At 44.6% G+C, this 144,179-nt stretch overlaps 1 protein-coding gene and 1 long non-coding RNA gene across 4 annotated transcripts; one reads left to right on the forward strand and one right to left on the reverse strand.

Annotated features, from left to right (window-relative positions):
• Positions 1–8,027: 8,027 nt before the first annotated feature.
• On the reverse strand, positions 8,028–11,030 carry LOC125638060 (uncharacterized). The gene is made up of 2 exons (XR_007357143.2): positions 10,926–11,030; positions 8,028–10,382 (listed from the first exon to the last, which is right to left on the reverse strand). It is a non-coding gene; the product is annotated as an uncharacterized LOC125638060 (long non-coding RNA).
• Positions 11,031–11,071: 41 nt separating this feature from the next.
• Positions 11,072–65,564, forward strand: RPAP1 (RNA polymerase II associated protein 1). 3 transcript variants are annotated; one of them, XM_048853278.2, is made up of 25 exons: positions 11,072–11,152; positions 18,441–18,679; positions 19,821–19,969; positions 20,196–20,288; positions 22,528–22,714; positions 23,786–23,962; positions 27,265–27,462; positions 32,988–33,103; positions 33,600–33,698; positions 34,126–34,227; positions 38,348–38,515; positions 41,239–41,421; positions 45,096–45,230; positions 45,427–45,606; positions 47,872–48,029; positions 49,007–49,183; positions 52,422–52,623; positions 55,232–55,341; positions 56,179–56,374; positions 57,566–57,715; positions 58,718–58,860; positions 60,830–61,634; positions 63,543–63,719; positions 64,122–64,178; positions 65,061–65,564. In XM_048853278.2, exons 2-25 carry the CDS (start codon positions 18,490–18,492, stop codon positions 65,217–65,219), a joined length of 4,311 nt encoding a protein of 1,436 aa, XP_048709235.2. In that variant the 5' UTR covers positions 11,072–11,152; positions 18,441–18,489; the 3' UTR covers positions 65,220–65,564. The 3 variants fall into 3 exon arrangements, with proteins under 3 accessions (XP_048709235.2, XP_048709237.2, XP_048709236.2); XM_048853280.2 differs by having other exon boundaries at positions 52,425–52,623; XM_048853279.2 differs by having other exon boundaries at positions 32,991–33,103.
• Positions 65,565–144,179: the final 78,615 nt, after the last annotated feature.

The following is a 144,179-nucleotide window of genomic DNA, read 5'->3' on the forward strand; positions in this document are numbered from 1 at the left end:
GAGTGAATATTGGGGCTAAATTTGCAGAGCTATATCACTGTCTTAAGTCACTTTGAGCATGGGTGTTTTGTTGTCTGCCTTTCAGATGACACAGAAAACAGAGGTCCTGAGCACTTATGATTATTAGAGATCCTCTAGAACTTTATCAAAAGAGAGGTGTTAAACCTTCTGTCCTGATCCAGTTCCAATTTGGGTAATTACATTATGACTCTTAATTTTTTCCCTCCTCTGAACACTGGTGAGAACTTTTTGTGTACTGTTAAACAGCTACCACATTCTGCCCCAGAGGTAGCTGCATTTCAGTAGGGGGCAGAGTGATTCCTATATATGTGGTTTGTAATTTGACATATGTACACAGGCATATTGGGATCATCCTGGATGAGAGGTGCTATTATTACAAGTAGATTACGTCACATTGTCCTACAAGTGTTGCATTAGCAGTCATAGAAACTGTGGGGCCTGATCTGCAGCCTGTTAAAGTCAGTGAGAGTCTTTCCATTAACTTCAGCAGGCTTTGGATCAGGGCCCTAGTATAGGGATGAGTACCTGGTCTTAACTACACGTTAAAGCAATTACTTTGCATGACAGTGGAGCTGCCTTTAACCTATGTCTCTTTATCAGAACATAACCCAAAACATGTCTCTTACTATTTGCAAAGACTGTAAAATTGCTGCAGTGCTAACACTTAGGCCCAAACCCTCAAAGGCATTTTGGCACCTAACTCCTATTGAAATCAGTGTGAGTTAGGCACCTACATAACTTAATGCAATCTCTGTTAATCAAATTGTGGATATGTTCAAAGAAAGTCTGTCTCGACCATTTACAAAATGAGCTTTGATATTCCTTTTGTAAGTAAAGAGCAGAAGGGGGGTATCAATAATTTATCAGCACTTGGATTGCATCCTCTATTGCTTTTACTTTCTTGCCTCTTTGGAGCAAAAAAGGACAAGTGCAATATTCCCTCTTAGTTTGTAAGGACTTCCTATTTTCTAATGGGCTGGCACTGTGAAAGGATGCATCCATTACTGAGGATTTTCTGACCCCAATATTAACCATTCTGAATGTTGAGGAGCTGTATAGTTGAAGGGATTGGTAATGGAATATGATCATTGGGTTGGTTGTTGTCATATGAGGACTTTTCAATGAACTATGTAAAATGCACTTGGCCCAGGGGCGGGAGAAGAGTCTCAGTCCAGTTTCCAGTGGATAAGTGTCCTTATCAATCCTGTTGGAAGTCTCAGTAGAGAGGCCTGGGATTTAATAGCAGGTGTGACAGGACATATTCTCTGTGTGGGTCCCATGAGGCCCTGAGTGGCTGCGCTGGGGCTGCCCAGGTAGAACTAAAGCCCACAATTGTATTTTCCCTGTCCATTCTGGAGGGGTATGGAATGCTCCTCTCTCATCTCCTGGCAACTGCATCTCCCACCTCTTCAACCTTCCCCTCTTTGCGGTTCATATCAACTCTACCTTCTCCTTTCTCCCTTCCATCCTTGTGCCTCCCTTCCCACCTCTACAAATTTCTCTCTCACCTTGTTTTTTTCTGCCACTTCTTCCTTGGTTCTGGTGACAACTACTCCAACTCTGGTCCCTCCTTCATCTTCTCTCCTCTGGCCCATCCTTTCCAAAACTCATCCACACTCTTCCACTTCCTTCCTCCCCTTCTCTTGCTCTCTCTGGAATGCCCACCCCCACTACATCGCTAAAAAGATCCCCACCAGCCATGACCTCTTCCTCTCTTGCTCCCACAGAAACTTGCACTCTTGCACTCACAGAAACCTTGATTGCCCCTTCTGACACTGGCTCTGCGCTGCTCTCACTAAGAGCAGCCTCTCCTCACATACTCCCTGCTGTGAGTCATCTCCAGAGGTACATAGTAGAGGGGAAGGGCTACTCCTAATCCTGCTGCTTCCAATCCCTCCCTGCTCCTATTCCTTCAGACTATAGGTCCTCTCCCCTCTTTCAAAGTGTGCTGCTCACATGGCTGGGGAGGGAGAACATACCTACACAGAGATGGAAAGTGAACTATCCTCTCAGCTCCAGGCAGGATAGAGTTGCATAGGTGAGCCAGCATGAGGAATCTTAAAGAGTCACTGCCCATGTGATACCTGCTCTCTGCAAAGATGACTTTGTTCTCCACAGGTGCCAACACATCACATTCCATGAGCACTAGACTCACATGTAGTGAAATCAAGTTGAAACTTAGGGACATAGGAGTGTGACAAATATGATGCTATGGAATCACGGAATATTCAAAGACTGTTGTGTTAATTGTATAAATATTATATGTATCTTTATGAGCTGGCTATTGATTGTATTCCTGGCTAAATGGATAAGATAAAGAATGTTTTTTGCTGGAACGAAAGATAATGGGGAGCTGGTAATTAATGCAAATTCCCCATACTGAAACAATGCAGGTAATAAGCTTTTTTTTTTCAAAAAAAAAAGTTTTGACTCTCTTGGGGAATTGCACACAGACTGATTTGACCTGGTTCAAAGGCCTTGTCAGACAAAAGACTTGAAACTGAATAAAAAACAGCCCTGACCTGAGGGGAGGGTCGCTCTCACTCCATCTAAAAGCTGGCAAGCATGAGATTCTCTAGCAGACTCAGGGCCTGCAGAAGAACCTGAAGTATTTTGGACCTTTCAGGATGCGTTGTGGAAGATAACTGACCACCTGATAAGCTAGCTATGCATATAAGCTGATTATTGTTTTGAAGATGTGTTTTAGCTGAAATTGTTTTGTTCTGAATAAACAGAAAGCTGGCTGGTCACTGGATAACCTTGTCATTGCCTCTGAGAAAACAGGACTGCAGGTGCTCAACTGCAATCAGAGTTGCTGAGGCAATCACAGTGAATTGCAGGAGTCTGCAGTGTAAGGCCTTGGTCTAGTGGGGAGAGAACTGTGGGATTCTGTCCTGAGAAAAGGGATGGCTGGTGGCCTGAGACTAGAGTTGGGGGCCCATATGGAGACAAAGAGGGGGTGTGGGTCAGAGGTATAGTTAACTCAGGGACTGTGACAAGGGAGCTGGGAAGAGCCAAAAGCACAACTAAATAACAAATAGAGCAGTCAAAAAGTCTGAGGCAAAAGTCTCACCAGAGGAGCAGCCAAAGGGATGGATAAACTGCCAGTGGCTCCAGACACTAAAAAACAGTGGACTTCACCAATTAAAGGTGAATATTCATCCTGTTTTGCATCTCTGGAGAGGGATTGTGGTTCATACCAGGTATTGTTTGGCCAAACACCATCCCAGACTAAACTCAAAAGGCCAAATCTACCTTTAGACCTCAGCAGAGTTACACCAGTGATGTGACCCGGGCCCAAGGTTTCTGATCCAGAAAGAGCGATCTGGACAATGCCATCCTGTATCCAAGCTGATAGCTTGGAGTGTTCCCAAGATGGTCCCCCGGGGGAAGACAGCAGGGCAGTTGCTGCTGCTTTTATTTCTCTCAAAGGCAACATGCCAGCACTCAGAGTATCCACTGCCAAACAGACTTTGGTTTTAAAATAGAATCTTCCTTAGTAATAAGATGAGACTAAAAGGTACTCTTAATTTAACCGTTAACACACACAGCAATCAAGTCTCTTAACAGAATTATGGAGAGCAACATGTGGTCAGAAGGTCTCTGCTGCTTCTCGTTACGCTGCTATGGGCGAAAGAGCCTTCTAATTTTAATTTTGTTTGTGACTGGGTTATCTTTGCTGATTAACTTGAGGGAAGCATTGATCAGCTATTCTCCAGTGTTATTGCTGTGTGAAGCTAATAGCAAAAGGAGGAGACGTACCTTGCACTCTGAAGGTGTCAAGAGTTGGTGTCAATCTGATTTCTGGAGGAAGGGCATTGTACATCTGTAGGTAAGAACACCTGGTCCCAGTGCCTGTGAGTTTCTCTCTGGACATTATCAGCTCCATAGTTCCTGATGGATGCAGCTGTCATGATGAGTCACTAAGCTAATCATCGCCAACCCACTGATAGCTTTGAAAATAAAGAACTGAGCTTTGAAGTGGCTCTGGTATTGGACAGGAGGCTAATGTAGCAAGCAGAACACTGGAAAAATGTGCTCCCATCAACCTGTGTGGCCTGGTAGATGAGTTACTGTGTTTTGGACTAGCTGGAGCTTCCCTATGACTTTCATTTTCCTCCCCAGGCATAGTGCATGGCAATAGTGCAGTCTGGATGTGATGAATATATAGATCACCATGATTAGGTTTGCATCTACCAAAAAGGGTTTCACCTCCTACCCAGTGCAAGATGGAGAAGGGCATTTACACTTGCTGTTTGGGTATCCCAGAGGCAACCAAGAACACAGTAGTATCCTAAGACTGTGTAACAGATAGGAGAGTAGACACTCTTTAAGGTAATGGCAATTTCAAGGAATCTCCCTCTTCCAACCATCACTTCCATCTTGCCTGGGTTTCATTTTAGCCAGCTATTTTTTCATGCAACTGCTTATCTCTTCTAGGCCTAGAGGTCTGGGTGATGGCACTGTGTACAGCTGACATGAAGAAGAAAAGAAGTACAGATGCGTATCACCATGCGTATTGCTGGAGGAGGCTACAGCATCTCATGGTTTCCCCAAAGGGACTAACATATATGTAAACAGGAGGGGAGACCAGCTTGCGCCTTGTGGGACAACATGGGTGAGCAGACACGAGGAGACACAGTTGCCCATCACAACCCTCTGAGTTCTCAAAGATGACTGAGCAAAGCCCATTTTGTGTGATTCCACAGTCAGTTTTGTGAGGTCGCTTAAGTCAGCCCTTCATGATCAGCAGTGTCAGTGGCTCTTGCCAGATCTAACAGCATTAGTGTAGTTGTACAGAATTAAATACTTTCTGATGGCTTGATCCTAGTCACAATACAATATAGCTGTCACACAGGGGATCTACATTCATTACTGAGCTTTCTGCACTAAGAGTGTTGCAAAGGCAATACAATTTTACTGTATGTGTGTGTGTTCACCTCTTCTTAAGCCGCTCCCTCTGTTTTACACTCTGAATAGCAATGATGGGTTATGGTGGGAGCAGCATTTAGACCTCTATCACCCTAATCAGCTGGAGAATGGATTGCTATGATGTGGGAGACAAAGTAATAAAAGGAGAATGGGAAGAATCCTGGGGTACCTCCAAAATAAAAAGTTCTTCAGGAGATCCCCAAGAATAATTTGATAGAGGGAGCAAGCCCACTGCATTAAACTATTTTAAGTTGTGTGAAATGTCAGGCTTAGGCACTTTGACAGGATTTCTTTAAAATCTGCCACAGTAGACTTAAATACATCCGTTACATTACTCAGACTTTGGCAGTCAGGTCCAACGGCAGTAGCAATGAGGGAAAACCTCCTGTGCAGAAGAGGATGAAATTTAGAAGCATCTATTTCATTATGGTATTTTGGGGTGTGTTGCCAGTAAAAAAAGTGACTCAACTGTCAGTTCACAGATTTTTCCTTTAGTCATTCTGTGTATTGATGAGGATGTGTTTGCTATCTGTACAAATGTAGAATTTCACCTACAGTTCTCTCCAAATCAAGTGTTTGACTTATGATGTACAGTATAAGAGAAGTAAATCCACTTTGACTACACCTTCCCTTTTGAAAGGGAGTCTGCCCTCAGGAGTGTCAGCTGTAGGCTGATATTTGGAGGAAAACTCTTTCCTAACTGGGAGTTATTTTGGGATTGTGATGGGAATGGTGATGAGACAATGAAGACACCTTAGTTTGTTAAGAGTAAATTATATCTACTTCGCCAGAAATATTATCTGTAGTTTTTGAAGACTTGTATTATTTCAGAGTCTGTCCTCATAGCCTGATAACATTATATACAGGAATCCAATAAAACAAACAACTAAGAGGAAATCCCACACTAATTCTCAGAAGCCAACATACTGCTAGGCAGATGTATTGCTAGATATGAGCAAATATTGTTTTAAAAAAAATCCACACATCCCCATTCATATGTTTACATGAATTCACTTTGGCCATGAATTTTTTTTAAAGTGAGTAAGTAGAGGTTTTACTGAAAACATCCCTGGCTTACATGGGCCTATAAATCCACAACAGTCTGTTCAGTGAGGTGTACCTGTTGGGATTAGTACAGTAGGGCTGGGTTCAAATCCAAATGAAGGCTAGAGATCTAAAAGAAAAGCCATCTAGAACGCTGCAGGTGGATCTCTGGGTATATATGGACATGCACACTGGCTTTGCTTGCCTCTCAGTTTGTCCTACTTGCAACAAAGCTGTCACTGACTCCAGCTGTGCTCATATGGATGCGTGTAACGGGGCGTTTGCCCTGCACTGGCCCTTGAGGGCTACAAGGAAACAGCCAATTAGGGCAGTGGCTGCAGCCAATCAGGGCCCAGCTGGCCTATATCAAAGGTAGCTGCAGGCCAGACCAAGTGACTATGCTGCAGAAAGCCCAAAGGAGAGGACTGGACTGAACAGGGTTGCTAGGACTTGCAGGTCTGAGGCCCTGGGAAGAGGGTGAAGGAGCCAGAGGCAGGAGCCGAAGGTGCTGGGGCTGTGGGGAAGTAGCCTAGGGAATTGACACTGGTGGAAAAAGAAAGGTGGGGCAGTGGGAAGCTGTTGTTTACAGGGTCCCTAGGCTGGGACCCAGAATAGTGGGTGGGCTTGGGTTCTCTTCCCCCACTTGCTGCTGAAGAAGTGGCCAGGCTATAGACTGCCAAGTTGCTGTGAGGAGCAGCTAGACTGTTGTAGAAGGAGTCCCTGGAAGGGGGAACCTGGATTGTGACACAGCCAGAAGCAGTGAGACTGGAACTGCAGTGAGATGAGGATGGGAGAGCCACTACCACTGGAGGACATACCTACTGACCAGAACTAATTCATGAAACAGCCAGCAGGAGGTGCCAGTGTGGTGAGACAATGTGCATAACTTTTAAGCATATGAGTAGTGTGGCGGTTCAATGACAAGACAGCACAGAGCTTTTAGCAAGCAAACGGCTGGTCTGCTAACAGGCTTCTGCCTGTCAGCTTTCCACCTTCCCCTTTATTCTTTCTCTCCCCCCGCGCATTACATTCTCCAACAGATAAAAGGAATACACTGGCTTTGTTTAACATTTACCAGTTTCTATCTACCGCATTCCTTGCTCTCGGGCCTTGAGCCCAGTCCTAGGAGGCTTCCCACGGTTCATGTCATCTGGGCGAGATCCCAAGGTTGATGCCCTTGAAAGGAGCTGTGTGTGCATAGCTCCTATACAACACTCCGGGTGTGCCCTGAATGTTGCCAAGCACATGAACCTTGTATGAATCCTACAGAATAGTCCCTTTTGACTCCATGGGGGACTACTCATTCTTTAAGTTACACACGTACTTGTGTGCTTTGCTGGACTGGGCTATGAGCCTTCCCAAGGGGTTCATCTATCACTTTTCCTGTGAAGTGCTGAGCACTCCTCTGCAGTCTTGAGTGCCTTCATTCTTACTGACTTCAATGGGAACTGATGGCACTTAGCCCCTTGCAGGATTGACCCCACAGTAGAGAGGGCTGACTAGTGCTGCATACATCTTTTTGGAGGAAGAACATCCTAACTGTGGCTGTATCTCCTAGCCAGCACCCTTTCAGGGAGCCTGTCATCTTTTTACCATGTTGCAGCTCTGCGACAGACTATTGGTGGACATATTGTATATCCCCACTGCCTTCCCCTTCATACAATCCTCCAAGCCCATTTCCAAGAGATCTTTGTCATTCTGCTTTCTTCCATGCCACACAATGGAGGGGAAGCATATGGCTCTTAGGAAGAGACTGTCATAGCCATCCCTTGATCAGAAGATGAATAGCTTCTACTACAAGGTGTTAAACTGGGGGCTTCTAGTGGGCTAGAACTAGGAATGAAGATTATCCAGGTTTGTGACTGAGGGGAAGGAGTCCATAAAGTCTAAAACAATGTCTTTAATTCTACGTAAAGCATTGCAGTTCACCTCTTATGACTCCTGGAACTGGACTAGGGACATTTTGTTAGCCAGAATAATTGAACAGATGCACACAAGTAAGTTGGTACTTATAAATTATAAGACCAATATGAAGATGCATGGGCATGATTTATTGATAGAGCATACACTATATAGTATCTTTGACTGTATTATTAAAACTGATCATAAAAAAATGAGGAGGGGGGAGATCCATGCAACTCTGGCAGCTCTGAGGGGAAGTTGTCTTGTCTGTGAAAAAATTTATAACTGAATACTGAGTATTTTATTTTTTTTTACATCTATCTGACAAAAAATATTATGGACACTTTCCTATTTCATGTCTACAGTATCTGTCACACTATGCAGACCTCAGAACTTGTACAGAAGATTTGAGATAAATCAGAGATGAGAAATACTTATTCCTGTTACATCACCTTGTCCATCTCTCTTACAGCGTAGTATTGCTCTCTGCAGATTATTTGTTAGTCATGCTTTGACCAGTCTATTCTAGAGATTAAAGCCTTAGAACAAACTAAAATGCAGCCTCCTTATTTCAAATAAACTAGGGCATAATCCAAAACCCATTGAAGTCAATGGGTACAGATTTTGGCCCTAAAAGTCCAATACCAAGTAACGTAAATAACTATTTCAAACTCCATCTGTATGTCCCACACTCCCAAAATATAGCTGCTTTCTTATCTGCTCCCACATCCCCAGAACAGCAGAAACTGGGAACTACAAACTAAAGGGAAGAGCCTGATTGTCCATTTAGTTTTACGCTAGTGCAACTGGAAAGGCTTCAATACAGTGCAGAATCAGGCCTTAAGTTTCCCAGGGTGTAACTGGGAGCATGCCTCCCAGCTTGGGTATATGGACATACACGAGCTGAGTTCAAGCTAGCACACTAAAACTAGCAGTGTGAACACCATGGCACGAGCAACAGCCCAACCCTCTCGGTCTGTACTCATGTGACTAGCCTCTGCTGCAATGTCCATACTAGAAGCAACATAGTTCTGTGAACTAGGATCATCTTTCACTCTCTGTTCCCTTAGCAAAGGCAAAGCACTGCTCTGCCAGCAGAAGAGCTGCACTCCGATAGGGCAGCATCAGAGGAGCTTCAAAGTCTCTGGGGTTTCCTTTCCTGGGAACCCACACAGGTAGTTAGGAATGCCTAACATGAGGGATAAAATATAGCAGCTCCTAAGTACACTAGATGTAGTATTAACTGCTCAACATGCAAAGGCCAACAGCCATGATGGCCTGAATCAGATAACATTTGTTCCAGAAGCAGGGAGTAGAAGGGCATCAGATCATTGGGTCTGGATCAGAATTGTGCCTCTGATCTCTCTGCCTAGCTGGTGGGTTGAACTGTGTAACTATAGGATATTTTCTGTGCTGGCCACACTCACTTAAACAACAACCACCAAAAAAACCCTAAAAGAACTACAATGGAGGGGTTCTTAACTTTGCCATTCCTAGAAGCAGCATGGCCTGTTGGAGGACTTCAATAGCTGAAAAGAGGGAAGTTCTCTGTGAAGTGTTCTTGGTGTACAACTGAATTTCTCCCTTTTTGACATTTTAAATTAATCATGACCTAGGTTTTAAGCCAGGAAGCATCCCAAATCTGCAATGCTGGTCCTAATTTGCATATAGATTTACATGTTTTAGTAATTGATAAACACACACATCCAATATTTGCTTTTACTTTTTATCCTCCTTTACGAGATGAAGAAAAGAATGTCTACAGGATTTTAACAATCAATTTGGTTCAGACCCTGGAGGGACAGGGGAGCTATGAGGAGCAAATTAGGATGCCACAGTATGGGCATCCCTGATCTAAATCCTTTGGCATTTATAATCCCACCCCCACACAATACATCTACGAAGTGGAAAAAGATGACGGCTGAATAAGCCTCAGCTCTAATGGCAGTTACTCCTTTTCTGTAAGTAACAGCTTTTCCATTTTTATTTATTTATTTACTCTCTCATCAACAGAAATCGGTCAAACAAAAGATATTACCTCACTTACCTTCTCTAATATCCTAGGATCAACACAGCTACAACACCCTGGCAAAAAGCAATGGACGTTCTACAAATAGTCAGTTACACTCCTGTTGCTATAGACACCTTTTCTCCTCTAGTGTTTCCAGTCTCCCACCTGCAAGCACCTTATGACAACAACATTAAAAAGCAAGATTGTAAATTTGCATAATTCTAAACGTATTTACATAAATCCAGGCACAAGTATTAAAACTCTCTGTCCTTAAAATTCATGTCTTGAATACCGGGAACCGGCCTTGGGGCAAGCTACATCATGAGAGGATTCAGGGAAATATGTGAGTTGCATCGATTTTTAGTGCCACGGTCTCTCAGGGAACCTGCAGGCCAGCACTAGCATGTTGGATGGTTTTTGGCAGTAGGTAGCGGAGAGAAGCAGGAGACTTGGTAGCTCTTCAGGGGCGTACCTAGGAAATAATCTTAAATTAATATTCCTTGCCACGATCTACTCCAAATCCTACACATTACAAGGCGGAATTCAGTCCCCTTTACTGCCCGTGCCTCGGCTCCCAATGTTTACAGATTCATGCACAGGCTTAACTTTAGGCAGGGGAGCAGCGCGGCTAAAATCCCACGCGCGGGAAGTTAAGCACCTCCCCAGGGGTTTGCAGGCTGGCTGGGGGGCCACAGTGGGTGTCTCCTCCCTTCCTCTGTGAGCGGGGCTCTGGCCCCCTGGGAGCGCGAAGACCTCCCGGCACAGCAGCCAAGCGGGCTCTGGGCGGTGGCGGGGAATGGCCGTGCTGGGCTCGCGCGGGGCAGTGGAAGGAGCCAGGCACGCGCTGCGGGGTGCAGGCGCGAGGCAGGGCCCAGCCGGCAGGGACACGCTGTCGGGGTGGGGGAAGAAGGGGCCTAGCCACGTGCAAGGCTCCCTGGTGGGCGCAGGCTGCAGCTCCCGAGCGGGCGGTGACTGACAGCCATGCGTTAGGGAGGCGGGACTTCCGGAGACATACGCCGCTTCCGTCACACGTTCAGACCCCAGAGCTACATCGGCCCACGTGAGCCACCGCCCTGCGCGGGGCTGGTCTTCTCCCACGGCTCCAACATGGCGGCGGTGGGCGGAGACAAGAGCTTTGGAAACCGCTCTGGCCCGGGGTGAAAGGCCGCGGGGCGGGGCGGAAGTGACGACCTCTGCGGGGCGGAAGTGCGGCGGGATGGCGGGGGCGGCTCATATGCGCAGGTCAGTGTCGGCCGGTGGCTGGGGCAGGGGCTTGTCCCGGGCTGTTCCCCTCGGGGTGGCGGGGACGGGGCTGAGTGGGGACAAGCAGCAGGGACAGGTCTCCCTCTCCTCAGGCGGCTCGGATCCGCCCTCGCCCTGGGCCACTGGTGCGTGGGCAGCAGTAAAAACCCCTTCGGGGGTGTATGTCCGTCCGTCCGTCCGCACTGCGCCCGGGAAGCGTGTGTCAGACAGAGACGGAAAGTTTCTCGTCGTTCCCTGCTAGCAAACCCCCTTGGCTCATTCCGGAGCCGGGTGCCCATTTCCTTACTTCCCTGCCCCCCAGCAGATCGCAGCCAGGGGCCAGCCCTCCCCGCCGCCCCCCACCACCCGGAGACACACACACACGTGCCTAAAAGAACAGGAGGACTTGTGGCACCTTGGAGACTAACCAATTTATTTGAGCATAAGCTTTCGTGAGCTACAGCTCACTTAGCAACCACCCAGAAACACAGCGGGTCGCAGTAATTGTGTGGCAGGAGTGTGGTGGGTGAAAGCCGGCAAAAGCCTGAGAATTAGGGTTATCCATTCAGAGATAAATTGGAGGTGAAACGCGAAGGGAAGGAAAAATTCTAACCCCCTGCCTGGGGACCCTTTGATGGACATAAAAGTGCTAGTGGAGATTATTTAGGCATTTTCTGCTCTTACTGAGGAATTAGAGGTTTCAGAGGAACAGCCGTGTTAGTCTGTATTCGCAAAAAGAAAAGGAGTACTTGTGGCACCTTAGAGACTAACCAATTTATTTGAGCATGAGCTTTCGTGAGCTACAGCTGATGAAGTGAGCTGTAAAGCACGAAAGCTCATGCTCAAATAAATTGGTTAGTCTCTAAGGTGCCACAAGTACTCCTTTTCTTTTTGAGGAATTAGAGTTGCTTAGGGTATGTCTACACTGCAATTAAAAACCCATAGCGGGTCCCCTGCCAGCTGACTCAAGCTTGTGGGGGTTCTGGCTAAGGAGCTGTTTAATTGTGGTGTAGAAGTTTGGGCTCAGGCTGGAGCCCAACCTATAGGACCCTGCCAGCGCTGAGGGTCCCAGAGTTTGGGCTTGAGCCCATACCACAGATTAACAGCCTCTTAGGCTGAGCCTGAGTCAGCTGGCGTAGGCCCGCAGTGGGTATCTAGTTACAGTGAAGACGTATCCTCAGCTACTGTCTTGAACATATGTTGACCTAAAAGGGACATGTAGTCACAAATGTGAGAAATAAAGCTTGCTAGGACATCAGTTTTGCCCTGACTTATGAACGTATGTTGGAATGTTGTGTATGTTTAGATTTACAACAAATAGTTGAAAAACAGGCACTTATCCTAAATTTTTGGTGCCATGGACAATGTTTTGAAAGCACAACAAACAATTAACCACCCCCTTCCTCCAACCAGCAGCAACCTCCAGCACATGCAGTAGCAATGCATTTGACCATATGGTGAATATCACTATATAATCATAACTAACCTATGTGAGAGTTATTTTGACAAATTATTTTTCAGACCAAGAGCCATTTACTTCTACAGGTTCTAACTTAAGCTTATTTTTATAATCTGTCTCAAAATCCTCACATAGAATGACTTGTATACCAAAACCCCATCAGTGTTGTGTACTCTGAAAAAACTGCTGAGTACTTTAGTTTATTCTAATGTAATCTATTAACAGCAGATCTCTTCCTTTATTTTAACATTTGGCCATCTGCAGTAAGTCTTGAGGCTTCCCTTACCCCAAAGATCCAATTGATAGTGTAGGGGCATGAAGTTTTTCCTAAGGCACTCGCTGTTACCTGGTCCAAATGCAGGTAATAAATATTCTGTGACCGTATACGCCTTGTTTTTTCTTCTGCAGGTGGCCCATTCAGCAGGTCCTCTTCCAGGGTTAGACTGGTTATAGCCCAGGATATTTGGCTATATTGTTGATTACAGGCTACAATTACTACCCCCCATCCTAGAGCTGTTGTGGGTTTTTTTTGTGTGAGTTGCCACAGTCTCTAGGATGAAAAAAGCCTTTCATGAGGGGCAAATGACATAGTACACATTGGTCTAGTAGACAGATAAATAGCTCAGTTAGTCTTTCATTGACATTGATTTAGAGCACTAAGGCTGTGGCCTTCCTTGATCTCTGCACTGCCATGAGGGAGGCCTGCCTGAGTGCAATTCTCTGCCTTTCTCCATTCACTCCCCCACTTCAAGGCCAGCAGGACAGGGCTGGAGGTGTTGTGGGGAGAGTGTGCTCAGCCTCTGGCTGGAGGAAGCACCTTATGTTGCCCTATAGTGATCCCTTTGTCTGATTTAGGAGCTGTGATTGAGGGGCAAGTCCCTTCTGGTCCACTTTGGTGACTAAACTGGTAATCTCCATTGAAAGGAGTTAACAAAGTCATGTTGGGGATGGGGAAAATAAGAGATCTTGGGGTTCAGAGACTCCTCACAGTCAGAGAGGAATTTTCCTACACTCCTGTATGGGGTGCCCTTCCTCATTTATTAGTCACATCTAGGTCAGAGCTGCTGTCTTGCCACTTGCAGGCTGCTTATAGTTTTCCTTCTGTTCACGCTCCTCCAGTATAAGCACAGTTCATCTGGCTCCTAATCAGAAATCACTGTGGGAATGGCTCACATCAAATCAGCGCAATATTTTCAGGCAGATGTCTTAAACTGACTCAGTACCCATCACAATAATTGGGAGGTGAATTTAGGAGTTGCTGGAAGAAATTTTCTAAGTATGGGATGCTCCAGTAATGAAGTTGTATGCTAAACAAAAACCTCTCAAATCAACAACTTTCAATTGTTTTGTATCCAGTGAGAAGAGCAACAGATGGACCTGCTCACTTAACAGACTTTAATGCTGATTTGGGGAAGCTTTGCAACTCTTAGAAACGTACCCATTTACCGTTGTAATGGTAAATATTGCCTCATCATTAGGGCCCTACCAAATTATCAGTCCATTTTGATCAGTTTTATGGCCAGAGGATTTTAAAATTGGTCAATTTCATGTTTTCAGATGTTTACATCTGAAATTTCAGGGGTGTTGTAAGGGGGTCCCTTTTCTGGTAGTGGGGATTTGCAGCTAGGAGCTCCCCCAGCAGCAGGGAAAAATCACAAGCCGCCTCCAGCTGCAGGAACCTCTGGGGCTGCTGCCCAGCCCCACAGTTTCCTGCAGCAGGGGAGGCACCTGCAGGTGGGTCTGATCTTCCCTACCCCCAGAGATGTCATGCAAAGGAAGGACAAGTCCTGTCCCAGTAGGGACTCACAGCTAGGAGCCCCCTGGCTCGGGTGCTTCCAGCATCAGTGGGAGATCGGACCCATGTCAACAAGCCTCTACCAGAGCTTCCTGCAGCAGAGAGAGGCACTTGGAGATGGATCTGGTCTCCCTCTGAGATGTGTTGTGCAAGGGAAGGACAAATCCTGTTCCCCCCTCTCCCCCCAGCCTGGTGGGGACTTGCAGCTAGGAGCCCACCTAGGCGCTCCCAGCAGCAAGGGGGTGATCAGATTTCACAGGGAAGGGTTTTTTCATGGTCAATTACACCTTTTTCAGGGCTGTGAAATTGGTAGGGTCCTACTCATCATCTAGGGCAAAGATACATGTATCTACTTTTGGTGACAAATATGGCTTCCACTAGCCCTCCTCCCCACTCACATGCTTGGCGATCCTAACAGAAGAGACAGGGTTCAATGAGTTCAAGTCCTGTAACAAAACATGGTTGATCTCCTACACCTGTTCCCATCCCCCCCTCTCACATCTAGTAGAAAACACTGGTCTCCAGGATGTTTATAGACCATTACTTTATATCCACAGTGTTGCTGGGTGTTTTACCAAAAATAATTATAATATTTTTTATATATGGACACCCTTAAGTGTGGCAGATACCTGTGGATTAAGGTTCTTCTTGTAGTGCAGACGGAGGCCTGAGTTGCAAGGCGATTGCGTCCAGTCTTTAAGGCCCTGCTGCACTGGGTTCAGAGCTCCGCTAGCAGCAGTATGGTTATTGCTGGTGATGTTCTAGCATGCTTTTTCTGACAGCTGTGAGAAGGGATTTCTTACTTTCTGTCAGTTGTGCAAGCCAAACTGTACAGCAGTCTTCCTGTAGGTATTCTGGTAAATGGTCTAGAACAGGGGTGGGCAAACTACAGGCCACATCCGGCCCGCCAGCCATTTTAATCCAGCCCTCGAGCTCCTGCTGGAGAGCAGGGTCTGGAGCTTGCCCCACTCCGGCGCTCCAGCCATGGAGCAGGGTCGGGGGCTGCTCTGCACGGCTCCTGGAAGCAGCGGTATGTCCCTCCTCCAGCTCCTACACATAGGGAAATCCAGGAGGTTCTGCTCCGCACGCTGCCCCCGCCCCAAGTGCCACCCCTGCAGCTCCTATTGGCTGGGAACCACGGCCAACGGGAGCTGCAGGGGCGGCGCCTGTGGACAGGGCAGCGTGCAGCAGAGCTGCCTGGCCGTGCCTCTGCATAGGAGCTGGAGGAGGGATAATCTGCTGCTTCCAGGAGCTGGTTGAGGTAAGCGCTGCCCAGAGCCTGCATCCCTGAGCCAACCCCCCTCCCATGCCCCAACCCCCTGCCCCAGCACTGATCCCCCTCCTGCCCTCCAAACCCCTCGGTCCCAGCCTGGAGCACCTTCCTGCACCCCAAACCCTCATCCCCATCCCAGAGCCTGCACCCCCAGCCGGAGCCCGTCCCCTCCCCCCCCGGTGCCCCAACCCCCTGCCCCAGCACTGATCCCCCTCCCGCACCCTGAACTCCTCATTTCTGGCCCCACCCCTGAGCCTGCACCTCCAACCAGAGCCCTCACCTCCTCCCACACCCCAACCCCAATTTTATGAGCATTCATGGTCCGCCATACAATTTCTATTCCCAGTTGTGACTCTCGGGCCAAAAGGTTTGCCCATCCCTAGTCTAGAATGAAGGTATTGGGGAAAAAATAATCCTGTGCACGCTAGTCAACTACTCCTGCCCACCTGCTAGCATCAAATGTATTTAAACCATTTCTGACTCATCCACACTTACAAATGCACAAAACTGGGGAAGCTGGTTACAACATGTCTGTCTCTTGACCCAATTACAACATGGATGGAATCGGGCATGTGCGTGTTCAAGGCTTAAGCCTGGTTCCAGAACAAGGTTAAATTCCCATCCACGCTATAACTCTGATGTTATGTTGTAACTCATCACTCCAAGAGGTGGTAGTTACACCCATGCTGACGGGAGTGGCTTTCACTTGTTCCAAAAACCCCTCTCTCTTTTTCAATGTCTTCTGTGGCTGGCTTTCACCCTGCAGTGTCTGATGTTTCTCTCTGGACTGTTCTAAAGCGCCTATTTGGCCCCATTTATTTTCAGATGGTGTGAGTAATGCACAAAGTACCCAGGTAGGCTTGTGTAAATCTGGGTGTTGAAGGCAGGGCAAGGATGGAGGAATTGGTGAGGGATTTATTTGAAGGGCATCTGCAACGCATTTTGATTCTAGCCGATTTGTTTCTGATATTCCAGCACCATCATAATTTGGGCTCAGATGGTCTTTGAAGTCCATTATGGTAGAGCATGAAGCACATGGTTTTTGCTCTCATATGATGCTGCTTATGCATATCATAGGGGGAACCAGTCAATCAAAATGAGATTTTTGCAGCCCTTGCTGAGGCAGAGAGCTCCATAAATAAACTACAAGCAAGTGTGCTTGTGTCGTGAAGTGAAGAGGGAAGAAGTGTCTAAATAAGTCACAGGTGTTGCAGTATTGTTGGAAGGAAGCCAGATTGTAAGGCAGCATTCTGCCTTCTCCCTTTAAAGGCAATCCAGCACCAATACATGCTGATTTGTGATATAAAATCATGCTCTCTTGTGTTTACAAAGAACATAGCACAATGTTACCTCCCTATTGCCTAATATAGGGCAGCCTCATTCCAGGGCCCCAAAAACCTACCAGCAGCTACTCGTGGGACCTTTGCTGGCAGTTGTAGAGGAGAAGCCAAGGAATTTCCCTCTGGCTCCTAGAGGTGGTTGTGTTGGCAGGGTAGTGTAGGGAAGTTCATCCTGCTATTGCCTGTGCTGTACCTGGTCTTGGCAAAAATAGAGGATACCACTCTATGATTGTTGAGTTGGCAACTGTCACAAGCATTAGGCCATTGTATTCAAACTTGGGTGTCTAAAATTTGGCACCTAAATTCTCCTTTAGGTGTCAGACAAAGGGGTCTGAGAGTCAGAGGTGCTGAGCACTCACAACTACCATTGAAGTTAATGGGATCTGTCGGTCCTCAGCACCTCTGAAAATCTACTTTATTAGGTGCCTAAAGATAGGCAAAAATGTTTAGATTCAAGTGGCTAACTTCCTGTCTTTTTTCAAAATAGAGAGTTTTTACCCCTCCCCCCCATAATGGCTGCATTTATATGGGTCTTTGGATAAAGAATGGTGAGAGAATAAGATGGATCTATCCCTAGTCTAATGCCATTGAAGTCAATGGTGTTATACCAGGGTGAACTATGTCCCCTATTCCAGCTATTTCCTTCCAATAGATTCAATAGATTCAATACAGGTGATTCAAATATTTCAAATTTAGATTATTTAGATTGTAAATCTAGAGTTGAGTTATTTTGTGTAGTATCCTTTTTCTCAAACATTAAATCCCAGGCAAAAGGCCAGTGAGAGAGGGAGGGCAAAATTAAGAGGAATAATCAAGGGAGAAATCACTTGTCAGGTGAGTTTTGAGTAAGATGGAGAGTGAAAGAGGCAGGAAGATATAGGAAAGCTGTTCCAGTTTTCAGGAGCTGCAGAGGAGATGGCACTTGCACCAAAGGTGGACAGAGAATGGTAAGATTCTGAGAGGAGGCTAGATGCGTGGAGAGAGGTGATTGATTCCAAAGAGAGGATTTTATGTTTGTTTGCACCTTCTGAGTGACCTTGCACTAATTTTGGTGCTAAAAGTAGGATAAATCCAACTACACCACTGTGGGCCTCACACTAACAGCCTCACGCAATTAAAGGCTGCATGCAAAGTTTGTTTTTAAATATCTTGAAAAGAGCAGTGCCTGTTGGACTGATGGAGTTTTGCTCACAAATATCTGGCAGAGCAGGTGTCTGCTTGTCTGGTAGTGCATTGACTGGTAGTGAAGACAAGGTAACAGTTCATTTGCGCCATTAATAGGAAGAACAGTGTTTGGGGTGATTCAAGAGGGTGGGGTATTGCAGTAAGAGTGTGGGAGAGCTGTGTGTGTCAGAATGAAGTGTTTAGGGGGTTTCTCCCCAGAATCCAAGTCTCTAATTTGTTTCCTGTGTGTGCGCCAGGTACCCTGACACACAGCTCTAGGGCAAGCAGCAAAAGTGAGGAAGCAGGATGTTGTCAAGGCCAAAGCCTGGAGAGTCTGAGGCAGATCTGCTGCGATTTCAGAACCAGTTCCTGGCAGCAAGAGCTTCCCCGGCAGTGAAGGTCGTGAAGAAAGCAGACAAGAGGCGAGGAGCTGGTGGCAGCGGAGATGAGGAGAGACCCCCACTGCAGGACAGCAGGGATGTGGTGATACTAGAAGGTAACTTTCTTTGGGGTGTCTTTATTTTATGTTAATATGGACATCTTCCCCCTTTATCTTTTGGTAATCACCCCCACCTCAGCACTTGTATGCTTTATGTCTTCTACCTCCTTGCCCTCAACATCCATCTGCTTTTCCCCTGCATTTGTATCCTGCTTGTGACATTCTTCATCCTTACTCCTTTATCTAGGGTAAAGTGCTCCTCTTATGACCTGTGCTTTTGCTTGCACCTGTCCTCCAACAGCGTCCATCAGAGTTATCCCTGCAACACACGTCTGCCTCAAGTGCAATCCTGGCATCATATATCCATTCTCCATGCAATATCCCATTTGCTTGGACTTGCATTTGTAGTAGCTGTCTCATGTGCATAGCACTTGCTGTTTTACTCGGCATTTAGACTCTCTCCTCAGCGCCTCTGTTTAATTCTCCACACAGTCCTGCCAGCATCCAGCTTTTTTAGTGTGCTATACATTCCTTCCTCTAACATCCATCAGCCTGCCACTGCACTGATAACTATAACCAGTTCTATAGAACCTTTGATCATCTAAGTTCAAGGTGCTTTTATAACATCAATGATTTAAACCTCACAGCCATTGGTGAGGTAGGGAAATATTGTTCCCACTTTTACAGGTGGAGAGACTGAGGCATTGACTTGTTCAAGGTCCCGCAGTGAGTCATTGGCAGAGTTGGGCCTAGAAGCTTGGTCTCTGGAATCCTCAGCCTGTGCTCTAACTGCAGAACAGTGCTTCCTCTCTGTTTCAGTATGTCGTCTTAGCATTTCTGTGTATTGCCCTTGTACCTATAGCTTTCCCTTGTGACCCGCAATCCTGAACTCAGTGCTCTTCCCTGTGCCCACAACTCTTTAAAACCTTTCCCCAGAAGTGATGCCTGTAAAGAAATCAGCAATAAAATCTTTGAATACATAAGTTCAAACTCTCTGCTTCCCAGAGAAGTTGAGAATTCTCAGTTTGCTTCTTCATCATGTTCAATTCTTGCCAAGGTAATAGGCACCTTAAAATACCAGAGCAAGATTCCCTAGTACATATCTAGCCCCTTGAAGATATGAGTAACTCCGTGCATCATAAATAACCTCATGGAATGTGTATTGGGGTTCTTTTGTTGTTTTTTTTTGCCTCTTCAGACTTTCCTGATGTGCTCCCGGCCCTAACTCCAGCACCTCCAAAGAAGTCCAAGTTCAAAAATGCCTGTGTCTGCTTTAATGATGAGGATCCAGAGGAGAGATTGGAGTGTCAGGATCGACACATCACGGCAGTCTTCAGCAAAATCATTGTGCGTTGTGTGTTGTAATAGCGTGTCAGGTTGCTGTGAATAGAGCACTAGGGAAGGGGGGAGGGAGTGTTATCTGATGGGAGGAAGCCCTTGCTCTCCTACAGTGTGGTGAATCCAGTAGCTGTGGCACTGCAGTATCCTGGAGCACACTAAGAAGAGCGAACAGTTTGTGTTTGCACATGCAAGAAGTAGTTTGTTTAGTTCCTTCTGTTTCTCCTGTCTTTAGGAACGAGACACGAGCACGGCAGCTGTGACCATGCCAGTGCCCACTGGAGACCCGTTTCCCAGAGCGTTTCACCGGTCTGAAATAAAAAATGAGGTCAGAAATGCAGCTTCATCCAAGTCTTCCCTCACTTTCTTCTTTAACTACCAGAATTTCCCACTGTAGAGCAGAATGCCTGGCAACGGTATTGGTGCTTCTCAGTGCTATAAGCAGGCAGCTCAGCATGCTGGAGATCAGGAGCTAACTCGCATATCTACGGAATTTCCTCCTCATCACAAGAAAGAGCTGTCCTGACAAATCAGAGTCAGGGGTTGCCTTGTATCCCACAACTAAATGAGATTGAATTCCCCTAATCTAGAAAGAGAGGTCACTTCAGAGCTGTATGCTGAGGAAGCATGGAGAATCCAGATCTCACTGTGTACATGGCCTGTTTTGTTTTTGTTTTTTAACCAGAGAAAACACCATACTCTATTAATAAATAATGAAAGACTTTAACGATAGGATTTATACTAATTCCCCTGGGGGTGGCACTTCTTCACAAACCTTCTTGTGAGTTCATTTTCATTGGTATCTGTTGCAGGTTTTAGAGTAGCAGCCGTGTTAGTCTGTATTCGCAAAAAGAAAAGGAGTACTTGTGGCACCTTAGAGACTAACAAATTTATTTGAGCATAAGCTTTCGTGAGCTACAGCTCACTTCATCGGATGCATTCAGTGGAAAATACAGTGGGGAGATTTATATACATAGAGAACATGAAACAATGGGTGTTACCATACACACTGTAACGATAGTGATCACTTAAGATGAGCTATTACCAGCAGGGGGGGGAAGGGTGAACCTTTTGTAGTGATAATCAAGATGGGCCATTTCCAGCAGTTGACAAGAACGTCTGAGGAACAGTGAGGGGGTGGGGAATAAACATGGGGAAATAGTTTTACTTTGTGACCCATCCACTCCCAGTCTCTATTCAAGCCTAAGTTAATTGTATCCAGTTTGCAAATTAATTCCAGTTCAGCAGTCTCTCGTTGGAGTCTGTTTTTGAAGTTTTTTTGTTGAAGAATTGCAACTTTTAGGTCTGTAATCAAGTGACCAAAGAGATTGAAGTGTTCTCCGACTGGTTTTTGAATGTTATAATTCTTGACGTCTGATTTGTGTCCATTTATTCTTTTACGTAGAGACTGTCCGGTTTGGCCAATGTGCATGGCAGAGGGGCATTGCTGGCACATATCACACTGGTAGATGTGCAGGTGAACGAGCCTCTGATAGTGTAGCTGATGTGATTAGGCCCTATGATGGTGTCCCCTGAATAGATATGTGGACACGGTTGGCAACGGGCTTTGTTGCAGGGATAGGTTCCTGGGTTAGTGGTTCTGTTGTTGTGCAGCTTTGTGAGTTTTGATTTTGTTTGGCCTGAAATCTGCTAGAGAAGCTAGAATCAGACGCAGTAGCTTCTGTCAACCTAGTTTTGCAGTAACAGAAGGTGCAGGCTAAGAAAACAAAACTGAGCGAGAGCGGAATCCAGTTTCTGGGGCGATGACACAAGATGGATGTGCTGGTGCATCTGAAGAGATGGCTTTTTAGAAGGAAGACTATTAAAAAGAAGTAGCTTCTGTTAAACCGCCAAGTTTGTTACTATAAATATGTAAGCATATGGAAGCAACTTCTTAGAGTTTTATTTTAATAGGCTCTCATTTTTTAGGCACTCTTCTCCCATCACTGAGCAAGAAGAGTTCAGGAGTCCTGTTTCGTTAGTGTGCATGGATTCCCTATATATCGATGGGAATACAGAGCCTTGCCTTCCTTAGCACAAGCAGTGCATTAATTTAGCCAGGATTATTTTAGCATCACTCTCCCACTTATTACTGTGTAAATCTTCTCACCTCACTGCAGGCCAATAATCTTGTAAGAAGCCTGTTCCAAGCATGTGGTGAGTACAGTACAACCCCCACTTATCCTCAAAAATGCAAAGCACTCAGATAAACAGGGTTTCAGATTAACCGGAGATGGTGAGCTGTTGTGCTCATTGATATTGAGGTGTATCTGCGTCCTGATTTTCCAGAAATCACCTATAATTAAACCCAGTTGTTTCTAACCAGCCAACAATGAGGGCAATTATTTTTCTCCTTCTGTTCTACCTTCAAACAATACAGTAGAAAACTGTCATGCATGTGCAGGAGAGAGGGGAGACACTGGTATTTATTTCCCTCATAAATGTCCTGTTCCAAACTCCTTGTTTTGGAAACACTTTTGTAGAGCGTATAGACGGTTGTCTGCGATATGAGGGTGGGGACGTCTGGAGAAGAGGTAGTGTTGATCTGGGAATTTATCTTCCTACAGGTGAAGGTGGAATCTGGAAGAAAAAGTATCTTTGCGCAGAAGATAGCTGCTAAGAGAGCAGCTGAAGAGGCCGTGACAGCTCCACCTGCTGTTGAGACTAGGCATACCCATGGAAGATTAGCAGTTCCAGGTGCCATGTGTTCCCCTGGATCAGCAGAGGAGGAGCCACTCCACAGCACTAAGGATGGTGAGTCATGAAGCCTCTGTCTGTCTCAACTGTCATACTGAAATGGCTGCCACTAATGTAGATTGGGTTGTTCTTCTGTCTGTCTAATGTTAAATGTCAGATGGTCAGCTATATTGATGGGAAGCCTAGGGTTTCTTCTGATAGGCAGTTCTGCCCATACTTGGCTCCTCTCCATCTCTCCCCCCTCATGCCTCAAATGCTCAACACACAAGGCTTTCAGCTGCTGTGGAGGCAGTACAAAACATGTTTGGTACTGTTACAGAGATATTACTTAAAACTGTTTGAAGAGCGGTCCAATGCCTGCAGGATTTCCAGTTTACAGTATTAGGGATGCTCTGTTATTGTATGCAGCAGATGGAATGTGCTGTCGTTCCAGACAAAAAGAATTGAATCCTTGAGACCATGTCCTTGTGGGGTGGACCATGGACCAGTTGAAGGATTGAAGTCACTATCTGGTAAAATGAGAATTTTACAGCACTGTTAGGCTCATTCCATTTAACCCTTTCTTTAAGAAGGGTGTTAGATTGGCAGATAAAGAGAGAGCTGGGGTTTGCTCAGGGCATGATCCTTCTGCATACTTAGAGCTCTGACAAACAAGGAGAAGAAAATCAGTAGATTAGCAGTCCCCAACCTGTCAAGGCAAATGTCTGTTTAGCAGACTTTCACCTGTTAATGTCATTCACATGCTGTTTGTTTATGTGTGCTGTAATCTGCAGTGTGGTTTGGGTAGTGCTCCATCTTTTACAATCATGAGAGCTGTGTGAGTGTTGGAGATTGCAAACATGGACAGGATGGGGGCAGTGGTGGTGTACCAGGGCTTAGCAGAGGGCTAACATTAAACCTGGAGCAGAAACCTAAAGGGTAGGTAACAGTGGCTGCGAAAACTGGAATAGGTTATATTCACTGTTATCTTGGATAGTAATCCATTGTTAAGTACTGTTTTTATCTGAAAAAACTGGCGAGTAATTGATTTCTGTGCAGTGGCATGTTTTTGATCTGTTCAGATTTGGATGAATTAATAATGCTATAGACACTTGACTCACTAATGACTTCTGTGGCTGGATCTTCTAGGCAAACCTGATGATGGTGTGAGCACTCAGCGACCTCATATCATAACCGGAGAGGGTCTTGGAAGCTTGGAGAGTGAGCGGGAAGCTCTGGCTATCCATGAGGAGAACCTACAGAAGTTGCACTCCATGACCCAGGAGGAGATCCTACAGGAGCAGAGGAGGCTGCTGGTTCAGCTGGGTATGAACCCCAATATTCTGCACATGAACACCTTGCTGCTTATTCCAGGCTGGAGGAGGGTGACGAAGATGTAGAGTGTACTGGATAGGCCACAAAGGGATGGAGTAAAGCAGTTGCAGCCAGAATCTTGGGGGCACGCTTAATTCAGAGAGCTGCACTATCCGAACCCCTGAGATGAAATGAGTCTTTATTTCTATCGCTTTTAACAAGACTAATATAAAAGGAAACCTTTCTTTCTGCACTGTGGAACTTGCCCCCACAGAGTATTAGTGAGGCAGAAGACATAATACATTTCAAAAAACATTTCACATTTTTTTGGGAATAAAAATACCTGTAGTATCTACGTTTATGCCAAGCAGGGTAAAATTACCCAGACTTTCAGTCCTCTGGCTTCAGGGAATGAAACCGGTCAGATCTGTGGGTTGAATTTTATGCCCCCAAAATAGTGAAGTGTTATGAAGAATGGCTCACCTGAAGGCAAATTCTAAGCCCAGGCTCCAGACTGAGTATGTGGCCCGATGCTGGGCAGACACAAAGGAGTGGAGGAAAAGAATCCTCCCCTCCGGTCTCAAGCTGCATAGGGACACTGCGAGGGCTATTGCAGCCCAGTGGCTAGGTTAGCATCTGTGTCCTTGGTGTGGAGGAGATGATAAAGCTTCATGCCCAGCTGCACTGTATAGCCTCTTCAGATTGTAGGGATCTTTGCAGCAGGACTATATTGATTCTATCACCAAAGAGACTATGCTGAGGCAGAGCATGATTTTGAGGACTGTCTCTATATTGCCATAATCAGTGTCTTCAGAATATTATTTATACATATAACTCTAGAATGATTAATAAAACCTCTTTTTCCTTTTCTGCGCAGTGAAGTACAGGAAAGCACAACTCTACTTGCATTAATAGAAATAATGGGTGTTTTAAGACGGTCAGCCCCGACACAGAACGTTTGATCCAGTGGGATCCCTCGCTGAGAGAGGCTTAGTTTGAATTGTGGGGTGTGAGAGAGAGAGACATGGACAGGCTATGGCAAACAGGGGCATAGGGTAGCTTGTTGTGTCCCAATTTCATCTGTTCCTTTCTATAAACTGATTTCAAAACATGGAGTACATTTACCAGAGTGAAATTTCCACAAGCCAATGTTAATCTAACAGTATAACCCCCTGCAGGGTTAATTTCCTAATACCTTGTACCTCTTCTCTCCGAGTAGTAATCAGTGTGATTGTTGTTGTCTCTAATAACATTTCACTTCTATTACCGTCTACTGGAGGATCTCTGCGCACTTGATAAACACTTAATGAACTGAATCTCACCATGCTCCCACAAGGGATGTAATTTTCACTGTCCCCACTTGACAGATGTGGAATCTCTCACATAGAGAGGTTATGTGCCTGGCACAAGATTATATGATGTCAGTGGCAGAGCTAAGGGTAAAACTCAGATCACCTGACTCTGACCTGTGTTTTAGTCACAAGAATATTCTCTCCCCGCCAAACACCTTCCCCTTCCAAGCACCCTTTCCCCTCAAATCATGAAGAGAGCTGCCAGTGTTTATATGTGGTATATCTTGACTTTAGTAAGGCTTTTGATACTGTCTTGCATGACCTTCTCATAAACAAACTAGGGAAATACAACCTAGATGGAGCTATTATAAGGTCATTGCATAACTGTTTGGAAAAACCGTTCCCAGAGAGTAGTTATCAGTAGTTCACAATCAAGCTGGAAGGGCATATCAAGAGGGGCCCCACAGGGATCAGTCTTGGGTCCGGTTCTGTTCAATATCTTCATCAATGATTTAGGTAATGGCATAGAGCATACACTTATAAAGTTTGTGGACAATACCAAGCTGGGAGGGGTTGCAAGTGCTTTGGAGGATAGGATTAAAATTCAAAATGATCTTGAGAAATGGTCTGAAGTAAATAGGATGAAATTCAATAAGGACAAATGGAAAATACTCCACTTAGGAAGGAACAATCAGTTGCACACATACAAAATGGAAAATGACTGCCTAGGAAGGAGTACTGCAGAAAGGGATCTGGGAGTCATAGTGGATCACAAGGTAAATATGAGTCAACAGCATAACACTGTTGCAAAAAACAAAACAAAAAAGGGGGGGGGGCAAACATCACTCTGGGATGTATTAGCAAGGGTGTTGTAAGCAAGACATGAGAAGTAATTCTGCTTTGCTCTGCACTGAGTAGGCTTCAACCTGAGTGTTATGTCCCTTTCTGGGTGCCACATTTCAGGAAAGATGTGAACAAATTGGAGAAAGTCCAGAGAAGAAGAGCAAAAATGATTAAAGGTCTAGAAAACATGACCTATGAGGGAAGATTAAACAAATCCAATTTTTTCAGTGTGGAGAAGAGAAGACTGAGAAGGGACATAACAGTTTTCAAGTACATAAAAGGTTGTTGCAAGGAGGAGGGAGAAAAATTGTTCTCTTTAACCTCTGAGGGTAGGACAAGAAGCAATGGGTTTAAATGGCAGCAGAGCAGTTTAGGATGGACATTAAGAAAAAATTCTCAGCTGTCAAGGTGGTTAAGCACTGGAATAAATTGCCTAGGGAGGTTGTGGAATCTCCGTTCATAGGAGGTTTTTAAGAGCAAGTTAGACAAACACCTGTCAGGGATGGTCTAGACAAAACTTAGTCTTGCCATGAGTACAGGGGACTGGACTAGATGACTTCTCGAGGCCCCTTTCATTCCTATGATTCTCTGGATGTGAAGTCCATGTCTGATACTAGGGATGATGATCCAGTTCAGATAAAGAGAACTCCCCTCAAGTTGTACCCAGAACTTGAACTGAAACTTTGTTGTGGTTCAATAAAATGTGAATAATTCTTCTTACTATGTTCTGTGTTTCCTATTCATGTGGAAATCAGATTGATGTCAATGAGAAGTCCATATATAGGGAGAGCAGAATGTCAGAACTGAGATTACCAGGTGGATCTGAGAGCAGAGTTTTTTCCATAATGAATAGTGTGACCTGTATGTGCCTTTTTTTTTTTGTAATAAGGGGGAAATTACTTTGTTTATATTTGTGAACTGGGAGAATTAATAGAATTTTTGGTCTTTTCCCTGCCTTGAAAGACATTTATCAGATCGGTTCTTCCTGTCATTTTAACAACCAGTTGTCCCCACCTTACAGGATCAAGAGGTCCCAAAGCAGTTAAGTGCCTTAGAGAGGATCACCAAGAGCATTTGGGACTGGAGTAAAAAAGATTAAAGCATAAATAGCAGGAGCTGGACCAAGAAGCATTTTGATGACTCAGTTTCACTATTCTTTTTGTCTGTCATTACTTTCAGATCCCAGCTTAGTTGCTTTCTTAAAGTCACGACATGGTGTTGATGAAGGTCAGGAGAGACGGGAGAAGCCTGGACCTCCAGAACCTGGGACCGAATCACAGCATGGTGCAAAGGAGACTGTGAAGGATTTCTCTGTAGGGGGGTCAGGCATGGAGGAGTCTGTGCGGACTGAAAAAGATACAAGAATGGAAATCACAGGTGACAAAACTCGTGCTTGGTGGCACGCTAGACCTAATTCTGTGGCAAGATTGTCTGTTTTCTAAATCATTCCAGTGCTGAATTCTGCAGCAATTTGTTAAATACCCAAATTAGCCTTTGGTCAGAAGTTTTTGAATAAATCAGATTTTGAGTCCAAGTGGAACAACAACACTTATTTTAATTTGAACTCCGTGCATTGTAAGGGTGGTTTTTTATACAATGTGGCCTGTAAATGGAAAGAACCCATTAATCTCTATAACTCATTCAGAGATGCATTGTGAGGAAATAGGGTGAGCCTCACTGATCTTCTGAGCAGGCAAAGGAAAGGAAAGGACAAAGTGTGGCAGAAAGAAACAGAGGCAGCTGCTGCTGGAATAGCTTTCTTTAAATGGCAGTGCCACTTCACGAATAGCTGCTTTATCTGGGAATGACTGATGCCCTTTGCTGCTGATTCATTTGCAGCACGGTCCAGGGATGTCAGCAACCACCGTTCAGTCGCAATGAATCCGCACACCTATGGGTATTTACAGCCCTTGGGGCTCAGCTTCTGCCTTCAAGAGTTCAGCTCTCGTGGAGAGTGCTGGCCCTACTAATAAGACAAGATGTTAGTGGGAATTCTGCAGTAAATGGCCTTGGTCAGGTTGGGTGACCTAGTTGGTCTTTTCTTTCCTTACTTCCCATGATCTTACTGTGTGGCTTGGATCTGAGAACCAACTGAGTGGATTTCCAGCGGATGCCTGCCTGGTGCTCACACAGGGGTGGTTGTGGTCGGGGTGCTCCACCATTCTTTGGGTGACAGAGTAGTACAAAGCAGCAAGGGAGCAATCGTGCTGTAGAATTGTCGTTTACAGAGTGAAATGTTCAAAGATAATCCTACTAAGTTTTCCATGGTGTTTCCTGTATTTTGCTTTACCAGGGCTGGTCTTTGAAGCTCAGACAGAGAGGAGGCAAAGTGTGTATGGGAGTGGGTGGGGAAATGCCAGTTTCTTGTCAATGAATATCTTGGCTCCCGGGTCAGAAACAATCCCCTCAGCCTCTTGAGTTCCCACTCAGGTGTCTCCTACCCTGGCTCAGCAGACATTTTGTTGTCAAGTAATCAAGCATTTTTCCCTCTGAGTAGTGCTTCAGGGGCACCCTACAGTGCTCCCTTGGGTCTTATTCTCCCCAAACCCCTACTAGCAAACATCTCTCTCCCCCTGCTCTGTCCCCAAGGTGGTCTACTTATTCTCTTGTCCATGGAGATGAGGGGTACCAGTCAAGGCTCAGTTTTTCTTCCTCTCTCAGAACGGGCCGGGGGGGCGGAGAGAGGGCGTCTCCTTTTCTCACCAAACCCCATAGAAGGGAAACGGGAGCGGGGGAAGGAGTAAGTCTCCACCCTTTCCGCTCTCCCAAAAGGAGGCTAATTTCTATCCACTGTGCATAAAAGGGGCTGTGGCCTTCCAGGCTGCGAGGAAGGTGAGATACTGAGAGCTACAGTACTGCCAGTGCAGAATAAGTGCCCACTGAACCTGGCCTCAGTCTAGTCAGCATCCTACTCCCAGCAGAGCCACAGTGCAGATCAGATGCATGGCTACTGGATTTGCTGAGACCACCAATCTGTGTGTCCTCTGTATGCTTTAATGCCTATTCCTATTTCCCTTTTTTAAAAGTTAAATGAATTGATCGGTCTCAGGTGAGCGGCTAGTGGTCCTCACCAAAGTACCGATGCAACTGGTGCTAATTGTCCCCTTATTTACAGTCTCAGCAGAGAGGCCAAAGAGAGAATGGACATGGAGACAGAAACACGCTCTCACTGTAGGTCCTTGTTGGGGCACCATGAGAGGGCACTGTGGGGAAGCCAGCACTGCTGCTGCACCTGCCCTCTTGACAAGAAGATCTCTGTCTCCAGGAGTCTTACGTCAGCACTGAATTTGCTTAGCAAACAGGAGTACTTCTCCCTTAAGTTTCTGTTCCCAGTCCTGCTTTCCTCCCTGTTGTTTTGTTTGTGCCTTTTCCTTTTCTCCATCTTGTTGTCGTTTTTTCCCCAACACTGTGCCTTTGTTGCTTACATCTCTCCCTCGCTGGTGTACCTCTCCCCAGTTTCACATTGTTCCTTTGCTGTCTCCATCTCTCGATCCTCTCTTCTGATGTGTTCTCTGGGTCACAGTGTAGCGTGCAGGCTGCCTAATGAGATCTTTGAATTGCTCCTGGATTTCGGCAGTGTGTTTTGGGGAGATAACCACGGTGTTTACCATTTCCTTGGTGAGAGAGAAGCTTGTGTGTGTGGAGGGGAAGGAAAGCTGTTTTAGCATCTATTGAAGAAAATGCCTCGCCCCACAATCCTTCTGCTGTTTCTCCACAACAGTTTTCTCCCTCTGATTCTTTATCTCCATCAGCCTTAATATAAAGGTTATTTTTAGCTCTTCAGTTCCAAAACAATGGAGTGCACAAGCTGCATCTTAGTAAGTGACACTCGCTTGCCCCACTCCACACCAGGCACCAGCACAAATTAGTTGCTCAGGAGAAGTGGTCTTTAAAGGGTGGGCAGGGTTGTACTGGAGCTCTTGGGAAGAGTATGTTGGTTGGGGAGGGTGCTTTGCTCCCCCTGGAAGCCAGTGTTGGAACGGGAAAAGAGGATTTTCTATGGGAGACTTCATATTTCAAGGAGGAGAGGAGCAGGAAAGCAATTTACAGAAAGAAGCAATTCTAAAAATCACTGAGGCATTTCCAGCTGCATGAGATTACACATGCAATGCACCATGCCCAGCAGGAGATGTAATATTAATTTTACATTGGCACTTAACATTGGGAAGCTGCCACTGCTGATGTCAAGGAATATATTCATCATGAGTAAACTGGCAGAAATGGTAATCCTGAATCCCACAGGAGAAACAGCAGCTCGGTTCAGCAGCATTCGAGGAGGCATTCGTTTTAATTCCTTCTTAGTGAGAATAAAAGGCTTCAATTTCTGGTAAATTTGTCCCAAGTCCTTTGCCCATAGGCTGTACTCTCATCAGAGGAAAAAAGTGCCTACAGGCTCTGGGAAGGAGGGTGGAGAGGGAGAGGGTTGAGTTTGTCACCCTTAAAGCAATGGAAGCCTTGCAAAGTTTGGTACATATGTTGCATTCAGGCTACCAGCTTGTGTTTCTGTAAAGGGATTTCTCAGTAATTGAACAATCTGCTGATGCCTTGGAATATGTATCCGTCTTTTCCTGTTGACAAGATTGTAATGCAAGGGCCACTAGTAACATTAATAATCCTGTTCATGGCATGATTAAATTAGCCCTCTTCATTTAGTGATTAATGGAGAGGGGAAAAACAACTTGTTGAATTAGAAATGTTAATAGATTTCAGTTTTCTGGTGATTTTACTTCCTTTTGTTTCACACCCACCACCCACAAACATGCCACCTTCTTTCATTTCAGATGCTTTTTTTCTTTAATTAAAATGTGCACTGGGCCTTTGGCTGAAGTTCTGTGGAACAGTTTTCTGGCTGGGGTAGATAACACTGCTCTTGGTTCCTTGCCTGATTCAATACCACACTAATCATGAGTCTGTGGCTATGTCTCAGAAATTGTGGGGGCCCTTTATGAAGATTAAAATGCTAACTGGAGACATGAGCCAGGAGAAGGTTAGGCTTCAGGCTGGGCCAGTTATCTGCGGGAAAAGGACTGATCAGAAAAAAGGATTTCTGTGTATCCATTGTTTCTTGCAAGGGTGTGTCAGTGCAGAGGATTACAGCAGTAATTTAAACATCTCCATGTCCTGCTCTTGTTTTGTTCAATCAGAAACAAGGCTGCTACTCTTTAATGCCCTCTGGTCACAGCAACCAGTCCTGGTCCAGGCTACCTTGAGCTAATGTTTGTGTGGTTTTCCAGGTGGAATCTGGAGATGGAAAAGACTGGTAACTAATCCATCCTCAAGCCAGTATGGGACAGATTTCTACTGTGCCTTTGCTAGTGTTTAGTTGGCTCCAGGTACATGTCCCAAGCACCCCTTCCCTTTGGAGATCAACTTGCAGCTTAATTCATCTCTCTGACAAAAAGTTTTCCATGATGTTGAGCCTAAATTTCCTCTCTCTCAATTTCTTGTAGTTTAAAGCTCTGTTTATTATGCTAAATAATTGATCTTCCTCCACCGTGTTTACATCTTTCAAATACTTGTCAGCTGTTGTCGTGCTTCTCCGCTGAGTCGTGGCTCAGCCAAGCTCTTTCTCTATATGTATTTAGCTCTGTGAAGGGTATTCGCGTGCCTCAGGATCACCTCTTCGTGGCCAGTGTGGCATAGCAGTGGTTTCCCCACATGGTGCCCTCTGCTGATGGTCACTCCGGTGGCCTCTCTTCCTATAACTCAGTCCTCTGGCCAGGTCATGATTTTGTCCACCCCTTAGTTCACCAGAAGGTCTTTTGGCCCCAGCTCCAGGCTCCTGCCACCTTCCCAGGCCCTCCCACTACACCAGGTTCCAGCCCAGGGACCCTGTAACCAGCAGCCAAGGTCTGTGCACTTCCACTCTTTGCTGCTGTTTCCCTGGGCTCCTTTTTACCCAGCCTCTCTCAGCCTTTCCGTTATGCCCCTTAAGTTCTCATTACTCTGTTCCTCCACAGAACATCTCCCAGAGCTCTCTCTTCTTGGCAGTCCAAATCCTGCCCTTCTTTCAGGGTGCAGCACAAGGGCCTCCTCCACCTCAGTGGCTGCTTTATGCCTCCCCAGCTGCTTACCAGCCTTCTCTAATCAGGCTAGGATCCCAGGGTTTATCCCCACTCCACCCCGACTCTCTCCCTGCAGCCCCCTTCTGCTACAGATTTCTGCTCTTTATATTAACCAGCCTGCTCTTGCCCAACTGGGCTTCATGATCAGTAACATAACTGGCCTCTCAGCTCACATTGACCCGCTCAGGGCCTGTGTGGGATTTGCATGCCATCACAAGCTCTTTTAATCTTTTTCTCAGAAGTCAATCGCATCAGCTTCTGACTAGGTAGTCAGAACTGAATACAACATTGCAGGTGTGGATGCATCAGATCTGTGTAGTAAGGGACTATTACCTCTCTGTCCTGTGACATGATGTCTCTAGGCAGCTCCATATTGCACTGACCTTTTTATTACCATAATTCACTGCAGGCTAATAATTTACTGTCCATTCTCATCTGTTTCTTTCAGCATTACTGCTTCCTAGCTTTCTGCCTCTTTATTTCAGATTATTTTCCCCCAGATGTTTTTCGTTTGTAGTTCTCAAACTTGAATCTAATTTTTTTTCTGTCCCTAATCTCTTTGTTTGTATCCTGTCTGGTGTTCAGCTCCTCCCAAATTAGTATCGTCTGTGAATTTCATTATAGTGCTGTTTACTTCCTCTTCTAGAGCTTATGAAAGATTAAAACAGCAGTAAATCTTTGATGTTTATGCACCAGCTATAAGTCAATTTGAAGATAGTTTTCTTGTTACTTTACATGAAAACTGCACATGAAATACTCTCATAGCCAAATATTTGGCTGTCTCTCTCTGTGCCCAGGAAAGATAATGCCTCTGATGCTTTCTCTCCTTCCTCAAAGAAGTTGACCTTCCCATCAAGCCCCAGAAGGAATGGATCCACATGAACAATGTGGAGTTTGAGAAGCTGGAGTGGATAAAGGATCTGCCCCACCCACGGCAGAAGAGAACCAAAAAGGTTTGGAAAGTAGAAACTGATTTTTCTCTCTTTTCGTTTGTTGGTGGGACGTGTGGTTCATGTTGGTGAAGTCTTCAGAGACTGATGTTGCTGGAAAATGAGCCTTCTCTTCTTCAAACTATAAACGATGCCAACAATGGCATCTCTCCAGATCTGTCCCTATCCTCTCTTAGAGTGCAATGAAAATCCAGTTACCATGTTCATCCAGTACTTGTCTTTTCCATGATACTATGCAGGGTAGATCTGGAATTAGAGGGGACCAGGGATTGAGATGGGAATTTAGTGTCTAGTGTCTGAGAGATCTGGGAACTTGAAGTTTGGCAACTGGAATATGTGGGGAAATAGCTCTGGAAGTTAAGAAACCAGGGCAATGGAGATAAGTTGTAGAGAACTTGGGACTTCGTGAGGTAAGAGCTTGAAACTGTATTAAGGAAGTAAGATATAAAAGCTGAGTGGATTGAAAGGCAGTAAAATAACTTTTTTTTTTTTTAAATAGGGCATGCAAGCACGATTTAGTTTGAAAGGAGAATTGATTCCCCCAGATGCAGATTTACCTACTCATCTGGGCCTACACCACCATGGAGAAGAAGCAGAAGTAAGGGAGTTATCAGAATAAAGTGGAAATGGAAAGAGAGTACACCGTATTCTGATTTCCATGTTTAATTCTCAGATTCTTCGTGTCTGGATATCCTACTTATGTGCCCCTTAGGAATGCGTGTTGAATTAGGACCCAGGAGAGAAATCAGAACATACTGAGTCACTATTTCCGCCCCTTAATCCCATTTTAAAATGTATCTACTTGCAAAAGAATACCCCCACACAATTGGCTTACCTATCAAGGCTTACCCTTTAGCTAGTCTCTCAATGAAGTAGAATAGAATCCCTTTAGTCATTTGCATAAAGTAGCACCCACAACTCTTTTGCAATGCAGTTTATTCCTTGTGCTATATTTTGTAACTACTCTAAGGATCCTGTTTTATCTATCTTTTTTTTTTTTTCCTTTACTCTCCCCCTCTGGGTAGAGGGCTGGTTACTCCCTCCAAGAGCTCTTCCACTTGTGCCGCAGTCAGATCATTCAGCAGCGGACATTGGCATTACAGGTGCTAGGCCATGTTGTCCAGAAGGTGAGTGACCTTTGTATGGAAGTTCTTCCTCCTAGTTTACACTGCTGGCAATATCAGGGCCCAGATTCTCTAATGCGATAAGTTTGCTTTGCACTGCTCAGGCAGCACAAAGTGGATGGATTCCAGCCAGAAGACACCAGCAGAAAATTCCCCCTATGAAGGAGAACCTGTCACGGGTGTGAAGCTGGCAGAGCCAACTCCTGTATCATCTGTCCCTGCCACCTTGACAAAGGGGCAGGGTGTGTGTATGCACATGTCAGGTGTGGATCTGTGTGAATCCAAGTGGAATTGTGCTATGGGAGAACTGAGCCCCAGCTATCTCTAGAACAGGGGTCTCAAACACGCGGCCTGTGCGGTTATTTTCTGTGGCCCGCCAGCTCCCCGTGGCACCCCCACCTCCCCAGAAGTTACCTAGAGCAGCTCCGGCCTGGCGCGCACTGGGGGCAGGGCAGGCTTCCTCCCTGCCCTGCCCCCGCGCTGCTCTGGGAAGCAGTCAGGACCTGGGGGAGGGGAGGCGGGGGACTCAGGGGTCTGTGTGTTGCCCTGGTTGCTCCTCCAGGTACCTCCCCCGAAGCTCCCATTGCCCAGGAATGGGGAACCGCGGCCAATGGGAGCTTCAGGGGAGGTACCTGGAGGAGCGGCCGAGGCAACACAGACCCCTGTGCCACCGCCGCTGCTCCCCCGCCCCCCGGGTCCTGGCCGCTTCCCAGAGTGGTGTGGGGGCAGGGCAGGCTCCCTCCCTGCCTGCCTGCCCTGCCCCTGGTACGCGCCGGGCCGGACCCGCCCCCCAAACCCCTCCTGCAGCCGAAACCCCTGCCCTGCTGCACCCCACACCCCTACTGCACCCTGACCCCCTGCCTTAAGCCCCATGCTGCACCCCTCCTGCACCCCAACCCCCTGCCCAGAGCCCCCTCCTGCACCCCAATCCCCTGCCCTGAGCCGCCTGCCCCACCCTGCATCTCGACCCCCTGCCCTGAGCCTCCTGCTACACCCCTCCTGCACCTCCTGGAGGCAGGGAGGGGGCGGAGTTGGGGTGGGGATTTCAGGGAAGGGGTTGGAATGGAGGCAGGGAAGGGGTGGGAAGAGGCGGGGCAGGGGCAGAGCCTCACAAAAGGGGTGGAGTGGGGCGGGGCTGGGGCAGCTGTTGGGGGGTGGGGTGGGGCAGCGGTGCAGCCCTTGGGCCAATGAACTAGTCCTCACATGGCCCTCGTAGTCGTTTGAGTTTGAGACCCCTGGGCTAGAAGAAGATGCTCAAAAGTGCTGTTCCGCAGTGTCGCAGACATTGCATATTTGGTGGCTCCATGGTTTCATCTGACTAGGGCTGTCAAGCGATTAAAAAAATTAATTGTGATTAATCACCCGATTAAACAATAAGAGAAGACCATTTATTTAAATATTTTTGGGTGTTTTTGACATTTTCAAATATATTGATTTCAATTACAACACCGAATACAAAGTGCACAGTGCTCACTTTATATTTATTTTTGATTTCAAGTATTTGCACTGTAAAAAAACCAAAAATAGTGTTTTTCAGTTCACAAATACTCTAGTGCAATTTCTTTATCATGAAAGATGAACTTAAAAATGTAGAATTATGTACAAAAAAAACTGCACTCAAAAATAAAAAATTTTAGAACCTGCAAGTCCACTCAGTCCTACTTCTTGTTCAGCCAGTCACTCAGACAAACAAGTTTGTTTACATTTTCAAGAGATAATACTGCCCGGTTCTTGTTTACAGTGTCGCCTGACAGTGAGAACATGCATTCTCTGTTGTAGCCGGAATCTCAAGATATTTATGTGCCAGGTGCACTAAAGATTCATATGTCCCTTTATGCTTCAACCACCATTCCAGGGGACATGCGTCCATGCTGATGATGGGTTCTGCTTGTTAACCATCCAAAGCAGTGCGGACCGTCGCGTGCTCATTTTCATTATCTGAGTCAGATGCCACCAGAACAAGGTTGATTTTCTTTTTTGGTGGTTTGGGTTCTGTAGTTTCTGCATCAGAGTGTTGCTCTTTTAAGACTTCTGAAAGCATGCTCCACACCTTGTCCCACTCAGATTTTGGAAGGTACTTCAGAATCTTAAATCTTGGGTCGAGTGCTGTAGCTAGCCTTAGAAATCTCACATTGGTACCTTCTTTGCATTTTGTGAAATCTGCAGTGAAAGTGTTCTTAAAATGAACAACATGTGCTGGGTCATAGAGACTGCCATAACATGAAATATATGGCAGAATGCGGGTAAAACAGAGCAGGGGACAGACAATTCTCCCCCAAGGAGTTCAGTCACAAATTTAATTAACACATTATTTTTTTAACAAGCGTCATCAGCACGGAAGCATGTCCTCTGGAATGGTGGCCGAAGCATGAAGGGGCATACAAATGTTTAGCATATCTGGCATGTAAATACCTTGCAATGCTGGCTACAAAAGTGCCATGCAAATGCCTGTTCTCACTTTCTGGTGACATTGTAAATAAGAAGAGGGCAGCATTATCTCTTGTAAATGCAAACAAACTTGTTTGTCTTAGCTATTGGCTGAATAAGAAGTAGGACTGAGTGGACTTGTAGGCTCTGAGGTTTTACATTGTTTTGTTTTTGAGTGCAGTTATGTAACAAAAAAATCTACATTTGTAAGTTGCACTTTCACGACAAAGAGATTGCACTTCAGTACTTGTATGAGGTGAATTGAAAAATACTATCTTTTGTTATTTTACAGTTCAAGTATTTGTAACAAAAATAATATACACTATGATTTCAGTTACAACACAGAATACAATATATATGAAAATGTAGAAAAACATCCAAAATATTTAATACATTTCAATTGGTATTCTATTGTTTAACAGTGTAATTAAAACTGCGATTAATCGCGATTAATTTTTTTGAGTTAATCATGTGAGTTAACTGTGATTAATCTACAGTCTTATATCTGACATAAGCGATTTTATTACACTTCCTCTTCCGTTGGCTGAGCCAGCTATGTGACATGCTTGTTCTTACAGCAGGTGAGAATAAACAATCCTGCTCCTAAAGTAATGCACCAGCATCAGTGGCAGAATGAATTGTCTGCCTCAGTGGAAAGGAGCATAACTTCCTACTGGCTCACAGGGAAAGTACTGCAGGGGATGTCAGCAATGAATGATGCAGAGAGGACTTAATGTGAAGAACTTTGTGGGCTGGGGTGAGGAGCAGGAGTTTGGTCCAGAATTAAAAAGTCTGATCTCTGAGGTGAGGCAAGGGGAGCCATTCACATAAAGAAAACAAAAGGAAAAGAATAGAAACCAAGGGATGAAGTGTCTTCCTACTCCTGCTGTACTTGCTTTTCACTCTCCCTGCCCCACACATTGATAGGGTTAGTGCAGTGGGGCTAGACCACAGTGGGAGAGCCTTAGTTCAGTTATAGGGATAGTTTGTCATGCTTAAATAGGAAATGAGTTGTGATCCCTCAAACTAAGTGTGAAATCTCAGCAAATGGCAGAATGGCATGAGGAACGTGGGACTGTTCCCTTCTAGTGGAGGTACAAAAGGAGTATTCTGGGGGGACTGTGGGTTGTGAAGCTGCAAGCAGTCTGGTGTTCGTGATGTGCACGGCCTTCCTCATGGATCCCCGTGTGTTTGCAGTGTAATTGCTCATGTATGTTTATCCCGTCGGGGCATGTTGGTGACCCTCCTGTGGAGAGAGGGGGAGGTTCAAAAGAAGCCATGGCAGGTTGTTAGTTGGAAACATTCCCAAAGTGCAGAGCATTGTGGGTATCTGAACTCAATATGGCTCTACTGAATTTCTCTGTGTCGTGCATGTCCATTGGAGTCCAGGATGCCCGTTGGATTCCCTTTTTAATTGGTTCTAAAGTCTCCTCGTGGGCAACTGCTAGCGTCATTCTGGGGTTAATCAGCTTTGGATTAAATAGTGTAAAAATGTGTAGCCACTATGTAATGTTCCAGTCTTGCCATGCAGCTCCCATTGGACAGGGTGCTCCATCGTTGTCACTGACCAAACACAGCTTTCTTAGCTGCTTTACATTTAACATAGGCAACAGCAAGTGTGGTGCATGTTAATACACACCTGGCTTTAATGGGGTGACTCGGTGGATGCTGAGGATGTGGGTGGCATTTCTTTCAGGCCAAGGCTGGGGAGTTTGCCTCCTCCCTGAAGGGTAGTGTCCTGCGCTTGCTGCTCGATGCTGGATTCCTCTTCTTGTTGCGCTTCTCTTTGGATGATACGGTGGATAATGTCATTGCGGCATCTGTCCGGGCTCTCCATGCACTGCTGGTGTCCCCTGAAGATGAGGTGAGAGAGCGGTGCTGGGTGTAATAGCGATTTGGGTGTGGGAATCAGAAGGAAGGGACCTATTAAATCATTTGGATCAAGCTATATGATGGTCAGTGTCCCGTTATTCTCCACAGAACACTATTTTCATGCTTTGTTCAGTCTCACTGTAAGCAGTAGGGCTTCCATCGCTCCTTTTCCTTGGCCTAGTTACTCTTAATAGATCTCACTGTTCAGAATTTGTTCCTGCTGTTCAGACTAACTCTGCCTTGCCCTAAATTCATCTCAGGGCTGCTGAACTTCTCTCCCTTTTTTGGTGTTCATGTACACTGTATTATTTCACAGCCCCATTTTCAAGCTATATGTATTTAGTTCTTTTAATCTGACCTCTTACATCTATGGTTTCCAGCCCTTTATTGTGGTGCCTCCTTTCCAGCCAGTGGACTGGCAGCTGGACGCTCTCCCCCTCATGCCTTATCCCAGCACAGTTGCCGCCCTCACTCCATTCATCTGTCCATTTTCTCTGGTTCCCTCTCCTGTGCTCTTTTGCTCTGTTTTCTTGGTCTTGTTTCTTATTCTTTCCTGCGTGTGTCCCTCTTTCACCAGAAGTCTACATGTCTTTTTTGAGGTGCAGATATCATTGATAGCTCTCTGAGGCAAAGACCCCCATGCCCTCCTGGCTGGGCTTTGCCCTGCAGAAGGAGCATGGGTGAGCCCTGCTGCCTGAATCTGCAGCCTTTTGACCAGGAGCTGCTCCCCTGGGGAGCTGCAGTAGGACTGCCACTGAAGTAGGCAAGGAAAGCAGGTAGCTTTCAAGCAGTCCCCTGCAACTTCCTCCAATCACAGGAGCATAGTCACAGTGGGGGAGGTGAGGTGAATGGAGGTTTCATGTAGCTTTCCCTGTTCTACTGTTCCTTTCCTCTGCTCCATCATCCCTTGGTCTAATTATGCTCTCCTGGGTGGGTCCTGCCCCCTGCATTGGAAACAGTGCCATAAACCAATCCTTCCAGCCTCTTAATGATTTTTTTCTCTGACTCCCTTTTGAATTGTCTGCATGTTTCTGGTAACTAGGTGTCCAGAGCAAAATGCAGTAGTCAAGGTCTTCTCTGCTGGAGCCATAAAGAAGGAATGTTGCCTTCTTGACTTGTGGTATGATGTCTTTGCATATGCAAGGCCAGAAACTCTACCAACAATTGCACTATAAAGGCATCTGTCTGTGTTGTGATTTCTCATTTTGAACATCCTCAGTGTGTCACTCACGTTATCAGGCTTCAGAGGGTGGCTCCAGACCTACGAGGGAAGGATGGTCTTGTGTGTAGAGCTCTGGACTGGGCATCTGCCATTGTGTCCTTGGCTCTGCCACAGACATGTGGCGTGATCTTTGACAAGTCTCACAGCCTCAGTCTTCCTGTGTCAAATGGGGATAAACAATACTGCCTTGCCTCCAAACATCCCCGTGAGACTCCATTTATTAATAATTGTCAAGCACTCTGAGATCATTAGCTGGATGATAATTTACATGTGCAAAGTACTTTTTATCCAAGGGCAATGCTCCACAAATATGTCATCATTAACTTATCTCACCTTCGTCTGTGCATGACCTCACTCTTGAGGAGTACTCCAGCTTTTCCAGGTATGCCAAGTTTCTGCCTAGTTAAGGGTCTGTTAATACTTCTGTTATCTTTGTTATAATTTCAGGGCTTTATCATTCTAGCCTAAACGTTCCCGTCATCCATAAATTAGGTCTTGCCAAAGGGAGGCAAGGGTGACTTATTTCTATTAATTATTTGAAGACTGAAATAATCTATGTAGAGTTTGACTTCTAGATTTAAAACAGTGGATCCCAATTTCAGGGCTTCGAGCTGGAATCCCAGCCTTCTCTCTGAGCCCTTGACTTCATAGTTTACCCTTCATCTTGTCAGCATTGCTTTTTGTGCCTAATAATAGTTCAAACTTCTATAGCACCTTTCATCCAAGATTGTTCGGGAACTTTACAAGCATTAACTAAGCTGCATGACACACTTGTGTGGCAGGCAGCTAGTAGAATAATTGTTTTACTGATTGGCAGACCAAGTGATAAGTTTAAAGGGACTCTGTCAAGTAGTTGAAGCCTCAGATTTAGTTTTCATTTAAAAAAATAAAATATGTTTTTTCTGCAGTTAAAAACATTCACTGGAAAACAGGTCTGGTTTGGATGGAAACGTTTCTCTGAAGTAGTGGAAGCTCAAATATTTACAGCCTTGTTCTAGAGCAGGAGAACCTGAATGTGAAATGGGATAGAAACAAAAGTAAAGCTGTCTAGTCTATATGTTCATTGTCCAAGCTGAGAAAGATGCAAAAAGTAAACAAAGTTTAATATAGAGGAAAATGGATAACACTTATTTTAACATACTTTTTAACTCGAGTGCACCTCTAAGTAACCCATTTGAGATCAACAGTGAGCCAGTGGTAGAAACCAAAATAGAACCCAAGAATATTGTCTTCCAGGTAACCACTAGATAAACAGTTACTACCCATCCTGCGTATCTGTTCAGAATGCTTTTGTCTCAGTGGAATTTGGACCAGTCTGAGGTTGGCATCATCCCCAGGTCCTTTTAGCTTAGACTTGGGCTTTGTGAATACACCATGGTTTCTTGTTCCCATTTTGGGCTGCACTGGCTTGTATTCAAAAGCATTTTTAAAATGCTTCCCTTTTCACCCTCCCTTTGCTATAATTTATGTATGTGCTTTTCTTTTCCTCACAGGAGTATCTTGACCAGACTTTCTCATGGTACCAGGGGATGGCTGTGTTCCCCTTCACCCCCAACAGTGAGGAGGAGGAGGAGGAGGAAGAGGAAGAATTGACTCTAATGGAAAAGACGCCACGGAAAAAATCAAAGGATGAAAACAAGCCAGATCCAGATGTGGCCCGGTATGATGTCATAAAGGTAAACCCATAGTTGTGTCTGGAATCTCGCCAGCAAAACCATATCTTGCATGAAGGCTGTATGTGCTGTTAAAGCTAGCTAGATGGACCTGTACATTGAAATTCAGTTTGATTTCTGGAACATTGGTGACCTTGATGTCACCATCATTTATGGGATGTCACTTAAGTGAGACCACCTAATAATTCATCCACCTCCCTCTTATATTTGCATCTTGCAGTTAAACCCTTATAACTTTAATGTGAATTCTGCATGCACTTCTGTTCATCCTTGTTCCACTGATATGAGACCTAGAAACACAGTCATTTTTGTTATCTCAGAGCCAACCTTCTAGGTAATGATAGTATGGCCACCATTACTCACTGTGGTATATAAATCCTCAGTTATAGCATTTTGACCCACGTGCTTAAGGCTGTCACCATGTTACTCCGTTTCCCTGGGATACTCCAGCTGAATAGCTCAGGGGTAGCTAGATCTCTGTTCTACTCAGAGATACTGGCAGTGTGTTTAAAGGAGTAGTAACCGAGACCTGAATCAAAGCAGAGGAGAACTCAGCTTGTGGTGCTGAATGAAAAGTTTGTCATTCTCAGATCAGTATAACTGCCAAATCCTGCTGATGTGATTGTTGTCCTCAAGTAGTGTTATGACTAATCTGAACTAACATGATTTTTTGTGAATTAATGAACAGATGCTCACAAGATGTTAGCTACAACCTTAATCCAAAAATGAACCCAGCAGAAACAGGCTGGTGACATTAGAGGAAATGCTGTTTGCGATCCAACAGTTACTAAATAATAAAGTACCTGGTCTTAACAATATTTCATCAAAACTGCTCAAGAGTGGAGTTTCAGCTTTTAGTTGTCTTAAAAGTTTGGGAAACCAGTCACATTCCAGAAGATTGGAAAAGGGGCTGCTTCATCTCCTTTTAAAAAAAGGACAGCGATCAGCTTGTACAAAATGAGACACAACCAGTGTGGTTTCCATACTGGTCAGTCCCTGCTATATATATACTTTGTGGAATGTTATTGAAAAACGACTAGAGTGACAAAAGGAAGTTCAGATTGTGTTTATAGTTTCTGCGGCCACCCTTGACTCAGTGCATCTATCAGCACTGAGGGTACTGCTGTGCTAGTATGGGATGCCTCAGGGTATAGTGTGCCTAGTGGTGGAGTTGTACCACAGTATGTTTAGATGTATGAGAGTCAACAGTTGTATTAGGTTGATTTTTCGGTAGAATAAGGGGTGTGCCACGTGTGTGTTCGCTCCCCACCTTTATTTACTGTTCTAATAGACTGTCTGATGACAAAGCTGGTTGAGGCCAAAGTAGGAGGTCTGAAATTTTAAAGATTCATCTTTAGAAGGTCTCGTATGTGGATGATGATGCCTTACTTGGAAAGAGTACTGACCGACTACAGTTAATGCTGGAAGAGCTGTGAAAAACTGATGGGTCTATGGATTTAAGACCAATGGTGATAAAACCAAAGCTATGCATGCCTCCTATAAAACAGAAATGAATGACCTATCGACACCGCATGTAGAAGGCCGTGACATTGAATGGTTGAATTGTTTTATCTATCCAGGTAGTTGGTTGACAGCAGAAGGTTCTATAACCAAAGAAGTCATACGTTTGATCGGTCTTGTGTCAGTGGCATTTTAGTATCTTCAGGGGTCTGTTTGGCTGGGTGCATGTCTTTGTGACAACTAAGATAGGAGTGTTCAACATGATACTGATGAGCAGAAACATGGCTGTTAAAAACAGCTGAGGAGAGGAAACTATAAACTGTTTTCAATGCCAATAATTATGGCAGCTTCTTAAAATCCGTTGATTTGATTTTTTGTAATGAACTAGGAGATACTTAGACAATCCCAGCAAATTGCAGGCTTGCACTAGTTGGGAACAAGATGACTACAGTGGTAGGGTCATGTCCAACGTGCATAAGACGGGGTATGCTTTTACGGAACGTTTATAGAGTGCGGTCGCAAGAAGTAGAGCATAAGGATGACCATGAGTGAAGTTGGAAGGTGCAATTTTGAGGGATTTAAGAAGGCTATATCCTCCCATACTGACTCTTATCAAAGGAAGAAGGTTTGCAAGGGACCTTTCAAGATACAGGTCCACGGCTATGTCATAGCCATATGAATCTTCTGCTTCTTTGAAATTCAATTCCCTCTATTTTTATTGCAAGTGCATTTTATATTAAATGCCAGAACAGATCACCAAGATGTTACCATAAAACACGAGTAGTAAATCCACATGTTTTTGGAAATACCTGCTTTCCAGGTCCAAAAATGAATGTCACTTGAGTTTCAGATTCTGTTCCCTCCTTTGACACTGACTCTGATCTCCCACTGTTTAACCCTAAAAAATGACCTAATCTTTCTGGGATTAACTGTTGTCATAAAAATAAAGGGAAGGGTAACCACCTTTCTGTATATAGTGCTATAAAATCCCTCCTGGCCAGCGGCAAAACCCTTTCACCTGTAAAGAGTTAAGAAGCCAAAATAACCTTGCTGGCACCTGACCAAAATGACCAATGAGGAGACAAGATACTTTCAAACCGGGAGGGGCAGGAAACAAAGGGTTCGTCTGTCTGGGTGATGCTTTTGCTGGGAACAGATCAGGAATGCAGTCTCAGAACTTCTGTTCGTTAGTAAGTAATCTAGCTAGAAATACGTTAGATTTCCTTTTGTTTAATGGCTGGTAAAATAAGCTGTGCTGGATGGAATGTATATTCCTGTTTTTGTGTCTTTTGTAGCTTAAGGTTTTGCTTAGAGGGATTCTCTATGTTTTGAATCTGATTACCCTGTAAGGTAGTTACCATCCTGATTTTACAGAGGTGATTCTTTTACCTTTTCTTTAATTACAATTCTTCTTTTAAGAACCTGATTGATTTTTCATTGTTCTTAAGATCCAAGGGTTTGGGTCTGTGTTCACCTGTACAAATTGGTGAGGATTTTTAACAAGCCTTCCCCAGGAAAGGGGGTGTAGGACTTGGGGGGATATTTTGGGGGAAGACGTCTCCAAGCGGGCTCTTTCCCTGTTCTTTGTTTAACACGCTTGGTGGTGGCAGCATACAGTTCAAGGACAAGGCAAAGTTTGTACCTTGGAGAAGTTTTTAACCTAAGCTGGTAAGAATAAGCTTAGGGGGTCTTTCATGCAGGTCCCCACATCTGTACCGTAGAGTTCAGAGTGGGGAAGGAACCTTGACAACTGTCCATTCTCAGTTTCTGGTTCTGGACACTGCCAGAGACAGGATACTGAACTAGATGGGGATCAGTGGCCAGTTTCAGCAAAGGTGGGAGAACCCATACAGGCACATTATTTCATAATTGTCTATTACGGTGGAAATGGTCTTCCTATCCCCTGTCAGTCAGTAGTTGTCTTATGCGCTGAAGCATGTGGGTTTGGATCCCTCATATACTGGTCTGATCCGATATGGAAGTTCGGTTGCTCTTTCTCTCTCTCTCTCTCTCCCAACTTATACTTGTTTGTCTTTGCACTAGCAGCTCTGAGTGGAGAGTTCTCCCGTTAAAACAAAGGATGGTTTTCAATCCTGTTCTTATAAATAGACACCTATTTTACAGGGCTTTCTTTCCAGCGGCTGTAGCATGAACACTGTGTATAGAGCTAATGTTAAGAACATGATGGGTTTGTTTTTGTTTTCTTTGTCTTGCAGGGGCTTCTGAAGACTCAGTTTCTTCATCGGCTGAGGTACATCCTTGAGGTGGTGCGACCTGTCCCCGCTGTAGTTCTGGACATCTTGGATATTCTCACCCGGGTAGCAAGGCACTCCTCTGAAGCATGCAGTCAGGTACCCACCTGTGCAGGCGGTTAGAGAGAAGGGGGCAATGGGTGAGGAGGGGGAATGGTGAGGAAGAAGATGGAGAAATGGAGAGGGAATAGGGAGGCTCAGTATTGTTGTGCTACTTGCTCCTGCTGACAGTCAAACTGCTGGAGTTGCGTTCCTGCCCTGAGAGTCAATGTCTGTGTTGCTTGCTTTTATACAGCTCCTGGCCTGTCCTCGGCTGATTGAGACCATCGTTAGAGAGTTTCTCCCTATCCAGTGGGATCCCCGGGTAGCTGAGCCAGGGCACTTGCTCACCAGCCTCCATGGAGTTGCGTGTGCCACCGCCATGAAGTTAATCAGAGTCCTGGCATCTGGGGGGAGGAATGCAACAGCCAGACTGGTAAGCAGTATGATTCAGCATGGTCTTTCTGGTCACAACGGGCAGAAGTGGAAGCCCTGGTTTTAATATGCCTTGGTTTCTAAATAAAGGGAGGGAATTTGGACCCAGAGTTCATGTGGAGGGAAGGGTTCTGATTTGGATCCATCTCTGGAATGAAGAAAAGCAGCTGGCTTCCAAACACTTAAATATTAGCAGTGTAACTCCCAGCCCCTCCATCTCTGTCTCTCTCAGCCATATGCTGCCAAATGCATATGTTCTACGTAATTTGATTGACTGTTAAGAGGCATCCCTGAAGGTCAGACAGTCCTCTTAGGAGGCCAAGAGTGTATGTGTGGACGTGTGTTGGGAAAGTGCTGGCAGCATCTCTGTAGAGGTGCCCTCTTACAACTGTTCCACCCAAGAAGGTACCAGGTGCTTTCTCACACACCTCCTTGTGTCCATTACTTAATGAAACCATAAAGAGAATGAATACTCGGCAGGTAATCTGCCTTCAGAAATAGTCGTTCTTCCTTTATGCTATCCCTGCTCATCAAACTGATGACCTCACTTCCAACAACCAATCAGAAAAACAAATGAAGTCAGTTATGCAAGGCAGCGTGTGAAGTCAGCATGGCTAGCAGGTACCTGTCATAATACAGCAGGCACCTCCTGGAGTTTTCAATTCAGTATTTATAGAGGCTCCTAATAGATTGATATCCAAGAAACTAAATTAAAACCTGAAGGTTTCCAAGAGAGCAAGAGCCCATGATCAAATAAAGCACCTGAACAGACATGAGACACCCCCTTTTGAAAGAGGAAAACCTATTGAACAACCACCAAATATCAAAAATTAGGTCACTCTTTTATATTAAGTTTCCATTTATAAATGGCTTATAAAGGATTAGTAGGCTTTTAATAAAAGGTTAATCAGTAGTTATAGAATGTTAGAGTCCCACAATGGGTTGCTTATAACATGTTTGTAACATGCTTGTAACATTTATTGATCATTTAGTAAACCCTTATAAATGGAACCTTAATGTAACACAAACTAAACCGATCACTTTGAATGTTACAGTGAGCTGTATGATTATAAAGGAGAGTTTAGAATGGGTTGAATTAAAATTAGCATTGCACACATTAAATGAACAAGAAACTGGCTAACTGATAGGTCTCAAAATGTAATTGTAAACAGGGAATCATCATAGAATGATGTATTTCTAGTGGGGTTCTACAGGGATTGGTTGTTGGCCCTATGCTATTTAACATTTTGATCAGTGACCTGGAAAAAAACACAAAATAATCCCTGAGAAAATTTGCAGATATGACACAATTGGGGGAGTTGGAAATAATGAAGAGGACAGGCCATTGATACAGTGATCAACATCACTGAATGGTAACCTGGGCACAAGCAAACAATATGTGTTTTAATATGGCTAAATGTAAATGTATACATCTAGGAACCAAGATTGGGGGCCATCTTTACAGAATGGGGGACCTATCCTGAGAGGCAGTGACTCTGAAAAAGATTTTGAGATCATGGTGGATAATCAGCTGAATCACAGAATCAGCTCCCAGTGTGATGCTGTGACCAACAGGGATTAATGCAGTCCTTGGATACTTAAACGAGTGAATCGAGTAGGAGCGGAGAGGTTATTTTACCTTTACATTTGGCACCAGTGCATCCACTGCTCGAATACTGTGTCCAGTTCTGGTGCCCACAATTCAAGGAAGATGTTGATGATAAATTAGAGAGGGTACAGAAGGGCCATGAGAATGATCAAAGGATTAGAAAACATGCCTTATAGTGACAGACTCAGAAATTGGATCTATTTAGCTTAAAGAGAAGATTAATGGGTAATTTGATTACAGTCTGTAAGTATGTAGGTGGGGAACAAATATTTGATAATGGGCTTTTCAATCAAGCAGTGAAAGGTATAACATGGTCCTGTGGCTGGAAGTTGAAGCTAGACAAATTCAGACTGGTAATACGGCATTCATTTTTAACGGTGAGGGTAATTAACCATTGGAACAGAGAGTCTTGGTAGATTTCCCCATCACCAGTAACTTTTAAATCAAGATTGGATGTTTTTTGAAAAGGTCGTTCTCAGAATTATTTTGGGGAAGTTCTGTGACTTGTGTTATAGGGGACATCAGACTAGATGATCACAATAGTCCCTTCTGGCCTTTGAATCTATGAATGGAGGCTGCAGCTGCATGAGGCTTTAGTGAGAAGGCCCAAAGAAGACACACATCTTACTTCTTTATTTGTCTGCTTATTCTTTCCAGCTTAATAAATTTGAGCTGAAGAGTCGGCTGAGTCGGTTTATAGCTGAAGATCCTCAGGACCTGCCTCTCTGCAGGGAGGAAGCCATAAGGCTGAGCACTGAGGCTTTCCGGCTGTGGGCTGTGGCTGCTGGCTATGGTCAGTCCTGTGATCTGTACAGGTATGGCCCAAACCTGGAGAAATGGGGACTCAGTGTCTGTGTAATGAAGAGAATGAGCTGCCTGTTCCGGGGCAGGTAATTGCAGGGATCTGTGGAGCCTCCCCAGGGTGCTGTAAAACCTAGCTTCCATTGATTTCTATGTTGTGATCTCAACTTCTTCTGTCCTTTCATGATCTCCCTCGTTTAAATGAGCATTAGCACCAGCATCGTGCTGCTCCTTCTCCACACAACAAGAAATTCCCACTCTCCCAGCAGTTTGCGACTGGATTCAGCTCTTTCATATAACATGGGTGGTCTATGCATTCATGACCTCCAGGCTCAGTTGTTGCAACACACCTAGGAATGAACCCGACATCTGTAAGAAAGCTCTGAATGGTCCAACAAGCAGCAGCATGCCTGCTAAATGACACAGGCTAAATGTTAGTGGGCTGGGTCCAGGCTACAATCTTCTTCTGATAACTGTGCTATCCTGCAACCATAGACTTGTTTCCCAGAGGAATGCGGTTCATAGGAGGGGAGGACAGAGCTTTTTCAGTGGCAGGGCTTTGGCTGTCGAGCTCCCTTTCAGAAGAGATTAGGGTGATGGGAAATTTCACTGTCTTCAGGGGAGAGACTTGTCGCTTCATAATAGTGCTTCCACAATATCCATCCCCCAATACTCCAAACCCGCTGACTAAGATCAGGACGTTTAGGATTATCTTTAAAAAAAAAATCTTAATGCCAAGGAGTAGTTGGGAGAGAAACCGAAGAGGATTCCTTAAAGCTGCATGTCTGTACGTATGTTACTCTGGGCAGGTGATTGAATGTTAGAGCAGTGAGTGTGGTATAAATACTTTGTAATGCTAGGGCACTGCCCTATCTATCAGGAAGAACTTTGCACTAATTGAACATTCCCTTTTTGCTGAGCTTGGAATGACATTCTCCTGGTTTTGTTTTTTTACTCATCCTCCCCACCCCACCCCCATCACAAACTGCAGGGATCTCTACCCCGTGTTGGTGAAGATTCTCCAGTCCCTGTCCCACTTGCTAAGTGATTGCCAGGAAAACCCCACATTTCCACTTTCCATCCAGCGAGCTACAGCTGTGGTCACCCTGCTGACCCACGTGACTCAAACAGCTGGCTGCACGGCAGAGCTGCAGGCCCGGCTTAGCAGGTAGGCCTGTCACTTTCTGTCAGCTGTGGTTTTAAAAGAACACTGTCTAGTTCTCTCCAGGGCATTGTTTGCAGTAGCCGCGCAGAAGCATGAATGTAGAATGGCCTTCCCTCCCATTTTGTTTAACCTTCACTTTAGATAGGTCATGTTTGGAGCCTAAACTATGTGATAGTGTCCTGTTTTCCAGAGGTACCATCAGTGTGCTCAGCAGTGTGTAATACATAGAAGAAAGCAGGATCCCTGTCCCAAAGATGTTCCTGGGTTTTGTAGAAATTCTGCAAAAGGACACGTGTTTTGAGAGTAGCTGAAGTAGTTATCTAGTGCATTGGGTATGACATAAGGGGGAACAAGACAGTGACTAGAGATGGGGATATACGTGGAGATTAGAGTCAGAGTTGATCTATCCTGTACCTGGTACTTCTGTGTAATGAAAGTTGTGGTCAACTGAATTTAAAAGGTGCATCATTGAAGCACTTTCTCAGGAACACTAGTTTCTCCCATTGAGGACCCGGCTATTGTCCTCCCATCACTCCACTGGTGAGAGTGTTGCTCATGCATCCTGAAGGTCACCTGTGCAGGAGTGGTTAAAAGATAAGAAACAAAGGGTAGTTAAAAGATAAGAAACAAAGGGTAGGAATAAATGGTCAGTTTTCACAATGGAGAGAGGTAAATAGTGGTGTCCCCCAGGGATCTGTACTGGGAGCAGTCCTATTCAACATATTCATAAATGATCTGGAAAAAAGGGGTAAACAGTGAGGTGGCAAAATTTGCAGATGATACAAAATTACTCAAGATAGTTAAATCCCAGGCAGACTGCGAAGAGCTACAAAAGGATCTCTCAAAACTGGGTGACTGGCCAACAAAATGGCAGATGAAATTCAGTGTTGATAAATGCAAAGTAATGCACATTGGAAAACATAATCCCAACTATCCATATAAAATGATGGGGTCTAAATTAGCTATTATCACTTAAGAAAGAGATCTTGGAGTCATTGTAGATTGTTCTGTGAAAACATCCACTCAATGTGTAGCAGCAGTCAAAAAAGCTAACAGAATGTTGGGAGTCATTAAGAAAGAGATAGATAATAAGGAAAAAAATATCACATTGCCTCTATATAAATCAATGGTACGCCAACATCTTGAATACTGTGTGCAGATGTGGTCGCCCCATCTCAAAAAAGATGAATTGGAATTGGAAAAGGTTCAGAAAAAGGTAACAAAAATGATTAGGGGTATGGATTGGCTTCTGTATGAGGAGAGATTAATAAGATTGGGACTTTTCACCTTGGAAAATAGATGACTAAGCAGGGAATATGATAGAGGTCTATAAAACCATGACTGGTGTGGAGAAAGTAAATAAGGAAGTGTTATTTACTCCTCCTCATAACACTGGAAATAGGGGGCACCAAATGAAATTAATTGGCAGCAGGTTTAAAACAAACAAAAGGAAGTATTTCTTCACACAACACACAGTCAACCTCTGGAACTCTTTGCTAGAGGATGTTGTGAAGGCCAAGACTATAACAGAGTTCAAAAAAGAACTAGATAAATTCATGGAGGATAGGTCCATCAATGGCTATTAGCCAGGATGGTCAGGGATGGTGTCCCCTAGCCTCTGTTTGCCAGAAGCTGGGAATGGGCGACAGGGGCTGGAACACTTGATGATTACCTGTTCTGTTCATTCCCTCTGGGACCCCTGGCATTGGCCACTGTGGGAAAACAGGATACTGGGCTAGATGGACTGACCCAGTATGGCTGTTATGTTCTTAAGTGAATTCTCATGGTGGTGCTGGTCAGCTGTAGTTTAAAAAGTAACACCTGAGGACTGGTGAAAGGAAATGGGCATCATTAATAAAGCAGTCTTTGGTCCTCCATAAAATGCCACTCAAATAAACCTATTCCATGGTGGTTTTATTTTTAATGAAAAGCAAGTTTTTATGCCTCTTTTGGATTCCCTTTGATTGCTCCCTGTAAGGGTTGGAGATTCAGCTGCAACGGCTTGCATTAGTGTATGTGGAACCAGGCACTTGATGAGCAGTAACAAAGTGAAACTGACCTGCCTCATTTCATTGTCCAAACCAGTGGTTCTCAACCTATTTACCATTGTGGGCTGCATCCAATGCTACTTCTGTGGCCCTGAGGATGTCACATGGGCCGCAGCTCCTTGCTGATTGGACCACAAGCAGCCCGTGAGAAGCAGGTTGAGAATCGCTGGTCCAGACTGAGTGAGGTGCAGAAAGTGAATGGTGGAAAGCAAATTAGATTTTAGAAATTCCTTCACCTTTCAGAATTTCTGAGTGACAGAGAGATGTGAGAAAAAGATATATGAATTTTAACTTGACAATGACATGAGTATTCTTGTTTGCAAATTCCATAGGTATAAAACACCTCACTTTAAGACCATATCAAAATTCCTCAGGGGGAATGAGCTAAACCTTTTACTACATTTCTCACTGCTGCTACTCATCTCCCTCCTGCCCAGCCCAGTTTTTTTGCAGTGAGGATTGTTCCATGAGCTAGCAATGCATTCTGTCATTCTTCTGTGTGTATTTGCCACAGCTCTCCCTTATTTTTACTGAATATCAGACTATTTCTGTCTGTCTGTCTCCCCCTTATTTCTATGAGGATGAGTGGGAGTAAATAGCTAAATCTCATAGTGGGAAAAAAATTAATAATGGGTTCCCCCAGGGAATCAATATTGAGTCCAGTGTCTTAATATTTATTACTGCTGTAGAGGAGGAGTAGACAGCGAAGCACTAGAATTTCCTGAAGATGGTTGGTTGGAAGAGAGCAAGGAGCTCCAGAGTAAGCTACCCAAATTGGGCGATTGGGTCAGCATGGCAGATAAATTTAAAGTAGATAAGTAGAAGGGAATGCAGGTAGGGGCAGTAGGATCAGGTGAGAATATTAACACATACTGGTACGTTCTGAATTAGCTGGAGCCCCTTAAGAGAGATCTGAAGTTGTTACAGATCATTCGACGACGGCATCTGCTCAAGGCGCACTAGCAGTTAAAAGCTGCTAGTAAAGGGACAGACACACATAATGTTGGCACTATGTACATCCATGAGGCAGATTGGGCAGGTTTGTGGTGGCTCTGAGCCAGTACCTTGCCCTAGTGTCTGCCAGTCTTTAAGACTGCACATTGCTGGAAAGTATTTTTAGCTGTGATGATTCATGGATAAGATTCTTGTTGAGAAATTCCCCTTTGCCATATCATTCTTCTGTTACGTTGCAGCAGTGGTCCAGGGGATGGAGAGCAGATTCCTCCTCCACCAGTCACCTGGAATCAGGTGTCAGGCCTGAGACCCTTCCTGGAGACCAGTCTGAGGAGGTCTGTCCAGGAGATATCCCGGCTGGAAACCTGGCAAGCTCTCCAGCCTCTTACAACAACATACATCATCTACTTGGGGGTTTACTACAGTGTTTGCAGCCAACAGGTAAGGCCTGTTAAAGAACCAGGACATCCTTCCACGTCACCTGCTTGTGTGTTTTCTTCCTAACTCCTGAATTCCAAGCAAGGCTTGAAACAAGAGCAAGTTAGAAGGAAATGTAGCTGACAGTAAGTTGAAGACTATACATTGATCGCCAGTCCTTAAATCCAGGCTGGACAGCCTTTAAACTGCAGGCGACCATTGGCTGAACTGTCAGTGTCCTTCACATTCAGCAGTGCCCACAATCCTGTTTTCCCTGTGACTGAGTGTCATCCCATCAGTATTTGGAGTATAGGAACAATGAAGAGGAGTGTATTTGCTGCCCAAAGGGCATTTGAGGTAAAGTTCTGTAATGACAGGGAGAGGAACCCAATAATTGGCATGGTACATGACCATCTTTAAAGTGAATTTTCTGAAATGTGTCAAGCCTCAAAATACATCAGCCTGACATCTTGCATTTACTCACAGAAAAAGTATCAGACAGGCAGCCACAGTGTAAGCATCCTGTGCACTGCCCCACCAAAAGGTCTCAGCCCTGACCTGGAAGAAATCTCCCTTAAGAGTGTGGGATAATTTGGTATCTCTGGCCAGTCAGTCTTTGCTGCCCCCCGTGCCCAAAACATGTGCACTCTAGTGCCAGTTCAAGTGGTGTGGAGACTTGTCTGCTAGGAAGTGGATGGAGACCTCCAGCTCACTTCAAATAGGCCACCAAATAGCCAAAAGATGCTAATGACTGTCAGTCACTACAAACTTGGGGGTGGCTCTGAACTGGTGGCATTAGTGTTTGACGTCTCTAATGCTCATTGGCAGACATTTATGCCATCCAGTCCTCCTGGGATATTTAGAAATCATTTTTATTTTTTTTAGAATCTTGAATTCTAATTCTAGAATGTTTTTTTCCCTTTAAGAATAAAGGAAATTGTGTGTAAGACCCTGCCAGTACAAAGATTACTTATCCCCAATAATGTTCTTGTGGTTAGATGACATGAAAAAATATGCAAAACATTAATTGGCAGGTATGAAAATCTGTCTCTGTTGTTGTCACAGTTCACGGCAGTTGCACCTTTACTTTCCCCCTCTGTGGTGTAGCAAGGGCACCAGACAGTGCCTCTCTTGGAGGGAGACGTTTCTCTTTCTCCTTTCTGACTAGGGTATTTCCAGACTGCGCAGTCCCCTGACTATACTGATATCCCCCACAAAAGACAGGCTGCTTATGCAGACTTCTTTTGCCTTCTCTTTAGAGACAGTAGACAGCGTAATTGCCAGTTATCAGTTACCACACAGATCTTTATAAGCAAGCACATTTTACTCTTAAGGTAAAAGCATTACAGAGAAAATATACAGAAAACAATAAAAGAACCTATACGCATGCTAATAAGCTTACCGGAGATCACTCCAACAACAAGGCCTCTGACAGATCAGCAGAGCTTCAAACTCCTGCACAGGAGTTTTCCTGTAGCTTCAGGTTCGTAAGGTTCTTTGCTCAGAAGAAGAACCCTCATGACTCTGAGAGTTACTCAGTTATCTGGTTTGGGCCTTTGAAGAGACCGTGAATAGGTAATCAACTAAACAATGGTTTTCTGCTCAAGGTGCAGCTTCAAAAGGATGGATTTTGAGGTGGGTCATTTGCATTCCCTTGACCCCAGGTGTTTTCTAGGCAATCCACTTCATGCATATTGTCCCCAAAAGTCCTTTGAAGTCCCCAGTACTTCCCAGAAATTGCATGAATCCTGTGTTCCTCCATAAGAAGTTCTATATAGTCCACAATAGTACAGAAATATTTGCATTTTTAATACAATGGACTCTTCAAATACTTAAATCCATAAGGTTTGTCTGGGATATTGCAGGATATTGTCATATCTGTCACAGTAATAATCATACAGTGGTGACTATCATGGCTTCCTTATGCCGTGCCCATAAGAAGGCGCAGAACTGAGGTGTGCATCTCCACTTCACTGAATAATCAGCTAAGTCTCTTTCTGGAGAGGGATTTAGTTTGTTCTTTGTGGGGTGACTACATTCTGGTGAGGTGAAGGAGATGCAAAATTCTCTGCAATGCTTCTTTCATCTCAAGTGTTCTTTATTGAGGGCAGGAGAAATGGAAAGGTCCCCTAAAGGCTCTGCGTTGGGAGTGTAAAATGCGATCATGTGCATTGCTCATCTAGGATGATGTTTGGCCATACTGGGAACTATTCAGTCTCCGAGGCTAAACTGATCTCCTTGTGTGCTGCTGATTCTCCTGAAGTCTTTGATAACACTGCACTAAACTACCCACCTTTAAATAACAGGGCAGTTACATTAGATCTTGTGTTGTAATTGTAGTCCTTCAGTCCTGCAACAGACAACATAGTTTTGTATAAGTGTGTTTAATGGAAAGGTTAGCACACTGGGGTCTCTCATTGGTGTAGTGGGAGGCTTATCTACCTGTAGCAACTTACTGTAACCCATGGTATTATCGCTAAGCAAAAATCTGTGTGTATAGGGCAAAGAGCTATTTTAAACAAAAGGGGGTGGGGGGAAGGGAGATAAATCTAGCTGTCTCTTCCCCAAGAATAGTTTGTTCACTTCATTTGAATGTCTTCAGACATGCCCCTTTTTTCAATGATTTCTGCAGCCATCACTAAATCCAATTGATTGCCTGGAGGAAGTGGAGCGTTTGACGTCTGAGGTGCTGCTGCCTCTCCTTAGCCAGCCTGCCATGCACAGCATGTGGGATCTGCTCAGGTAAAACCACTCCAAGCCAGACTGCAGCTGCAGCTTGACAAGTCAGGTGCAGTCCCATTTCTGACCTGTTTGAGCAGGGAGAGGTGCAGTTGTGTGACTGAGAACGTTTCTTAAAAAAATAAAGAAACCCCCTAGCATGTGCCTCGGATATGTGAAAAGTGTAGTTTTAAGAGCATTACAAAGTCCTACTCTGCTGAAAGTGCGGAGCTTAGCAATTCTGTGTCATGAGTGTGCCCTTGTGATCCATTAGTTTGGAAGGTGGGTGATGTGCAAACAGCCTTCTTAAACCAAATTCTACAGGTGAAGATTTATTTTAAAGGGACAAGAGAATGCTGAAGTGCTCACTTCCCACACACCAGAGATGTGTGAGGAGGCACTCAGAAAAATCCAGCATGTTTTCCAATTCCTGTTTTTTACGTAGGGCTGGCTTCCTCAGTCTTTGTGGGTAGGATTTTCTTTGACAATCTGGGTCACGCTTACCTATGGAAAAATGTTAGTCTGTTTGGGTATCTATGGCCCAGTAGTTCTGAATGCACAACATCAGATATCGGGTTTTGTGCTCTTTGTTCCTGGACTCTCTGAAGAGTTCAACATAAGATTGGAATCCATTAGAACCAGCATGTTACATTATTTGGTATTGAAGTACTGCCTAACAGCTCCAGTTAGGGCCCCATATTGCTAGGTATTGTACATGCATGCAATCCCTGGGATATTCCATTTGGCTACAGTTTATTGTATGGGTGTTTCTGAGATGTGGGATTCTATCTGCAACTTACTACCAAAGCTCTCAGTGAAATGAGTGCCCATGATCTGATCTGCATGTCTCTCTTCACACAGGCCATGCTCTGCTCTATGCAATCCCCTGTCCTGTTCCCCAGCACCAGAGTCTCTCCCCAGCATTGTATCTTTGAGTTGCACTGGAGGGAAACCCCTGATGAGTTTAGCTGGTTCCAAGTCACCCTTCCCCTTCCTCACTGCCCTCCTCTTCCTCATCAACAACGTCACCCATATCCACAAAGGGCTGGTCAGCAAGGTGAGTGTTGGCTTCTGGCTATGAATGCTGCATGAGTGATAGCCCAGCAAGGGGGTAGGAACTGCACACATGATTCAAGGGTAATAGTGTTGGGTAACTTATGCTGAACAATAGTTTCGTTTTGCTGAAGAGAAAACAAAGTAGCAACTGTCGAGGAGTCCCCTCTCTATTCAGATCCTGTGAGACGACACCTCAAATACCGCGTTCAGTCGTGGGATCCTTGGTACCAGAAGGGCTTAGAGATTCTGGAAATAACTCAGCGAAAAAATGATCAAAGTGCTCAAAGGATTGATTTATAGGAAAAGATCAGAACAGATAAATATTTATAGTTCAGCTAAGTGATGGCTAAGGTGCGGGATATACCTGAACATTTGAAAAATCTAAATACCATGGAGTAGGAGTAGAGATTAATTCTTTTGGGTTGTCAAAGGAGATAAAACTGGAGTAATGGGAAGAAATTAAACAAAGAAACGCTAAGGATGGGTATCAAGAAAACCTTTCTGCCAGCTAAGCGACTACATTATGGAATAATCTCCTTAAAGAAGCAGAAGTGCATGGCCAGAGACATCTAAAAGTAGACTAAAGCACTGGAGAATATATTGTGTTGAGATTTACTTTGTATTAGCTCCCTGTGGATGAACTATGTGATCTAATAGGTTTCTTCTGACTCTGATTTCTGTGAATGAAAAGATAGTGGCAGTGAGTAAATTCAAATGCATGTAAGCAGGCAATGACAGAAACCCCTTTGTACTTTGCTGGAGAGAAAATGACTGATACAGGCCCTCCTCAAATCTGCTTTCTGGTCTTCTGCTAAAGTGACTTTGCTTGGAGCTGGGCAGCTGCATCCTCCTCATACAACAGAAGCCACGTAAACCATTGTGCTGATTTTCCCCATGTGCCACCTTTTGAAGCACTGTGGGATCTGGTACAGATGATTCTGGTGTTCACACTAGGAGGCCTGGTTGTGATTGCATGTATGCAAGGTAAAGAAATCAAAAGACTGGGAATCTCTGACGTAGAGCCTCTCACTGCAGTGGAGAGGAGGGAGGTTTCATCACGTCATCTGAGTGCATATGAATACTCTTGTCTGAAGAAGCCTCTGTAGGGGATGAGGTGACACATAACGGGAGAGTATTCTCTCCCTGAGTGGGTTGTTGTTAATGGTATTTGCCTCCATTTCTGGTTCTACAGTATACCTCTGTGCTAGACTTCAAAGGTCTGAAGGACTACCTGCTCCAGAGCTGGCCCACCAGACCTCCCTCCATAACCCCTTCATCTGCCTGGATCCTGCGGCATGAATACCATCTTCAGTACTTTGTGCTAGCATTGGCTCAGAAAATGGTAACCCCCAGCACCTCAATCATTCTTACCCCGACAGCTAGCCTCAGCCATGGCTCCCTTACCAGCTGACATACCAGGCAGGCAAATGATTCTTGAATCAGCTGGTCTTTGTCTTGCCTCTGACTGCCCAACTCACCTACTACCAAAACTATCATAATTTTACTGGTTTCAGAGTAACAGCCGTGTTAGTCTGTATTCGCAAAAAGAAAAGGAGTACTTGTGGCACCTTAGAGACTAACCAATTTATTTGAGCATAAGCTTTCGTGAGCTACAGCTCACTTCATCGGATGCATACCGTGGAAACTGCAGCAGACTTTATATATACACAGAGAATATGAAACAATACCTCCTCCCACCCCACTGTCCTGCTGGTAATAGCTATCACCAGCAGGAGAGTGAATTTGTGTGGGGGGGTGGAGGGTGAGAAAACCTGGATTTGTGCTGGAAATGGCCCACCTGATGATCACTTTAGATAAGCTATTACCAGCAGGACAGTGGGGTGGGAGGAGGTATTGTTTCATATTCTCTGTGTATATATAAAGTCTGCTGCAGTTTCCACGGTATGCATCCGATGAAGTGAGCTGTAGCTCACGAAAGCTTATGCTCAAATAAATTGGTTAGTCTCTAAGGTGCCACAAGTACTCCTTTTCTTTTTGCATAATTTTACTGTTACTTATACAGAGCCTTCGATCCCAAATCACTTTGCAGGCTGTAACTACAGGAATCCTTTCACCCACTATTGAAAGACAGCTGCTTCTGGACCTGAACACAGAGGCTGTTTTATTAATGTACAGAAACACTACCTAAAGATTTAGGACAAAAAAGGAAGGAAAACTATCTCCATATGAAAATTGGCTGTTCCTGTGCTCTGACTCAACATCTAATATGCCTCTGGTCCAGTGATGCTCCCAGGCCAGCTAACTGCCCCTCTGACTCATTGTAACTTCCTCCTTGAGACATGCTGCAATGTTCTCATCTGTTGGGTTTTTGTTTCCTGTGCAGGCAGGCACTTGTCCGGATTACGCCCAGCATGCCTCGCTTCATCACTGTGTTGCCATGGCATTGTTAAGCCGTCTGTTGCCAGGGAGTGAGCATCTGGCTCATGAGCTCCTTTTGGGTCTCGCCTTTAATCCAGAATTCATTCCGTAAGCTTTGCATTTTTTTCCCTTAAGAAGCTCATTCCTTGCCTGTAGTTTGGGATATGGGAAATCTCTTGGAAAAGAAAGGAAAAAATGGATTTTTACATTAGATCGTAGTTACGATTTTCAGCCTTTATGGGTGTGACTACACTGCAATTAAAAACCCACAGCCTGTGCCAGCTGACTCTGGCTAAGGGGCTGTTGAATTGCAGTGTACATATTCAGGCTTGGGCTAGCACCCAACCTCTAGGTCAGGGCCGGCTCCAGGCACCAGCTTTCCAAGCAGGTGCTTGGGGCGGCATTTAGAATGGGGGGACAGACCATGTCCCGCTGCGGCAATTCGGCGGCAGCTCTTCCCGCTGTGGCTGCTTGTGGCGGTGGCAATTCGGCAGCGACTGCTTGGGGCGGCAAAATTGGTAGAGCCGCCCCTGCTCTAGGTGGGAAGGTCCCAGAGCTTGGGCTACAGCCCAAGCCCAGACGTCTACCCCATAGCTAAACAGCCCCTTAGCCTGAGCCCCAGGATCCCCAGTCAGCCAGCAGGGAGCAGCAACGGGTGTCTAACTGCAGTGTAGACATGTATGGCCTGAGTGAAGACACCATAGTGCATTCCCCTGCAACATGACCTCCTGGTGAAGGCTGGAGGCATGACCTTCAGGTTTCTCTCCAGCACACTGGTAATGAGAGAGACATGATGGTTTGCTTTCCCCCTCCTGTTAGTGGCAGGTGTCCTTCCATCCCCATCTACTGGTCTCACCTTCCTGACAGCAACGAGGTACCAATGCCGAGTCAAGATTCGGTGAGATCTGTGAAGCAGATGGAAATCTTGCCCACTTCTGTTCTCTGCCCCCTATTGGAAGACCTCTTTAAATCTCCCTTTCACCGTTAATGTTTAGCTACCTGCACAATTTGCTCCAGTATTGTAAAGCTGAAGGTTTAAGAGGTAACCACAGATATTTTCTACTTCAAACTAGTGGAGACTGAGCATTATAGATGTGAGGCTTTCAGTGTTTGGCAATGGGGATAGTTGGGTCTTGTATTGCTTCTGAGTGTCTCCTTGTAGCTTGCGATGGAGCAATGGTACATCCCTGGAAGAGGCTGGATGAACCCACCATAAAAATACTTTGGACTTCTCCAGTTCTTTTCGTGTTCAAAGTGCTTTACAAACACTGTCTAATCCTCCACAACAGCCTTCCCAGTAGTCTCCATCGAACGGTTAAGGAAGCTGTAGTTGGAGTCAGTGACTGAGCTGAGATTAGATCTTGGTGGGTTTGATTTTTCTGTCCTGTAGTCTAAGCACTAGAGCACATCTCTCTCTCAATCCCTTATCAAAGCCAGCTGCAAAACCAGCAGAGTGAGTATTGCCCTGTCAGTGCAAATGGAGATCCTGCAGTGTGTTTTTTCTCACATCAGTGGCCTGACAGCACTGCGTAGCCGAGCGTGTTATCTACCTACATAGATAACACCTGCTGGCACTTCATCCGGCACTGCAAGTTTCCAAAGATCATTGCTTCCTTTAAGAGTAGCAAGAACTCTACCGGTGTGTATGTTTCTTTATGGCAATGGGTTGTGCTCTTGCCAGCTGAGGGCGTGTGATCTTCCTCACAGCAGCGACCTGCCAGTGGCATCTGGGATGCTAGAGGCGTCATGTCATGCTAGCTGGGAGCCATAGATGGGTTCAGTGATGCTGGGTACTCCATTGTTCCTGACGTTGGAAAGGAAATATAGAGGCGCACAGTTTGATTTTGTGTGTGCACGGGCAGGGGTTAAGTACCAATATTTGGTTTCAGAGTAGCAGCCATGTTAGTCTGTATCTGCAAAAAGAACAGGAGTACTTGTGGCACCTTAGAGACTAACAAATGTATTAGAGCATAAGCTTGTAGCCCACGAAAGCTTATGCTCTAATAAATTTGTTAGTCGCTAAGGTGCCACAAGTACTCCTGTACCAATATTTGTTATGTTTGTCTTTATTTTACAGAGAAGGGAAAACTGGCGGGCCAGAAGCGGCCGATTTCTCCGATATCCTACATCTGGGCACAAGCACAAAGCTGGCACAGCCTGGCTTAGTGGCAGCAGGTTTCCCTAAACCCCGCCGCGGTGTGTTGCTGGGAGAATCATACCAGCATCTCCCTTTCATTCGGGCCTGTTATCTCTCTCTGTTTGTTCATTTGGAGCCTGCTCTTGCCCGTTCCCAGGTAGCCTACCAACGACGGACTTACCTCGTGCAATCATTGCTGCTTCCTGAAGTCAAAGGGCCCATCCTACCTTCTGACTGGCCGTTCTTTCCTCTTATCAGCCTCTATAACAAAGTGACCAGTGCAGAGACACGGGGGGCTGTACTGAACTCTCTTCCACCTGATCTAGTGAACACTGTGACCCGGAATCTGCAGTGGGTCCTGCTCCTGGAAACGTGGCGTGCCAGAGTACTTCAGAACATCTCAGCTGCTGCCAAACTGGCACGGCTTATGTGTGTGTTCCTCACAGGTGGCGACCTGTTCCGGGAAGGACCTGTTTATTGCTACACAGCTGCCCTTCTCGCTCTCTATTGCCAACCCAAGGTCCTGGACTCCCTGGAATTGGATGCTCCTCTGCCTGGCTTGGCATCATTCCATGACCTCTATATAAGTGTCCTGGAGCAGTTTGAAGGCGTCTCCTTCGGTGACCCCCTTTTTGGAGTCTTTGTTCTCCTCCCTTTACAGAGGCGGTTCAGCGTTCAGCTGCGGCTGGCAGTTTTCGGGGAGCATGTGAGCACCTTGAGAGCCCTGGGAGTGCCACTCAAACAGGTAACCTCTAGGCACACTACTCGGCAGTCACTTTATTCCCCAAACTGGGATATTGTCACCACCATTATTCTTCCCTTTCTGCAGTGGGCATTCTAGCTGTCTCTTTCCTGTGTGGCAGTTATACATTCTTGTTGGCAAGTTCTTTATTCCTGCTGAAGAAATCCAATATGTCGAACATAAAATGTCACACGGACTGACATAGGCGATATTCCTTCAGTTCAGGGCTATTGTAGCAGTTGCCGGTAGTGCCTGCTGTAGTCAAGGTCCTTGGTACTCTCTGCAAACTGAACCTAACCTCAAGGTGGGAGGAGAGGGTGGAGGGGCAGTTCCTGGATTCTGTGGCACTCTGTTGCTGGAGTGTTGGAAATTCTGCAGCAGCTTCAGTTAAATAACCAAATCAGAGGGGTTTACTGAATTCAGTGGGAAACTGAATAATACATCCTGCATAGAAGGTTGTATTAATTAATACAGTACAAGCTGTATTAATTTCAGTGTATTTTACACTCTCCCCATATCTTTGGTATATTACGTGACAACTCCGCTTCTATGATTAAGTTTATTGAGGGCCACTGGAGATTCTAGCCACTAGGTAAGGATTGTTTGGGGCTTACAGCAATGGGGAGGAGCTGGAAAGGTGTTAGGATTATGGGCTGAGCACATTCGCTGGTACTTTTAATAAAATGATTAGGAGCGTAATAGCAACATGTTGGCATTTAAGTTGTCATCCATTTTAAATGGAGGCTTTAATTCTGGATCACAATGCTATGGTGTGGTGTGGATTCCACAGTCACAAAACCATGGAATACAGGGGCTTCTGACTAGCGAAGGTTACAGAAAAATTTCAATTTTTATCCCTCATTTTCACACGCTCATACATTTATGGAACACTAAATATTTAGGTTGATATTTTCCATGCTTTGTCACTGCTCAAAATTAATTTTGTTTTGGAACATTTGAACAAAATCCCTCCTTTTTTTAAGAAATAGGAGATTGGTGGAAAAAATACTTTAAACAAGGGGAAAAATTCCAGTTACACTGTTGCTACAACAAAGACTGAAGTTTGAAACTTGGCACGGACATCCTTTTGTCAGTGAGGACTGTTGCCTTTACTTGATTTGAAAAGTAATTGGAATTGATTTAACAGAGATGATCCTCCTAACACTGCATACTTGAGGAAAATCAGCTGAAAATTATATTTTTGAAAACCCTAGGAAGTTAGGTCAAAAAGCTTTGTTAATGCTTTTTTAAGGTGGACAGTTAAGTCAGGAAATGCAAAGGTGAAGCTTCCAATGGTCATGTAGACTCGGCCCCATTGTCTGCTTGCCCCTGTCTGGTTAGATGCATATATCAATGTATTAATCTCACTGCCACATTAGCGGGCTGCAGTGATACTAGAGTGACTCTCCTTCATAACTTGAATGTGCTTCACCTGCCAACTCCTCACTGTTTCATTCACTACCCACGAGCAGAAAGGCAACCAAAATTTTGTGTCCAATAGAATGTTCTTCAATGTAGCAGACAAAGGTATAACATGATCCAATAGGTAGAACTTGAAGCTAGATGAATTCACCCTGGATATAAAGGGTACATTTTTAACGGTGAAGGTAATTAACCATGGAAACAACTGGAATTGTGCTGGATTCGCCATCCCTGGCAATTTTAAAATCAAGATTGGATGTTTTTCTAAAAGATCTGCTCTAGAAATTATTTTGGGGAAGTTCTGTGGCCTGTTTTGTACACAAGGTCAGACTAGATGATGACAATGGTCCTTTCTCTTCTTGGAATCTGTGACTATTTTGTCTGTCAGCAGAGGAGGTATTTGAGGACACTGCAGAGGAGCTTGTCCTGTCGGTCAGTGACACAAACCCTTCGGGAAGGGTGATGGTGCTCTTTTTGGCTTTGTTGCAGTTTCCTGTGCCGCTGGAGCGGTACACCTCACCTCCTGAGGACAACCTGAACCTCTTGAGACAGTATTTCCGAACACTGGTCACAGGTGTGCTGCGTCATACCTGGTGCCCCGTTCTTTATGCTGTGGCTGTGGCTCATGTGAATAGCTTCATTTTCTCTCAGGATAGCACAACACAGGTATGTCCTGGATTATTTTGGGGTTCAGCTACAGGGCTAGGAGCTGTGCAGTCCATGTTCCTGGTCCCTTGCTCTAAGCACTAGATTGCTCCTCTCCATTATATAATGCCTGAGGCCTGAGAGTTGAAATGCCAAGAGGCAAGAGTAGAGTTTCAGCTGTGGCAATTTGAGAGCGACCCTATTGACCCAACTGCCTCCAAAATCTTCCTCACTTGGGGAGGAATAGGAGGGGTGGGGGTCACAGCTACTGCATATTCAACTGTTCTGCTCTAGAACCAATTGCTGTCTGATGCAGTGTAACAATAGGTAGAACTCCCTCAGGAGTCCTGTGCCGTCTGAAGGAAAAATATGAACACGTCAGGCTTTGCTGCGTTGAGCTGAGCATCTCTGTTTTCCTCCCAGGAGGCTGATACTGCTCGGAAAAGCATGCTGCGGAAGACCTGGCTGTTGGTGGATGAGGTAGGCTCCTTGGTACCCAGCTGTTTTACTCGGAGCAGAATTGTACTGGTGTTGAATCATCATTGATTCAGCTTGGGCTATTGGACTCCCCATTTATCCACCCTTGGTAGATTAAATATGAGTCACTGCTGTCTTGAGCAAGTGAAAATTTAGTGACAGTATTTTGGCTTCTGATGCCTAAACCTGAGCTCTGACAGCACTATACTGGCCTCCCTACAAATGAATGAATGGCATAGATGATTTTTGGGAGTGAGATGGGTTTCCTGTTCTCTCATTCCATGAAAGCGGCTTGAGCACTAGTGTATCTGGATACCTCAAGATCTGGGGGGAGGTTCCATTCTAGCTCAGCCATGAGCAGGGTGCCAGCATGGATTTTCATGGCCCACTCTCCTCTGCTAACCTTCTAAACTAGACTTTAAAAAAAAAAAAAGTATAAAATAAGTTCACATGTTCTTCTGCCTTCCCAGAAGTCATCTTTTCAAAGAAACCAAACCTCTTCCTTCTCAACCCGACTTGTCATGAAGCACCATGCCAGTTTGTGGTGTTGTATTTTTTATTACGCAAATGATAAATATATACATTGTTAGTACCCATTGTCTAAGGTGGGCTCCCTGCTTCTCAGTCAGACCCCTTCTCTGACTGCTGACGAAAGCAAGGACATGGGGTGAGCATGGTGGTTGTATGCAAATGGGGTCACCTCAGGCAAATAGAGCATAGAGGAAGGAAGTGAATCTTCCTCAGAGACAGCTAACACCCCACAGATTTTTCTCTTGTGTTGGGTGTGGGGTAGTAGTAACATCTGGGATTCCAGCTGTGGTGAGTGGGTAGAATTTTAGATTCTCACTTGCTCCCACCACACTTAGTGGCTGCTTCTTTCTTTAGGTATTGAAAAAGCACCTTCTCTATTACAAAGTGCCCAACCCAGAGAGCCCGATGGGTATCGACCTTTATGAGCAGCTCCCTCCCATTCGACTGAAGTACCTGCAAATGGTGACCAAGAAAGAGCCCAAGGAGAACATGCAGATGTCAGACCCAGAGTGAAGCATCTCAGCGACAGAAGGACTGAGAGCTCATTTTAGACAAGCTGATGAAAAAATTTAAGTGAACTCCATGGGGTGTAATGTTGCCTGGGCATCCTTGCCATATTGGCAAAGGGAAAGGCAAATAAACCCTTTCAGCACTGTGGCACATCACATGGCTTCTGTGGGTGATCTGTATATAGCCTAAGTGTGTCTAGTGCTGGAACATCCTTTTGGATTTTCTCGGACTTGCTGCTGCTTGAGACTGGAGAGTGCGACGGAAACATGCCTGTGTAATGGAATGTGAGTGCAGACTGATTTAATAAATTAAATGAAGTGAAATAAAGTTCAGTCCTTTCTGATGGAAGTCTGATTTTCTTAATGTGATTTCCATGGCCATCCCCACTTTCTGAATTCTAGCCTCTCCCTCGCTTTTCTGGATCCTGAGCTTTGCAGGGTTTTTTCTATTCACTGGCAATGTGAGGGAAGGAAGAAGCTGGTTCTGTGGAAGTGTCCTTTTCTCCAGCAGTCTCTCTCAGAAAGTGCTGCATGCACTCAGTAAGCCACCCAGTTGCACTGTGTCAAACCTCTAAGGAAACTATGCTAGAAACCCGGGCTCCGCGCAGATCCTTCCATGGTGCTCTCTTGAATGGGCTACGAGACTAGCCTCCCTGTCCTAATCCTGTATTTTAACCTTAGCTACTGGGGCTAGCAGTGTAGTGACAAAAATAACTGAGCCCACTGCCAGGCACAGCACTTACTACCATGAGCAGTCACACTGGAGTCCATGCTTACTGCTCTGAACAATCCACTCCCTTGCAGGCAACTCACTCATTTTGTGTAGGCCGCTGATCTGCTGTCAGATGGTAATGACTTTGTAACTTGCTGCCAGCCTGGACTGAATTTGAACTAGTGACCTATAAATGAAAGGTTGTGCCTCTCTCTTCCCAGTCCCAACGTCCCCAGAAGGGTAAAAATCTCAGATTCTCCTGCAGCACTTTCCTTTTCTTTTATTTCAAGCAGGGTCTGGGCAGTGCTAGTGTTTCTTTTTTAATCCTTTTTCTATTCTTATCCAGTTTCTGATCTGAGGTCTTTCACAGCTGAAAATCAATAGCTCATAAAGCCAGACATGCAAGAAGTAGCCAGTATTGATCTTTTTTTTTTCTTTTAAAAGTGCTAGCTATGATGAAACTTTTCCACTTTCTGTGTGTCACCATGACAAGAGACCCCTACTCTTCCAGGAAAAATATGGAGAAAGATTTAAGGGCTGCTAGTTGCCCATTAGATAATTGAGTTAGCCAATGACATAACGTGATCGCACATTCCTTTTCCAACCTCCTTTGCCAAAACCCTTCCAGTCCTTTGTTCTGTGCAAAGTGGAGTTTTGGAATGTTCATAAATTGTAAATAAACATTTATAGTTCTGTAGCTTTTTTGGAACGAAGGGGATGCTCATTTCCTCTCTTTATTTAACCTCTTACGTGGGGTTGGGTGGCCCTGTCATGGGCAGATGTTTAATACATTGGGAATACCGTACAATATGGGAAATGATGGTGGCCATGGAGCAACGCTCTGTGGATTCCTCTTCAAGTCAGAGGTTTGGAGTCCCTTGTGCTGGTATATGGGGCTTACCTTGCCTACAGGTGGGGAGTTTGAATCCTGGTACTCAGAAACCTGGGTACTGAATCTGGGGTGCACATACAGTGGAGGGTTGTGTACTGGAAGACCATGACTTCTTTTTGGAAAGCACTGCTTGTTCTACTGACCTTCTCTCACCATTCCAAGAGCCAGTAATAGTGATGTTTATGTGAGAGAATAGCTGCTGGAACGTGTCATCTGTAGGTGTGTCTATACTGGAGTTCAAAGGTGTAATTTCCAGCTCAAGCAGACATATCTGTGCTAGCTCTGATCTAGTTAGCATACTAAAAATGGAAGTGTAGCCACTATGATGGAAGCCATAGGAGGGGCTAGCCACCCCAAGTACAATCCTATCTGAGACCCTAGGTATACAGTCAGAGCCGCTAGCCCAGTTCGCTGCTCATATTGCAGCAGCTACACTTCCGTTTTAGTGCACTAGCTTGACTTTCATGCTTTTAAGAAGAGGTGTTTAGGTGTTTGAAGTCAAATCACAATGTTTGCCCCACTGGAAGAGGTTCCCCACTCTAAAGTGTGCAGTGAAATGATGCCACTGAGGTGACATGTGAATGATAATGGAAGAGGTTGGGTGGCATGTACTGGTGCACCCACAAACACGCCTGAAGTCTTCCAGTGGTCCTTGTTGCAAAAAGTGGATCAGGCTATTTCCTGGCTTCCTCTGCCTCTGGTGGTTCCTCAAACCTCTAGCGATTGCTGCCTCACCGCTCCCCCCCCCACCCCCCCACCATCTTTTTGTAGGGAGCTGGATTGCAAGTAGCAACCATGAAGGGGGAAACAGCAGATGGCTTTAGAGGCCACATTGTGTTACAGAATATGCTGACAAACTGCATCTCTACCATAACTGTAAAAAGTTTCACCATGCTTTGGTATTGGCCATGGCACAAATGTAACAAAACTTCACAGCTTCAATTTTATAAGGCTTTGGGTAGCTGTATTCCCTCTTCAAGGCACCAGAGGGCACTGCTTAACCTACTTTAAATCCAATCTTTCTGCGCAGCTGCATATTCTGGGTTTGGGGAAGGTGGTTTAAAATTATTTCTGCTTCTTGCTGTAAACTTTCACTACGTTTTCTTTAAAAGTCTTTGAAAGCTTTTGTGTTTGGTTTTAGTTTTTGAGTGGTTGCTAAGGATCAATCAATGCTTTGCCAGCAGAGAGAGAGAGAACACTTTTGAAAGACCCATTGGTACAGTAAATGAAAATTGAAATGTAAATTGCCATTTTAAGCAGGGACAAAATGTGCTAGTTATGGTAATCCAGTTTAATCCTCATCAAAAAAACATGTTAGAGGGGTTTGGTTATTGTGTTGGCGTCTTTCCTTGGATCAATATACAAAGTAAAAACAAGTCAACCACTGGGCAGGGCTTGATATTTTAACTCCTTCTGCGCACACTGTTGTTGCCAGAGGTTTAAAGGGTGCTCCAAAAAGAGGGTCATCTTGATGCTTCTGCTTTTCCATCTAAAATAAGGCCTTAATTTCAGATCATGTTTTTGGGGTTGAAGTCATTCTAGCCCAAGCACTGTATGTTGCTTGGTAATTCTGATCAGAGGACAAAGGGAAAACTAGTGTTACCTTCTACGTTCAGAGGAGGATAAAAACACCTTCTGGCCGAGGCTGGCTGGAAGATACTTGGGGTCATTCCAGTGCTTATGTCCCATAAAAGCAGGAAGAGCCAATCCTGGGAGTGGTGAGGTGTGGCTCTTTATGTAGACAGCAAGAAAGATGCTAAAATACCTTAATTTAAGGTGGGGTGGGAGGAATGAGTCTAGTGCTTATTTTTGCTTCTATATGAGATTCTAGAAAGAAGGCCTGACATTTAAAAAACTTTGTTTTATATTAGGAAATCTTGGTTTGGGTGAGGCCAGAAGACTCATTACTGGAGAGCTAGTGAAGTGATGTCATCAGAGGAGGTAGAAAAGACAAAGTTGAGCTGCAGGGATTTTAGTCAAAAGTGTAAAACTGGGGGCTTGGTTTTTATCATTACCACCTATTTAGTTAAATATTAAGCTTTTGAATAAAGGAAGAGCTTCTTAAAGATTCAGCACTCTTTCTCCTTCAGTTAAGGTGTTAAAAAGTTCCTAATAAACATTCCTGAGACTTTCAACAAGTCCTAAAAAAACACAAAAAATTGGGGAAGACCAGATCTGCATTTCCTGGTGTTGCTAAGGTAAGAAGCACGCAAAGAGTAAGGAGAAAAACACATTTTCCAGGCTTTAATTTTTCAGCATAAAAAATGGGGGAAAAACTCAGTTTTCCCAAAATTCTTTGCAGGTGACCTTTAACAGTTCGCAGCATACATTCTGCTTTATAACTGACCAGCTCAGCTGACTGGGGCTAAGAGACCCTCTAGAACAGGTATACAGCTGTATATCGTAAAATAAACCCACAGGGCTGGTTGTGCGATCTTAAGGACTCAGGAGGCATTTTCGGATAGTGAATGTTGATGATAGCATTTCTGTAAGGGTAGAAATAGCCTCCCATGCCTTGGGAAAAGTCTGCTTCTCTCTTCTTTTTTTTTTTGTCATTGCTCATCTCCTACTTCTGCTGCATGTGTGGCAGATGTTGACCTTCTCCACAGAGCCCCCATTTCAGTCCCCCTGTAATTCCCAAGAGTAGAATCTACCTTAGTGACTCACAATCCGTCATTTGCATGGGTGGCAGCTCCCAGTGCGGGCAGAAGTGCCCACCTGAGCTGGTGTCAGGTCTATGCCACATGCCTGGATTTAGCATGGCAGAAAATCTTGGAATTTCATTGCAAGAATTAGAATTTCATTGTAAGAATGTACATATTGGGCATTATCAATGCTTTCATTATATTGTATCTAGTGAGCCAGTCTATGCTGGACTGGGGCAGTTAATTGAGAGATGCATACTGATTCTCTAAAGTCACATGCTGTCATTCCAGCTTGATATTTAATGTGAAAATAGTCAAGACACATGTTTGTGAAGAGATGTGCAAATAACACAGGCCATGAGAGCTGGGGGAATAATTACCCTGCATATTCCCCTCCAGTGCCAGATATGAAACATTTCTAAAAATTGAGTAGAGGGGTCCTTGCTCCCCCCTGCCCCCCAGTTTTTGAGAGCCCTATCCACAAATCTATCATAAAGGAAGTGCTCCAGCCTCATCATCAATTTTTAGGGCAAAACCTATTTCTCTTCAGCTCCACAGAAGCTTACATAACCTCTCCATTCACAGAGCTGGTCCTCCGACACTCCTCGTGCAAAGAGTGCTCTGGACATTTCTCAGCCTTTGCCTTGGTTCTCAAAAGTCGCTTTTCTTACCCTGCCTGGGACCGTGAGTATGTACGTGAGCAGCTAGCCAGCCTGCTGTGCCGTCCATGCCGCCTCTTCACTGCTGCTGTTGTTTGCTCTAGCTAAGTCAGAGCTAGCTCAGATACATCTGCATGTGCCATAGTCACACGTCTGACTGCAGTGTAGACATACCCTGAGAAAACACCATTTATCTCCCCTCTAACTTGCTCTGTCAACTCTGTCTTTAAAAAATGGAGGCTGCCCTTGCAGCAGGAACAGACCACAGGGGGCAGCTCTAGTTTTTGTCATCTTTGCTGGACCTCTTCCACTAGCTTGGACGTCAATAGGCCCCCACAATTTCATCATGTTCAGGTCACTGGAGCCATTTGGAGAAGAGCTGGCATTGTTTCCCTGCTTTCTGTTTGCTCTTAAAAGTGGTGCAGGAAAAGGGGAAGATGTGAGGGAGTGTGAAGATTGAGAATAGTGTGTTTGTTTAATATCTCTCATATATTTAAAATATTTATATAGGGAAGGTTGGCTTGCTGACCATGCTGGCTTGCAATGAAATCTTATTGGCAACTCGCACGCTTTCAAATGGTATGCAAAGCTCAGCAAAAAAAGTTCTGAGTAAAAAGTAGGGCACCTGAGGTTGGATACTTGGCCCTGTTTGTGGTCCCAAGATAATGGGAAGAGCCCCCACAGCAGGGTATCAGGGATAGAGAGTTTCATGCAGGGAGCATCCTTGATACCACAAGCTCTCAGAATAATAGAAATGTAGGGCTGGAAGTGACCTCAAAAGGTCATCTAGTTCAGGCCCCGGCACTGAGGCAGGACCAAGTGTAAACCTAGACCATCCCCGACAGGTGTTTGTCCAACCTGTTCTTTAAAATATCCAGTGATGGGAATTTCACAACCTCCCAGAGCTTAACCATCCTTAGTTAGATTTTCCTAATATCTAACCCAAATCTCCCTTTCTAGAGATTAAGCCCATTGCTTCTTATCCTACCTTCAGTGGAATGGAGAACAATTGATCACCGCCCCCTTTATTATAGCTCTTAACATAGTTGAAGACTATTACCAGGTCTTCTTTTCTCAAGACTAAACATGCCCAATTTTTTAAATCATCTAAATCTTTCATCATTTTTGTTGCTCTCCTCTGGACTCTTTCCAATTTATCCTCATCTTTCCCAAAGTGTGGTGCCCAGAATCAGACACATTATTCCAGCTGAGGCCTCATCAAGGCCATGTAAACTGGGACCATTCCCTCCCATGTCTTACATACGATACTCCTGGTAATACACCCCAGGAAGATATTGGCCTTTTTGCAACTGTATCACATTGTTGGCTCATATTCAATTTGTGATCCACTGTAATCCCAGATGCTTTTCAGCAGTACTATTGCCTAGCCAGTTATTACCAGTTTTGTAGCTGTGCTTTTGATTTTTCCTTCCGAAGTGTAGTACTTTGCACTTGGCTTACTGAATTTTTTTCTTGTTGATTTCAGACCAATTGTCCAATTTGTTTTGAATTCTAATCCTGTCCTCCAAAGTGCTTGAGACCCCTCCTAGCTTGATGTCATCTACATTATCCAAGTCATTAATGAAAATATTGACTGGTACCTGGCCCAGGACTGACCCCTGTGGGAGCCCACTAGATATAGCCTCCTAGTTTGACAGTGGACCACTGATATCTACTTTCTGAGTATGATCTTTCAACCAGTTGTGCACCAACCTTTTAGTAATTGAATCTAACCACATTTCCCTAGTTTGCTTATGGGAATTTCATGTGGAACAGTGTCGGCAGCCTTACTAAAATCAAGATATATCACGTCTACTGCTTTCCCCCGTATCCACAGGCCAGTAATTCTGTCAAAAAAGACAATTAGGTTAGTTTGGCATGATTTGTTCTCGACAAATCCATAATTTCTGCCTATTATACTTTAGGTGCTTACATCATAGGTGACAGGGCCTGAAGAGACCACTTAGTGGGTCATCCACTCTGATCATATGTAAGGATCTGTGAGACTAAAGCTCAGGTCAGCAGTGCCTGGGTCTGCTGATGTTCCTACATCACCCCCAGGAGGCTATGCAGAGCCCCATCTAAGAAGCACTGTGGAGATTAGGGACCACTAAAAGTACCGCTCCAAAGGTCCAGAGTGACAGCACCCTGTGGCCCTCTGATTGGCCCATGCTCACTCTTTAGCTAGGTAGGGTGGCTCAGGAAGTTGTTAGGGCAATGGCACAGACTTTGGGTCTGCTGCAACTCCAAACTTCACCTTACCTTGCTCTCTGATCTCCAGCCTCCAACCCCAACCTGACTCTGACCCCAACTCTTGCCTCCCTGATTTCAGCCTGGTACTACCTCTGATCTCCAGTCTCCAACCCCTGCCTGAATCGGATCCTGGCTCTTGCTTATGGATCCTGGCTTTAGCGACTACCCTGATCCTTGCTTGCTGCCTACTGCCATGTGGCCATTGTTGATCTGTGGATATAAGCCCAGCTGTGACTGCTAGGCCAGACTTCCTATGCCACCGTCCCTCACACCATGTACATTTTACGGGGACTCCTCTGCAATCAGCACATTATTCTCACTAGTGTCTTATGGATGGTGCCTCCATCACCTCCCTTGGAGGTCCCTTCCACTGCCAAGTTGCTCTGACTGTGAAGGAACAGTTCTCAATGTGGAAGCTAAACTTTTTCCTTCTTTAACTTCAAGCTATTGCTCCTTATCCTAGAATCTTCTGCAGCTGCTTGCTTTGACTGCTCCTAAGGCTGGCTGCAGATGGAAGGTATATACAATAGGCTGTTCCAGCCAACTGCACCAAATCAGTAGCTCAAAGATCATGCAGACACTTTCTTACTGGTTGCTGTAAGTTAGACTTTCCTGGGTGTATTTTTGGCACATTTTCTTGGCCAGTCTTTGTAGCACCCTGACCATTTCATTTCACTCCCTGTGTGAGATTGACCAGGAAGACTCAGCATGAAACAATCCTACCTGGGTTGGGTTCCCCTAGCCTGCAAAGGGAGGATGGAATTTCTACCAACAAGTCCCATAGGGGAAAATAAGTGCCCTGGTGAAGTCCAAATGTTCTAGTCCTACATACTCTTTACTAAACAAATTTCAAATTGGCAAACAGCGTCTTTCTTGAATCCTCCTTCCTAAACTACTCTTGGCTGTCCTGGCTTTCCTGTAGCCCATGTCAGAAATGGCTCTATGTGACAGTAGATGGACAAGAATCTGTCCTAATATTATTCTCTCAGTATGGGCTTGATCTTGCTCCCAGGGAAGTCAATGACAAAACTCCCATAGGCTACTACTGGAATGGAATTAGGCCCTCTGTATAGTAAGGGTTTAAATGGCCACATAAGAAAGGCATACTTGAGCATTTCTCGAGTAATGAACTCCTCTCTTCATCTGACTCTCAAATAGTAAGTTAAGAGAATGTATTTGTTTCTGCAGATTGTGACAGGAGTGTTTAATTTAGAATAGCAGTCTCTTGCTCAACTGCTAGCCAAATGAATGCTTAGGGCCAGGAAACTGTGAATAGATGGATATCCAGTGTCTGTAAAGGGTTAATACTTTCAGTGATGGATGCAGATACTTTTTTGCACTTTGACTGGAGTCAAAAACTCTCTGCTTTATTTCATTGGTATTTCACATCTTCTCCTAGAGTGTCACAGATTTTATTGCTGCTTAATAGCATGAGGTTCTTCACTCTCCTGGGGGTGGATTATTCCACATGCAGTGTTCTCACTTCTTCCTAGGTAGTCCAGCTAGATGATTATCCAGTCTGTCTTAAGTTATTTAGTTTTCTTCTCTCTCCCTCTTTGAATATTCTCAGGTGGGATTATTCAATGGAAATGGCATAAACGTTTTACCTTTTGAGTTTGCAGTTTCTCATTAACCGATGAGGGAACATTAGGGGGGAAAAACGGGTTTGTTTAGTCTGGAGAAGAGAAGACTGGGAAGGGGACATGACAACAGTTTTCAGGTACATAAAAGGTTATTAAAAGGAGGAGGGAGAAAAATTGTTCTTCTTAACCTCTGAGGATAGGACAAGAAGCAAGAGCGGTTTAGGTTGGACATTAGGAAAAACTTCCTGACTGTCAGCGTGGTTAAGCACTGGAATAAATTGCCTAGGGAGGTTGTGGAATCTCCATCATTGGAGATTTTTAAGAGCAGGTTGGACAAACACCTGTCAGGGATGGTCTAGATAATGCTTAGTCCTGCCATGAGTGCAGGGGACTAGACTAGAAGACCTCTCAAGGTCCCTTCCAGTCCTACAATTCTATGATTGCTCAGCACTCTGAATTTCAGAAATCCCAATTACTGACCCCAGTGTAGAGAAGGTTCACACAGGTGTAACTATGTTGAAGTCTATAATTCTCTCCTCATCTAAAGCACCTCAAAGCCCTTTACAAACATTAAGCCTCCTAACACACCGGTGAGGAAGGCAGAGGATGTACGTATAGAGATCACTTCATCTAGTACTGAAATAAAGAGAGGTAATGTAGCAGTCTACAGAAATACCATACAATACTTTAGTTCTGAAAGTAGAGGAGAATATCATATTCAATTGATGATTTAAGTGGCTACCTAAATTGGAATGTTTCCAGGCCACTGGGGTTAACAACCCTATTTTTGCAAAAAGTGCCATGAGATCCTTAATGATCACCAGAGGTCAGGACCTCAGTTTTATGTCTCAAATGAAAGACTGAATTTATAACTAACGCTGTCACCATCTGATCTGGCCATCTATTTCAGAGACTGCTTTATTTGTGATGCCAGGAATATAAATGACCAGCAGAGTTTTCCCCCTACCCAGTACTCCTTGTCTAAAGGAATTGCCCTTTGTTCCTTTTTATCCTTTCCATGGTAGGCTTGTCTGAAATACTGAGGCATATTTCCCAGTTTGTAGTAATATGTGATTGTAATTAGCTGCTACACCCTACACACATTCTCTTATCCAGGGCTGAAAATAAATGAATGTCTTGGTTAGGTGCAGTGATTTTATAGAAGCATGAGGATTGTTGGCAACCAGTGGTATATGCATCCAAATCACTCACGGAGGCAGAAACCAGATATGCACAGATTGAGAAGTAGTTTTTAGGAATATTGTTTGCTTGTGAGAGATTCAATCAGTATATTTATGACCAGACAGTGGAAGTTGAAATGGACCACAAGCCCCTGTTAGTGTTATTTAGCAAAGCACTAAATGATTCTTGATTACTTAAGGATTCAAAGAATGGTGAGAAAGCTACAAAAGTATGATTTGGTTGTGACCTAGACACCCAGTAAACTCATGTTCACTGCTGATGCACTTTCCAGAGCAATGGGGCCCATGAAACTAGAGAAGACTTTAGAGACAGAGATGCAAGCCTATGTAGATCTGATTGTAAAGTCAATTCCCATAGCTAACAAGAAACTGCAACAAATAAGAGAGGAAATGGGAAAAGATGAATTGTTGGGAATCCTTAAAACAGTGATAATTAAAGGGTGGCCTGAAGAAATAAGCAGTTGCTGTCCCAGTATAAGAGACTATTGGAACTGCAGACATGAACTTACTGTGATAGATGGGGTGATTTTCAAGGGTAGTAAGGTGGTAATTCCAATGAGCCTATGAAAAGAAATGCTACAGAAGATCCATGAGGGTTATTTAGGAATTGAGAAGTGCAAACAACGAGCATGAGGGGTGCTGTATGAGCCACGGATCAATCGCGACATTACTAATGTGGTAGGAAACTGCTTTTCATGCTTGAAATACAAGCCATGCCAACAGGCAGAGCCACTGAGACTTCATCCAGTTCTACAAAGGCCTTATGAAAAGGTCGGCACTGACTTATTCACCTGGCAATCAAAGGTTTATTTAATAATCACAGATTATTATTCTTTATATCCAGAAATTTGCACACTGACCAGTACAAATAGTAAGTCAGTGATTGCCGGCTTGAAGGGAATCTTCTCCAGACATGGAGTTCCAGGTGAAGTCTTCAGTGATAATGGGCCACAATTTTCCAATGCAAATTTTAGGCAATTTGCCATAGATTGGGACTTTCATCACAAAATGTCAAGTCCAAATGATCCCCAATCAAATGGATTTGTGGAAAAGTCTATACAGATAAAGAACATTATGAAAAATACTTTTATTTTTGACAGTGGGGGTGATTTGTACACAGCGTTACTGGTTTACTGAAGTACACCCCTGGAGAATGACTTTTCTCCACCTTAACAGTTAATGGGAAGAAGGATCAGATCTAATTTACCAATTATTGATAACTCGCTGAAATCTCATAACAATGAAATTATACGGAAAAGGAAAGAAACTCAGAAGTGGAAGCAGAAATATCAATTTGACAAAAGGGCCTGTGAGCTCCCATCTCTTAACCCAGTTGATAGAGTGTGCCTGAGGAATCACACCTTTAATACTTGGGGCCAACGGGGTCCCATTAAAGAACAGCTGCATCCAAGGTTTTATGTAGTCCAGACAGACCAGGGGGACACACTTCAGTGTAATCGAAGGGATTTACGAGTAATCCCAGAAAGTTCCAACACATTGACAGTAGATGTGGATTCTGGCATTTCCCATCTGACTCATCCTTTATCATCAACACACAAAGGAGAAACTGTCAAGGAACAAGAGAATAACTCAGACCATAATGGAAGGATGATACTGAGAAGATCAGAGCAGGAGATTAAATATCCTGTGTCATAAATATAAAGGGAAGGGTAAATACCTTTAAAATCCCTCCTGGCCAGAGGAAAAACCCTTTCACCTGTAAAGGGTTAAGAAGCTAGGATAACCTCACTGGCACCTGACCACAGTGACCAATGAGGAGACAAGATACTTTCAAAGCTGGAGGGGGGGAGAAACAAAAGGTCTGTGTCTGTCTGTGTGATGCTTTGGCCGGGGACAGAACAGGAATGGAGTCTTAGAACTTAGTAAGTAATCTAGCTAGATATGCGTTAGATTCTGTTTTCTTTAAATGGCTGAGAAAATAAGCTATGCTGAATGGAATGGATATTGCTGTTTTTGTGTCTTTTTGTAACTTAAGGTTTTGCCTCGAGGGATTCTCTATGTTTTGAATCTAATTACCCTGTAAGGTATTTACCACCCTCATTTTACAGAGGTGATTCTTTTTACTTTTTCTTCTATTAAAATTCTTCTTTTAAGAAACTGAATGCTTTTTCATTGTTCTTAAGATCCAAGGGTTCCGTCTGTGGTCACCTATGCAAATTGATGAGGATTTTTATCAAACCTTCCCCAGAAAAAAAGGGGGTAAGATTTGGGAGGATTCTGGGGGGAAAGAAGTTTCGAAATGAACTCTTTCTCAGTAACTGGTGTTAGACGTTTGGTGGTGGCAGCGAAAGTCCAAGGGCAAAAGGTAAAATAGTTTGTATCAGGGGAAGTTTTAACCTAAGCTGGTAAAAGTAAGCTTAGGAGGTTTTCATGCAGGTCCCCACATCTGTACCCTAGCATTCACAGAGTGAGGAAGGAACCTTGACATCCTGAAAGACTCACAAAGGCTTGCTAACCTGCCTGGAGTAGGGGTATTTTAGGAAAGCGAGTAGTACAGACTTATTCGAGAGTGATGTGCTGGTAACCTCTCCTCTCTAGGTGACTGACACATTGGGTTTATGGAAATGTACTACATGGATTGAAAATGTAATGCATGTGTTGTTAGATAGTTGTTAGCTGTTTATATATATGTATATAAGAGCTAATTTGTTTTTCTTTCAGAGAGAAGATGTCAAGATATGTTCATAGAAGATTATAATTTTGCGACGCTTGGTCATAAGGGACAGTATTATGAACATAGGAATTTGAAGATGTGCCCTGGAGGCGGGGGTTGGGAACCCCGCATGGCTGTGTGCTGCAGTTCACCAGAGAGTACAGTGGCCAGGTGCCTGCTTTCTTCCAGTTGAAAATGGGACCTGACAGTGTCCAGTCAGTACTACTGGCTAGACACCAAAAGTCCGGTTACCTCAGTAATCACCCGCAGTCAGCTTCCCTTCTGCCACAGGGAAAGTGGGAAGACCAGCTGCTGCTGGAGCTGGAGGAGCTCTCAGGAACTGCCTGGCTCCAGCGGAGAGTGATACAAGTGGCCAGCGCCCGGGGGACAGATCCTGAAGCGTGCGGTGTTTGACGAGTGGGGTGGGTGGCTGGGCTCACTGCCCGGACCCCCTTCTCAGCCTCCTTTGTGCCCTGCCCCCAGGGTGATACCCGCTGTTCTGCTCTGGTCACCCCCCCACACTCTGGAATGCGGCTCTCCCTCCCCTATCCTGCCCCAGTCATCCCCTCTCCACCCCCAGAGTGCTGCTCTCCCTCCCCCATCCTACCTCAGTCACCCCTCCCAGTCAAATTATGCTAGAGCCCTTGCCCAGCTGGTGGGGGGAGGGAGGTGGAGAGAGCAGTGAGCAATGGGAAGGGGGGGAAGAGGAGCAGGGGGTGGGGCCTCAAGGGAAGAGGCAGCGCAGGGGGCGGGGGAGGTTCCAGGGCTCAGTGTCCAGTTTTCACAAATTAGAAAGTTAGCCACCCTGCCAGAGAGGCTTTCCAGTTTTATTCCTTTCTCATTCACTGGTTTATTTAATGAATCCCAAGATCGTTACAGTTCTAACTTCTAATCTTTTGTTCTGTAGTGCACGGTGACACGCATCTGCTTGAAGCGTTACTTAGGAAACTCTCCTGCTAATGTAGCGCTGTGCACACCTGCACTCACGTCAGTGTAACTTTTGTCGCTCTGGGGGGTAGTTTATCATACCCCTAAGCGACATAAATTATGCCCACATAAGCTCTGGTGTAGACATAGCCTCACACTTTTTCTGTGCTGCTTTCCTCCCTTTAATCCCTTACTCCATCTCTTATGTGCTCATCGCCTCATCTGGGTCTCCTTTCACATAAGCCTCCACCTTTTTTCTTTCTCCTCTTCTCTGCCACTATCTCCACATTATATACTTGACAATGCTTTTCATTTGGTTTTTAATGCTGTTGGGTCTTTTCATCTTTATGATCAATCCAAATATTCACCGGAATGTAAACATTTAACCAGCAGGGCTATGGGGTCCAGAGGCTGAAGACAATAGAGGAAGGAAAATATTCTCCTTTTTTGGAGTGCATAAGGAATTGGAAATGTGCCAGCTCACTCAATCAACTGATTATGGTGCTCCACTTCATCCCAAATAGGTTACTGCCACACGTCATCTGCATTTTGAACTGCTTGATTCAGCAGCAACGGAGGTGAAGTTGAAATCAGAAGGTCTTAATTTCAGAGACACAAAGGGCTTTTCTCTCTCAAGTCATCAAAATATTATTATTCTTGATTAGATTTCAAAGCTATTTAAGATGCTCTAGTCACATGGTCAACTAGTGGCTTGTATAACGTCATCGTTGATGTTCACATGAATGGTGAATTTTAAGGTGGACATACTGCTCTGTCTAAATCAAGGGCTGTGAAAGTCAGATATTCTGGAAGTCCAGCCTATGGATCTAGGAACCAGGCTTTTGTTGGATTTTGTGCAGCCAGTTAGTACGTTAGTGTTGAGTGGCAGATCTGGTAGAATTCCTATGCCCTGGTCGTAAAAGAGATCAAGAGAGCCACCAGCTGTCATTCTAGCAATAGCCAAGTTCTAATCAGCAAAACTAAATGGCCAAAGACTTTTCAAACAAACTGAACTGATGTGGCAAAGAATGTGAAGAGAAGACATTTTCAACTGTTTGTATACCAAGGCTAGGAGTCTTAGAAACAAGCAAAAGGAATTGGAGATTCTCATTGATGAGAAGAAATTTGATATAATTGGCATGAGTGAGACGTGCTGAAGGTAACAGCAGGTTTGTTAGTCTGACATCTGACATGGGCAGTTTCTCCTATGTGGGGTCCCATTTAAGCCTCTGCACAGGCACATGCCTTTGCGGGTGTGGGGACTAAGATTGTTTTATATTTGTTTTAACTGTTGTGATGGCCGCCTGGTGCCATGGCAGCAGCTCTGCATAAAAATACATAAATACCAAGGAAGACATGAAAATAAAAGGAGTACTTGTGGCACCTTAGAGACTAACCAATTTATTCGAGCATAAGCTTTTGTGAGGTACAGCTCACTTCATCGGATGCATACCGTGGAAAATACAGAAGATGTTTTTATACACACAGACCATGAAAAAATGGGTGTTTATCACTACAAAAGGTTTTCTCTCCCCCACACCCCACTATCCTGCTGGTAGTAGCTTATCTAAAGTGATCACTCTCCTTACAATGTGTATGATAATCAAGGTGGGCCATTTCCAGCACAAATCCAGGGTTTAACAAGAACGTCTCAGGAACACGGGGGGGGGGGGGGGGGGGCGGAAGGACTACTACAGGACAGGCCTAACAAAGAAAATAACAGAACGCCACTAGCCATCACCTTCAGCCCCCAACTAAAACCCCTCCAACGCATTATCAAGGATCTACAACCTATCCTGAAGGACGACCCAACGCTCTCACAAATCTTGGGAGACAGGCCAGTCCTTGCCTACAGACAGCCCCCCAACCTGAAGCGAATACTCACCAGCAACCACATACCACACAACAGAACCACCAACCCAGGAACCTATCCTTGCAACAAAGCCCGTTGCCAACTGTGCCCACATATCTATTCAGGGGACACCATCACAGGGCCTAATAACATCAGCCACACTATCAGAGGCTCGTTCACCAGCACATCTGCCAATGTGATATATGCCATCATGTGCCAGCAATGCCCCTTTGCCATGTATATTGGTCAAACTGGACAGTCTCTATGTAAAAAAATAAATGGACACAAATCAGATGTCAAGAATTATAATGTTCATAAACCAGTCAGAGAACACTTCAATCTCTCTGGTCACGCGATTACAGACAGTTGCGATATTACAACAGAAAAACTTCAGAAACAGACTCCAAAGAGAGATTGCTGAATTGGAATTAATTTGCAAATTGGATACAATTAACTTAGGCTTGAATAGAGACTGAGAATGGTTGATTCATTATAAAAAGTAACCTATTTCCCCTTGTTTATTCCTTCCCTGCCCCCCACTGTTCCTGAGACGTTCTTGTTAAACCCTGGATTTGTGCTGGAAATGGCCCACCTTGATTATCATACACATTGTAAGGAGAGTGATCACTTTAGATAAGCTATTACCAGCAGGAGAGTGGGGTGGGGGGAGAGAAAACCTTTTGTAGTGATAAACACCCATTTTTTCATGGTCTGTGTGTATAAACACATCTTCTGTATTTTCCACGGTATGCATCCGATGAAGTGAGCTGTAGCTCACGAAAGCTTATGCTCAAATAAATTGGTTAGTCTCTAAGGTGCCACAAGTACTCCTTTTCTTTTTGCGAATACAGACTAACACGGCTGTTACTCTGAAAGGAAGACATGGTTGCTTAATTTGGCTATAGTTTATTGGATGAAAGGAATGCAGTAGATGCCATGTATTTGGATTCTATTAAAGCATTTGATACCCAGTGCGAAGGGTTGCAAAGGGATCTTACTAAACTAGGTGACAGGGCAACTAAATGGCAGATGAAATTCAATGTTGTTAAGTGCAAAGCAGTGCACACTGGAAAAAATAATCCAAACTATACATACAAACTGATGGGGTCTAAATTACTATTATCACTCAAGAAAGATCTTGGAGTCATCATGGATAGTTCTTGGAAAACATCCGCTCAATGTACAGCGGCAGTCAAAAAAGCGAACAGAATATTAGGAATCATTAGGAAAGGGATAGATAGTAAAACAGAAAATATCATAATGACACTATACAAATCCCTTGAATGCTCACACCTTAAATACTGCATGCAGTTCTGGTCACCCCATCTCAAAAAAGATATAATAGAATTGGACAAGATACAGAGAAGGGCAACAAAAATGATTGGGAATATGGAACTGCTTCCATATGAGACTGAAGGCCAAAAGTATGACTGGATTAAAAAAAAAGAATAGATAAGTTTCTGGAGGGTAGGTCCATTAATGACAATTAGTTAAGATGGTCAGACATGCTTGGGGTGTCCCTAAACCTCCAACTGCCATAAGCTTGGAATGGGTGACGGTCTGGATCATTTGACGATTGCCCTGTTCTGTTCATTCCCTTTGAAGCATCTGGCATGGGCCACTGTCAGAGATAGGATATGTGCTAGATGGACCATTGGTCTGATCTAGTAGGTTCTGTTCTTACGTTCTTAATGGTCTATAAAATCGAACTTGAAAAACAAATTCAAATTAGCGTGGATAATAGCACTGTCACATAGACTAGAAACTGGCTGGAGGATCATGGACACAAGAAAATGATAAACAGCAATGTGTCAAGCTGAGGGAAGGCACTCTGTGGAGAAGTACAAGGCTCAATTGTGGGTGTATTTTGTTTAAGAACTTAGCTCATGATTTGGAAGAAAGCACGTGAATTAAGGTCACAGATGCTACTAGTCTGAGAAGCATTGTAGACATCAGATAAATACAAGGGGGACAAAAGGAGTCTTGAAATTAAAAGAGCGGAATTCCACGTGGAACAATAACATGGTGGGTTTCAATGAAATGCAGATGCAATTGGAAAAACAATCTTGGAAAACAGTAATGATGAAAGAGACCTTGGGGGACAGTCAGTTGTGAGACACAAGCATCTAATAATGAGATACAGCAGCAAACATCCTTTGATTTTTTTATTTCAGCTGCGTGTAGAGAGGCATCCCTTTGCAGACCGAGGTGGTGGTACTAGCCCTTGCCTATATGGCAATAGTGGAACACCACATAAGGTTTGATTCAGCTCCAATTGACTTCACATGGGCAGGCTGTTGCCCTTAGAATATGGTGTATAGTGATCGCTGCCCCAGAAAAATGGTAATATGACATACTGGAAGAAATTCCGAGAACAGCAACAAAAGTGATTAAAAAGCTGGAGGGACTGACGTAGGGAAGATTAAAAATACCTGAATAGGTAGAGCTAAATTCCAAATAACTGAAGCTATAATATTGGTTTACAAGTATTGAAGGGTACAAACACCAAAGAGGGAGAAAAATTACTTAGGAGGGAGTACATGGAGTATAACTAGGAGTAATGGAATGAAAATCTGTATAGGAAAACAAATATCAAAGGGGGAAAGAACTCCTGCTAGTTTATTGGATTGTACAGAATAGTCTCCCAAAAAGAGACCTGAGGCATCCATGACTACACTGGATAAAGCATTTGCAAATGCACAGCATGGAACTCACAACAGATTGGAAGTCTGAGTAACAATCTGTACAATTAGATGGATCTTATTTTGCCTGAACAAGGATGGGAGAGCCACATCTCCTCTCATCCCTTCATAATTGCACTTGAATTTTTTTAGCCTTTTCTTAACAGCCAGGGACAATACCTGCCTCAAATACTGTTTTAATTTTTGATGAGGCATCCAGTTCAAATGGCATCACACACAGCCACAGGTCTGCCTAACTGCAACCAAGGGGACAGCTTGCAATCCCAGATCATGTAACCCAGTGTGGTTCTTCAGTTCTAACAGGATGGCTAATACAACCTGGTGCTGCTGGCAGTGGGATTTTCAAGGTAGTGTTCTGCATGCATCCCTTTGCCTTCACAGGCCATGCTGGCTTAATAAGGATACTCACCACTAAAGCTATGTCTACACTACAGACCTTCCAGCTGTACAGCTGTAAGGTCTCCCTTGTAGCCTCTCTATGCTGGCGGGAGAGAGCTCTCCAACCAGCATCATTAAACCACCCCCAAATGAACATCTGAGAGCCTCGCCTGTCGACATAGCATTGTCCACCCCCGTGCTTTTGTCAGTGAAACTTACCTCGGTCAGTGGGGTGTATTTTTCATACCCTGACTGACAAAAGTTTTACCGACAAAAGTGCTAGTGTAGACAAAGCCTTAGTATCTTCCAAGATCTGAACCAATAGTGGCTTTTTAATGAATAGTTTTCTCTTTGTTTGATGGGAAACAACATATTTTTTAGTGACTATCTCTGGGCCTGTTTCTCGTGATCTGATTATAAGACACTGTCCTGTATTAGTCACACAGTCTGCCTTGGGGTTTACTGTCATCTGTGATCTGTTCTTTGAACAATGCCCACACACATCTTTCATCTGTCAGGAAAGCTCCCCACCCCATAATTGTTGCCATTGTTTTGTTTGATGGCACCACTGTGAGTATACTTTGTAAACTTAAGCGAGAAAAAAATCAATCTTCTAATTAATGAAAAGTACTACAGACAAAATGACTTGCCCGGAGGGTGGGGTGGGTATCCACGGCTTTAATGCCCCCTTTTCCCAGCTCGACTGTTGCTAATGAATGAGCAGCTTGTTTAGGGCTTTTAATGAGGGTTAAACTGCTGGGCTCACAGCAAGGGCTGTCACTGAGGGAGGGAGGCGATAAAGAGGAGGGGGAGGGTGGTGGGAGAGAGCAATGCACGGTCACACTGGGGCCGTTATCTATGGCTGGGCGACCAGTTCGACTTTATGTCCTCAAGCAGCCCCTCCATCATCAGCAAGGTCAGGATCCTCTAGCTCGATCAGAGAGGATGCTCTTTGACCAATGAGGCGTGAAATAGCATTTGGGAAATGGCTTTATAAATATTGATTCAGAAATTGCTCTGGCCCCTGACTCCACGATTGGCCTGTTTATCCAGCAAAGGGTAGAGAAATGGAAAGAAACTGTCCATTTCCCAGATAAGGCGGCACATGCATTTTTTATCAGTGTCCTATTTTCCCCTTGCTGACTCGCTTGCACCCCCTAACGCCCCCCCCCCCAAATGAACATAGCAGCTAGCTGTAGGGAGCGGGAGGAGGAGAAGAAAGTATGGAGCTCAACCCAGAATGGCATTAGAACAGTACAAAGAGCATTTCAATACAAATTCTTTATAATGGGGTAGACTGTGTAACTCTTGATCTCATTGGGAGCCCTTACTCCCACAAGTAGTCCCATTGAACCCTCGAGGAAGGGTCCCCCAATCTCTGTAAGAGGAGAAATGTCTTTTAAGCAAGCAGGCTTGGCATCTCCCTATTAGAGAGAGATCTGAACGAAGGCCTGTAATACAAGTACCGCAGAACGTTGTGGGAGTTCAAACCCAGACTTTAGGGCTGGTCCCTGTTTTACCCGCAGTACTGTTAACGCGACAGCCTGGAACACAGATGGCACTTTCTAGTCCCGCTTTTCTTGTTAAATGTAAAGTTTAACACATTTTTTGTTTTTTAAAAATAATAATATAAATCAGGCAAGGTTGGCAAATGTCGTTGAGTTAACATTGCTGTTGGAACTTCAATTTTAAAATTTCCTGATTGTCTGTTATTTCAAACAGTGCAACCGTAATGTTATATTGACAGGTTTTGGTTTATTTTCATTTAATATTCCTGGCTTTAAAAAATTATTTGTATTACAGTAATACCTAGAGACCCCAATTGAAATCAGGGCCCCATCATGCTAAACAGAATAAGAGACAGTTCCTGCCCTGAAAAGCTTACAGTCTAAATAGACAAGACAGAAAAGGAAATATTCTCTCTCCATTTTACAGATGAATTACTGAGGTACCCAGAGGTTAAGTGACTCATCCAAGGTCAATCAGGAAGTCTGTCAGAAAGCCACCACTTAATTTAATCTGGTATAATTAGGCAGGCCAAAAAAAGAATTTGAAGAGCAACTAGGAAAAGGCACAAAAACTAACAGCAAAAATTGTTTTAAGTACATGAGAAGCAGGAAACCTGCCAAACAATCATTGGGGCCATTGGACAATCGAAGCGCTAAAGGAACAGTAAAGGAAGACAAGGCCATTGTGGAAAAGCTAAATTAATTCTTTGCATTGGTCTTCACTGCAGAGGATGTGAGCAAGATTCCCACACCTGAGTCATTTTTTTAGGTGATGAATCTAAGGAATTTAAGGAACTGTCCCAGATTGAGGTGTCAATAGAGGAGGTTTTGGAACAAATGGACAAATTAAACAGTAATAAGTCATCAGGACCAGATGGTATTCATCCAAGAGTTACGAAGGAACTCAAATATGAAATTGCAGAGCTACTAAGTGTAGTATGTAACCTATCACTTAAATCATCCTCTGTACAAAAAGACTAGAGGATAGCTAATGTAATGTCAACTTTTAAAAAAGGCTCCCAAGGTGATCCTGGCAATTAGAGGCAACAAAAATGATTAGGGGTATGGAACAGCTAGGGTTGCCAGTTTTGGTTGGACCTATTCCTGGAGGTTTCCTCACATGACATAATCTTTAATTAAAGATTAATCTTTAATTTCTGGAGACTCCAGGACAATCCTGGAGCACTGGCAACCCTAGGAACAGCTTCAGTATGAGGAGAGATTAAAAAGACTGGACTGTTCAGCTTGGAAAAGAGATGACTGAGGGGGGCTATGATCGAGGTCTATCAAATCATGAGTGGTGTGGAGAAAGTGAATAAGGAAGTGTTATTTACCACTTCACATAATACAAGAATCAGTGTCACCCCGTTAAATTAATAGGCATCAGGTTTAAAACAAATTAAATGAAGCGCTTCTTCACACAACACACAGTCAACCTGTGGACCTCATTTCTAGGGGATGTTGTGAAGGCCAAAAATATAACTGGATTCAAAAAAAGAATAAGATAAGTTCCTGGAGGATAGGTTCATGAACAACTATTAGCCAAGATGGTCAGGGATGCAACCCCATGCTCTGGATATCTCTGAGCCACTGAGTGCCAGAAGATGGGGCTGGATAACAGAGCAAATCACTCGATAACTGCCCTGTTCTGTTCATTCCCTCTGGAGCTCCTGGCATTGGCCACTGTCGGAAGACAGGATACTGGGTTAGATGGACCATTGGTCTGACCCAGTATGGCCATTCTTATGTTCTTAACTTTCTCATGAAGACAAGCCCTCATTAAGGTGGACTGTAATTACTCACAGTGGAACCTGGCTAAGGCTAGTACCCCTAATCTTGCAAAAAGTGGCCTGATTCTCAGGGGCACCAGTTTTACCTGTGTGTAATTTTACTGACTTCACTGGAGTTATGCCAGTGTAAAACCAACGTTGCAGAGTAGAGAACCAGGCCCAGGGTCTTTACAGACCATAAGCAGGCAAGACCTCAGCAGCACAGTACCCCTTAGCGCCATGCTAGAGCATTGGCTCAGTGCCATTTACTGGATCACTAACATGGCTTCATGAAGCACCAGGGCCTGGTGCTGCTCACTTTGTAAGATTTGATTAAATTGCAGCCTAAAAAGTGGAACAGTTACAGACCAGCTCAAATCTTCTTCTTTTTTATAATCATAAGGATAAGTGCATTAGGACCAGTTGTAGTCTGACCTGCCCCACCAACACCTCCATCCTGGCCTGTAGGAAACAATTGCTACAGAGGCAGTAAGTAATTCACAGCCCATATCAACTCGTGCTGTGCCCACTCTAGACCAAAGTCTTTTTAAAACACAATGTGGTTCTCTTGTGAGCTATATTGCACTCTTTTGGGGACAGAATTGAGATAACAATCACATTTCCCCTTAAGACGTCTGGATAGTTTTGAGATCTAGCTCCAGAGGTGGCATTAGTTAACCACTTTGTCACAAAACATGGATATTTCATACTACTCCTATAGCATGTCTTCTTGTTAGCTGTTAGCATTGACAAGTTCCGTGTCCTGACCCCTGACCTTCCACTTCCTATGAAACTTGCATCTCGGCCCTGTTTGCTGTGTGGCCTTTATAAGCTGCACACACAAAATGGCAGCCCCTTCCAGTTTGCTTAGGTGGAAATAAAAATCAAGGTGCAGACCTGCTCTGAAAATCTGATGTTAATCCCACACAGGCAGATGTTTGTATCCGGACACTGGGTGTCCTCTCACATATAAATCTCCCTTCTTGGAGCACAACCTTCACATGTCATTGTGCAGAAATATACTGCCCTGTCTGATAACCTCCTTCAACTAGCTTGGTAATGAGTTGCTTCTGGAGAGGGAAACCAGTTTATCATATCTGATTAGAGGGAAAGGAGGCTTCAGTGGAGAGATATAGAGCTGTGGGAAGGAGGGAGGCACATAGAACACACAGACAGACTCAAGTCTGATGGTCTGAGTTTCAAAAATGCTGGGCAAACACACGTGCCCTGAAATAACTGGGGGCTGTGTGTGTGTGTTGGGGGGGGTGTCGGTCAATATATTGGGAAAATCAGGCCATTAACAATACAAAATTTGTGAAACTGCACCACATGCTAACCTATTTGAAAGAATTGTCATTGTTCTCACTGCCTTATCGCTCAGAGTTCTGGACATCAAGACTACCCTATCTAATCTATCATTTCAGCTGGGCTTGCTGATGTAATTCATATTTAAAGAGGCGCAGTCCTAGCTGATGTTAGCGGTATCCTGGTGAGTAGCAGTCCACGCTGCAGAAATCTCAGCTGGTGCCATTTGTGAATGCCGGGCTCTGATACATGAGCGTGTAATGGTGGGGGGGTCTCAGTGTTGGACATTCCTGGCACTGCTGTGCAGTGATAAAGCAGAGGGGATGCAGTTGTGTTTTCAGCGCTGAAGATTCCCAAATTCTTTGTACAACGGAAGTAATGCACTCATGTCTCAGTGCCGGTGGTTCTTGGGTACCGTACAGTAATACAGAAGGAGACATTTAAATAACGGGTGTCTCTGTGCTGGAAGTGTCTAGAAGAGTGCCATGATATAGTGGTGTTGATGTTTTCAGATGTCTTTTAAGCTCTGTTTGTCGGCGAACTATTACAGTAGCAAGAAAGCACTCCTAGCCCAGGTAGAGATCATCTGCTAAGGGCTTGTCTACAACTGAAAAGCGACAGCAGCACAGAACTGCCCTGCGATAGTGCTTCAGAGTAGACACTACCCAGGCTGCTGGGAAGGGCTCTCTTGTCACTGTAGTTAATCCACCTCCCCAAGAGGCAGTAGCCTGGTTAACAGAAGAATTCTTCTGGCAATCTAGTGCTGTCTACACCATGGATTAGGTCGGCTTAACTACGTTGCTCAGGGGTATGGATTTTTTGCACCCCTGAGCAACGTAGCTGGGTCAGCTTAGCTTTTGAGTGTAGACCTGGCCTAAGAAGAGATCATTTGCTATAAAATTAGAATTAACCAAGCAGTGAATCAAGCAACTTTCTGTACGCATATGAAGTAGGATAACCAGGCAAGCCCACTCTCCCCAGATGGATTCCTCTCCTGGGGTCTTCCCCTGCTACCTCCATATGACTTCGCTCTCTCACCCCAGAGTGATCCCTGTGGTGAAGAACAAATGTGTGTAGCCTGGGTAAAACATGTGAGGAGTGCACCCCACTAGCATTCATGAACGTGCAAAGTCTCTTGAATTATTTGGCAATCAATTAACATGCGGTCAGAGTCTAGTGAAGGCAAAGCCATAGGTTCTCTTCTTACATCTGATTGAGGATGCTTTTTTCCTGGAGGCTGCAGAAGTACAGCCAGCCGGGCACACACTAGATATTTGCAGCTGCAAAGACAGTGGTGTTTCCTATGTTTATGAACTTGATGACCTCTGGGGTGGTGGGAAGAGCAAGCCTTTGCTAGGTTCTTAATGACTTCTTGTGTTCCGAAATGTTTGTTCAGAGCTCACCAGACCGTAAGCTGTTAGTGAACTTGCCACAATAGATAAATCACTGGCCTTCATAGCAGGGAATTGGGCCTTTAATTAAACTTTGTTCCCAGAATCCAGCCTCCATCTTACCTCCTTTACCCAAACTTTCTCAAAGGAGGCCCATTGCATTAGGTCTAGCAGTGCATCTTGGGCAGTTTGCCATCATCTTGTTTGTAATGAACCAGGAGTTGCAATGGAAAGGAGACGAGGTGGTGGCAAGGAGTTTATGGTCTCAGTTGATCTTTACCATAAAGAATGAGATCCTGTTGGAGGTCAGAAAATTATCAGGGTTGTGTTGGGTCAACTTGGAGTGGAAGACCTCTCAAGAAAACATTGGTGTTTCAGGAAATGTCGTTAGTGCTCGTCACTGACAGCAATGAACTAATCTCCTTCATGCCAGTGGGGTGCACCACATTTAGTCGGAGACTTAAAACTAATCTTTTGAGATGCCTAGCAGCGTGTTGGTTTAGTCCACTTGGAAATTTCTGACCTCTCAAACAATAGCCCTGCACTAGTGTACTGTATGTGCCAACTCTGCATCCGTAGTACTCGTTCTTGAAACAGTCTCAGCAACCCAAGTTGATTCTCCTTTAAAGTAGTTACACTGAATGGACATTTCTGTAGCTGCTGAGGTATTCTCTTAATGAACGGAAACATGAGGTCATTAGGACAGTGGGTTGGAGGTTCTGCCGAGGGATTGCTATAATAATATCTAGCACTTTTAATCATTGGCTATCATTAACCCTATTTTACAGCTAGAGAAATGACTGGCCCAAGGTTACCCAGCAGCAGAGACAGGATTGGAACCCACATTTCCTGTGTCCTAGTCCAGAGCTCAATCCACTGGGTCACACTGCTTAACTGATTTTTATGGCACAACATACTGCTGAATCTTGACCATCTGGATTATGATGTGAGGGTGTAAACCCCTCTGCCTCAGTAACAGGAAACCCTTATTATTATTAATAACTTTCAGTTACAGCTGTTTTTCACCCAAGGATCTCAAAACGCTAATGACTAAACCCTCACGAGTACCTGTGCAGTATTATCCTCTTCATTCTTATAGACTGGGAAACTGAGGCAGAGATGTGACATGACTTACCAAGGTGACATGGCAAGTCAGTAGCAGAGCTGAGCACATTAAGCTGTGCTCCCTCAAGCCTTGCATATATTGGTTAGAATTTAAAAGCTCGTTGCTACGGACAAGCCAGGACTCAGTAATTGCCAGCAGAGAACTGCAAATGTTATCATGATACACATGCATTCACAAAATTCTGCTGGCATTTCCCCATTGCTCCCAGTAGCAGGCCTATGGAATGGAAGAGGTGTAGGATAGGTGGGAGAAGGCAGAAAGGAAAGGCTGAAATAGAATGGGGGAGCTAAAATATTAGCTTTAAAACGTTTTCAATAAGGAAGAAGAGACGGGGAAGGGGAGATGGAAACAGAGGCAGAAGAACCTGACTGATCCTGATGATCTGTATCCTCTCTCTGGCAGGGGTTTTGCACTTGCCAATAAGTGCAGCAGCTGGTTCAATTTGGACCTTTTCCTGCCTGGGGCTCTGGAGCCACTGACACGTGTGGATGTTTGCATGCAGCCTAATTAGTGCCATTAGCATTGTTGTTAACTGCTTTTAATGAAGAACAGATGGTTCATTAAGGTCTCACGCAGTGAAGACCACTGACCCGTTGGTGCTAAAAGGGGGGAGAAGTCCTTCATCAGAGTCAAACAAGTATTGCCCGAAGGTTGGAAGCATTAGATTCCACTGTGCAACTAGTTACACAGACACTGACAGACAACCCTCTCTCTTCCAGTAAGGAGATGCAGGGAATTCTAGTATTTGTGTGTTTTCTCATGATGCACTGATGTATCCATTATTTTAGTCATGCCTGGGCCAAGATTTCCATAGTGGGGAAGACAGGAAGAGGACTGGGAAGAGGCAGGGACTAATATGATAGGATCATGTCTAGGGAAGAGGTAGTACTAGCATGCTGAGTTAAAGCTGGGGAATGAAGGGAGAGACTGCGAATAAAAACACACAGGGCGGGATTTTCAATAGTGTCTAAGGATGGAATTCACAAGGGGGACTTAGGTACCTAATTGCCATGTTAGGCACAGTAATCCAACATTTAGATCCTCAAAACTCCTGCTCAGCTGCCACAAAACCCTGTAGGCACCTAAAATCCCTCGGTGCCTACGTTTCCACTGATGACGTCCCCTGCTTTTCTGTGGGTGGGCTTGTGCACAGTCACCTCAACCCTGATGCCCCAAACAGCTTGGTGCCTATTGCATGCCTCAGTCCCAGCACGACTCACAAAGGAGGCACTCCCTCATTAGTATGGGACCTTATGCCATTATGTCAATCTATTCTACAAGTGCTTTTTAGACTTTCAGATGTAAGAAGATACATTCTGGATCTGATCTGGGCTTAGGATAGATATTGGCCCAATCACAACCATCTTTATGTTGAAATTGGTACCTTTCCATTTGCTCAATAAGACAAAATAGACTTACTGTGGTGATACACTGAAGGAGACTAATGGATCCCATCAGGATCCAGAACTATAGGGGATAATATTGTCCAGCTGCTAGAGCAGAATACTGCGAGGCCTGTAAGGACACTATAAGAATACAACTTGTGCCATGGCTCGTAACTGCCCCGTCTGTCCACATCACCTTCACAAGACACCTTGGTTTTCCAACTACCTGAGCCAGAGACAGCGAGAGTGGAGAGATTAGATTGTCACTGGCAAGGATCCACTGCTCAATCTACTCAACTGCAGCAGACGACATTTTGCTTGTTAATAGTTCTTTCTATCCTCTACCCCAGCACATATTAAGTCCCAACGAGATGCCTGATAAACCTAGATTTCCATTACCAGGCTGCAGAGTCAAATATTTCTCATTGTGAGACCCTTTCAGTCTACCTCACAGATAAGACTTCCATCAGCTTCCCAGCAGTCCCAGCAGGGGGAGAGCAGTAGGGAGCAAATGCACTCTTGTTCTGGTAGAGTTCCATCCAGCATCACAACTGGAGGGCCTCAGAGCTCAGCTACCTGCCTCTCAAGCCCGGAGAGAACAGTGGGATAGGCCTTTGTTGGTGAGGGTTTTTAATACCTCTGTAGGGGAGGGCGAGTTGCTGACAACCTTTAAACACGTTGTCAGGGGCATGCACAATGGGGGGGCAAGCAGGAGCATGGGCTCTCCCAATCAGCAGGGGTACAGAACTCCTCTGGGGTCAGGGCGGGGAGAACGAGGTCCTCTGGGCCTGGGCTGGGGCATGAGATGACAGCTTCTCCGGCCCCGAGGTTGCGGGGGGAGGGAGGGAGAGGCAGCTCTGCTGACGATGTGGCCAAGAGAGGCAGCTCTTCTGGCCACAGGGGGCACAGAAAGTGCCCCTCCAAAAGTGGCCAAATTTTTATTACTGTTCATGCCCCTGGGTCAAGCCCTTGCTTGAGAAAAGTCTCTTGACTGTAACAACCTCACCAGTTGTCACTCTTAGCTGTCCCTTTCTGGGGAAGTTCATTTGATGGGCCAACTGTAGCAAAGCACCTAGTAAAAATCATAACTATAATTACAAATAGCAGTACAGGGGCGTTATTCATGTTCCTGTGGAACATGGCTGCACAGAGCCAACTAACAGGAATATGCTTGCATGCCGACAGCTCTTATTCACACCCACAAATACACCTTCATACACTCTGACACAAAGATGTGCATGCTCACAATTGTCTCTGTCGCTCATAGTCCCTACATAAATGCCCATTGTCTCTCATTAGTGAGCAAAGTCTCTATAGTGGGGAAGCAATAGAAGTTGGGGAAAACCCCTGAAAACCCCAGCATTCTGTGATTGGTTAGTTTGAGTGAAAACACTTCCATAGGGATATAAGAACATAGGAACTGCTGTACTGGATCAGACCAATAACAAATTTAGGTTCCACCAGATACTTCACAATAAAACCCAGTATGGATAATTAGGCAATAATCTTCCTGTGGGGGAAGTTTCTTCATCACCCCAGGCATTTATCATTGGGTAGTCTTGGATTAGAAAGGCCAAGAAACACTGGACCATGGGGTTGTGAGAGAGCGTTGGAGGACTCTCAGTCTGGAGACTTGGCCCGAGCTGCGTCCACACTGCAAAATGGTAGAGCCTGGACCCACGTCCCAGGGAGACTTATGCTCAGGCCCACCCCCATGGTGGGTAGTAGGACCTGGGTCTTGAAGGCTTACATTCCACAGTCAGACGGATCCAGGTGTGTACGGAAGGTGGGTCTGGGCTCAAACCTGAGTCACAACCTGGGCTTACATTGCAGTATTGACATACCCTTAGTGGCTGACTATAAAGCATTAGGGTTTTTTTTTAAAGTCACTTAGTCTTTTCATCCTATTTAATGTAACAATTGATATTCTTGTTAGTCACAAAAATGTCTAATTTTTTTAATCCTGCTAAACTTTAGACCCAGTGATATCTTTTGGTCCTACTATGTGTCCTTAACGCTCATTCTAAATGTTTTAATTTCTCAACTTTTGTCTTTTAGGTTCTTTCAAACTAAGGTCCTAATTTTTTAAAACGTATTTTAAGTCCCCTGTCCTACAATTTAGAGTCAGGGTTTTTTTTGTTTGTTTGTTTTTTGGTAATGATCCCTCCCATAAGGCTATTGGCAACAATATAAGTTCAGTATTGCAAAGTGGCTTCACTGCAGTTACTTTTAGAATGAATTCCTGTATGCTACTTAGCACTTAAGCACTTAGTCAAGAGTAATCTGATAAACTCCTGAACTATCTGTTCCAAGGAGCAATCATTTTATATGTCAATACATTACTTTGCTAAACTGTGTCCTGCAGTGACATTTGACCAGTTAAAATCTAACTAGCTGAAGTCACCCATAATTACTCTTTTAGAATATCTGGGGGCCTCTTTTGATCTCTTTCAATACTATTCTCGTATGATTCAACTCAGAAATAAAGATATTTGGAGTTGGTTTTTTTTTAAATATAAAAACTGAATCTCTCTCTGAGAGACAACCTCTCTCTGGGAGTCAAATACATAAAATGACTTGGACATAAATCTATGCTTTCATGTCTTTTTCCATATTTTCTGCACCTAATTGTTAAAACTGTAAACAACTAATTCAGAGCAAACAAAGTGAGTCAAAAATTCGGCAGTGAAGTTTTAATTTTGAATTTGTGGCATCACACTAGATACCAGGACAACAGATTGATGTAATGTACAGAGAACTGTGTGAAATGTTTACAATAAAACCTGAAAAGATGAACAACTCATCTGGTTTCATTTTTTGTTACAAACTGGCAACTCTTCATGACACCAACCATTTAAAACTTGCCAGTTTCATCTACAATTAATAGGTATACCGGCATCTAAAGAATTCTCCTGTACTTTCTATATAGGAAATATCTTGAATACAGAAGATATTAAGGTTATCTAACGGCAGTTATTATTTAATTGTCTAAGACAACTGGCAAGTTTTTAAAAACCATCAGTGAAGTTCATCCAAATGTTTTACTAAGGTTAATGAACTTTCCTAGAGAATGTTGGGTCCAGTTTTCAGTTCAAGCTCAGCTAATTTGTAATTTTGAATCTAATTCATGTGCAAACAGTAGTTTTGCATAGTTTTGACATATAACCACCTGAAATCTGACAAATTTCAAAGGGACAGAGAGTGTGCCATTTTCCCAGAAAGCAACGGTATTTCATATAACTGTATTTGGTGCCTGAATACTACTCTAAACCAGACATAATAGAAATGCATAGCTTAGACTGAGTTTTAAAATTTAAGCGTCTAAGGTTATTTCAGTGCTAAGGCCTGGTTTAAACACAAGAGTTGCACTAGCAGATTCACTTGTTTTCAGTGGAGGCATGTGTCAGTTTACATGCAGTTCTGACTCCCACTGACATATCTCTGTTTATTCAGTATAGTTATTTCACTTTTTAGGAGTGGCACAAATCCTTACTGGTGGAATCATACCAGTGCAGTGGCAATCTGTTTGCACACTGACAGCAATATAGCTTTACCAGGACAAGCACTCCTCCCACTGCAATCCCACACTGCACTTCTGCCCAGGGTTGGTTCTAGGGTCCCATTATCAGAGGGGCAAGTGGGTACTTTGGGGCCTTGGATGTCACTATTTTAAAAACAATCTACCAACCCCCCAAGAGAATATCACTTCTTACCAAAGGTGAGATCATGCCTCCAGTCTGTGATCAGCCTCGCCATGGATTGGAAAGGAGACAATTTATTTTCTTGAGTTGTGTGGCAGGGAGCAAGTATAGCAAGGAGAGTAATATTCACCATCCTGAGGATAGGAATGGAGCACATGCCTAAGGCCATGTCCACACTATCAATTTGTGTCAACAAAAGTGATATCGACACCCAAAAGTTGACATAATAAAAATTGCAAATTTCATGTTCACACTTGCTCTCTCTGTTGGCAGATCACATCCACACGGGGGGCATCATCATCGACAATGTGAGCAATGCACTGTGGGTACCTATCCCACAGTCCTTCTGTTGCTAGGTGTTGTGGGACAACGGAGCAGTTGGCGGCGCATCTTGGGACAGTGCTAAATGTACTGTGATGCATTTCTTTCTGTCCCAGCACTCCATGAGCTTCTGGCTTTCTTTTGTGGCATTTTTTTCAATGGCCCTTGTTTGCTGTGTATCCTGGCATCTTTGTGAGAAGGGATGGATCCTGCACTGCTCTCCTATGCTCTATTAACTGTCATGAAGACATTGCGGATGGCAGTGCAGTTAATCGTGAAGTTCCTAATGGAGGAAGACTCGCAGGCACCTGACATGCTGTGTGATACGGATAGAAGCAACTTCAGATTGCTTTTGGCATTCACAGAGCAGGTGCATAGAGTAGACCGTCGCTTTTGGGCTCATGAAACAAGCACTGAATGCTGGGATCGTATCGTCATGCAGGTGTGGGATGAAGAGCGGTGGCTCCAGAACTTTTGGATGTGGAAAGTCACCTTCCTGGAACCGTATGTGGAGCTTGCGCGGCGCAAGGACACCAGAATGAGAACTGCCCTATCAGTAAAGAAGTGTGTGGCAATTGCTGTGTGGAAGCTGGCGACTCCAGACTGCTACTGGTTGGTCGCAAATCAATTTGGAGTGGGGAAGTCAACCACTGGGACTGTGTTAATGCAAGTGTGAAGGGCAATAAATCGCATCCTGCTACGAAGGACCATGACTCTGGCAAATGTGTGTGAAATAGTGGATGGCTTTGCAGAAATGGGTTTCCCTAAGTGTGGAGGGGCGATAGATGGCACACACATTCTCATTTTGGCACTAGACCACCTTGCGATGGAGTAAATCAATGGGAAGGGGTACTACTACATGGTGTTGCACGCGTTTGTGGATCACCATGGGCGTTTCACTGACATCAATGTGGGGTGGTCTGGGAAGGTGCATGATGCATGCATCTTCAGGAACATCAGCCTGTACAGAAAGCTGGAAGCGTGGACTTTCTTTCCTAACCAGAAGATTACAGTGTGGGGGGGTGTTGAAATGCCCAAAGTGATCCTGTGGGACCCTGTGTACCCCCTTACAGCCTTGGCTCATGAAACCTTAAATGGGACATGTGGATAGCAGTAAGGAGCAGTTCAAGAGGCTCAGTAGGTGCTGGATGACAGTTAAATGTGCCTTTGGAAGATTAAAGGCATGCTGGTGCCTTTATGGCAGGTTAGACCGCGCTGAGGATAATATTCCCATGGTCATAGCCACGTGCCATACATTGCATAATCTCTGTGAACCTAAGGGTGAAAGGTTTGCTCAGGGGTGGAGTGCTGAGGCAGACTGCTTGGCCACTGATTTGGAGCAGCCAGATACCAGGGATGTCAGAGGAGCCCAGAGAAGAGCTATTCGAATCAGGGAGGCTTTGAGGCAGCACTTTGACAATGACCACCAGTAACATATATCTCTGTCTGAGTTGCTTCAATGTTACATGACATGTAGTTTTCCTAGGGGGCAATGGTGACATTTGGGGCCTTATATTCCTATACTAGAGTGATTAAAATGCCAGTGCACATATTGGCTGTGCCTGCAATCTCACCTTGTAGAAAAAAAATAAAGATGATATACCATTATAAAAGTTTGCTTTTATTGCACAAGAAACAGCACACACAAATACACAGATGCTTGGTAGGAAAGGAGGAACCAAGGGAGGACAGACTTTCACAGCTGTGTGTAGGTCCAGCTATCATTGTGAAAATTGTCAGTGGGGGTGGAGTGAAGGGGAAACCGAGAAGTCCCGGAAGGTGGAAAGGAATGTACGGGTGGAGTTGGGGCGGGCATGGAAAAGAGTTCTGAATGTGCTGCAGTGGAGGTCCAGCACTGATCTGCTCAGTCTGCAGCATTATTAAGGACTTCAGCATCTGCGTTTGCTACTCCATTACTTTAAGCATCTGCTCAGTAGTGTCCTTAACAAACACATGATCCTCTTTTCTGTCCTGCCGTTCGGCTTCCCAGCACTCCTTTTGTTCCCTTTTTTCTGCAATGGCGCACTGCAGGACCTCCCGGAACATGTCTTCTTGGCTGCGTCTTGGGCGCTTTCTTATCTGGAGGATACGCTCGGCCAGGATGCGTGGGGTGTTCCTGAAGGCCACATCTGGTGAAACACAGAGGACAATGCACAGAAGCGGGATTGTTAAATTCACACACAACATTGAAACATTTCTGTTAATTACACCTTTTGCAACATTGCCATCACTTTCTCACTGACCCTAGCCAGGCATACATCTCTGTGAACACCCAAAGCATGGTGAGTGTTGGCAGGGTTTGGGGGGGGTATAGGGGGCACTCCACATGGGGAAAAGAGCACACACTCTTGGCAAGGAGCATGGTGCAGCATTCTAGGGAACAAATTCTCAAATTCTCCCACACTTTTCCACAGGTGGGGGTAATTCTAGCAGATGTCTTAAGCAGGGAAACGATGGTACAAAGGAACAAAGCTGCTCTGCCATGGAATCTTCGGAAGAGGATTACCCAGTACCTCCAGGAAACTTTTCTGGAGATCTCTCTGGAGGATTCCCGTGAGATCTCGGCATGCATCAACACCCTGTACCACTGTATTCATTAGCTACACAGGGAAATGTCCAGATCACAGAAACACAGCCAGCCTCCCACTTTTCTACGCCCTGAATCCACCTCTGCACTACATAAGCCACAGCCACTTACCAGGAGTCTCATCTCCTGTTTCTTGCTCACCAGAGAGGAACTGCTGAGACTGGCTGGACACCTCTGGAGTGGAGAACAGTTCCTGGCTGCCTGCCCCACCGGGCGACCCCACCAGGAGCTGCACATCCTCATCTAACTCCACCTCTTCATCAGTGACTTTGTCCTCTGGGTTAGGTGCTCTTTCCGCTGCCTCCGTGCCCTCTGAAATATCCACGGGGCTCTTGGCAGTGGAAGTGGGGTCACCACCGAGGACAGCATCCAGCTCCTCATAGAACTGGCAGGTCTTAGACACTGCACCTGAGCAACAGTTTGCCTCCCTCACCTTATGGTACGCCTGCTTCAGCACCTTAATCTTCGCTCTGCACTGTAGCGTGTCCCAATCATAGCCCTTTTCACACAAGCTGTCATAAATATAAAGGGAAGGGTAAACACCTTTAAAATCCCTCCTGGCCAAAGGAAATACCCTTTCACCTGTAATGGGTTAAGAAGCTAGGATAACCTCACTGGCACCTGACCAAAATGACCAATGAGGAGACAAGATACTTTCAAAGCTGGAGGGGGGGAGAAACAAAGGGTCTGTGTCTGTCTGTGTGATGCTTTGGCCGGGGACAGAACAGGAATGGAGTCTTAGAACTTAGTAAGTAATCTAGCTAGATATGCGTTAGATATTCTGTTTTCTTTAAATGGCTGAGAAAATAAGCTGTGCTGAATGGAATGGATATTGCTGTTTTTGTGTCTTTTTGTAACTTAAGATTTTGCCTCGAGGGATTCTCTATGTTTTGAATCTGATTACCCTGTAAGGTATTTACCATCCTGATTTTACAGAGGTGATTCTTTTACTTTTTCTTCAAATAAAATTCTTCTTTTAAGAACCTGATTGCTTTTTCGTTGTTCTTAAGATCCAAGAGTTTGGGTCTGTGTTCTGCTATGCAAATTGGTGAGGATTTTTCTCAAGCCTTCCCCAGGAAAGGGGATGTAGGGTTTGGGAGGATTTTGGGGGGAAAGACGTTTCCAAGCGGGCTCTTTCCCTGTTATATATTTGTTAGACGCTTGATGGTGGCAGCAATAAAGTCCAAGGGCAAAAGGTAAAATAGTTTGTACCTTGGGGAAGTTTTAATCTAAGCTGGTAAAAATAAGCTTAGGGGGCTTTTCATGCAGGTCCCCACATCTGTACCCTAGAGTTCAGAGTGGGAGAGGAACCTTGACACAAGCCTCAAGAAATCTGCCCGTAGGTATCAAAATTCCTTCAGCTCAAGTGCAGCTGGGACTGCACAGCCTCCTCTCCCCATACACGGAGCAGCTCCAGCAGCTCCACAGTGGTCCAAGCGGGAGAGCGTTTGCTGCAATAACCCACCATGGTCACCGGGGAAAATGCGATTAGACCTCTCCATGCCGAGCAAACAGGAAATGGAATTTCAAAAATTCTTGGGATTTCTAAGGGGGAGGGGCGGATGGTTGTTTACCTGGCTGCAGGGAAGTGGAGTTCAAACTGCTGACCAGAGCAGTCAGGATGGGCATTGTGGGACATCTCCTGGAGGCCAATTAAAGTGACCAAATGAAGCGTGGTGTCTTCACTTGCACTTTGTTGACAAAAATGTAGAGGAAAAAGACATAAATCTCTCATGAGGGTGGATGTATTTTGTCGCCAAAACCGGTCATTTTCCCTGACAAAAGTCACCTTGCAGTGTGTACACACTTACTGTTTGGGTCAACAAACAGCAGTTTTGGCGACAAAACTTGGCAGTGTAGATAAGCCTAAGACTTTTGCTGAACACTGCCTGTTGATAACTTTCTAAGAGGGAGCTCTGAACCACTTATCTATCCTGGGATACATGCACCCTCTAGCTAACGAACAGTCTTTGTTTTTTGGTTTGTCAGTGGCCTTGGAGGGCAGAATCCTATGACATGCCCCTCTAATGCCTGCCAAATAGATGGAGAATATCTGAGCCAAAAGAAAAAGGACCAAGGACACTGTGTTTTCTGACCTCATGGCCGAATGCCAGCAAAATGCCAGCACAATTAGTGAATGGCAACAAAACTATACTTCAGGAGAGGAGGGAGGACAGAGAAATGCAACTGGGCATGAGTCAAGCCAGTGAAACTCAGACAGCACAGCTTGGGAAGAACAGCAGAGCAGGAAACCCAAGGAACCCCAGCAAATGTACCTTGCACTGCAAGGCAGAGAGGATGCAGGCTGCTGAGAGGGAATATACACCACCCCTCATGCAAGATCCTTTTATCCCCTCACACCCCACCCTCATGACAATTTGCACCTCACTCCACCCCAGTGGACAATAACTCTTGCAGCAAGACATTGTTAATAAAATTCAAATGTTTTATACATAAATGCCTCTTTCTGGTAAGCAACCACAGTGGCAATAGATGGGAGACGAGCAATGGAGACAGACAAGCACCATGACCGAGCCTCATAATCACTTGGACAAAGAAAGGTATAATGTCATGGCCCTCTAACATGCCCCTTTAAGGCTCAGGGGCTTGGGGCCAGCCAGCTGTGTACACTAATCAGATCCTGCTGAGCAGAGGACAGATGTTCCTTATAAAGAGTTGCAGGAAAAAAGGTGTGTAGAGCTGGACAGTCCTCTGCAGTAGTCCCTGGGGAAGGGAAAAGACTCCAGAAAGGAAGGCTCAGTGGATTAGACCTGTGGCCACTGTTCTGTCTAAGGGAAGGGGAACTGGGAAAAAACAGAGGCTGAAGAAAGCCAGGGGCCTGCAGAATGGACAAGGGGATGTTTCCTGCCAATCTCAGTGACTGCTGGGTTGAAGGACGGCCCAGGGGAGGACCCACTGGCCACTGCCCCATACAAGGGTCATGGGAGTTGAGAAAGCACCCAGGAAGGACACAAGACTTGTCTTAAGCCAAGTGTGGGTGGACATTGGTTAGGTTATTGCTTTCTCTGAAGGAAGATTGGGGACTGAAGAAGAGTTGAGTGACAAAAAGTGGCAGAGCCCAGGGTGTTCTGAGTGAGAGTCTGGGACTTTAGTTTATATCTTTAAGAGGTGTAATGATAAATTACCCCATGACAAGGGGTCCTTAGCCCAAGAGAGTGTTGGAGGAGTGTTGGAATGCCCTGACAAGGGGGAAACGGAGGCTGGCACCTGTGGGGCATGTTCCTGGCATAGGGGGCACTAGAGAGGTTAGGATGAGAGAAACTCTAAAATGTACTTTGAAACTGGGCCTGTTACAGGATAGGCCCAGTTTCAAAGTACATTTTAGAGTTTCTCTCACCCTAACCAAAGCAGCACTACTAACTGGTCTAGTATCTGGCTGCTTGAAATTAGCGGTCAGCTTCCCCACTCACTTTCCCAGCCAGGCAGAAGCATTTCTCTATGTGTTTCACAAATATTATGCAGTGCACAGAGGCAGGTATGACAGATTGGATATTTTCCTTGCTGAGATCAAGCTATGTCATGAAATTCTTCCATCTGCCCTTCAGTCTTCCAAAGGCACCCTCCACATTCATTCTGCCCTGCTTGGGTAACAGCAAAATAGTTCCTTCCTTTTGTCCAGCCTACAGGTATAGGGCTTCATCCAATAGGAAAACAAAGGGTAGGCAGGGTCGCTCAAAATCACAATGGGCACTGAAACCCGACCATCTGGTAGCAATCTGGGAGTGCAAGCTTCCATGCTGCAATCACCACTGGCTTCTCAACTGCAAGGGCAGCTCTCAGCCTGGTGTTTCTGTGCTGCAGGGCAGAAGCTAGCTCGACACACAACTCTAGGAATGGGGCCTTTTGCATTCTGAAGTTTTGGAGCCACTGCTGCTCATCCCAGATCTGCATAGCGATCACGTCTCACCATTCAGTGCTTGCTGGATGAGCCCGAAAGTGTTGCTACACCAAGTGCAGCCATCCCCCAAATAGATCAAGCAGGAGAGCACCCACTGCCTTCACGTGTGAGTCAGCCTGTAAAAAGCCCACTTGCCCATGTTGTCCTTCTCAGTATAATAGGAGCATATGTCCTAACAATGAAGAAGAGCACTGAGTTCCTCTGTGCATCATTCATGTTTGCAGAGAGCAATTTGGAAATGGTGCAGGTGAGTGGTGAATTATTAGTTTAATCAGCTGGGAATTTGTTCAAGCTAAACTGCACTACGCCATTCTTTAATTGAAATAACAGAGGCTTGCACTGGTTTAAGTTCAACTGGTTCAACTCTGTCATGTAAAGAAGCCCTTCCAGAGGTGAGCTTAAAACCACCTAGCTTTAAACTGCCATGAGAATGTCCACACACAAAGCTGCTCTGGTTTAACAACACACCTGTAGGCCATGTCTACGGTACAAAATTATGTCAACCTAACTTACATTATCATATAGCCACCACAGTTATTACATTGCTTGTGTGTGTTCACGCGTGGCTCCTTGTGTCGGCGGTGTGCATCCTCACCAGGAGTGCTTGTATTGATTGTAATGTCAGTGTGGGGCATTGTGGGATGGTTTCTGAAAACCAGTGACAGTCTCTGTGAGCAACACAGTATCTACACTGACACTGTGTTGGCCTAATTACATGGACTGTGACTCTATGCCACCTGGGGAGGTGGCGTTACCAAATCAGCAGAGAGAGGCACGTATGTCGGCAAGAGTCAAATTTAAATGAAAAGATTCCACAACTAAGTTGATGCAAGGCAGCTTACATCTACCTAACAGTGTAGCTTAGAGCAGGCCTTAGTAAAACCAGTACAGTGTGCGTGTATGTAGATAAGGCATACGCCTCAACCCTCTCTTTTTGTTGTACCGTCATGGGGTGGGGCCCTCCTAGGTCATGGGCTATGCAATTATCTGCCTTATTTGATCTTTCCTGCACTATTTCCACTGGTAGCTGTAACACTGATTGCATTCATATGGTAAAATTGCTAACACTCAATAATAAACAAAACATGACCTGTCCATAAGAGAATATGCAAAGCCAAAAAGTTTCTAAAGGGATTGGATTGGAGCTGCCCTAAAATCTGCTGCTTTTCTGTCAACAACAACATAAGCCATCCAAAAGCAACTACATAGGCACAGAACTGAAAAACAAAACGTACCGGGAAAAAAAAATTGAGAGTGGAGTATGTTGTAATTCTCCTCTAGGGGGAGCTAGAGGGTAGTCAGGCAGATTATGGTAAAAGACTCAAACTGCATAATTAACAGGGTGGGGGGAGCTCAGCACTGGACCTTTCTTTTTAAGAGCTCCTAACTGGATGCTAGAAGAAGTTGTTTCTGCTTTAATTTCAGGGCCCTGTCTGTGTTCTCACACATTCTCATTTGTTGTGTCCATATTTTGTATGTTTCAGACAAACACATTAAAAAACGAGCTGAGTAGAGAGAAAGGTTGGTTTGGGGACTATTGGACTAGGAATCTGAAGATCTGGTTTCAATGTCTGCCTTTGTCAAAGACTCTCCATGCAATCCTGGGCAAGTCACTTAACTTCTTTGTGCCTTGGTTCCCCACCTGCAAAACAGGGCTAATACAGCCTTTCTCCCACTCTGTCTGTCCTGTCTCTTTACACTGTAAGTTCTTCAGGGCAGGCACGGTCTCTTATTGTCTGTTTTGTACAGTACCTGGCACAAAGGGGCCCTGATCTTGGTTGGACTCACTAGGCACTATTATAATGCGAGTAATAAGAGCAGGCCAGGGAAGTTGCATGCATATAATGTGCCCATTGGTCTCCCCTACCCCGAAAGCTCCTCATCAAACTCTGGACTGGAACCACAATGTTATGGACAGAGTAAACTGTTTGGCTGCACATATTTAGGCAGATTGTGGCTGAGATGGTGCACTTTTGTGTCCTCCCTCCCCACAGCTCCCTGTTCCACTGTCAGCCAATGAACATCCATCCACTTCCCCATTCTGCACATGCACACGTACACACAGCATCCCAGGTGACAACAGCTCAAACTAGTGATGGACAAACCTTAAAAGTTTCCTTTTGGTTAACCACCAAGAAATGAAGATTGCTATCCAGCACTATAAATCAGTGTGGAAATCTCTCAGGAGCTAGGCTTTCCACCAGTGTTTCAGTACTGTAGCTTCCAGATGATGCTAGGAAGCAGAGAGGCATGAAAATAATAAAAACCAAACCAAGTGGTAATGAGAGCTGGGCCCAATCCAGAACAGTGGATTCTAACCCCACTGAACTTTGTGGGAGCTTCAGTTCTGAATCTGAACAACTTCGCGACTCAGCCACAAGTAGCCAAACTTTGCTGAGTGCTTCCAAAGGCTGGGTTTGAATTTCAGAAAAAGGTTCAGCTCAATTCTCATTTTACCCAATCACACTTGCCCATCCCTTGTGTAAGCCCCAACTTTCAGCAGCCAAAACTGCTCCTGCAGTGGTTTGGGCTACCTAAAGCTGCCCAATATCAACCAGCTCACGCACTCTGTCACTTCTCTTTTATTCTTATTTCTCCTTCACTCCCTCCTGGACTCTCCTTGTGCAGTTACCAGAAATCCAATTCCAAAAGCATTTCACACCTCTTGCCAAGCTAAACATTTTAAGTGGGTTTCATTTGAGTGAGTGGCTGTCAGCACTGGGGCAGTCCCTCTGGGTCTTGCTCCGGCTGCTTGGATCACTCCAAGCGGAATGGCAACAAACTCTCTGCTTTATTCCCCACAGCTCTCTCTCTCCAGCCAGCGTCTGTTTGCATAGCCAGCAGACGTCAGCTTCTCGTTTGTATGTGCATATCCGATAGCTAATTGTGCAGTGCCCCTGCTGGCCCAGTGTTATTGCCCTTGCTTATTTTCAGTGGTAGCGGGCAGGCGAAAGAGGCAGCAGAGAAATAATTGAAATAAATGAAGCTGGACGATGCCTCATTTTGGCACATTGCTTATACATTAAGATGTAATATTCAGCCTGAAATTTAAATCTGTTTCACAAACTATGGTAGTCACCATTTCTAGGGGAGAGAGAAGTGAGAGCAAAGAACATGAACAAGGGAATATTCTTTCTTCCTTGTTGGGTTGTTGCCATTCCAGACTTGACAGAAGTTTAACCCTCTATTGGATCTTTCTAGTCCTGGTTCTGCCATTGCTGAGTATTAGCTGGAAATAATCCACTGAGAGAGGCTGACCAGAGTGGCTCTGCATAAGGGTTTGAAACCTTCCAAAATGCATGTGCAGGTACTGACATATTTTTTGCCCCCTTAGGATTGCAAAGATGGTGGAAGGGGAAGAGTTATTCCCTGCTGTTGGCAATAGTAGAACTAGATAGGTTCAACAGATTCTACAGCTTGAGCAGACGTACCCAGGCTAGCTCTGATCCAGCGAGCACACTAAAAATGAAGTGTAGCTGCTGTGGTGTGAATGCCGGGACAGGCTAGCCACGTGAGTACAATCCCATTTGAAACCCTACATACATACTTAGGTAGCGTGCTTGTCCCAATGCTTGCACCAAAGTGGATACATTGCTATTTTTAGCACACTAGTTCAATCAGAGCTAGTGCAGGTGTGTCTACTCGAGCTGGAAATTACACCTCTATAGTACACATGCCCACAGGCCATGCATTTGTCTTCCCAAAGGATCTCAGTCAACATAAACAGCTCAGTATGTGAATTTGTTTTTACAGGCTTCTTCCCAACCCTGCTTGTCATGAGACTACTTATGGAGCCAAAACCAATACTTCGTATTTCTGTAACACCCCTAAGATGGAGGCAGGTGTTATAATGTTCATTTAACAGATGAGGAAACTAGAACCCAGGGAGGGAAAATGACTTGCCCAAGGCTACATGCAACTAAGAACAGAATCCAAATCTTCTGACTAGAAGACAAATGAAAAGAACCCCAAATTTATTATTTTTAAAAATTTAATTAAATTTTAAGCCAAACTCATGATTTGGGGAGCCTGACTTCTTTGAAGAATAAAGGTCAGTGCTTAAAGCACCAGACTGAGAACCAGGAGATTTGAGTTCTGCTTCTGGCTTTGACCCTAATTTGGTTGGTAACACTGGAACTGTAAATCTAATCCTCAAACTTAACCATGTACAAGTGTGCATTCAAAAAGGCATGCTCAGTAGTATGTCTAATTTGAATTGGCATTACAACTGCAAGTGCAAAATGAGTAATTGTACATGCAAATGACCAGTTGCACATCTGTAGTGAGGTGGAGTGGCTTCCCACTGAGCCAGAGGGAGCCACTCTCAGATACCTAGTGGGCAGAGCCAGGCCGGGCCTGCCCCTCCCGCCAGAAGCTAAGGGGAGGTAGCCTCCCCTTCTTTAGGCAAAAGGCCTGCATTTGTCTGCCGTCTGTCTGAGCTAAGGTGACAGGCGATAGACTGCTTGGTTGCTTGCCCCTGCCTGAGGGCCTGAGCCCCCTAACACTGTTTGTTTGTTCTGCCCTGGCCTAAGGGGCCTAGACCATGTTATTGCTTGGCCCTGCCGTGCCACCCAGGCCGCAGACCCTTCTGCTCAATTTGCTAATTCCCTGCTAGTGAGCAGCACCCCAGTGACACAGTGAGGCACAGTAGCCTGCCACTGAGCCAGAGGGGAAGGGACGATTGCTAACCCACTACAACATCTAACTGGTAACTTGCACACACAGTTACCCAGTTTGTGCACAAAATTATGGTAACTGTATGTACATTAGGAGTGTAATTGTACAACATAAGATCTGCATACCTAATTTGGAAAATCAGGCTCTTAACACTCTGTGTTTCATTGTTCCAATCTATAAAATAGGTATAATAAAGCTTGGGTGTGGTACCTTGTAGAAGTGTTGTGAGATCAGGTTTGTAAAGCACTTTCGCATTCGCAGATAGAAGGTGCTATAGAAAGACAAGTACTGTTATTTTCAAAAAGGTGGGTCTTTGTTTCCTCACTGCTTCATACTTTCGATGGCTGGTCCCAATTTCCTTTGGGGCTTAGTTAATAGCTGTCCAGCTGGGTCAGCAGTCTTGCCATCCCCAGGATCTGAACGGGCTGCTTCCAATCAGTAGGCCCAGCATTTTACAGCACGGGGAGTGAATTAACAGGTTCAGGCACCAAACTGGGTTTGTTTGATTACCTGTTGGTTGTACAGGAGGTCACAGAGCCTATTCAAGCAATATCAGAGCGGGAATGCTATCCACTGCAAAGTTTACTCGTAGAAAAATGCTGTAATGTGTGCCTTCATGCCATTAATACCTGACTGCCCATTTCATGGGGGCAGAATAAGCTAAGCATGGGCCCTCGCTTAGACATGAGCCACAGACTTGATGTCAGTAACCAAGTTAGGTACTGTAATGGACTCTGCTGCAGGGTATTGCTGAGAATATCATGGTACGCAGGTCCCTTCTGGATGCCTGGTAGCACACTCTGAGTACCACAGACCTGGAGGCAAGCACTGTCGGCGCTCTGAGCACAAGGGCCCAGATCAACAACGTTACTTAGGTACCTTGCTCCCAATAAAATCAATAGGAGTTAGGAGTCTAAATGCCTTTGAGGATCAGGGCGTAGGGTTGTCAGGCTCCACGCCATAAACTGTCTCATGCGGTGCGGAACTGAGGATTTCTTTAGCAGGGCTGGTAGAAACCAAAAGGTGCAAATCCCTTAGGCCCAATGACTTAACTACTTTGATTTTCATTGTTACTGTTAACAGCTCCTAATCCAGCCCTTAGGGGCAGTATAATACAGCCAGGGTTGAAGGATAAGAGTCTCATAACCCTTCCATAGCGGCTGGCCTGCCTGCAGGATGCCACCCTGCATCAACCAGCTGTAGGTCTTGCGGGACCCCAGCAACCAATAGGGTGTGTCTGCCAAGCTCTCAGCCGTCCAGCCCCATCACTCAGGCCACTTGCTGTCCACAACCAGCTCCCAAGCTGCTGATTTGGGCTACTGCTCTTACTCCCATGTGGTCATCAGCTCCCTACAGACGTGGTGCCCTCTGACCTCAGGATATTACTTTGTGTTCTTGTGCTCTGGAGGTTATGGAGCCCTCTATTGGTTGAATGTTGAACTGGCTGACACTGTCCCCTCCGCTGGTTAGACCCTTTCCCTCCAGCTCAGCCAGGGTTGAGGGAAGGTGTCTCGTAATGAGCCAGCAAATTCACTACAGAATTATCCATCACCGAGAGAGTGAAAATCTGTATGTTTTCCTATGGTGCGTGAGCTTTCAGGCGGTACCCGCAGCCAAGCCTGTGTTGGGAACAGTGCCAGGTTCTGTCTAATGCCAGTACTGGGCTGACATTTTAGCCTCCACCCTAATGGAAACCACAACGGATCTATCTAACTCCCAAAGCCATTAATTAGAGCTTAATGACCTCTCTCCAAGCAAAGACCTCGGAAATGAGCTTCAGAGAATTTCCTACTCGTAATGTGCATTGTGCACCAGCCTGACCTGCTTTGGCTCAGACTCTAACTGTGTATTCTAAAGCCTGTCTGTCTGTTTACAAAGTCTGCCCTGGATGTGTCGTCTTCTTATGGCAACCTAAAGCCATACAATCTGTCCTCTGTAGAAAGATAACATCTTTATACCAATAAAGGCATCTTACATTCAGGAAGTGAAGGATTTAAACTTTGTTAACAACCCTTAGGTTCTTGAGGAATAAAACTCTATTTACATCTAAAACTCCTTTGGGTATTAAACCTATTTACAGTGCCAGTCCCCTGCCACATTGAACTGGGGGCAATTTCTGCCATAACTGAGCTTTGCAGAAAAGCCGGTTGAAAAAGGGACCCATTTTTTGTGAAACCTACTTAATAAAATGTCCCTTTTTTGGTTTAAAAATGTTGAATGTTGACATTTTTCAGCCAGCTCCGTTTTTGCACTTTTCATACTTCCTGTGCTCATGACAGACCTAAATTGAGAGGTCTCTACCAGGCATCATGGGCAGCTGCCAGCTTTCCCTCATCTTTGATTGTGTCCGTTTTCCCTTTTGGTTACAGTCGAAGGGTTGTGGAAAGCCTTTCCAGAAAAGTGTCTGTTAAGAGTCTGAGGCTTTAACCTCTAACAGTGTAGCTCTTACATGTGTTTGTGTGTGTCTTTGGTGGAGTATCTATCATACATGTTTGTTATTCACAAAGTGTGTGAGATGGCATTTGTGTGATGAAGGTGAGGGTAGATACATGATGGTGAATGACTCTATATGCCTACATATTTATTTACAGTGTCTTAGCAGGTGACTGAGTGCATGCGATATCTGGGGGCCATAAATGGCTGTGTACTATGGTAGCAGCCAAATGTATTGTGTTGGTGATTTGTTTGAAATCAATTGTGTACTATTCTATTTAATAACTTTGTGTGTATGCAGGTCTTTCATGGTTTCTTTGCATTAATGTTTCTATTATTGAGATGTATCATGCCAGGCCATGCTTTTCAATTTCATATAGCAGGGTGAACCTTATTTAAAATACATAGTTAAATATACTTTATATATTTATATATGTGCATGTACAAAAATAAAATATTCTGTGTGCTCTTGCAAGGATATTTACTTTTAAGTTTCTGTACCTCAGCTTTCATTTTAAGACACTTTGCCTGAAAATAAAGCTAGGATTTTTACAGGAGCCTAATGGACCTGAATTTCAATGGAATGGGTGCCTCACTCCTTTAGACTCCCTTGAAAATCCCCTCATAAACATATCCTGGAAAAGGACAGAAGAAAAACAGTGCGTTCCCCTTTCATAATGTATTTACAATCAGAAGCAAGGGCTAAAAATAAATAAAACTCAGAGTGAGAAAGAAAATCAGTGGAGAAGCCATGCTGTGTGTGCACATAAGGAATGGGAAGAGGCTGGATTAGTCTGAGGCAGAATGAGAGCCTTTAACTAGGGATGGAAGAGAGGAGGGCTGGGAGATCTGACAGAAAGGGTGTGCAATGGTTCCAAATAGGACTACCATCTCCATAATCCTTGAGGAGAGATGTCATATATACAAACACTGAGTCAAACAAGTGGTGTCCATAGCTGAGCAGTTCACCGTGTGTGATACTAAAAGTTCTCGCTTTTGGACATAGACTCACAAGTGGGTGTCTCAGTGCAGCTGTCATCTTTGCCCCTCTCACCCATTTCTTTTTCTTTTTTCTTTTAAATTAATTAACCTCCCACTTTTGAGTCTCAGACCCCATAAATTTACCCTGTGACTCACAGAATTAAATTCCCTCAGCACTTAAAGAAAAAGAAAATAGCATCCACAGCTCCAAGGCAAAAGGCTAATCGGACATGACTTCATGGTGAGTTTGACAGTACATTCTGATCATCCTTCTCCAGTGACAGCCTATCACATGGCTGACTCAGGAAGGAATTTTTAACAGTACTGATGTACTGATTCAATAAAGGCCTTCAATTTCAGGCTCAGGAGCGGACAAAGAGAAGACAAATATCTACAGAAAATGCAACAACCGGAGGGGAGTAGGAAAGTGAGTGCTATAGATGCTTATTTTTCCTCACATGAGCATTACGAATTTACGTTAAACCATTTTGATAGCTACGTCTTTTCTTTACAGAAGAACCACTATATCTTAATTACTTAGGACAGGAGAACTCAAAAGGGTGAATTCTGGAATTAGAACAAAACTGTTTTGACATTTGAGTTGTATTTGCTTCTGGCAATGCATGAGTTCTGATCTGAGATGTATGATAGGCAATATAGTATTGTATTCCCCTACCAGTAGAAGTGTGTTCTGGTCACTGAGAAAGCTCCGATCGGAATTTTCTGGCTTGGGCCCAGCTTTATCTGGTAGCCCTCAAACCAGGGGATGCTTTGCTTGCACAGCACAGGCTTCAATTTACCTAGAAATACAGTTTTTTAAATTATATTTCTCTTGGGGGAGGGTTAAATTTTGTTTAAATTAAGCATAGGAGAGGCAGTTTTGTGAACCACAAAGCTTTAAATTAAAAATATTGAAAGTTCTTTAGGTTTTACACAACACCAGAGCCCAACCCAACCCCCAACCCCAAATTTTCCCCCAACCCAAAAAATTATATGTGCCATTTTGGAGGCTCCTTCATCCAACCCACTTGATTTTGTGAAGCCCTTTTAAAATGTTTGCTTGACTCTTAAACAAAGCCTCAGGTACCTAATATTCTTCCTTCAACTGCTTGATTGCTGAATTCTGATACTTGAGATATAGGGCAAATGACCCATAAGGCAATGCCCTCTGGACTGGTGCATCACTTTGAAGTGCTGACATTACAATGGAAGAACTACAGAACCCTAGGTATTGCCAGGATGCCCACCACCATAGTACCTAGGCTCTAATCTTGAGGTTGACACTTCAAAGGAATGTGGCTTGCACAGGGGTTAAAGAAGCCTGCTTCCTAGCTACCATGGAAATGGGGAGAGGTATTTTGGGTTGCAGGCATCAAAGCCCTTATCTGTTTGTTTTCCTCACTTGCCATCTTCCTTGTTATGCCCCAGAATATAAATTAGAGATCACAGATAATTTATCACAAATAAATTGGAGATCACAGATAATGTCATCTGCCACAATTGCTAGAGATGGGCCCACGCTAAGCCCCCAGATCAGATCATGCTCAAACTTTGTGGAAATATGTATCCGGATCTGAACATTGTGCGCCCCCTCCCCCCCACTTCTTTTTTACAATGGGCCAAATGAAAGTAATGGATCCAAACTTCCCTGGAATGGGTGAAAGTTCTGACATGGCAAATAGTTCAGATCCTTGGGCCACCTCTACTCTTTCCCCCTGTTCCTGGGCAGGTCTGTTCATCCTTTAGTGTATTCCTCTGTGATGGGGTGTCAACCATACACTGGCACTGAAATGGTTAAGGGGAGCTGCAGAGCTTCATTCGGGCACCTGGTTGCTGGTGGGTTAGGCCCAATTAAAGATGAATCTCTGCTGGGTGGTTACTATAAAGAGAGGAAGCTTGGCTGAAAGAGCTGGGTGGGGGGAGATTGTCTGAGCCCAGAGAAATAAGATCCCTAGCCAAAGCAATAAGATTAGGTGATGTTAATCCTGTGAAAGTAGCAGGTTTTGTGGTTTGTTTGGTTTTTTTTTAAAGCATAGGGGATATAGTAAAAGCCAGGAAGCTGTGAGATGGTGAATCTTTTAGTTAAATGTAAAAACAAAGAGTAGGCTGATAAACAGCTAAAAATTGAAATGCTAGGGAAAGTTAAAATAAGTTACCAGCTTCCAAAGCATTTAATTGAAATGGGCATAATATATGGAGTGCTATTAGAACTGAGCAATGATGAGACAACAAAAAGCATAGGAGAAGATAGTGTGAGTAAATAAGTGCCTAATCAATGGGGAGGAGAAAGCAAGCCACCAACAGCAGTGCAGATTATATTTAAGGGATGATCACTAACTAACTAAAAAAGTAACACTAGGGTTTCAGATCTTTAGAACCAAGCCATATAACCCACCTCCCCTAAGGTGTTATAAGTGCTAATGGTAGAAGAAAATCTTTCTTTAAGGATTTATAACATCTCTAACCCATGTAGGAAATTAGAAAGCTTGGCATTACAAGAAACAGTGAAGAATGCTAATTAAATATATATATATATATATATATAATGTGGTGACCTAAATAGTCATAATAAATTGTGGTGCAGTAAGACAACTGATAAGTGGCATATATTTAGGAAAGTTAATTGATGAAAACAGTCTAGTGGTTTTAAACAATGGCACCCTAACTAGATGTAGAGAAGCAGATGGTAGTCTTTCTTGCTTAGACCTGGGAATTATAACAACAGACATTGCAATAAATGCAACTGGGAAATATATAAGGAAGAAGGAATGGGGAGTGACAATTTTGCTATGCTTATTACTTTTCAAGAGCAAGGGAAGGTTGAAGGTAATGGAAAATTGTCCACATGGAATTTTCAGAAAGCTAACTGGGAGCTCTTTACAAGTAAGTATACTGAATTTGTGAATGCTCATTGTGTGAGTGATGACACAGAATTTCAGTGACTATGTAATAAATGATTTACAGCAGCTACAGTAGCCATATCTAAGATATTGAAATGCCACAGAACTAAAAACTCACTTCCATGGTGGAATGAGATTGCAAAATGGCAACTAAAGAAAGGAACGAAGCATATAAAAAAGCAAAAAAAAAAAAAATACAATGAATAGTAAAGATCTAATGAAGTATAAAAGAAGTAAGGCGATAGTACATGGAATTATAAAAAAAAAAATCAAAGACAGACAATCGGAGGAAGAACTGCGCACTGATAAATGAAGACACCAAGACATCAGAAATATACGTACCGGCAAATTAAAAGAATGAATGGAATTCAGACTTACTAGTTACATGCCCAAGTCTTAATGGGACTGACAAAATAGTTAGAAGTTCTGATCATGTGAAAGCAAATGTTGAAACGTTCTGAAATTAAACTTTAATGAAAATGAGAGTGCAGTTTTCCCCCAGATTAAAAGACAATTCATTGAAGAGAATCACGAACTATTGTGTAGGTGGGGTAAACATGAAGATACCCTACGGAATGAATGGTTTGGTATCTGGGAACTTTAGAAAGCTATTAATCTCAACAAGAATACATCCCCAGGTAAAGATAATATATCCCCCATATATCTCTCTTAAAGCAGGTTGGGGGTTCCCTTGGAATTATATAATACTATGTGGGGAAAAAGGAATGATACTAGTAGGGTGGAAATATGCCATAATAATTCCAATATGAAAACCAGACAAATGATCCACAAAAGTGGATGCCTATAGCCCTTATGTCCTATGTAGATAGAATTATGGAGAGAATGGTGAATGAAAGATTGGTTACCTACTTGAAGACAATGGCATTGCAGATAAAGTGCAAAGTGGTTTTAGGAGAGGAAGATGTATCATTCATCACACACTGTTACATTCCAAAGTGAAATACAAAAAAAGTCTGAGGGATAAGGGTTTTGTGATAACTGTCTTTCTAGATATTGAAAAGGTATATGGAGTGCTATGGAGGCAAGGCTTGTACAAAGTAGGTGCACTAGGGAAAAGGGGAAGAATGCATAGGTGGATTAGAGACTTTTTTGAGTAAAAGGACCATACACATCAGAATTGGGAAAGTTATGTTGACTATATATATTAACACTTCCATGTGGTGTACCTGACCTTATTTAATATTATGATAATTGATCCCCGAAAACAAGCGTCGGGGTAGGTGCCACTCTAGATGCAGATGATTGTGCTATGTGGATTAGGAGCAGAAATATTGAGGTGGCAGAAAAGAAAATCAAAGCATTATGATAGAACTCTGATTGGGGAAATGCATGGAGTTTGAAGCTCTCCCTTGCCAAAGCCAAAGGACTGATCATTACAAAAAGGCAAATTACAAGGGAATGTAAACTGTATGTGTATGGAGAGCAAATAAGTATAGTTAAAAGGTTTAAATTCCCAGGAGCCATATTTGATACTAAATTACTTGGAAAGATCATATGGACTATGTTAAAGATAAAGTGCAGGAAGCATTAACCTGCTTAAAAGTCTTGCTGAGATTAACTGGGAGGTGGATAAGAAAATGCTGCTAATGGTCTACAGAGGGGAAGCTAGCTCTGTTGTCAGAGAAGGGATGAAGGAGATAGACCCAGGCCTGATTTTCCATTGCCTTGTGTAGTCACTTCACACCACTGCAAAATGAGTGTAAAATGCTGCTGCATCAGAATGGAAACATTTGCACTTTGCATTGGTGTAAATGAGTACACAAGGGGCAGGGCAACAGAGAATTGGGCACAGTGTCTCCTTTGGTGATCCAAGGTCATTCTTCTGTCGTCTCCATTCATGGGGATGCTCCAGCCCATCCCTCAAATGCCTGGCAGGCTGCCTTCCCGACCTGCTCCAAGACATCCCATGTGAGGCAGCTGCAGGACTGGCCTTACCATTAGGCGAACAGAGGCGGCCGCCTCAGGCACCAGACTGTGCGGGGGGGCGCCACTAGGACCCAGACTGTAGAAAATTGTGTCTGCTTCTGGTGCATATGTATTCTCTCTGCTCTTGGTGCACAGAGATGGTGGAGTGCTGTGTTGGAGGAAGGAGGGCACAAGAGACATAACAGGTAGGCAGGAGAAAAGGTGAGAGGGAATAACAGAAAGCAGCAAGAGCTGCAGGGAGAGAGAGGAGGAAGAGCCTCTTATGTACCTCTCTAGCACCCCCAGGAGCCTGGACTGATTAACACCAACTTCTTAGGGAGCTTCCTGTTTCCTGCTGCTTCCCTGAACCGACTTGAGGAGAACAGGCAGTCAACTGAAGTAGTAGGAGTCAGTTAGGACCTTAAGACGCTGATATCTTCCCTCACTCAGGCCCTGCTACCAACCTGCTTATGTGTCCCCTTCAACTGAGTGTTGAGAGCCACAATAGCTGGCACAGAACAGCAGTCATGAATGAAAGAAGAAAACACCCCTTTGGGGAAGCATTCAGAAAAAGAAAGCAAGCACAGGAAGCTTTTCTATCTAAGCAGGAAGGAGCTCTCCTGAGCTACATAGACACAAATGTTCATGGTGAGCCTTCTGGCCTCAGTGAGGATGTGAGTGGTGAGGAGATGCCTGATCTTCCAGTTAGTCAGAGTGCAGGTGACCTGGCAGCTACTGTAGCATCCATATCTCCATCTCAAATGGATGTAACCATGCACATTCCTGAAGAAAAGTATAGATCAGAGAAGAGTGTGGTGGAGGCGCAAGAAACAGCTGCTGAGTTTAGTTCCTTAAGTCTAGATGATCCAGGACTGTGGACCCACATGAGCAGTAGCCTGAGGGACTTCCTTGTACTGCATGGACCACAGCAAGTGAAAAACTTCATGTTCCCCAAAGACAATGAAAATAGAAGTTTCCATCCAACACATTACTGGCATGAAATCCCCAATGGTGACAAAGTGGAGAGGCCATGGCTTATGTACTCAAAACTCCAGAATGCTGCATACTGTTTTTGTTGTAGACTCTTCCAGTCTAATGTTCCAGCCACATTGGGTGCTACAAGAACAAAGGGCTGGAAAAATCTGGCTAGAAATCTGGCATGCCATGAGAAGGCAGCAAATCACCGGAGAGCATTCCATAGGTGGAAAGAGCTTGAGATGAGACTAAGGTTAAAGGCCACCACAGATGATCAGCATCAAGAGAAGATTGCATCAGTCTCTCTTTACTGGCAAAATGTTCTGAAAAGGCTCATTGCATTGTGAGAATGCTTGCTACCCAAAACCTAGCACTGCGTGGCACTTCAGATCAGCGGTATGTGCCAAACAATGGAAACTTCCCTAAAAATTGTGGAGCTGATGGCTGAGTTTTATGCTGTACTCCAGGAGAATCTAAGAAGAGTCATCACCCAAGAAATGTACACACACCATTACCTTGGAAAAACAATTCAAAATGAGATCATACAGTTACCGGCAACAAAAGTCAAACAGAAGATCGTGGCAAATCTGAAGTCAGCAAGATATTACTCTGCACACCTGACATCAGCCATATGGAACAAATGGCTTTAATGGTGAGTTTTGTAACTACAACAGAACCTAGTGAAAATGTCCCTGCAATGGTGAATGTCAGAGAGCATTTTCTAGAATTTATTGACATGATGATACTACAGGAGTTGGTATGACAAATGTGCTTCTTAAAAAGCTGGAAGATACGGGAATTGCGATAGTTGACATGAGAGGTCAGGGCTATGATGATGCCAACATGAGAGGAAAGAACAGAGCAGTGCAGACACAGATCCAAGAATTAAACCCTCAAGCTTTTTTGGTCCCATGCAGTTCTCATTCATTGAACTTGGTGGTCAGTGATGCAGCATCAGCTTCGAGTGAGGCGGCTGAATTTTTTAATGTAATTCAAAGCATCTATGTATTTTTCTCTGCATCAACTCATTGATGGCAAATTTTGAAGCAACATCTGGGAACATCCTCTCTGACACTGAAACCACTGAGTGCCACACGATGGGAAAGTTGAGTGGAGGCGAAAAAGCCTATCAAACACCAAATTGGGAAGATGGATGATGCCATAGTTGCCATTATGGAGGATAATGCTATGACAGGAACTGTTCATGGGAGAACAGTGGCAGAGGGAAATGGAATCACCAGAAACATACATAACTTCAAATTTCTGTGTGGTTTAGTGTTGTGGCATGACATGCTGTTTGAAATAAATGTTGTAAGCAAGAGACTCCAAGGTGTTGACCTTGATATATCTGGAGCAATGGAACAACTGGACAAAGCAAAGTCATACCTCCAGTCTTACCCGTCGGATGAGGGATTTCAAAACGTTCTGAAGAGTGCACAGAAGTTGGCAGATGAACTTCACACTGAAGCTATTTTCCCACCCATTCAAGAGTCACTGAAGAAGAAGACATTTTGATTACGAGACACGGGACCCCAAACAACAATTCAAAGTTGAATTCTTTCACCAGGTGCTAGATTGTGCAATACAGTCAGTTGAACGTTTCATGCGGCTCAAGGAACACAGCGGTGTATTTGGGATGTTGTATGATATTCCAAAACTCCTCACTATACCTGAAGAAGACTTACAGTAGCAATGCAGGGCCCTAGAGACAGTGACACATGATGACATGCACGATATTGATGCGAGTGATTTAGGTGATGAACTGAAAGCCCTTTCAAGATACATTTCAGCAGGATCAACTCCAAAGGCTGTTCTGGAATATATGTGCACAAATAAGATGACCACCCTCTTTCCAAATGCTTTTGTTACTCTGCGCATACTTCTAACACTTCCTGTAACAGTTGTGAGTGGAGAACGCAGCTTCTCCAAGCTGAAGTTTAATAAAAACACATCTATGCTCCACAATGACACAGGAGAGGCTGGTCGGCCTTGCAACCATCTCAATAGAGCATGAGCTGGCCCAGACTGTGGACCTTCAGCGGAAGCAGTTCAAATCTTTGCAACCAAGAAAGTACGGAAAGCACCACTTAGATTATTCAAACAGATAAAAATGCCAATGTTTAATATGCAGACAAGAAAAGTTACATTTGCTGTTCAGGCATTTGAAAGTTAAGTGTTACCTAAAATTTTTGAACAAAGCCTTTTAAGTTGTTAGTTCTCCTTTATTGGGGTAGGTAGCAGAGCAATACCATGAGAGGAGTAGAACAGGAAGAAGGCAGAATTGAGACCTTTCAAAGTTTTGGCCCAAGCAAGGGGGCATGGGGCTGTCATTTGAGCTCCACGCCTCAGGTGCCAAAATGTTGTGGGCCGGCCCTGGGCAGCTGGGTACATAGAACGACTCAAGAAAGTCATATGAAGCTGCTGGATGTAAGAGGAGATCTCTGTCCATGTGTCTGTGAACGAGACAGTTTTGTATTGTCTGTATGATAAAATACACAAGGCCCTCAAACCAAACAGTCATGGTGAAACTCCTCACCCAGATCTGACTTTTGTGAACAGCCTCTGTCTCTGTAATGGGTTGAACCCAAAACCTTGGATTCAAACTTCCTTGAATCTATAACTGCTCCTGAAGGGGGAACTTTTGCGGTTTGGACTCATCTCTGGTCCTTTCCATTTGTAACAGAAGTGTTAGGACTTGGTTAATGTTTGTAACAGTGTGGTTAGTGTCTCAGTTGTAGAGTAATAGCCAAGGGTGCTCTGCATTACAAACACAGGAACTGATCTGGAGGGGTGCTGAGCATTCAGCACTTCCATCAGGCTAAATCCCAAGGTCTGCACTTATTCCATCCCCCCATCCCTAACTTCTCACTCAAGCAAATTCCCACTGAATTTGGCCTATCAACTAGAAGGATTTTGGTACCAAGTTGTTATGAACCCAATCTTGAGTCCTTTACTCAGGTTTTAGTGAGTCCTGACTTCAGTTGGGAGAGGGGGTTGATTGAGTGAGACCTTCAGGATTGGCCCTGTCATTTTAAGGAATTGGGTATTTCAGTCTTGTGTGAAGAAACTCCTGTCTTATCAGCGAAATGTTTTGTTTTGCTGTTGGCTATCCTGAGCCCAGTACAGGGAGAGGACTGATTCTTCTCTAGGGAGACCAGGGGACGGGGTTCCCAGCTGCTTTCATAGACAGCCTAGAAACGCTGACCTTATTCCACAGAGCACAGGGGCAGGACTCTCTAACTCTCAACCTTTCCAATCCCTAGAGCTGAAGGGAGTGTTGGCCATTCACAGGAACACTCCCTAGGGAGCCATCTGTGAAAAATGAAGCAGGTTGTTAATGTCCATTTTATTTGGGGGGAGAGGAGAGAAAAGTGCTGAGAGCAGGGGGATGGCATCAGAACTAGGTGAAAGATTCATCCAGTCAGCACTTCCCCATCTCCAGGGACTGCTTTATGCACATCCATCCAATGCAGCTGCAACTTCACTTCAGGAAGAAAGAACAAGCCAAGTGGTAAAGAGCAGATAGGATCTGACAGCTCTCATGTCTCATAGTCTTCCCTTTGCACAGGGCCACAAGTAGGACAAAACTCTCCCCCATGTCTGTTACGTTTCACACTGAACAGAGCTGCTGGAGCGAATGCAAAGTGTGGGAGCAAGAGAGGAGCTGTTGGAACTGTGACCCTCCCAACTGCCAGAGTGAGTTAGGCTTTCAGCCTTGCTCTGCGGCACATGTGCTGATGCCAAACCTCCTCCTGAATGGGGCTGGAAGTTCTCCAGAATGGCAGATAAAAGGGAGACTGCACCAGCCACTCCTTAGCGCCTAGAAAAATAAATGACAATTGTGAACCTGCTGACATTTTGGTTCCAGTGGCTCTGCCATTAGCAGCCAGGCTTGTGGACTTCATGTGAACAAAACCCTTTCAGCTGATGCAGAGTCCCAGCAACGTTGTCTTTTTCCTCAGCCCCATTCCCAGCTACAGCATGTCTTTGTATAAAACTCTTAACATGAAGTAGAAGGAATTTCGCCCCACTGCAGGGAAAAGCAAAACCTGCATTATGCCCAAAGACTAGCGTATTCCCAAATCTGCTTCTTTCCCTCTCTTGATTGCCCTTACTGAACATATCACCAAGCTGATGTGCAGCACATCTTGGAAAGACTGAAAAGCTAAGTCACAGGCATCGAAGTACCTTTTTCAGACATTGCTTTTTCCCAAGTCCTTGGGTGAGCATGGACATCCATAGGCAGCTACGTGGTCCTCTTGCTTGCAGCATTTTCACTGGCCATAGCAGGATGTTGGCAGAGGATTGCTGCACTTTCAGTGGATCTATAGGCAAAAGTGGGCACCTGTAGGCAAATGGAATCTGTTTCTTATACTCTCAGTGGGTCTGCAGACCATAGTGGGCATCTGTCCCCTATGGTTTTATGTGATCTAGCAAAGGTTTTTACACAGCACTTTTTGTGGTGGTGTCTAGTGTTTGAAACTGACTTTGTTCTCCATCTGAGTGGCTTCATGGACAATAGTGCCAGATGGCATCGTTTCCTTGTATTTGCAGCAGGTTCACGGGTGATAATGGGTGACAAAGGACAGTCAGTAACATCAGATGCTCATGCTTTCAGTGAATTTGTGGACAATACTGGACACGTGGCATCTTCCCTCTGTGCTTTCACCAGATCCATAGTTGATAGTGGTTGATTCAAAGCAACCAAGAAGTGTTAACCAGGCTTCCAGCTGGTCCACTGATGGCAGTGGACATCCATGGACAGCTGGTATCTAGTGCCAGTGCTATTTTAACACTCTGCCATGTAAACAGCCCTGAGATGATAGCAACTGTTTTGACAGCAGCGGGAAATACTTGGCCCTTTCAAATGTTTCTCATGTCCATTCTGATTATTCAAGGTAACATTGCCCTCTGCCAAGCTGGATGTTCCATGACATGGGACAGCATAGCTCAAGCCCTGGTTAGCACAATACATTAGAAGGTCTCCCATAAGCACATATGTCCTTTTTTCCCCATGGCTCCTCTCTGACCTCTCACTCTTGTTTTAGATTAATGCTATTGTGACAGGCATCGGTCGGTCCTCCGAGCCCCTAGGAGTGATGGAGAGCAATGGTCTCCGTGGCAGGCCTCGGCCCCACCTCCCGGGCGTTGGGGAATTAGCGGGAAGGTGTGCCGGCCGGAGTCAGTCGTGCACCCCTCAGGCAGGGGAACGCCGGGATAGGGGAACGCAGGCCCACCCAACTCCACTGCGTTTCAGCCCAGGGCCCTAACAGTGGCGAGAGGCGAAGGTCCCGCTGCTGGGTCAGCGGGGCAGTCTGCGCCCGCTGACCAAACACACCCACCCCACGGTGTAGTTGGGCCCCTGGGCTACTTCCTACCCGGTCTCTCTCAGGCGGGTCGCTCCGGTCCCTCCATCTCCTCCGGGTAGTCCGCTGCGGGCAGCTCCGGTTCCTCCAGGTATTCCGCTGCGGGCCAGTCCCGCTCCCCCTCGGTATGGGACTCACGCTGGCCCGGGCTGCAGTCAGGCCCCTCCAGGTCCTCTGGGTATTCAGCGGCCTGCAGCCCTGGTTGCCACAGGCCTTCCCCCGGTCAGGCTCCTCCTTGCCCAGGGCTTCGCCTGGGTCAGCAGCAGGATCGCGAGGGAGCAGCCAGCAGCCTGTGTCTGTCTCCCTCCCTGGTGCTCTCCTCACTGGGCAGAGGGCCCCGCCCTTTGTACTTCCTTCCGGGGATTGGCGGAAGCTTGGCCTGGCCCCGCCCACTCAGGTTCAGAGGGTGGCTCTTTACCCTCTGGTTCGGAGGGGAGCCACCCTGACTCCCTACAGCTATCAACAGCATTGAAGGTTCTCTGGGGAGGAGCCAATAATGAAGAGCTGTCACTCCATGTACTTTGTATTCATGGAGTTGCATAGCACAAAAATGGAGTAACTTGCCCCTTGAAGTCCGGTGGTAGGGGAATGAGGAATTTGTACGGGAAACAGTGGCACTGCTGCTGTAGTGTTGCAGCACGCTTAGGGTGACAGTACGCATCTGCAGTGCATGCAATTCGTGTAGCTTGCAAGAAGCGGGCATGGGTTATAAGGGAAATGAAGCTATGCTGTAAGCATTCCCACCCCAGCATTCCCACTGAGCAATGATTCTAGCAGAACATAAGGTAAGCAGCCCCAGGCAATTTATGCAACTTGAGTGTAGGATCCATGTAGCTGGCCTGGCTTGTCACTGATAGCTTGTGCGAGTAGATGTACGATTCAAGAGCTGCATAACAGCCACTTGCTATGCATCACTGTGGAGTTTGTTTCTGTGAAGAGCTAAGCACTATTTTGGGTACATGAAAATATTTAATTATAGGCTGTGCTATTGCATTGTGCCACTTGCAGACTTTATGTCAAGACTGACTCTGTTTCTAATGATCTCCTGTTGCTCAAACAGAAGGTATGGGATTGAGGCAGAAATTATTGGGTGAGGTTCTCTGGCCTGTATTATGCAGGAGGTCAGACTAGATCACAGAAGTTTCCTTCTAGCCTTAAAATCTTAAAATATGAATTACCAAATTACTTGAGGTCCTTAAAACGGAACACTGAAACACAAGTGTAAGGTACGTGAATGATGCCTGCCTGCCTGCCTGCTGTCTGAGTGTTACACAGCGCTGAATAAACCCCTATAATTGTGTCTCCTAAGCACTGAGTTGAGTGTGAAACTTGGGATGGATTTTCAGAGGGCAGTCTTTGCTTTGATTGTTCCAAAGTCTTCCTCAGAAATCTGGAGGGCGATGTCCCTGGGGTATCATGTGCACCTCAATACCAGCCCACTTTTGTGTGTCTTTGGGTGCTGTGGGGGTTTTTAGTGTACAAGCGGACAGTCAGGGTCAGGATATTGTAGCTGTGAATTCTCCCCCATTGTGCATCTCAAATGGACACTAGAGCTCACCAGGGCATATAGTGCTTAGGGGCTCCAACTAAGGTTGAAATCCCATTGTGCTAGGTACTATACAAAGAATGAGAAACAGTTCCTGCCACAATGAGAAAAGGGGAGCATGGTAGAGGAAGGCTGACAGACTGAGAAGAAGGGGATGGGACAGAATGGGAGCAATCAGAGAAGAAAGAAATATCCAGAGGAAAAGCTCTAAAAACCACTGGAGGCTGGTGAGATCTGAGACTGCAGGTCCCTGCTTCAGTGGCTTTCCTGCACTGCTAGTGGCTCAGTTTCTGGCTGGCTCCTCTAAGCTGTTCTTTGTATTCCTGAGCTTACTTAACTGGGGGACAGCTGGGAGTCACATGGATCCTGGTGCCCCAGACTGGGGCTGTTTCTCCTGTGCACTTCTGGATCAGAGGGGTGTTGGTGAGAGGGGTAACCCTACCTGGATCTGTAGTATTAATCTAGATTAAATATTTGGGTCCAAAGAGGCAAAGATTTTAACATGACTCTGTCACTCTCCAACATTAGAGTGTTAAACAGAGTTTGATACACAGAGACTTCAGCCTACTTAGCACCAGGCAAATACATCATTAAACAGCCTTCCAACGTTTTCCCTTCTTTTTCGTATCTTTAAAAAAAAACATTTAAAGCATCAAAATGTAAAGGATTGAATAAGGCTTTCATTTTAATATTATCCCTTTCACCTATTAGCTGGAGAGAATTTTTGCAAGGAAAAACCACCTTGTTTGATAGTCTTAGAGTTGGTCTTAAAGATGGTAATAACTGTCTCTTTTGAGGAAAAGAGAAGAAGTTAAGATCATAGAATATCAGGGTTGGAAGGGACCTCAGGAGGTCATCTAGTCCAACCCCCTGCTCAAAGCAAGACCAATCCCCAATTTTTGCCCCAGATCCCCAATGGCCCCCTCAGGGATTGAACTCACAACCCTGGGTTTAGCAGGCCAATGCTCAAACCACTGAGCTATCCCTCCCCACCAAGATGGGCTGGAGTTGTTATTGCTGCTGTTGCTAAAGTCCAATCCTGTTTTCTACAAACATGAAACAAGACAAACATACAAATGGGGAGAGAAAAGAATTGCAAAACTAGAAAATGCAGCTTCTGGGTGTTGACTCTAATTTGCGATCTCACTGCTGGAAGACCACAGGCCCAGTCTACGGTTTTATCAGCACTCTGAGACCTGGCAAACTTGTACCAGCATCAGGCTGTTTAAGCTGGTAAACAGGACTAAAAATCCTTACCTTGGCTGGTTAAGCCGGACTCTTATTGGAGAGAAGGAAGAAGGAGAGAGATAGGAAAGACAAGGACATATGGGTGAGGGGAGGGTGGCAGACAGTCTCACATCCCAGGTGGTGTCTGGGATTTAGCCAGAGCTGATGGAGGTGACAGTGTTATCTGGGTCCCTCTCTTTGGTCCAGTCTTGTCAGGACATCTCTCAGGATTAGAACGAAGAAGATCTGGGGTCCCAGAAGGATGAGAAGGATGTGGCAGCCATGTAGTCAAATTTTCTCCCCACAGTCTTTCTTTAAGGACACCAAAAGGGAGTGATTGGTGGAATAGCCCATCCCCTCATTATTTTGTCCACTAATTAGGCCATATATCCAACATTCCAATTTTGGTTTATGAATTTTCACTCCTCACCTCCTCTTGTTTACCAGACAGGATCTGACCACAGCACTTGAGTTACGTCATTACACCTTTTTGTTTTGGAGTAATTCAGTCAGTTTCCCTTTCGTGCCTTTTCCCATCACAATTTGTTGTTGTGACATCTTATGAATTTTCCCTTATGTTCTACAGGTGAGCTCACAATTAAGATAAATTTGTAGGGCCCACTTATCACAACAGATCTCAACTATTCTTTCCCCTGTGGTATGGCTACACTTGCTTCAACATGGAATTTGCCTCTGACTGTAGTCTAGTGGTTCTTAAATTGGATCATGGGGGAGGTAACAGAGCACTTGCTAGGGTACACCAAGAGGTAACTAGTCTGCTGGCTCCTCTGTGTCTCTATTCACTATGTGATGTTACATAGAACTTGTACACTAAACTTGTTAATATTACATTTTCCTGGAAGCCAGTGCTTTCGTTGCTCCAGGGATATGATTGATTGTTCTTAGAATGGAAGGTGGCCTATGCAATGGAAGGTTGGCCAGGACACTAGATTGTCCAGGAAACACTCACTGATTTCAAAATGTGGTCTATGCTATGAAAAGATTTGGGAGACCCTGGCCTAACAGCTGAGTTTCAGGCTAAGGTATTCCATTTCTCTCTCTGTTTCTCATGCCTGATTTTCCTTTTACTCTCAGAAGTAGCTCCACTAATGTAAAATGGATATGAGGGGGAAGTCAAGACCACTGGGGTTTTTTTTAACATTGCCAAAAACAAGTAAGCTGCCAAAGCCAATTGGCGATTGTTGAATATGAGGTTCCAGAAGGTACTGATCACCCCAAGTTGTCTGCTCAACTTTCAGCACCACATCCTTGATTTTTAGTCCTGTTTACCTTTAGCCTTGACTTTGATCTTGTGGAGCAAGTAAAACAGGTGGAGAGTTGCTAGGAGAAGATGTTTCTTCTCTTAATGAATCTTTTAGGATGCATCCAGCACACTGCTGCTGCCTGGTTTAGCTCTATCCTATGAATTTTCTTCTCATTCCCCAGTAGGTCCATTTTGGTCAGCTCACCCTACCAGGGTCCCTGATATCCAGTAGTTAAAGTGTATTAATAGAGGGGGAGCGCTCATCATTCCAGTCAAGGAGGAGGGAGAGCTGTGCAGATGTCTAGGGCCTAATCAGCAGAATTGGCAGTTTGTTGGAGAGTGGTCACTGAAAAATTAAGTATTTGGACCCAGAGTTAGTGTGAAAGATCCAGTGCAAAACAAAGATGTATCAGTTACTGGGATGTTGTCCTGTGAGGATCAGCCACCATATAACTGCCCACTGTGCACAATGTTTTTTGTCTGGCAGTAAAATTCCCCAAATCATCATGGCTGTAGTAGGGTGGTCACTGACAGATCCCCAGAATCCTGGACATTCCAGTACTTCTGGGAAGAGTGTGGGCTCACCCCCGCCTTTGTGACTCCACTTCCGCTGGCGTGACCTCTCATGGTGTGTGCAAGGTCTTGCTGCATAGGGGATGGCACTTTGAAGAGTGTCCTGCCCCCATGATTTTGCATGCACAGTGCATGCAAGGCCACACTGGTGGGGGTGGTGCAGCTCGTTCTTAAAAATGGTGTTCCCCATCTGATACCAGACAAAAGTGTCTGGTTTTGTCTCAGTACTGGATAGAGGACAAACCTTAGAAAAGCAGAGCTGCCCAGCTTAAAGCTGGAGGAATGGCTTGCCTAGGCTGTGGTGTGAAAGGCATGTAGGCATATACACATTGCTGAGTATCTAGCAGCAACAGGGATGTCAGAGGGAGGAAAGCTGCTCTGTGATGTTTTCATGCAGCTGTCTTGTATGGGTAAACTGGCTCAATTATTAATGGCTGACCTAGCGGCAAGCAGTTCTCAGAGGGGAGGTGATACAATAGCACAGGGGTCAGCAACCTTTGGCATGTGGCCCATCAGGGTAATCCACTGGTGGGCCTTGAGACATTTTGTTTATATTGACCATCGGCAGGCACAGACCCCCGCAGCTCCCAGTGGCCGTGGTTCACCGTTCCCAGCCAATGGGAGGTGCGGGAAGTGGCGTGGGCCGCAGGGACGTGCTGGTCGCCACTTCCCACAGCTCCCACTGGCCAGGAATGGCAAACGGTGGTCACTGGGAGCTGCAGGGGGCCATGCCTGTGGACAGTCAATGTAAACAAAATGTCTTGCGGCCCACAAGTGGATTACCCTGATGGGCCGTGTGCTGAAGGCTGCCGACCCCGGCAACAACAGTTACTCCACAGAGCAAGGAGGAACTCCCTCCAAGAATGCATTTGCTGTCTGTCTGTGCCTCTGTGTTTGGTGTTTTCATAGCTTGATTCATGTATGTGTGTGGTGTGTGTGTGTGTGTGTTCCTGTGGTTAATGTATGTTTGTGCAGGTAGGTTTTTGTGCCCATTGGACTGGATTCCAGTCTTGGTCCATGGGTGGGTTAGAGCTAGTCAAAAACCAGAATTTTCATTCCACGATAAATTTTGAAATTTCCTTTCACCCTGAATTGGAACAAAAAGTTAAAATTGCGACGTTTCCTGCAAAACAAAAATTCCAAAACAATTTTGCTTTGGAACTGTCAAAACAGCCTTACCAAAACATGGTTTCAATAAAGGTCAAAACACTTAATTTTGACTTTAGTATAAATGTTGAAATTGAAGTTGAAACAAAGCCGTCTGACATTGCTGAAAAGTGCTTTGATCACTAAAAACTTCAATGAAATTGATATGTTCTTGCAAAGCGGTTCGTTTGTCAAATTAGCATTTTCCAATTAAAAGCTCTTCCCTCGGAAAACTTTCAATAACCTCTCGTGTTTCTAAACGCACATAGCTATCATTAATGATTTTCTGCGTGCCTCACTCTGTGTATCTATTTCTCCGTATGTGTGAGGATCTGTGTATGCACATGAGTTTTAGTAAATGTCTGTGTGGGTGACACAGACACTTCCTTTGAAGGGCTCAGTTTCTTCTTCCTTTATCACTGCTATTGGTACTCCGTACTGCACGAATGTGGTCCAGTCTCCATCCAGACCCCGCTGATCCTGTGGCTGCACAGCTGATGTATGTACAGCCATTTTTGTGGTGATACCTCTGTCCTAGCATCACTGCAACCTGCTCTTCCAACAACTCAGTATTTTTTTTAAAGATCCTTCCATATTGGCATGGTCCTCCATGTGCTTCTCAGACACTGTGGGGCTCTCCTTTTCTTGGCCGACATTGCAGGTGACTTATGTTCTGTAACAAAATGGCCTCAGCTACTAGACGGCATGCTGCTCTCATGACCTGCACCACTCCAGCTGCTGCCATCTCCTCTTATTTCATACTCCAAACTCCCATTCTCACATCTATTGGCTTTACTGCTTCCTTCACCTGTCTCTCTCACTCATTGTTATACTATCCCCATCTCTGGGAAGACTCTTCCTTTTCCTGTCCACCATCTGTGCCCTTGTTCTCCTCCTTGTGATCCCTCCTTTAAAACCTGCTTCTAGAAATGTCTTCCACCTTGCTGTCCTTTAATCTCTCCACCCCCTCACTTCCCTGGATTGTTTTAGGTTTTGTCTTGGGTTTGTTCTCATTGTCTGTCTTAGACTAACAAGCTAGCTCGGGCAGGGACCATGTCTCTCTCTCTCTAAATTAAAATCTTGCATACAGTGCCATCAATCATCATCATTCAAAACTCACAGATTCAGTTCTAGGAGCGAGAGAAAAACTGGACCTAGGCAGCAGGAGTGGAGGGTGTTGTCTTGTTTCTGAGGTGTGTCTGCAGATGGTGGGTGTTTGTGAGGGAGCATTAATGAGAACTCCCTTACACTTAGTTAGAGTTCCCTAGTCTGACAATCGCAGTAAGGTGTGCAAAGGAGGCTAAGTTGATATGATTTACATGCTGAGGAGCTCTGGAGGCTTCTTCAACATGTATCTTGTTACGTCTTCTCGTTTGTTATGTACCTGACTCCAGCCAAGGCTCCTTATGTATCTATAGAGAGGGGGCTAAGTAAGTTTAGGGGGAATCTAACTGTAGTGTAAGGGACTGTAACTTTTATACCACCTTTCACATCACCTCTGAATTTGGTTCCTCATATCAAAGCTGTGGAGTACCTTGGATAAGAGGCTTGCATGGGTGTTTATGTCCAAAAGCCGTTTGTTAGCACAAACTCGTCTAACAATAGAACCAGGCGTAACATTCTGGGTATCTGAGTTGTCTGAGTATGGGGGAGGGGGGGGGTTCATGCTGTCCCGCCAATAAGCCTTAGCCTTATTTGGGAAGGACCATTTCTATGGATAAAAGGCTCATTCAGGTGCTGTTCCATTCAGCTTTGGCTGCTGCTGTCACCTCCCAGTTTTTGTGATGTGGACACTTGTGTCCTGGGAACTGGGCTGAGATGTCCAAACTTATTTCACATAGGCCACAGAATAGCTGCAGATGGAAGTGACTTTTGGCTGTTACTGGTCTGTGCTGAATTGAAATCAATAACAGGGAAGTGAGAGGGTTTGTAGCCCTTGAGCAGTCCCCGAGCCATCCATTTGTCTAATGGGGTATTTTCTGGTCCCTGTGCTCTGTGAGCACCCTGGAGCTAGAAGTACTGAGCGGGACACTGGAACTGGTCGGAGGTGCAGCATGAGGGGGTCTGGAAAGTAATGTGCCATTTGCAGACCTGTTATTGTGCCGTAATCCCATGGCAGCATGAGTCATTTTAAAGGACACATCAGTTGGAACTAAGCCCCCACCATCTGGTCTGCCCTATCATTACACCTGCCAAATAAAGGAGCATAACTCAGAATGGTGCCATTGAAATTCCATATACAGCAAACGACTGAAATGCCATTGTTGGTTTGTCCTTCCAAGCACAGTGCGTTCACCTCCTGCACAGACATTCATGGAGGCAGGAGAGACACTGTTATGAATGCCCTGATCAAGCGACTTTCTTTCCTGACAAAATAATAATTCCCTTTCTGAGTCTTTTGATCTCACTGAGGAGAGAGAAACTGAACCGCATGGGGCTTCAAAGTGTGAAGACCATGCTGAATGACTTGAGATTCCGAGAGCCACAGCTTCTCTTCAGTGAATCAGTCTTTTCTGCTTCATGACATCTTTCACCTCAACGGCAGCTGCAGCAGCAAACCTGAAGCAAAACTGATTAATTATGCATCACTGCTGTATTTAGGGGCTTTAAAATTGGCGTGAATGTAAGTGGGTGCTCAAGCAGGTGAGAGCAGTTAACGCTGCGCTGATGGACATGTGGCTCAGGAGGTGAGGGTGGAGCTAGGCAGGGGGATTTGAGCAAGGAAAGAAATGGAAAATTAACAAGCAGAATTCTAGAGAGCTTTTTGGCGGTGGCTCTCTGTATACTGATGAGCCTTTTTGTAAAAAAAAAAGCTACCTCCCGCCTTAGAAGTGGGAGCAGGAGATTTGATCATGGGAAGAGGCAGAGGGGAACTGTGCACTGTTAATGCAGCTCAACTCACTTTATCTCAAATAATAAGGGATCCCACTGTGAAAAAGAATTGTGGGGCTCAGTCTGGTTTGTAGTGGACAGGTGTCTAGACAGCCATTATCCTAAACTGCTTCTAATTGATACTCAAGTTGCTCATCTCACCACAGAAGCCAAGGACTGAATGGGCCTTGAAAACTGAACTTCTCTCTTGCCCCCAGAAGCATTTTCTCTGTATGGGGACTGAGGCCCTTGGCAGGACAGCGAGGGGGGAGCTTGCACTGCTGCTGCCCATTGCTGTGCATGCGTAGCTGCTGAAGAGAGGCCTTCATGCCTCGGGGGCTGTCAAGCTGGCACTTGGAGCACTAAGCTCATGTATAATATGAACGCATTTATAGACGAGTTGTTGGGAGTGAGAATGGGGACCTTTAAGATAGGAATTGCATAACCAGATCTCCTCAGAGATGTTACTCAGGGTGGTAACTTGATTAAAAAGAATGTAGTTTGCTCAAGAAAGCAAAAACCCGCTGCTTCTGTCAGTTCTTGAGGTTCTAAGAAGACATGAATAGTGTAACTCCAATCGACGTAGCTTAGATCGACTTACGGCGGGTCCACACTATGCAATGTCAACGGGAGTCACACTCCTGTTGACTCCCCTTACTATCCTCCATCCGGTGGAGTACAGGAGTTGACGGGAGAGCGATCGGCTTTCGATTTATTGGGTCTTGACCCTCTAAATGGACTGCCGATGCATCAATCGCCGCAGCGTCGATCCTCCAGGAAGCGTAGACAAGCCCTAAGACTCAGTCATAAGGTAAAGAATTAGAAACTTTGATTACACCTAGCTTAGCCTGTGGGCTACATGGAACTAACTAGAACTACTGTCCCACCTTGCATGGGATCTGAATGAAATTAGTTTCCTCAGGGGAAGTCTCTACGCCTTTTGTTTCAGTGGTCAGGAACAATGCAAGGATCTTTTCAAGACATTGCAACTTGAAAGCAGACATTCCCAGTTTTGAAGACTGTCCTCCTTTAAACTGGGCTAAATACAGGTAGCATCAGGCCAGGAACAAGATGGGTGTTGGGTTGGGCTTTTTTATCTATTAATACTAAAAATTGCCCATCCAAGGGATTCATGCATTGCTTTTTGCTGGAGCCCTTTGTCTTCACCTAATTTTCCTAAAATGGAAGAGATTTCATTCACCTTCTTAATAAGAATTGCAGGCTGTGAAAAGTACAGGTCCCAGAGTGCAGTTCTCTAGAGGGATCCAAGAGTCAGGTTGAGTATGCATACTTGGCGTCTCTGTGGCTACCCTTTTGTATTTGAGAGAAACATGGCGACAGGCTGAGTTATAGAATTCCCTTGCTGACATGATGCTCACAGACATCACTTTGGCGTCCCTAACTTAACGTAACCTAGATTCCCAAATGTTTTGTGTCCTAGGGAAAATCTTCTTCAGGATTACTGACTGGTCTAAACTAAGCAATAATTTCTCTAAATCAGGTTGTTTTACTTACTGGCCACATGTGCTAAATGACTGAGCTGTGAGAAATTTAAAGAAACAAAGAGATCATGAAATGGGGCGTTTTAAAAATGTAGAGGTAAGAACCAAACTATTTCACTTCTCCCTTAGGACAGACTGGCTAGTATGTTATATAATTCCAAAAGTACTTTTAAGGTCATTCAACTGTATTTTCTTTTACTGTAGTGTATGTCTGCACTTGGTATGTATCAAAAGGCAAGAGAGAAAAATATTGAAGTTGTTTGTGAGAGCATTAGCATAAAATCGCATGGAATTTTGGAGCCAAATTCTGCAACTTTGGGGCCCGATCCCACAATTTTTTACTCCCATGAGTAAGTCTTACACAAGTAGTATAATTCACTTCAGTGGAACAATTCACATCAGTAAAGGTTTCAGGAGTGGGCATTTACTTTGTAGAATCTTTACTATCATCTCACCCCTAAATACTTAGTAATATCATATGGTTAGTGTTAGATAATAAGAATAAAAAGGAGAGACCAACTGTGCATGGGAAAGGGGAGAGAAGAGGTTGTCAGCTGTGACTTGCAGTGAGATGGAGAAGCAATGAAGCAGAAATGTACAGGAATTTTATTCCATGTGGGTAGCGCTGCAGAGGAGAAGGCTCTTGTATCAGCAGTGGCAAGGGAGTGAGAGAATGTTGCTGCTAAATAGAGCAGAAGGAGCAAGGAGGAAAGTGAGTCTCTTTGTATCATATATGTAGCATATTACCAAGACCCAAAAGAAAATGTTTAAGGGGTGGAGGGGAACTTATGGATTGGCAGTGAGGTGGGGAAGAACTACAAGCTGTCGAGCTGAAGATGGGGGTGGGGGGGGGGTGTGTATGCCCTGTTGCACAGTACTTTGCTGGCTATACTTTCCATGACAGTTACATACTTATCAGTTCTTAAAGGACACTCATCTCTTGAGCGCTGATGTTCTCTGGGGCAGTAGTGTGAGAAGTATGTGGCTGCATTAGATCACTAGGGGCTGTTTTAAATTCTAATATGATCAAGACTCATGTAACAGGATTCTCTTTCTCTTGCACTTGAAGTCTTTAGTGGGCAGCTCAATGGAGATTTTAAAGATAAATATGAATCTTGGAATATACTAGTAAGGATATTTTAAGGAGATGCCCTATATACAATGATTTTTTCGGGGCATTTTTTTTTTTTTTTTGGTGCATGAGGATGAGATATAATAAAGGAGGAACCTCTATGTTTATCCTTATCTAACCACTTCTTGTATTGTCAGCCTGGCCTGGAGGTCAGCATCTGCCATCCTTGATGCCGGGGCTGTTCTTTCATGGGATAAGAGGGAGAAATCAGTCTTGAGGAGAACAGGTAAAGAGCTCTGTTAGATGAAAACAAGACTCCTATTCTTCACCAGCCTAATCCATTATGCTGGTTAATATCCGAGAACTTTAATACATCCCTCCTCAGTGCAGTAGTGTCTGCAGCATATGGAGTTAATCTCCTATCAAGAGCAGATGGGGAGAGGAGGATTGGACTCAGCTCAGTACAGTTGCTATTCCAGGTTGGTTGTACTCATCCTCTCCCAGCTAGGGGTGCTAGCAGCTCTCAACTCCTAACTAACTTAACAACCTGCTCATTCACCGAGGGAGCACTTAGCTAGCCCTTATCCTGACCTGTTCCTGGAACACAAGGGACTAGCTCACCTCAAAGCAGTCATGGTGCCAAATTCTGCTCTCCCTTATGCTTATGTGTTATGAAACTCAAGCCAATGGAGTTGCTCAGTTGTAGCTGAGGGTAGGATTTGGCCATACTGATACTACAATAATTGTATGGCCAACAAGGACTTCGGGTTTGTCAGTATGCTACACAACTTGGCCACTGAATTTCCTGTTGACAATAGGGATAAAATCCAGACTTTCCTGCTTCAAAACCACAGGGCTCTATCACTTAAGCTAAGAGGAGTTTCCATTAACAATTAGCACTGTGCAGCCTATGGCAGAGTTGAGCAGTTCTAATTCCATCCAGTAGAGGGCACTGATAAACACTAGCCAGTTTACTCAAGTACTCTGGAACAAAGGCTCATTGGTTTTGTATGGGACTGTTTTGATGTGAGGATGAATTAAAAGACATAGGAGTTCTCCTCCCTTAGACAATAATGTGTATACTTGATTAGGTTAGGAGGGCTCTGTCCACAATGCCCAACGATGGACCTGATCATTTATGTCAATGGCAAAGCTCCCATTGATTTCCATGGTACATGATCAGAACCATAGTGAACAGCCTGAACTGGGGAGGAGGCAATATCTGATCAGAAGTTTGAAGGAAAACCGCTACCTAGTTTCAGGCTGACGAGTAGGCTTGATGAACACTGGTATGAATAGTGTTGATGACACTTTCTAAACACGTTCATTGTAAACAAGGAATTTAAAATTAAAATATTCCCCTGCAAGCATGGGAAACCCAAAGAAAACATGGGCTTCTAGATTGCTACATGTCAGAGCCACCCATAACCAACCCAGGGATATGCAGAAATAGAGGTGAGGAGAGAGAGAAGGACAGAGCTACTGCTTTTCCTTATGTTTCTTGGGCTCAATCATCCTAATCTGGGTAAGCAAATACCAGGGTGAATGACTGCCCCAAAATCTGTATGGAGAATGGCACAATAGATCCTCGATGGTTTAAGTTCAGCCATGTGTGGGGCAGGGATGGATGGGGTAGAAGTGACCGCTGGCTTATCCTGGAGTCAGGTCTATTTGTGCTTTGAAGGGGGAGTGCACAGCTATGTGTTTCAGAGGAACAGCCGTGTTAGTCTGTATTCGCAAAAAGAAAAGGAGTACTTGTGGCACCTTAGAGACTAACCAATTTATTTGAGCATGAGCTTTCGTGAGCTACAGCTCACTTCATCAGATGTTTACCGTGGAAACTGCAGCAGACTTTATATACACACAGAGACTATGAAACAATACCTCCTCCCACCCCACTGTCCTGCTGGTAATAGCTTATCTAAAGTGATCAACAGGTGGGCCATTTCCAGCACAAATCCAGGTTTTCTCACCCTCCACCCCCCCACACAAATTCACTCTCCTGCTGGTGCTAGCCCATCCAAAGTGACAACTCTTTACATAATCAAGTCGGGCTATTTCCTGCATAGATCCAGGTTTTCTCACATCCCCCCCACCCCCATACACACACAAACTCACTCTCCTGCTGGTAATAGCTCATCTAAACTGACCACTCTCCAAGTTTAAATCCAAGTTAAACCAGAACATCTGGGGGGGGGGGTGTAGGAAAAAACAAGAGGAAACAGGCTACCTTGCATAATGACTTAGCCACTCCCAGTCTCTATTTAAGCCTAAATTAATAGTATCCAATTTGCAAATGAATTCCAATTCAGCAGTTTCTCGCTGGAGTCTGGATTTGAAGTTTTTTTGTTTTAAGATAGCGACCTTCATGTCTGTGATTGCGTGACCAGAGAGATTGAAGTGTTCTCCGACTGGTTTATGAATGTTATAATTCTTGACATCTGATTTGTGTCCATTTATTCTTTTACGTAGAGACTGTCCAGTTTGACCAATGTACATGGCAGAGGGGCATTGCTGGCACATGATGGCATATATCACATTGGTGGATGTGCAGGTGAACGAGCCTCTGATAGTGTGGCTGATGTTATTAGGCCCTGTGATGGTGTCCCCTGAATAGATATGTGGGCACAATTGGCAACGGGCTTTGTTGCAAGGATAAGTTCCTGGGTTAGTGGTTCTGTTGTGTGGTATGTGGTTGTTGGTGAGTATTTGCTTCAGGTTGCGGGGCTGTCTGTAGGCAAGGACTGGCCTGTCTCCCAAGACTTGTGAGAGTGTTGGGTCATCCTTTAGGATAGGTTGTAGATCCTTAATAATGCATTGGAGGGGTTTTAGTTGGGGGCTGAAGGTGACCGCTAGTGGCGTTCTGTTATTTTCTTTGTTAGGCCTGTCCTGTAGTAGGTAACTTCTGGGAACTCTTCTGGCTCTATCAATCTGTTTCTTTACTTCTGCAGGTGGGTATTGTAGTTGTAAGAAAGCTTGACAGAGATCTTGTAGGTGTTTGTCTCTGTCTGAGGGGTTGGAGCAAATGCGGTTGTATCGCAGAGCTTGGCTGTAGACGATGGATCGTGTGGTGTGGTCAGGGTGAAAGCTGGAGGCATGCAGGTAGGAACAGCGGTCAGTAGGTTTCCGGTATAGGGTGGTGTTTATGTGGCCATTGTTTATTAGCACTGTAGTGTCCAGGAAGTGGATCTCTTGTGTGGACTGGACCAGGCTGAGGTTGGTGGTGGGATGGAAATTGTTGAAATCATGGTGGAATTCCTCAAGGGCTTCTTTTCCATGGGTCCAGATGATGAAGATGTCATCAATATAGCGCAAGTAGAGTAGGGGCTTTAGGGGACGAGAGCTGAGGAAGCGTTGTTCTAAATCAGCCATAAAAATGTTGGCATACTGTGGGGCCATGCGGGTACCCATAGCAGTGGTCACGCAATCACAGACATGAAGGTCGCTATCTTAAAACAAAAAAACTTCAAATCCAGACTCCAGCGAGAAACTGCTGAATTGGAATTCATTTGCAAATTGGATACTATTAATTTAGGCTTAAATAGAGACTGGGAGTGGCTAAGTCATTATGCAAGGTAGCCTGTTTCCTCTTGTTTTTTCCTACACCCCCCCCCCCCCAGATGTTCTGGTTTAACTTGGATTTAAACTTGGAGAGTGGTCAGTTTAGATGAGCTATTACCAGCAGGAGAGTGAGTTTGTGTGTGTATGGGGGTGGGGGGGATGTGAGAAAACCTGGATCTATGCAGGAAATAGCCCGACTTGATTATGTAAAGAGTTGTCACTTTGGATGGGCTAGCACCAGCAGGAGAGTGAATTTGTGTGGGGGGGTGGAGGGTGAGAAAACCTGGATTTGTGCTGGAAATGGCCCACCTGTTGATCACTTTAGATAAGCTATTACCAGCAGGACAGTGGGGTGGGAGGAGGTATTGTTTCATATTCTCTGTGTGTATATAAAGTCTGCTGCAGTTTCCACGGTAAACATCTGATGAAGTGAGCTGTAGCTCACAAAAGCTCATGCTCAAATAAATTGGTTAGTCTCTAAGGTGCCACAGCTATGTGTTGTGCCTGACACACACAAGAGGGAACTGGTCTCTCTGCCAGCACTGAAGCCAGTGCAGCAACGGAGGACAGTGCAGCAACTTGTGCCCCTCTGATTCTGGTGTTGCCACAGACCAGCTCAACTCCCAGTGCAGCTCAGAGCTACCCTAACTTGCACCTGCTGCATATTGCCCCTGTGGGGCTTGTGGCAGGGAACAGGCAAGCACAGGAGCACCCTGCCCACACCTCGTCCTGTCCTGAGCCCTCCCGCAAATGCACCAGGGGCTCCTGGAAGGGGCTACAGAATCAACATAGCCAGCTCTGTAGCTCACACAGAGGCCCCTAGATTGGGATTATTGTCCTAGAGGGGAGCTGGACAGGGGTATATAGCTGCCCTGTGGTCATTTTTCACCAGCCAACTGGCCCACAGAACAATAGTGAATCAGGTGGCAGGGGGAACAGGACAAACTACTTTTGGTTATTTGCATTTCTATTATGTGCAAAGGGCCAGGGTACTCTGGCTTCCTGAGGGATAATGACAACAGCATAGAGTCATAAACATTTCCTGCCATCTATAAACCACCCAATTATGCCTACATTTAGTAGCATTAAAAATTACTATTGAGTGAATTGATTATATTTAAATGCAAAGTTTTAAGTACTATCATAATCAAATACTATATTTACGTGTCCAAAATATCAGCTTTGAAAGAAATTTCTGATTCTAAAGTGATGATTGGAAAATGTCCCATGATTTTGTTTTTAAAGGGGAATTCCTTCCTAACGTTTTTCCCTATTGTAATATTCAACCCAGGTTGCTTGAGTTCAGTTTTTCTTTAATTTAGTTTGATCTTTTTAAAAAAACTTTTAGATTCTCTCCATTCTGGCCTCGTATACTTTTCGCTAGTTGCAATTGTTTTCTTCGAATATTTCAAAATCTTTTTTCCTTTTTTTTTTTTTTTTAGGCTCGTATACCTTTTTGTGTGTGCTTTCAAACTGAGCTCCAGCCTGTTCCTAGACCCCTCCCCACCCGCAAATCATTAGGCTGGGGTCTGGTGGCAGGGAGGAGCCCTATACAGCTTCAGTTCCTTTCCCCTCCTTCTTAAGGTTTCATAAAGCTGGCATCAATTTGTCAGCTGCTAGGAAAATAAAGAAACCTTGATTGAATCTGTCTGAATAGAGCTGTTTGTTAGTTTATGTTGTGGTCTGGACTCTTACTTATTGAGTTAAGGAGCTCCGTGAAGGATCTGACAGTTTATAAAGCTGTTCTAGGCAGGCAACATTAAGTAAAACTCATGATTAAGAAAAATTACATTTTCTATAATTGAATAAAATCCAGCAGGAATGTTTCTAATCATCCACACTAGCCACTAACGTATGCCTAAGGAGTTGGAGTACAAGGAGAAAGACTCTCCAATAATTTAGCAGCTAAGTACCTATTGGGGCATGTAGCCCTGAGCATAGAATGGCCTACAGTATCTGGTTAATTTTGAAACGCACCGAAGAGCATGTTTCAAAGATGCATATGACACAATATTTTTAATATTTTCTAGAAATCTTTGACATTTCAAACCCCCAAGAGCCAGACTTTTACTGTAATGGCCTAAACAATATCATGCATAATCATTCAAGAAACAAACTAATTGAACACAACAGCATCTTAAAAATACCATTTAAGGGAGAACCAGTCTTCTAAAATAGTTTTTGCTTTTTTCATATGCAGCTGCACTTTCAAGCCACGAGTGATAATCATGGCATGAGATATTCTAGCATTCCCAGGCACTCCGCACTGGTGAGGCCTCAGCTTAATTGTCCAGTTCTGGGTGCCACACTTTAAGAAAGATGTCGGAAAATTAGGAAGTCCAGAAGAGAACAACGAAAATGATAAAAGGTTTAGAAAACCTGACCTGTGAGGAAAGGTTAAAAAAGCTTGGGTGTGGGCTTAATCTTGAGAAAAGAAGACTGAGGAGGGACCTGATATGTCTTCAGGGCTGTTACAAAGAATGCAGATCAATAGTTCTGTGTCCCCTGAAGGTAGGACCAGAAGTAATGGGCTTAATTTACAGCAAAGGAGATTTAGATTAGATATTAGGAAAACCTTTCTAACTGTAAGGGTAGTTAAGCAGGCTTCCAAGGAAGGATGTGGAATCCTTGTCACTGGAGGCATTTAAGAACAAAACATTTGTTAGGGATAGTCTAGGTCTACTTGATCCTGTCTCAGCTCAGGGGGCTGGACTTGATGACCTCTCTAGGTCCCTTCCAGCCCTGTGATTCTATGACTATCTACTAGAAATCTGCAAAAATCACTTGAAACCTGGCCAAAAATGTCTGATCATTTGTGTTACCGGCAGGCAGGTGGCTCTTTAAACATTTCAGTTATTTTATTCTTTAAATTTTATTGTTTTTTCGTCTGCACATAATTTGTATATGAGCAACACAGTTAGCCAATACTAGTTAGTCACAATCACTTTCTAGGGACTTCTTGCACTAAACCAGAGGTGAAGCAGCGTCAGCAGTCTGTTCTCTTACTGTCTCTGAGGCTGCTTGGCACTGGATCTCTAACCACATACTGACATATGTTTCTCATAGGAAGGTTTCCATTTTGTTTTCACAACAATTTGCATAATTCTATAACTCCACAGATTTCACTCATGTATCAGTTTTGCTGCTAGGCAGCTTTGCACAATAGATCCCTGACTCTGTGTCCAGGGACGTGTCCATACCGGGGAGACTGGGAACTTTTCTCTTGCTGCCACAAGACACTGAGAGTAGCCAGCAACAAGAAAGCCAAGGATGAAGGAATCCTATGTTAAAGGTTCTTAATATTTGAAATAAAGTTGATCTATACACTAGGTTTTGATTATGAACTCCCTAGCTTTGGTGAGCAGGAAGAGTTGTGGAGTAGGGACTTAGATTTTAAGTTCATTTATGTTTATCTTTGTTGACATTTTCTTTAGCGCACTTGTTAATATTGGGCCAGATACTCAATGGACCTATGCCGATTGAAACTAGCTGAGGATCTGGCCAATTGTATTTAATCAATACAGAATGATGCCTTCACCTATAGGTTGATCAAACAAGTGAATCCCAGCCTCAGCCAAAAGGAAATCAAAGGAGAAACATAAAACTACTGCCACAGCCGGTTCCTTTAAAAAAAAGAAATCTTTGCATATATCCACATTTGGAATCAAATGTTTGTGAAAGATCATAAAAGATGCAGTGACAGTTCTCAGGGTACCCAGGAATGTAAGTCATCTTGGTATCCCCCTGCCTGCAGAAAGAGGGGGACATTATGCTTAACTGGCTGTCAGCTCCCTGACATCAGCCTGGTAGCCATCCAAGCACTCTCCTCTGAGCTATGCCAGCCTTTCCTTTCCCTTGCAGGTTAATAGGTTTACCCCAGTCCCTGAGCCCCTTTGAAGCATTCTCTTGTGGTGTTCATCCCTGTTATTCACTGACCATTCAGCAAAATACCAGGTCTGCTGTCCCCAAGGGAACAATGTACACACCGCTTGTATGAGTCAAGTCAGGATCAGCACCTTGCTGAGAATTGCAGCACTGAGATATATTAATAGTGAAAACAACAAGTTTATTATCAAAGACTCAAGAGATAATGAATGAGGATATCAAAATGAAAGGTTACGAATAAAAAACCTATGTTTTCAAGACACTTAACAGGCTAAAAGTCCTTTGCAGTGTTTCAACCAATGCTGGCTGTGATTCCGTTTTCATGAATGTAATCATGCTGCCCGCTTACTTCCTAGGTGCAGGATAAAGTGGCATCTTCCTTTTCTTCTCCTATCCCTCAAAGTTCGTTTTCTGTACCCAGAGGCAAGATGACTTATTCTCCGATGTGCTGCCTCCCTGTTGATTTCATATCTCCTCGTTAATTTCATATGTAAAAGACTCTCCACTGTGTTAATTTACAATGCTTAATTTCCATACTGACAGGGAGACAGGTAAATAAACATTTTTTATCTGACAGAAGACCTGTTTGTCAACTCTTCCTTGATACAGACTTTGGGAACACATTTTAGGTATACATACATAGCTCCTTACATAGTATCTGTACATACATTTCACAGTGATATTAATGACTAGTGTGACCCTGGCTTTCATTTAAGACCTCACATGACATTCTTTGGTAAACAAGAATGCACAGATCAGAATCAGGATATTCTTATAACCTCCTTGACAGTTCGCATTGAAGGGTTTTTGCAGCACAGATGTGTTAAAAATTATATCTTAGCCACAAGTAAGAATTATACATCTAAGCTTTTATTGCCTAATAATATAATACTTTCCCTTTCTATCCAAAGATCTCAAAACTCTTTACAAACATGAATGAATTAAGTGTCACATCACTTCTTGGCTGCAGGGAAGTCAGAGAGCTGTGGGAATCTTGCAAAATATTTTGCAGGTGAGTTTAAATAATGAATTCAGGTTTGCTATGATTCCTTTTTGTGAATGTGCCAGTGATGGAGTTTTGCTTGCAGAAAGCTAATTTTAAGCACAGACACAGGTACACTCAGAAATGGAAAACTTTAAACTGGCAGTGGTCTGCTTTTTATGGTCCAGGATACAGCTTGATTCAGCAATGTGGTGTGATTCCCAGAGCCCTGGCACAGAAACAATTAAATGACTGCACCCTTCACAATGAGGATCCTGAGAACACACAATTATTTTGCATGACAGTAACAGGACCAATTTACAATGAAAGTCTGCCCCTGGCCATTAAATCTTACATTAGCTTTATATTTTAGTAACGATGCTTCAAGCAAGGCCTGTCTGGGCCAGAAAAGAAAAGGTTTAAAAATGTGTAAAAGTTCTAGATATGCAGAGTTGTTGTAGCCATGTTGGTGCCAGGATATTGGAGAGACAAGGTGGGTGAGATAATATCTTTCATTAGACCATACTTTCATTAGCAAAAGTACGTGCCAACTCAAGTCTGCTGATGCACAATGCCCTTTTTAAACCACCAGCTGCAAGTTTGCCGTCACCCATTATGGTCTCATCTGCCATGCCAGGATGTTAGGGAGGAAACACTCTGGCTAGAGGAATGGATATCTGTTATAATCCCCAACCAGTGCCTCGTTGCCAACCCCACAATTTGCCTGCCTGGTTTTGACCTGCCCCGTCGCCAGTGGTCCCTGTTGAACAGGTTCCGGACCAGGCACGGTCTCTATGCAGCCAACCAGTATCGCTGGGGCCTTTGTGACAGCCCTTTGTGCAGCTGCGGCACAACATAGACAATGACGCACGTTGTCAATGAATGCCTGCTGACTGGGTTCAGTGGTGGCCTAGAAGAACTGCATCATGCCACTGAAGATGCCATCACTTGGCCAGATGACGATGCACACGCAAAATAAAATAAATTAGACCAACTTCTGATGGTGAGAGAGACAAGCTTTGAAGCTACAGAGCTCTTCTTCAGGTCTGGGAAAGGTACTCAGAGTGTCTCAGCTAAATACAAGACCAAACAGCTAGTTTAGCATAAGTTGTTCACCTTAGAATATGTGGTAAGTGGCCCCTGTAGGTATAGGACAAAAAGCGGGGTTGGTGGGTTAGACTGTTGTAATAGGCCACCAATCCGCTGTCTTTATTAAGACCGTGACTTTAGTGTCTATCAAAGTCATGAATTTAAGCTCCCAGGCTTGTCTTTTGAAAGTGTTGCACAGGTTTCCTTTGAGGATGTGGACTCATAGGTCAGATAGGCAGTGGTTGCTTTGTGAAAACTGTTCACCCACAGGTGATGTGGTGTTTTTGTCTTATTTTCCTGAGTGAGTTCATTTAAGAGCATAGTGATTGTCTGGTTTCACCCACATAGTTGTTGTTAGGGCATTTAATGCACTGGATGAGGTACACCACATATTGTGATAGGCATGTGTGGGACCTATGCATGTTGAAAGGTGTGTTGTGGATGGTGTTAATCATTGTAGCAGTGGAGATATGTCTGCAGGTTTTGCATCTGTTGTTCTGGCAGGGTCTGGTGCCGCTTTGAGTTGCTGTGTCCTGGTCTGTGTTGAGTTTGCTTCTGCCGACGAGGTTTGGCTGGGGGTTTGCTTGAAGGTCAGAAGAGGGGGTTCATGAAAGGTTTCTTTCAGAATGGGGTCACCATCAAGTATGGGTTGTAGTTGTTTGATGATACCCTCTATGGGTTTCAGGATAGGGTGGTAGGTAACAACTAGGGGTGTGCACTTGGAGGGGGTTTTGTTTCTGTATTGAAGCAGATTCTCTTAGATATTTGGGTGGCCTGTTCCATGATGCGATCTACTTCTCTGGAGTGTCCTTGTTTGGTGAATGTGGGTTTGAGTGTGTTAAGGAGTATATCCCAGACTTTCTCCTTGGAGCATATTCTGTGGTATCGGTTTTCTTGGTGTGTTTCTGATGGTTACTGGTGTGATGGGTTGTCCCACTTTAAGGTGTCACATGATATACTGGGATACCCCTGAGTCCACCAGTTAAGCCTCCTCCAGCACACACACAGGCAGGCCACACCCAGCTGCAGAAAGACACAGAGACTGAGATCAGCTCTGGAAAGACACAATTTAAGGGACTTTCCCCAGCACTCAGGTGCCCACCTTGGAGTGCAGACCCAAAGGTATATTGTCTTGCGCTGTATAGAAAGATCTGCACAGTGCAAGCTCATAAACATTCACCCTCTTCCTCAATGTGAAGAGAGAGATGCACAGCTTCTTGCCCCCTCCCCCCAGATATGGATTCCACAAACTGGATTATGTTATAAACAAGAAATTAGTTTATTAACTACAAAAAACAGATCTTAAGTGATTATAAGGAACAGCAAACAAAACAAAGTGGATTATCAAGCAAATAAAACAAAACACGCATACTAAGCTTAAGATCTTAAAGAGACTGGTTTCAAGAAATAATTTCACCCTAAATGTTGTTTTAGGCAAGTTGTTGAGTTTCTGTATCTTAGAGTTCCCGTTATTTCTTCTTACGGACTAGACCCCAT

The sequence above is a fragment of the Caretta caretta genome, chromosome 6 (genome assembly GCF_965140235.1).
Source record: "Caretta caretta isolate rCarCar2 chromosome 6, rCarCar1.hap1, whole genome shotgun sequence".
In the NCBI taxonomy this organism is placed as follows: domain Eukaryota; kingdom Metazoa; phylum Chordata; order Testudines; family Cheloniidae; genus Caretta; species Caretta caretta.

Coding starts and splice junctions, on each gene's coding strand:
- RPAP1 (XM_048853278.2), top strand. CDS start 18,490: ATGTTGTCAAGGCCAAAGCCTGGAGAGTCTGAGGCAGATCTGCTGCGA. Junction 33,699..34,125: donor ACCATGGAGAAGAAGCAGAA/GTAAGGGAGTTA, acceptor CCCTCTGGGTAG/AGGGCTGGTTACTCCCTCCA. Junction 49,184..52,421: donor CTGCAGGCCCGGCTTAGCAG/GTAGGCCTGTCA, acceptor GTTACGTTGCAG/CAGTGGTCCAGGGGATGGAG.